The sequence below is a fragment of the Saccoglossus kowalevskii genome, chromosome 19 (assembly GCF_978046115.1).
Source record: "Saccoglossus kowalevskii chromosome 19, keSacKowa6.1, whole genome shotgun sequence".
In the NCBI taxonomy this organism is placed as follows: Eukaryota; Metazoa; Hemichordata; class Enteropneusta; family Harrimaniidae; genus Saccoglossus; species Saccoglossus kowalevskii.
This window is the reverse complement of record NC_140659.1, coordinates 11,082,666-11,226,844: the sequence shown is the minus strand read 5'-3', so window position 1 is coordinate 11,226,844 and position 144,179 is coordinate 11,082,666. Positions and strand designations below refer to the sequence as shown.

Below are 144,179 nucleotides of genomic sequence, written 5' to 3'. Positions count from 1 at the left end.
TCCACTGAAACAATTGACACAACCACTCGCTCAACTGAATCTGAACCAAACGGCTCAACAACTACCACTGGTGCGGCAGAGGTACAAACCCTCTCCGCTTCTCCTCTCTCTTACGCTGCTGTCACTGCAACGCCCATTGATGTCTTTGACAGGAAGCAGACCTCATCATCCTTTCCCTTTCACGACATGGACGATGTGGAGTCTGTCGCTTCTGACGTGTCAGATGTGTCCCAATTTCTCCAGGAGGAGAGTGCAGCTGATTTAGAAGTTTCTCTACTTCCACATGACTCTTTGCAGAAATTTCTAGACGAGTCCTACAACTCAAAACATCTTATGGAACAAGCAAGCCAGTTTTGTCCTGACCTCCGCTTACTAATAAGATCGCTAACTGATTTCCGCAAAAACAATGACCTGCCTTCCAAGGAAAAGGTCCGCATCCAACGACTATCCTGCAGAATCGCTAAAAATATTGGGATCACAAGAACACCAGTTGAAAACAAACGGAGCAATGAAATCCTCGATAAAAAGCGTGGTATTTCTACTACCTGTAGTAGAAGGTCAAAAAGAGATAAACAGTAATTGTATCAACTATAATAATGGATTCTCCACTTGTGACGTATCAATGGTCTATTTGTTGTTCTCATATTCATCCATATATGAGTCTTAGTTTTATTATATTATTTATTGTTCCAATAACTGGATATATGTTCTTCATAGTCATTGCTTGTCAGATTTTAACATCTGTCTTCTTGCCTACATTGTGCTATTTAATATCCTTATTTGTCACAATCATCAAATCGATTTTGGGGAGTGTTTTCACAGTTGAAATGAAACTCTGCTCTGCTACTAGTCTTTCAGGTATGGTCACTATGGCAACAATGCTTCTTGGGTATAATTTGTACTGCTCAGTCGTTGATATTATAAAATCAAACATGCAGATTGCTCTTGCAGTCGATATTCAACTATCCTCCGTTATTTGTATGATAATTTTGCCAGCTATGTTCACCATAGCAACAACGTCCGAGCTCTTCGGGTATTGTCTACTCTGTTCATGGTTTAATAATGTAAAACCATGCCTGGAAATTAATTCCGGAGTTGATGTTCAACTCTTTTATGTTACATCAAAGATTGTAACTGGTGTGTCAACTATCACCGTAGCAGCAATGTTTGTACTCTGTGGCAATTTTTTACATTGCTCATTGCTTAATACTATATACACAGTTTTTGGTTTCACAGCTGACTTTCAACTATTCTATGTTACACCTGAGTGTGTAACGAGTGTACAAGCTATTGTCACCATGACAGCAACGTCGTTATCTGGGCTGTGTCTATATCACGCATCGTTTAATATTTTAAAATCAAAATTGAAACTGGTTCTCATAGTTGAATTTCAACTCTCCTATGTTACACCCGAGTGTGTAACAAGTGTACAAACCATGTTCACCATGGCAACAACGTCGTTATCTGGGCTGTGTCTATCTCACGCATCTTTTAATATTTTAAAATCAAAATTGAAACTGGTTCTCATAGTTGGGTTTCAACTATTCTATGTTACACCTGAGTGTGTAACAAGTGTACAAACCATGTTCACCATGGCAACAACGTCGTTATCTGGGCTGTGTCTATATAACGTATTTTTTAATATTTTAAAATCAAACTTGAAACTGGTTCTCATAGTTGGGTTTCAACTATTCTATGTTACACCTGAGTGTGTAACAAGTGTACAAACCATGTTCACCATGGCAACAACGTCGTTATCTGGGCTGTGTCTATATAACGTATTTTTTAATATTTTAAAATCAAACTTGAAACTGGTTCTCATAGTTGGGTTTCAACTATTCCATGTTACACCTGAATGTGTAACAAGTGTACAAGCTATTGTCACCATGACAACAACGTCGTTATATGTGTTTTTCCTATATCAGGCACTGTTTAATATTTTAAAATCAAACTTGAAACTGGTTCTCATAGTTGGGTTTCAACTATTCCATGTTACACCTGAATGTGTAACAAGTGTACAAACCATGTTCACCATGGCAACAACGTCGTTATCTGGGCTATGTCTATATGACGTATCTTTTAATATTTTAAAATCAAACTTGAAACTGGTTCTCATAGTTGGGTTTCAACCATTCCATGTTACACCTGAATGTGTAACAAGTGTACAAGCTATTGTCACCATGACAACAACGTCGTTATCTGTGTTTTTCCTATATCAGGCATTGTTTAATATTTTAAAATCAAACTTGAAACTGGTTCTCATAGTTGGGTTTCAACTATTCTATGTTATGCCTGAGTGTGTAACAAGTGTACAAGATATTGAATTGGTTTTTCCTGGTCTTGTTCTCTGTTTCGTACATGGCTGATGTATCTGCGCTGACATGGAACGTCCATGGATGTCGTGACGCATTTAAACGATACCAACTTTTCGAGTTTCTCAAAATTAATCATCCTAGTTCATTTTATTTTCTACAAGAAACACACACCATCCAATCCGATGAATCTACTTGGCAAGTTGTCTGGAGAGGACCGATTATTTTTAGTCACGAAAACACACACTCAGCTGGGGTGGCAATATTATTAAACCCAAACAGAAATTTCACTATTTTAAATGTTGACAATGTGATCACAGGACGACTATTGCATGTTCATGTTGATATCAACGGTCTCCCGGTTCATTTAATAAATGTTTATGCACCCACCAATGGCCCAGAACGTGTAGAATTTTTTCAACACGTAAAAAGTCTCATTAATAGATTGAATAATGACCCCATTATAATGGGAGGGGACTTTAACTGTACTCTCAATGCTAATGTAGACAGAGCTGACAGCTCTGAACCACATGCTCACTCTTCAACATCTTTGCAACACATTATCCGTCGTTTCAAGCTCGCAGACGCATGGCGTACTCTTCATGCTACCGCTAAACAATTCACGTGGTCAAGGCATGAGAGTAAATCGCGGATTGATACATTTTATATCTCGAAATCTATTGTATCAAGAGTCAAATCATCATCAATTCAACCACACTGTAATATGTCTGATCACTGTCCTGTTAAAATACTTGTATCTTTTAATCACACGAGTACTCGGAATCCTGTATGGCATCTCAATCTCAGCCTCCTCCAGGATCAAGAATACTGTAATATAATAAATGAGTACTGGTTAAAATGGCGTCGAGAAAAAGCTCGCTTTGAGTCTCTATCTGCATGGTGGGACATTGGTAAACTTAAAATTCAACAGCTGACTAAACAATACTCTGCTAGACTTGCAAATACATACAAACAGAATAAAATCAAATTAAATGATGAAATTAAATCTATTGAACAGGAAATAGCTAACAATCCTGCACTTAGCAACAAGCTGGACGAAACAAAGTCACTTCTTGAAAAATTAATGATGACAGAATCTAAAGGAGCCGCTATTAGATCACGCTATAAAATGTTAAATGAAAACGACGCCCCAACATCGTTTTTCTTTGATCTTGAGAAATACAAAGGAAATAGGAAAATGATGTCGCAGCTAAAACAACCGAACGGCGAAGTTACTGAACTACAAAGTGGAATGCGAAAACTAGCATGGGACTTCTACAGCGATCTTTTCTCTCCAGACAATGTCTCACCAGAGTGCCAAAATGTAATCTTGGCGGATCTACCCCAACTGAACAGTATCAAGCGTGAAAATTGTGACGCACCTATCACTCACGAGGAACTGACAAATGCAATGAAATTAATCTCTAGCAACAAAACTCCGGGAATAGATGGTCTGCCCGTTGAATATTACAAACACTTTTGGCCCATTTTGGGCACTGATCTTCACCAGGTATTTGAAGCTTCGATCGAGGTTAATCAGCTCCCTATTTCTTGTAGGCGAGCGGTCATAACGCTTCTACCAAAGAAAGGGAACACCAATCTTTTAAAAAATTGGCGACCAGTGAGCTTGATGTGCGCTGATTATAAGATCTTAACAAAGGCACTATCCCTCCGTTTAAAAACCGTCTTAGGTGATATTATTCATTCTGACCAAAGTTATTCCATTCCTGGTCGACAGATATACGACAATATACACCTCGTCAGAGACGTCGTTACATATGGTAATGAACTAAATATAACATTGGGTATTGTATCCCTCGATCAAGAAAAAGCTTTTGATCGGGTGCACCACGGATACCTTTTAGAAACCTTAAAAGCATTTGGGTTTGGCCCAGAGCTGATTAAGTATATACGACTTTTATACACCGACACACAAAGTCTTGTTCGCATAAATGACTCTTTGACCAGTCCCGTGCAGTTTATGCGTGGTATCCGACAGGGATGTTCACTGTCAGGACAATTGTACAGTATTGCTATCGAGCCGCTCCTGCACAAAATTCGTACCCAAAGCGGCATCCGCGGTATCATAATTGATAACATACCTGAACAAAAAGTAAACCAAACTGCATATGCTGATGATATCAGTTTTTTCATCACCGAAAACTCCGATTTTGCCAAACTGCAGGAGTGGCTTTCAATTTACGAGAAAGCTAGCAACTCGCGCATCAACTATGGTAAATCGCAGGGCTTATGGGTTGGTGCGTGGAAAACTAGAACTGATAAACCACTTAATATAGGTTGGAACAATAACGGGTTGAAAATCCTTGGTATCTATATCGGAAATAATCCCACGTTCGTGGACAAAAACTGGTCCGGTATCTTAGAAAAAGTTGAGGTAAAGCTAGGTCAGTGGAGCAAATATGCACCTGTCATGTCCTATAGAGGGCGTGCTATTGTAATTAATAACCTTGTAGTATCCAAATTGCTTCATGGGTTGATATGTCTGTGCCCGCCCACACATATTGTTGAGTCTGTCCAACGAAAGCTCCTTGACTTTTTTTGGCAAGGTAAACACTGGGTAAATGCAGAAGTTGTCTACTTACCAATAAATGAGGGTGGACAAGGACTGACGCATCTACCAACGCGCATTACTTCATACCGTCTGCAATTTATACAGCGATATCTTTACTTCAGTCCAGGTCACCCTTGTTTCATGTTTACTGACTTCTTTCTTAGAAAGTTCCAACACCTGAAATATGACAAACAATTGTTTATTACTGAATTCCCACAACATTCGTATAATATGCCTGATTTCTATCGTAACTTACTAAAAACCTGGCGGTCAGTCACATATATTCGTAAAGATACGCCATCTAATATGCATAATCTATGTCAAGAACCGTTGTTTCACAATAAACTAATCCTACACCATCTACATAAAACGCCATTGAATCTCACACACTTTATCGAGGCCGGCTTCACAAAAATTGGTGATCTCATCGATGGTAATGAATGGCGCTCAGCTGAACTGCTCCATCCTCATATTAATATGTACTCCAAACGTGTTCTTAATATCGCATTGAATGTAATACACAAAGCAATCCCAGCTCAATTTAAAGAAATATTACAAAAAACTAACAATGCGCCAAATACGAATGTCACGACTACCACATATTCTCTTGAATTAATCTATAGAGATGACGATAATGACATATTAATAAACTGTCCACTGTATAAATTAGAAAAGGGCACAATTTATAAATTTCTAATCTATACCCGAAAACTGATAAAAGATCCCACCCACCCAGGCACACTTTGGTGTGATCTGTTATCTCTTGATCCCGACAAACCAATATTTCAAGATTGCTACATTGCACCGCTAACGAAAAAAGATGGAGATTTACAGTGGCGACTTCTTCATGGGGCATACCCTACTGGAGGTTTTCTGGTTAAGTCTGGTTTACAACAAACAGATAACTGTCCATTTTGCCAGGATAAAGACGATCTCGTCCATATTTTTGTAGAGTGTACAAGACTTGAACCACTCTTCAAATTGTTCAACAGCATCATACAAAATCTATTTGACGGAGAAAGAATACCACTATCACAGTATCTACTAGGCGCCACTAGAGGCAAGAGCATAACACAGAACCATAGATTACTATGCTACATACTCGTCTCATTGAAAGCAGCTATCCACGTGACACGGGTAAAGAAAATGAAAGGACTACCGAAAACGGACGTCACTCAAGCCTTTAAGGCGAGACTAAAATGGAGAATTAACACCGAGTACAACTACCACTATCTCAACCATACCGTTGACCAGTTCAAGTATCGGTGGTGTAACAACAATGCGCTGGCATCCATTGCAGAAGATATACTCGTCTACGCGGATTATTTGAAATAACACCCTTATGAACATTATCATCATCGTATTTGTTAATAACAATGAGAGCTGTATTATTTATAACGATTAATACTTAAATAGTATCTTTACTACCTACCTGAACAATACTTACTCGTCGTATTTATTCGAATTTGATATCTTGGTTTTCATGTAAACCTATATTTTTATCTTTTTTAGTTATGTAATAACAGAAATGTAAATATCTTTTTTATACCTGCGAATAAAAAATTAGAAATGTATGTATGTATGTATGTAAATTAGCATACACACGCTTGTCTCGGAGCTCCTGATTTTCGAGCGAATTTCACCTGTCAAAGACTTTTGTGAGTACTTTTTGTGGTTTAATTTGTTTTATAAACGTTTCCTGCCTTCATTTATTGTGGTATTTTGGTTTTCTGGCAAAAATCTGCCGTGCTTTTCTCAGTTTTTATTTTCCGCTTTCAGTTTGACTGACGTGGCGGTGCAGCCAAGATGGCGGCCCCCACAAGTCAACAACGTGGCAATCCATTTGCGGGTTTGACCCGCAAACATGGCATTAAATGCGAATCCATCGATGGTGTTGGCATCGAAAGTTACGTTCGTGCGATTTCTGAGGTAATCGATTCAAAAAATATTGTGGCTGCTTCCAGGGTTAGTGGAAGCGTGATTGTTTTTCTGGACTCCATAAAATCAGTCGAGGAATGTTGTGCAGCTGGTTTGAGCACAATTGGTCATTCTTTTGTTTATGTTGAGCCGCTTGTGAAACCGGCAACTAAAGTCGTTCTATCAGGAGTTCCACCATTCATCCCGAATAACTTACTTGAACGGGAACTGGCATCTTATGGTCGTGTGGTGTCAACCATTCGCATTATTCCTTTGGGCTTGAAACATCCTACCTTTAAACACGTGAAATCATTTCGTAGGCAAGTCTACATGATTACCAATGAAAAACTTGAAGGATCAATTACCGTAGATTATGAAGAAAGGAAATACAAGATTTACCTTTCAACTGATGACATTGTGTGTCATAACTGCCATAAAAAAAGGCCATATTCAGAGGAACTGTCGTGAAAAAAACGACAACAATACACGCTTCATTAATCATCAAAATATTCAAAGCACTAGTGTAGAAATGGAAAGTGAAACCGAAAGTTTTCCGCCACTTGTGCCTATGACAAATGACAAATCAACTGACAATAACGAAAGAATTTCCGCAACAGAAAACAATGATAAACCAAATGAAACACACGATTTAATTGAAAATCAAATTAGTAAAACATTAGATACAATCGAGACAAACGATAATTCAAATGAAAACACTACTTCAAATGATAAACAATTAGCCACGCGTGTCACAGTGTGTGATGTTAATGAACCTATTGAAAACAGTGTAACCATTGGCAACAATACACCACTCACTCAAACAAAAGACGATCTCACTGAAACTGCTACTCCTTCCACTTGCGACTTTTCTCTTGACCTGCCTTCAGACGTCACTGTAATTGACGAGGCGGGGGTACTAACCCCCTACTCACCCTACATTCCTGTGATAGAGCCGCATTTGGATGTCTTCGACAGAAAGCACTTTGAGCCACCTAACCCTGCAGAGGAAAAAGATGACATGGATTCAGTGGCATCTGACATGTCTGACTTGTCTACCATCATGCAAGAGGTTTCAGAATTAGAAAAAGGAAAAGAAACATTGCTATCTCATGAATCCGTGGCTACATTTTTGGAGGAATCCTACAATTCCCGAAAACTGGTTCAAAGATCTAAGCAGTTTTGTCCGGATCTAAAATTACTGATTCACTCTCTAAATCATTTTAGAAAAAATAATGAGTTGCCTAGCAAAGAAAAAATACGGATTCAACGCATGACTTTACGGCTGGGTAAGCATGTACTCAAGGGGTCACGTCTGCAACTCACAACCCAAAATGAAGAAACCACAAAGGAGGAATTGTTAAACAAAAAACGAGGGATTCCCTCCGATCTCCACGGTAAAACAAAATAAGGTAAATAAATTGTGACATAGATTGTTATGACATTTCTGACATGCGCACAATGTCTCACTTTCTTGCAATTATGGTATGCTTGTCTGTTGTCTCATGGAATGTTCGCGGATGCCGCGATTCTATGAAAAGGTATCAAATATTTGAGTTTCTCAAGCTAAACCACCCAAGTAACTTTTATTTCCTCCAGGAAACCCATACCACTCTTTCTGATGAGCCCCAATGGCAAATAGTCTGGAGAGCTCCTATTCTTTTCTCACATGGTAACTCACACTCAGCTGGTGTGTCTATTCTTATAAAACCCAATTCAAATACTAAAGTACTAAGTGTTAATAATGTGGTTCCAGGGCGGTTGTTGCATGTGCTTGTTAATTTGGATGGCTCTCTGGTTAACTTGATAAATGTATATGCCCCAACTGATGGGACAGAGCGCCTGGCTTTCTTTAAGGTTTTAAAAGGCTTTTTAAATGAGGTTGGACAAGAACCAATTGTCATTGGTGGGGATTTTAACTGTACTACAAATCCCAATATTGACAGGGTCAACAGCCCTGAACCTCATCCACGGTCAGCTAGTCTTCTCTCAAACACAGTTTTGCGTTTTAAACTCACTGACGCCTGGCGCCATGTTAACACCACAACCAATGAATATACTTGGATGCGGAATGATAGTAAATGTCGTATTGACAAAATATATATATCAAAATCACTTGCATCCAGAATCAAACACGTCTCTATTCAACCACATTTTAACTTTTCAGATCACTGTTTAGTTAAATTAAATCTTACCTTTCAACACATCAATAACCGAAATCCAGTATGGTGTTTTAACACCAGTCTTCTCCAGGACGAACATTTCTGTAAAATAATCAACGAGTACTGGATTATATGGCGTCGGGAAAAGGCACGCTTTGACAATATACAGATGTGGTGGGAGATTGGAAAACTTAGAATCAAAGAACTAACTAAACAGTACACTACAAAATTACGCAACAGCTATAAACAAACAAAGCACTCTATACAATGTGAAATCAATAATATTGAGCAACAATTGCAGTCAGATCCTTATCTTGCCATGAAACTGACTGAGAAAAAGTCGCTACTTGAAAAACTAGTGAAAAACGAAACAAAGGGAGCTGCTATCCGCTCCAGACATAGAATACTCAACGAAAATGATGCCCCTACATCTTTTTTCTTTGATATGGAAAAACAAAAGGGTAGCAAAAAAGTTATAGCACAGTTACAACAGAATGATGGCAATATCACTGATGATCCCAATACAATGCGTCAGCTAACTAGGGAGTTATATTGTAACTTATTTTCGCCAAACCCAGTTTCATTAGACTGCCAGCAAAGATTACTTTCCAATCTCCCTCAACTTGATCCTACACTAAAAGACAACTGCGATGCGGACATCACACACGAATAACTCACAGCAGCAGTAAAACTCATTTCAACTGACACTTCCCCTGGTATTGATGGCTTGCCTGGGGAGTTTTATAAACACTTCTGGCCAAGCATTGGTGCCGATTTGCATGAAGTTTTCTTGGCTTCAATTAAGGATGGTAAACTGCCGCTTTCTTGTAGAAGGGCTATTATAACCCTTTTACCTAAAAATGGGGATAATAACATGTTAAAAAATTGGCGCCCTGTCAGCCTATTATGCTGTGATTACAAAATTTTCACCAAAGCCCTCTCTCTCCGTTTAAAATCAGTACTTGGTAGCATAATCCATGTTGATCAGAGTTATTGCATTCCAGGCAGACAGATTTTTGACAATATTAACCTGATGCGTGATGTCATCACGTATGCTAACTCTAACAACATATCACTAGGCATTCTCTGCTTAGATCAGGAAAAAGCGTTTGACCGTGTACACCACGATTATTTGTTTCAAACTTTGCAGGCCTTTGGGTTTGGTGAGAAGTTTATTAATTATATTAGACTTATCTACTCCCAAGCCCAGTGTCTTGTTCGAGTCAACAATGCCCTCACAAGTCCATTGTCATTTGCCCGAGGTATTCGCCAAGGGTGTTCGTTGTCGGGACAACTATATGCTATCTGCATAGAACCTTTACTACACAAGGTTAGAACTGAGAGTGGTGTACACGGTCTCCAAGTCAGTGAACCAACAAATGAAAAGACTAGCTTGACGGCATACGCTGATGACGTCAGCTTCTTTCTCACTCACAACAACGATTTCTGCAGGCTTCAAGAATGGATCTCCATTTATGAACAATCAAGTAATTCCCGCATTAATTACGGCAAGTCGCAAGGTTTATGGGTCGGGCGCTGGAAAACTAGAAGTGATAAACCCCTCAATATTAACTGGAACAATGAAGGACTTAAAGTCCTTGGCACGTTTCTTGGTAACACCGCCACTTGGATGGACAAAAACTGGCAGGACATCGGGGACAAAATTGAATCTAAGATTGGATGGTGGGCGAAATACGCTCCAACCATGTCTTACAAAGGCCGATCACTAGTCACAAACCAGTTAATAGCATCAAAACTACTTCACAGGCTAGTTTGCCTGTGTCCCCCTAGTGAATTTATTAATAAAATTCAGAAAATGTTTGTCGATTTTTTCTGGCAAGGACGCCACTGGCTTCCCGCCGAGACAATCTATCTAGCGCCCTCACAATGTGGACAAGGACTTATACACTTACCTTCCAGAATTGCTTCGTTTCATTTGCAGTATATACAACACTACCTCTACTCCAATCTTAATCACCCTTGTTTCTACTTTACCAGCTACTTTCTTCGTCAAGCTAATAATCTGAAATATGATAAACAATTACTGATTACAAATGTACCAGTTTCTCTGGACAATATTCCAGTATACTACTGCGAGTTACTGAAAACATGGGCTTCTTTGAAAACATTACGAAAAGATCAGCCAACATCATACAATGCTGTCTGCCAGGAACCTCTCTTTCACAACAACTTAATACTACATCCAATACAACAAGTGCCACTTGTTCTTACTCATTTTTGTGAAGGTGGTATAACTAAAATTGGTGATCTCTTGTCGAACAACAAATGGCTAGACACAGAAAGCTTATATGGCAAAGTACCATGTTATTCTAAAAGGCTGCTTAAAATGGCACTAGACATCACACACCGGGCGATACCAGTAGGAATGAAAACAATTATCAACAATTACAGTAATGTTAGCACACAAGTCACTGAGTCATCTTATCATCTTGAGCTTCTTTATCGTGATGATGACAATAATATACTACTCAACTGCCCACTTTATAAGTTACAGAAAGGTTCCATCTACAAATTTATCATTTCTACAAATTACCTATTGAAACACACTACTTACCGTTACAACATATGGTCAGATGTACTCTCTCTGACAGATGAACATCGGCCAAATTACAACGACTGCTATATTTCACCTATTACCAAAAAGGAAGGCGACCTCCAGTGGCGGCTCTTACATGGCGCCTACCCCACTGGCAGCTTCCTACTGAAATCTGGTCTCCAAAATACTGATAACTGCCCATTCTGTAAACAAAAGGAGGATATAGCTCACATTTTTGTCGAGTGTTCACGGCTTACACCACTTTTTGATATTTTCAACACAATTATCTATAAATTACTTGATTGGCAAAATGTACCTCTTGCCTACTATGTTCTTGGTCCACCGAGGGGGAAAACCACCACTCAGTCACATCGCTTGTTGTGCTATTTACTTTCATCACTCAAAACAGCTATACATATAACCAGATACAACAAACTGAAAGATTCAGCTCAAGTCAGTGTGGTACAGTGCTTCTTTTCTCGCCTGAAATATAGAATAACGTGCGATTACAACTACCATCTACTTATGAAGACATTGGGCGTATTTGAACTACAGTGGTGTGTTAATGGTGCAGTGGCTACACTAGATGGGGACGCACTAAGAATTTCGGATGTCATCGACAATGGCTAGACTACTTATCACGTAACAAATCTACAGAAGATCAACGCAAAATAGACATTGGCAAAGGAACAATCGCAAAATTCAACTCGTTTATGTACCCGTTTAATTTCAACATATCATCATTTTTCGCACATTTCAATCTCGCTTTATTCATTCGCATTTACCTTATATATACATTCGTTTATCAGTAACTTTCACAATTGTAATCGACATCACTTCACTCGTTAATTATTATTCGATTTAATATTAGTTTAATTGTTCCTTTCCCCTCACCTACGTGTGAGTTTTTAAACTGTAAATAATTGTTACTTTTAATACTTGAGTAATAAAAAAGAGAAATGTATGTATGTATGTATGTATGTATGTATGTATGTATGTATGTATGTATGTATGTATGTATGTGTGTGTACGTATATATACTACCTCTGTGGTCCGCACCAAGAAATTATTATTATTATTATTAGTAGTAGTAGTAGTAGTAGTAGTAGTATTAATATTATTATTATTATTATGATTATTATTATTATTATTATTATTATTATTATTATTATTATTATTATTATTATTAATATTATTAATATTTATTATTAATATAAGATTACTAGAATTGTAATGTAATGTAATTAATGTAAAATATACATCAGGTAGTCATTACCCTATTCATTAATCCAAAGAAAAAACATTTCTCACATGTTGTTGTCTAAGTCTGCCATCATGATCATAGACTATATACACAGCAAGTTAAGCAAAAAATATTGTCGTAAAGCAATACAATAGCAAACTATTTAAATCAGTCAATTCTGAATTGATTTAACAAAAACCTCACTAGGTTTGAATAAACATGCTGGGTAGTATTTGTGACGTGCTCTGTTATCAAAAAAAAAGAATGATAACATTGTGTATGAAGAACGATTGTTTTTAAAATAGTAGAGCAAAACTTAATTGTTGGCCGTGGCAAACAGAATATTACTAATCAACATTTATTTGAACTAAAACCGTTGGTGTTGCTCATATGTACATTGTGATATAAATGTTGATGGTATTTCTGAAGCTTGGGACGAGGATGATCGGTCACATAATCACTCTCTCTACAATGAGGATCCGTGCATAGTTCATTTATTGAGTTGGTTTCATTTTACAAATAGTAAATACGATTGCCAATAGTACATAATCACGGTAACTGGACACTTTCGAGAAATTTCACGCCTGTTAATTCGTCACCCATTAAACACGAATTATACCCGGGGCGGTACGTACATATACTGCCATTATTTTGGACTGAACAACAATTCTCTTTCTTTATATTTGATTCTCTTTCTTCTCTGTGCCTGGTGGTTGCTATTCAAGTATTTCAGTAAAATCAAACGATTACAATATGCAAAACGTGGCGGAGGGTTACTAAATTTCCACCATACAGACAGAGGACTCATTGCGGAGTTAGGGAAATAAATACTCAAACACGAGAGTAGATCATGTGATCAAGAGTAGTCTAATTCAAATAACTATTTCCGATTATTCAACATTTTATTCATATTCAATTTCTATGCATTGTATTTTTTTACAACAGTAACTCTAGACCGGAGATTAACTTTCATGTCTTAAAGCCATTTCACATGATTACGAATACAGGATGCATTGCATCATCTGATCATGTGATTAGTAAAATCACTTTTCTTCTGACGGCGCTGCGTATGAAGTAAGATTAGTCTACCCCTGCAAGTGTGCCAAAATCTTGCAACAAATCATATATACTATATTGTAATGAATCGCTAACAGCATTTTAATTCGAATTGTAGACTCGATCAATATAAAACTCTATTATGAGTGTTTCACAGTTATACCTTGCTTTGAGCGCTAAATAACAAAGTTGCTCTTTTTTGATGTATGTTTTATTCGTTTTTGCCTGTTTCTGTTGTTCAAAAAATACAATGACTGAGCCATCGCGTTGTAGTTTATTTTGTTGATGCAATACAATATGTAATGGTTATATAGATCTGTAATACGGAAACATGTCCAGTTATTATATGCTCAAGTTAGAATCTCGCGGAACTTAATTTGTTAATTTATTATATTGTGTGTATAACTATTTTTACATAATTTGGATGATTATACATTGTCATCTTATCACATGTACATCAACCTAGAATAGTTAAATTTATGTTGCATGATTATAGAAACCGTCTATGCTTGTGACATTTCAAAAAAAACCGTCGAATATTAAACTAATGCTTTTAAGTATTGCTCTACTTTACCTAGGGGTCTGTCTGTGCATGCGATTTTAAATATTGATGTAATAAAGACACGGAGATAGCCAATCAGCGACGATACGGAATCCTGTTCCGACTACGTATTTATATAGCGAATCACCAAGACATTATTGATGTAGCCGCCTGACAAATATCTAGAATTATAGATAACATGATTCACGCTGATTTCCTGAAGGGGAAAGTATTCTTCTTTTCCCCAAGCCACGCGCATGCCAATAGCATGACAGCAGTTTATCTCAATACCCAAGCAAACAGCATGTTACTGTAGCCACGTGCTAGTAAATATACATATATAATAATGTGCCGGCGGTGAAATAAAGTGCAAGAGACAGCAGTTCGTCATTTTATATTATTTGACAAGTAAAAAACGCTGCATTGGATGTTTTTATGATATTATAACATTATTTTGTAGAAACGTATACCCGTACAAACGTGATTTGTTTTATTCTGTAGTTCTGAAAATCTGTAAATCTGATCCCGACAATTTGTCAAATACTAACAAAATATATAACGATAATTATTTTCGTTACTACATACGAGAATTTCAATATATCGCGTGATTCTAAAATGCGACATATATCCGTTACAATGAAATGCAATGACAGAATTTTAATTGCAGCAAATTAACTCTGTAGATTTTATACTACAAGCTACAGAAGAACATGTTCAGTAATGACAACACTGTAGAACTACTTGGCGACGGAAAAACATTTTACCCTCGCAGGTACGATGGTGTCTTACAACTTATAAAGTAGTTCGTAGTTCGTCGCCCACTTACATGTACGAATAGAGATTTCGTATGAAAATACTTGACAGTGTATTTATTCCAACCGAATTGGCTATGACATTAGTTTCTCCATTCACTAAGGTGGGCGACCACTGTTAATATTTAATCATTGGCATATCGTTGACCATGTGGAATGTGTTATATCGAATGCGTATTTTATCTCTCGATGTTTTAATTAATAACATTTGAATCGCGCTAAATTATAGCTAATATTAGTACGATATATTCACTTAACTTACCACTTATGCTAGCTTCCTAGTTTGAATACTAATGCTAATTGACAGACTAAGGTTAACATCCCACTTCTTTCATATGATGATAAGAAACTCATTTTTATTGGTTAGTCTTTTCAGATTAGACATGCGTTTATTGACAAATCAACATAATACATTTCCCAAAATATTAGAAATCTAACATAGACGGTCGATTGAGCAAAGGTGGAACATGTTATTCGCACTAAATGTGTAAATATTGTTTGTAGGCCGAATTTTGCTACGTCACCTTGTAGGATCAAACATATGTTGATAAGATGTTTGGTACTCGAGTTCCTCAAAAAAATCAAGACGATGTACTGTAAACTGTTTCGTTTGATCACATCTTGAATTTGAGTTGGATGATTGTAACATCGTGCATCATGTATAGTTAGGTTCCCCAGACAATGTTTCATTATTTCACTTCGCACAAAAACTAATTTATGAGTATGCTTATGAGAAGCATTTCTTGTTGTGTTTTATAGACAGAATTAGAAGAGACAAGGTTCATGCAAATACGATTGGTTTATAAATTTCCGGATGCCCGTGTCACGGTCTCCTTTGTTTTTGGCATGGAGTGGTTCTATTATCGCTCCACGTTTGTCTTGTCTTTATAAAATCGTTTGTTTTACCACAGATGGGTGGCAATAAGGCTGAGTTTGTTATTAATGCATTCATTGCTAGTTGCGTACTACTCAGGATTTACAAATTCCCGTAAGCCGTGGGATTGATAGCCAAAGCTTTTATATATTTTATTTTATTTTATTTACACTATATTCTGAAATGGGTCCATTTTGGGAGTTCATAGGTGGAAATATTACGATGCTACCACGTTGATTCGCTGATGGTGTGTGTTTTGGCAAGCTTGGAACAAGAAAACAATGAAACAAATTATATTAACATTAATGTATAATCTTTCATTAAATATTTAGTAATCTTCTGTAATAACTGCGTATCAGCAAGAAAAAAATAATCTATTTTACGATGATTGTTTAGTCATTTGCCTGTGTTTAATTTGCATATAAACTTTTTAACGACATTACATTTACAATAGTATTATTTCATATATTTCAGACTACAATAACTAAAACAGATCGTTATGCCGATTGACAGAAGTTAGTTTTAGCAATCAGAATACACGCGTTTCCAACGTATAATTAAACCATGTTTCAGATGTAATATATAGTTCTTTATATGAGAATTTCAATGCATTGGCCATTCATTCAAGTAAATTAAAATACAATATAATGTTTGCATTTGGCTAATTTTGCTATTTTCCAAAATAACCTGTGCATTGTACGCGACATTTGTAAAGCATATGCACTACTATATACTCGCCTGTGTCTAAGCATTCAGATAATATATTATATGTATCATGATTAGTAGCTTTAAGAATCACAGATAATAATAATTCACCCGTTACCACTTCTTTCCCCGTCATGCTCTTCCAATTCTGTTCAGAAATGGCACGTCCCAGTGGGTTACAAATGCACACACGGTCACTTTTTGGATATTGTACAAATTTTCACCGATTGGAGAAAAGTTTTGTACGAATATGACTTAGATTTGAAATTGAAATGTTTAATCAAACATGCCTTGTTGTAATTGACATTCAACGTGGCAGTCAGGCATGTTAGAATAATGTACATGCGTACTTCGTGTTCTTTTCCGATATAAGAAATATTTAATGGTTGGTGCATATTTTGGTGTAAAAAGCGCTTGAATATGAAATTTCAGTCGTTACATACCCATGTATTCTTGATATTTAACCTGGTAATAAGAAATGATACGAGGGTATTTTCAGATGTACGTATTAGTCGTGTTATCCCTCTTGACTAATGACAACATGTATTAGTGTTTTTTCGTGCATGGATAATGTATTGTTTATAAACACGTTATTCGATCATGTGTTAGCTTAGTCGTTTTAAAATGTATTACTTTTATTTTACTCTTCACGACCGCCAAGTGATAAGATGTCAATCATGAAAACAATCTTTGCGGCTGTTAAGATCAATGAAATTGACGAACATAAGCACAATTAATGTATTGATCTAAGAACATAGTGCTCGAATGAAATGAGTGATTGAATTATATTTTACCAAAAAGCACTTTAAAAATATGTCAATACTACATGCAATGAATACTGATGATGAATACTGAACATCAATAAATACTACTAATAATACATTTTGTTTTAGTTTAAATAACAAAATGGCGTATTTTTAGATTATTAACTTAGCAAATGTTGCAATTTTATGTCATTTTCTAATCAATAAAAACGCTAAAGCAAATTAACCTAGTATTTGCTCTCTATCCATGATTTGTTAATATCCAGCCCCCTCCAGTTCAAATCGTTGTGGTGTTTTATTTGTTGTTTTTATTAATTTCTGAGATTATGGTTTTAATAAAAAAAAATAGTATCATGCGCAAAAAGTCGAAGGTACGATGAATTGGTTGACATGTCTTTATCATTGTTATAAATAAAAAGTTAAATTTGGCCTTGAATTTACTGTTATAGAAACCCGCACGCTATAGGTCACGAACATGATGACGTGTTTTAAATACAAAGTTAGTTTTTGAACCAAAGTAGAGAAAGTTCTATAATACCACAGTGTTCTAGTTTGTGGCAACGATTTTCAAGATCAACTGTGTTAGAGGTTTTTTGGCATTAAGTTTGTCTGTTATGTCCAACACCAGGTAAACTAAGGCAAGTTTAGTACTGTGATTTTTACGGAAGCCAAAATGTCAATAAGAATGGAATTAGTTTCCAAGCAATGTAATAAATTCCTTATTAGCGAGTGATTCATATACCATGCTCATGATCGGTAGAATGGGTATTGGACGGTAGTTGTTAACATCATTAGCAGAACATTTGTTTTTATAAATGGGAATATCTTTAGGTATTTTGAAGGCATTGGCGACGTGAACAATTTGTGATTTGGACAGGGGAGATAAATGATATGTCATGTATTCTTGAGCAATATAGGGGCGCCATTATGTCCAACTGATTCATTTCCCAAGATCTAGTGTACTGATTGAATTAATAATATCCCTCGCACTGACTTGTCAACTAAATGACTCACGATAATTTATAGTTAAATATTGAGCACAAGTACTAGGGGCAGTCATGTTATACGCGTGTATATATTCGATAACGGTGGCAAAAATGGATCTATATCAATAGTTTTAATCAGGATTTGATAGACCATGTTTTTGTTATTGGTTAACTATATCCTGTTTGTTTCACATTTACGTGCCAAGGGTAGTCCAATTATATTGAGCGTTAAATATGCTGGTTTGTTAGTCGAAAGTGTTCTCACAGGGCGGATCTCACGTAGAAAATCCCGATAACAACTTAGTTTGCATCATCATTTTTTTTTACTTGTGCAACTGTTATCTTTATTTCAATATATCATAACCAGGCTCGATCATTCAGTGTGCAATGCTGTCTTTGTTATTGCTGTTATTGAGTCAATTGACCAATGACTTTGTTTCATCAATAATTAAATTGACTCCTCTCATATGCATCGTTGTTTGGATTGTGAACAGCTTTTTGAGAATGCGGAACAAAATTCATAAACCTAATGTGCATATTAGTTAGTTATAGTGACGATTACGTAATCTGGTCATTTATTTATACTGTTCGGCCTATAATTTTCTGTAACCACGGCAAGACTCTTATCATAACTCTTAACATATTCAGTTAATCGGGCTGTGTACATAGGACTAGTTTATGATGACTATCGCACAATTTATCATTTCTTTTCGAAGGTTTGCAGTTCATTGCTCTACCCCGTCTATGATAATTTTGAATAATGTAATTACGTTTGTCTCTGAGGCAAGCAAACCTTGCCGTGGGTGCATGTGAGATTTCTACGGACGCCTCATCGTATTTGGACGTTCTTATTTAACATTTGGGGAATAACGGACTTGCAGAGGGTGAACCTGCAATTAATAACATTACTGGAATACTACATTCCGCCATTGTTTTCGCTTCAAATAACCACATGCAATTGAACTACAGATACGAACATTTGGCAAAACTCTGGATAGATTATTGGCCGTGGAGGACTTCCGAATACATGACCCACACTCTGCAAACGACATATCAACTTAGCCACTGGAGTGAAGCTTAATTCGATAAATATTGATGATATAGTTGGGTTGAACAGCGATGTTAGAAAACGTAATAATTGGCACGTGGCACATTGTTACTTCTGAGAAATAGTTCTGTGGAGATTAAGAAGACAGGCAGAACAAACCGTTTTCTAAATAAACATTTACCTGAAGGTAATTGCATTTAACCAAAGATGGACTCGCTGACGCACCAATGCGGAAAACGCCGAGATGACTTCATCCCCCACCATATACAGCTGTTTAATCTACTCCAAACATAATGTAATTCATGTAGGTTAGATTTTTTCTCAGACTCAAAACAGACTCACAAATCAATAATAGATTTTTTCAAATCATTGGATTATTTGCTGTCTTAACAGTTTACATTTGCCTTCCTGTTTCAAATAACAGCAATATTTTCGGCATTATTTCCAAATAGCTTTATGCAATTCAATTCGTGGTCGTGATTTGACTATTTACATTGTGTTACTTAATGCCGAAGGCATCATTTACTTTTATGTTCTTGTTGCCACCGTTTGAAATGTCAACAATATCCCTGAGGTGGACACCTAATGTGTTACTTCCTAATGTTTCTATATATCTTCTTCAGTGATTATTACCACAAGGCATTGGATAATCTAGACGTAAACATTTGTTGTTGAGATAAACAATACATCAAGATGATTTATTTCATCTTACTCAGTATGTCGATTGAGAATACTCCACTATTATTTTTTTTATTATTACTGCGATAAGTATTTGTATTGTTTCAATATCATTCAATTGTAATTATTCTTAGAATAACATTTTTATTATTGTGTATAGTTTATTTGATCGTGATATCTTGTGTGACACACCAATTTCTACGATCCATAGACTTGGACCATAGTATTCCTAAATTACTCCCGACTTCTTTCCCAATTTATGAGTACAAAAAGTGCACTATTCATCAGTAGTGTAAAACTAACCTGTCTCACGACGGTCTAATCCCAGCTCAACACCAAAATGCGAAATTCACCTCGAACCTAAAACACATCTCGTCACAATTTGATGTGCTAGATTTTCTAAAATCTGTTCACCCTTTTTGGCCATTTCAAATGCACTACATATGCATCCGTCCATTGTGTAAATACACCTAGAACCGACTTGTGAATATCTCAACACACCTGGAATAGTCCAGCAAATTATGCAAATACAACGCATCCAGAAAGGACTTAATATGTGTTTCACCTGGGCACTCGCATTCATATGTTGTGAACTTTGAACTTAGCAATAATGTCAACTAAATGTTGATTTGCCAGCCAGATGAGTTCATTCTCTATTTTTTTATTTGAGAATAAAGCGGCAACATTTCATATTTGTTTACTCTTAAACACGAGTAAAAAGTTAATAATGGGAGTGGAAGTCAGTCTTTTTTATTATTATTTCAGTAATTAGACATATTGATTATTATTTATTAAGGTTTCCTGAATAGGAAGGAATGGAGACATACATGTATGTCGTGTACAGTTTTGAAACAGCCGAGTATTGATTAGTCAGTTATTAAGGTCCTCTGCAAACGAGAAATTCAGAGAATGTATGAAGACTCTGACAATTCAGTTTCAGGTAATTTATAAACACTTATGAATGTTATGTAACTGCGTATACTTTGTGATTGTTTCTATAATTTAGTGATTATGAATTATGTAGACATATACAATCTAATGTGCAAAGAATTGAAAACAATAGTTTATACGTACAACTATCTGTTTCCCATGGAGTCATTGATAAAAATATTTCAACTCAAACAATTTTCTTACATTTTTTTTTCTACAAGGAATAAAAAAACAGCTGCGAAGATTTAATTGGGAATGGACGATAAGTCGCAATATAGAATTCAGAACTGTCACTGCAACTATATTACACTACACAGGTAAAATAGGCAGCTCATGTATACATGTGCTACCAGTAAATTACCTGACATATATATATACATAATCAAGTTGTGTACATATGTATGTGTTACTCACGCCCGTATTTCAATAGAAAGGTCTATGAATAACTAAAACAAACATCGGGGAATACTTGTAGTTGAGCACGCATGTATTTAACACGCGCCCTGTAACTTGCTGTGTCGGGCAGAGCTCATGTTAATTTGTGTTTATAGTAAATTTATGGAACGTACAGATTGTGCAATCCCAGTCTAATTGAAATATATAAATTAAATGCCAATATATTTTTTTATGTATACAGAACAGTTTAAAATAGTGTACGGCAGTGTATGGATGAATGGCCACTAATGTCCATGCTTGTGCGAAAATGTGTGATGTTAGCTACATAAAGCTACATACAGTGAGATTACGCGAGTCTGTGTTCAGTGATGTATGTATTGCTGAAGTGAGTATTACCTTTTGCATGTACTGTCAAGGCGATCACCATTGAATCGTCAAAAAGTGGAAAGTCTTTCCTCAATACTAAATGAAAAACATTATTATCCAGGGATTATAGTCCATCGTACATATTCATGTCAGCTGTTTCACGCTGTCCTGGTGCCTGACTGAAAATGAAATGATGCGTAAATGATAAAACCCATTCCTCCTTTACAAATTACGTATTATCCATCTATTTATGCAGATATAGGAATTTATCATGTTTGTGTAGATACGGGGGTTCGTGTTGTGATAACAACGATTGAAGAACGGATTACAACTTTACTGATGATGTTGGCATTTATATAAAAGCTACAGCTGTGAAATCGACTTTTTATGGGTAGCAATGACAGATGTTTTTAAGATTGTGAAGGCTGATTTTGATATCTATGCAATTCGCCATAATATATACATCTACTACTGTAACTGATTGCATTTCAGTATAATTTCCGGTATCAGCATCCAATATCTATGCAAATTAGGACATTGAGTTCACAAATTGTGCAAATTTACAATGTTACTGGCTTCCGATTGACAGTTCATCGTAAATACAAGAAAATCATTCTTTACTCAGATTGTACTTAATTGTATTAACCATAATACAAGCTGGTGGGCTGATTGGCTAGAATGTACTATATTAACTTGTTTGTTTAACACATACAGAGGTTGCAAACAAGCTTCGTATTTTTTATTAGCGTTATCAAATCATCTAATGTTATAAACAACTGAACATTTGTTACATTTTCATCTAGCGCCACTTGATTCGGAATTAATTAATTATTGTATAGACGCTTACTATGGTTAAGTTGTCTGTTTTTCTATCACAAGTTTTAAATTATCTGAACGAATCTTATTTGTGTTCGCTTCAACCGTCTGGGGAAGTTGATTGGGTTATTGGAACATTTTAATGGACTTGAACATTCAATGAACTCCTCAGACTCAGTATATTGAAATGCTCGCTAAATAAAACTTTGAAATTATGTTGTCATCTCGTACAGCTGTGGCCAGAAGATCAATTACGTAGTTATCTTGTGATTAAAACTCAACCAATGATGTAATCAATATGACATCAAGTGATGTAGCAACACAGATGGTACTGAAGCGCGTTTTGTGCCTGTGAATCAAGTAAATGCACTGGCTTCAACTCAAAAACAAAATATTAACTGAACTATGTAAGAGTAAGTTCATCTGCACAATTCATTCTAACTTATGTTTGAAACTTGTAAAATCCATGACCCTCGTACATTGCACTGCGCATCTATGACAATAATTACTTACATACTGCCCATTAAGCCTAAGTGGCATGTAAGGCAGCAACGAAGAATCTCTACTCCTGTTTTGGGCTGTCTTCTGGATACCTCCCCAGGTCAAGTTCATCGGTTTCATTTTGTTCTTTACCGTCCGACGCCAGGTAGTTTTGGGTCGCCCTATCTTTCGTTTTCCATCTGGTGTTAAGTGTAGGGCTACTTTTGGGATGCTGTATGGTTCCCTCCTCATCACGTGTCCAATTCAGTCCCAGCTCCGTCTCGCTATGATGTTGTTCATGCTTTCTTGCATGCATCTATTTAGTAGGTCATGGGTAGATATTGTGTTGGGCCAAAAAATCCTACGGATTTTGTGTGTGGAAGACTGACAGCTGTGTTATGTCACTCGTTGTCATTCTCCAGCATTCCAAGCCATACAGGATGGTTGAGACAACACAGCTCTGATATAGTTTGAGTTTGGTTTTGGTGCTGTATTGGGGAGAATTCTGAATGCATTCCTAGGTTTGTTTAACTGGTTATTGATGTCGTGTGTGCTCCCCATCATGTCTCATTGTGCTACAAGCATAGGTGAATTCCTCTGTTGTCTGAAGATTGGTAAGGGGTTTGGGACATAAAGCTGAGCAAAGTCACAGAGGCATGATGTTTTCTCTTGCATGTGAGTGTGGGAGACCAGAGCCAAGTCATCAGCAAAATAAAGGTTTTCTAATGCTGAGAAGAGGGTCCATCAAATGCCTCATCATTGGTCTTCTGTTGTTCGGCGCATCAACCAGTCAATAGAGATGTTGAAGGGTAGCGTTGACATCACACACCCTTGTCTTACTCCCGTCCCTATTTGGAATGATAGGCTTCTGTTTCCCACTTTACAAGAGAAGTTGGCATGGAGGTCTTGATGAGGTTCACTATGTACTGTGGGATCCCATACATTCGTAAGATGTGTAATAGGATGTCTCAGTTGAGGCTGTAAAACGCCATCTCAAAATCAACAAAGTTGATGTAGAATTCTTTCTAATATTCTGTGCAGTGTTCTATTATGTTACGTAGGGCAAATATCTGGTTGATGCATCCCCTCGCTCTATGGAATCATGCCTGTTCGTTTCTACGCTGTTCATCAGATGCATCTGAAATTTGTTGAACGATAAGCTGTGCCATGATCTTACTTGGTACTGATAGGAGAGTGATCCCAAGCCAGTTGTAACAATCTGTTAGGCTACCCTTTTTTGGTATTCTAATGATGACTCCTTCTGACCAGTCATCGGGTATTTCCTTCTTTTCCCAGATAGATGTGAATAGTGACCAAAGAACGTTAGCAGGGTGTTCTGGATCTCCCTTGATCAACTCTGCATTTAGATTGTCTTGGCCAGGGGCTTTACCATTTTTGAGAGAGTGGTTCGATGATGTTTGCCACAGACTATTTTGGTAAGATTGTAGACCTTTCCATGTTCTCCTTTCCCGGCTGCTTCTTCTGTTTGGTTAGCAAAATCTTCAATGTATGCCCGTTTGTCAGCTCTGGCCTTCCTTTGACTGATTTGTTTGTTTCTTGGTACTGTTTCTTGTATCTTTCTTTGAAATTTTATCCCAATTACTTGTTCGTTAAATGCTCCACTACTCTCTATGGTTTTCCCATGTCTATCTGCTAGTGCCTGAAACCTGTTCTTCGGTTGTAGCACAAATGAGCCTTTTACATTTGGGTCATATAATTAGCCAACATCAAACTGTTGTCTGCCTGTCTTTTTGTTCCCTCGTTTTCGCAGCTTTACTTTGAGCACAACTATGACCAGGTGATGGTCGCTACCAATATCAGCTCCCTGTTTAACCTTGACATCAACTAGTGAGCGTTTCCAGTTCCCGTTAATCAGATGATGGTCTATCTTATTTTTTATCCCTTCCATTTGAAGAGTACCAGGTCAGTTTCTGGATGGTTTTGTGTTGAAAGAGGGTTCCCCCAATTACTAGGTTATAAGTGGTGCAAAGTTAACCCAGCCTCTCACCATTCTCATTCATAGTACCACAGCCCTCTTTTTCCATGGACCTTTCATGCTCAGTTTTGTCATTTCCAACCTTGGCATTCAGGTTCTCCATCACAAACTTCATGTCGTGTCTAGGTGTAGCTTCCAATGCAGCCTGTAGTTGTTCATATGATTCGCTCAGTATCCAACAGTAGCATCACTATCACTTGTTGGAACATAGCACTGGATAGTTGTGTTGACTTGTTTCCCTCTTATTGACAGGTTCCTACTCCATCAAGCTTTTCTGCACCTCTTTCTTAAGAATGATGGCTACTCCTTTCCTGTCGTGTTCGTCACTCCCCCGAGTACAATACTGTTTTCTCTCTCCTAGTACCAAGCCTCCCTGATCCTGTCCATCTGCTTCACTTACTCCAAGTACATCTAGGTTGTCATCTCTGCTGTTACTTGCATTAGTTTCTCTGTATCATACATTGTTCGTACTATCCCAAAATCCTATCCTAATCTTACGTTTGGCATTCAGAAATTGCCACCTTCCTGCCATTGGTTTCGTTCGGCTTTCACCATTGGCATTTATCGAAGCATCTGCTATCACACCAAGTAGAAGATTCTTCAACAGTTGTACCCCCACATATTATGGAGCATTGGGCAAGTTACTTAAACCAAGGAAAAAATGAATTATGTGTATGACCATGCAAAATTGTTTGATGACACACACCTGGTATGTTTCCATGTTTGACATTTATCTAACGTGTTTACCTTCCGTTATATAAATTTAGACCACGCTGCACACCACCAGCAAACTTATTGTTATTCATTGCACTGAATATGCATATTACTCACTCATAAAATTACAATAATTGTGATATCGAGTTATATACATAGCAATAGGAGACAATAGAAAGAGTTTTTGACTTCAATCAGGAGGTTAAAACAAGTTGTTTTCATTCAATTGAACACACAGTAACTGTAAAAGTCACTAGAGTTGAGGATGCACACTTGTATCGTATTGATTTTTTCATGATAGAAACTGCAACAAATGTAAATGGTCTCCTCTGTAGCTACTACTACCACATGGAAAGGTCTCCTAATTTTTATTGAATCTGATCTGGTCAATTAGTGAGATTAGTCTTACGCTTAGCATGTCAGCTTTACAAAATACATCATTTTTTTATTTCCGTGTTAAATTGCTGCGCACATTACCCTATTCCTTGCCCTGGATCCACGAAGTGGGCGTTATTTATATTCGGTACACACCTGTCCACACAAAACCAACATGGATTCTCCCATAGCAATAGAAGATCTCGTGGATTCAGGGCAACACTATTTCAAGGTTGTATGACTACTATTCTGTTTTCCTTTGTGTATCTTCCATGCACATCACGTTTCAGTGAGGGGTTTAAGTATACGAGCCACAATATTTGTATATAGATTCCCAACTATTGATTCAATGTCACCCACAGTCTTATATAAATTAACTTATAATAATCTGAATTAATGTCAGTCTGCAACGCTTGTGTACAACCATTTATGTATCTTTATTATCTGCTCTGCTTATTCATGGATGTTAACATACATGCGCATAATATCATAATTATAGATCGAAAGTTATTTATGTTCAATTACCATTCTGCTCGCAATTTTCTTGTCCTGTCAAGCTGATTCGTGTCACTATCCAATTACACAAAAGCATAAATAAAAGCAACAATTCTAGATCTAACGTATTAAACGGAATGTTTATTGCATAAACCACCTTGCTACATGATTGACATTTTTTTAATTATAGCATGGTAGTCATTGAATACATCAACAAATATATAAGCGTGTATTTGAATGAATTGTTTTTTTTTAATTAAAAAAAACAGTAATGGCACAAAGAAAACAATGCATATATTAAAGTACAGAAAGACTACGAACATATTGTTACGCAAACAGAAAATAAATGCAAATAAAGGCTATTCCTTTCTCATAGTAATTTCATGGCGATATTTTATTTCGAGGTTTTCGACACGTATCTATGTTATGTGTAGCCATGTATTTGATTCTATGCAATTTTACAAAAATGTTGATAAACACTGATAACTTTGATATGATGTCAGGTACTCTATAATAATAGTTATATTCAAATCGCAGCTACTATATATTTATTCCAGCTTCCTCCGCTCCGTCTGTTTCTCTGCATCCCAATTGAAAATAGCCTCTAGTACATTTGCTAGACGATTCCTGTTCCGTCCACTATAAATTTGCATATTCGACACTTAGCCATTTGAAAAAACTCTCAATCATGTAAGACACGATGTAAGTACCAAAGATCACCTACTGCTGTTGTATTTCTTGATGCTGCATTGATGTTGCAGTAAATCAATGTAAAATTATAGTAGCTGTGTTGAGATTGTTGTGTCAGCAGAAAAAAACACCTCGTGTCAGCATCCTTTATTCTATGTTTTTGCATATTACCTCAAACCCTGCAAATGAAAGTGTGCATAGAATCACGGACAGAAACGGTGTGCATTGCCGTGTGATAAATGTCATAAAGATGATTGACAGGTCATACTTGTTTCCAACTCTGGAATACAGTTGGAATATACCAGGTGTGCTGTTGTTTGAATAACAAAAGATGTTTATGATCTACTGAGTTGCTGTGGAACCCCAGGTGGTGTCCCCGAATCTGGACCATTTATGCCGATAAATTGGTCAGACTGAGGACAGTTGGGGTCCATCATTTCTACAGTGTACCCTATGTGTTCCTGCTACGATATTCTGAGGTAAGTGATACAGGCTTCAACTATCATTCTGTAAGACTTATATACACTGCTCTTCGATCCCCTGCTTTCACCGGTGCCCTCTAGAATACCAGCGTTCCTCTGCAAGCAAGACTCCTGTATTTCTTCGTCGTTGTGTTGCGGAAGCCATTGACTGTCATCCATTTCTATATACTGGAACTGTGAGTTATCATCAATGCACACTTCCCTAAACAATCCCTATTTTAGTGACTTTATTCATTGTCTTTTCCTGTGCATTATTTCTTATAATCTTGATGCAATTGCAGCATAAATGTACACTCCAAAATAGCTACGCCCAAAATGTTTCTTCTTCGTCGAAACGAACACGCAAAAAGATTATCAGTACATCTCCCGATGACTATACTGTCGTATATGTTTATACAACTTTCGTGGTCAACATTTAAATTCCAGCATAAATGTATTAAAATTCATCAAAAAGCACAACGCTTGGCTAGAGCACGGTCACTGTGAACAAAATCGATAAGTTGCCAATGTTAAACTTTCCGCTGATTGTGTGGTGTAACACAGAACATGGAATTAATCAAAGGATTCGATTTTATGCAAACACGATTTGTGAGACGCAATAGAAAATAACGTGAATGAATAATTTACTCATGAAAAATGTGATCAATCAACGCGCCACGTCCAATTTTGCAGCGGAGATGAATCGTATAGCAAATGTATCTTCTTCGGTAGCGAAGTATGGGTGCACTGTTATTTACCATTTTAAATCGTGGGGGTGGCTGATAGATTGTGACCAGCGTTTTTTTTTTCTTCTGTGAATGTTTATTTTCCTGAACGTGACAACTAGCCGAGTGTCTGCAAGATTTTCGGGGCACTGTATAGAAACTTATGACGCAACGCCGGGATACATCGATAGCGACATATCTGGCACTTGCACAGACAATGTTAACATTCATCGTCGGGAACCGTAGCCTGGCACACATACATAAATAATTATAACATAGCAATGATTTGTATTAAACTTGCAAAGGAAAAGTCAACACTGGTTATGTCATTTTGTATAGTAATTTGTAATTTTCATTCAAAAACCTAAACAAAAACATATCCACAATTTTATGCCGAAGATTCATCATACACAAAAAGCAAAATAAAATTTATACATTTTCTATTCCAGATAGAAGGAGCAATACGATTGGCTGAATAGTTCTTTATTCTAACTGTCGAGGCGCAACGAACATACGTCACTTTCTTATAAGATACTTCAGGGTAATACTTGAGCAGGCATTAAGGTTTGAATACTATATACCTTGAACATTTAAGATGGAGTTAGATATGGTAGAAATGATGTCCAAATTATTAGTTTCCGTCACTTAGTTTTGAGCTAAAATTACGTAGCTAGATTTAGATGACGTTGCTTTACTTATTGTTTTCTCTATTGAATGTGTTTGGAATTTTGTTGTCAACACTGTGCAGGTTTGTTACACCCCATCTCAGTTCTCAGAGTTTATTGTGGCTGGGTCAGATTACTTATAAAACTTGGTCAGCAACTAAACATTTCTCACATCAAGTCAAACCGTAATTTGCAAGAAGACCAAACTTATTGTCACTCGGACGGTGCCCACTGTACAATTTACATCAAGGTCACTAAACACTTCGTACTGATGTCAATTAATGGTATTAATGAATTCAATAATCATGTACATCGATGACTCCATTTTGCATAAAACGGAACGTTGCTAAAATGATAACTAAGTGCAATGTGACAGATTAGAAAATATAATTTCCTAGTACATGTATCGTGTAGGTTCTATGCGTAGCATGGCGGTTTACATTCCTCTCGCTACTGCAGGCTGGTCAGTGTAATTACAAGCAAGACCAATATGATTATTTAGGTATCCTTAATTGTTCCACTTTCAGTAGCCACGACTAAAATAGTTTTAGGAAATGTGACCTATTCAGACTGGTTGTACGGCAATGCAATAACAGCTAATGGTCACACCGACAAGTTACACATTCAAGCATGCAATTAGTAAACGGATAAATATATAGTGCGATCAAACGTTCTTTTTACTGTACAAATTAAGAAGATACGACTACATGTTTGACGAATTTCATTGTGCTTGTTATTGAAATGATTAACATCCACGTGTAGTTGCTTTATTGTACAATGGAATCTCAGTATATAATAAAATATTCCCTATCGTTTTTTGGAAATCTAACTCTATATTTCTGCACGATCTGCTTTTCAGTTCTTAGTTACGGCCATAATATGTTTACATACATGTTTCTTTACGTAAACTAATAATTGTTTTTCACGTGGATTAAATGTTTCCTGCTAAACAAAGAATTCGTCTGATTCACTCTCCTCGAAAAAAACCCACATCTTTGTTAATAGCTTAAATAGTGCATCATCTGAACATGGCAGTGATTTTTATGTTTTTAGATTTATAATTGGTATATTTACTAGCAGCAAAACAAAAGTCACAAGCCACATCACAGACATCGTCCATACTACATTATGGCATACAACTATGCCATGGAATAACGCGTGAATTATTTACAATACATTACAAAAAAAAATTAAAATTCTGCGTGTTAAACCTTAGATTCTCACGACTAATATGACACAGTGTGAATTTGGCTGCGGTATTTCAACAGCTAAGCTCGCGACCCAGCGGGGTTCCCGATGTGGCATCTGACATCTAGGTGTCATATCATATATCGTCATGTGATATTGTGCAGTACATAAAAAGAAAATTTAGAAGATAACAATATTTAGCAGAAATTTTCGCGACCAACAATATGTTCAGAGAAAGTTCTCTACATATCAACGATCCACACCATCGATTGAAGAGTTCGTAGAAGCTTTAACAGTTTGCCAACCTAATATAGATCATGTTTCAAATTTGCGAGACAGTGGAAACATTTAATTGAAAACAAGGTTGGAAATAATTAGAAGCTGCATCCTATCGTTTGTCCGGATACGTATTGTATTGCTACAGTGTGATCTTTATAAACACAATTAAAAACACTATGGGTGGTACACCGGTACCTAAGTGTCATAAAATCATTAGTGCCATAACAAACAAGAACATGACGTGCCTTGGCATTTACCACTTGTTCTTATAAGGTACCTTAGGAGCTGTAAAAAATCAAATCAAAAAGTCAAGCAGTTACTTATTATGTGTGCTAGTCGTGAAAAAGCATAGTAAATCGCCCACATCGTATAACGAAACCAATTGCAGTTTGCTTTTAGTGACATCTCTAATAAAATCTAATACGCCAAGCTAATTTTACAGCGTGCCGTAATTTTGCGGTATTGCACTGGGTATTTTCATCTTATCATATAAGGAAATTCGAATTCCAAATATGTAGTGATTACACGCGTGGGCGTTCTCTAATAATAAAAACAAACATGGCTGTCACCAGGGTTTGACCGGATTCCACACAAATAAGTCCGCTAATTCTGTTCTAAACATTTTGTATTTCGGCATTCCCATGTTGTATCCTTGGAAGGAAAAGATGTATAATAATAAGGTTATTACGAGGATGCCTCAAAGTATGCACTTAGAGAGTAGGCCGTTGAGTACGCCTCTGCTGCACGTCTGTCGGTACTCATGCTGTACTGTCTTCGTGCATATTATATCATACCAGCAATTTAATAATTGTCCGAATACGTCGTTCTGATTGCGCGAGAGCATGTTATTAATCATGTAAGCCGTGGTAAATTACACCGTATACCAAGTTTCTTATGTTTAGGAAGCAGGCTTCAAACGTGAATATGCCACTGTAAATAAATCTTGCTGTCAAACAAAAATTGCCAAAAATGTTATTTTGCCATACTGATTATCAACAAGACTCGTGCAAAGCAATTTACAGTTATGATGACATTATCATTACGCAAGAATGTCTCATTGACAATATAATTTTACATTAAAATATTTTGATGATTTACTTTCCATCACAATTCTAAATGTGGTAGTTATATTCCACCGATGTATCTGGACAAAAGTAAGGTTCAAGCTACGATAGGTTTTGCTTGCCATGCTTCAATTTCCACATTGAATTTAAGTACCGACTCTCTCCCAAACTGTTTCAATATATATGATAAAATATCTACCCACGTCAATGTTTCATCTTTTCCATATAGTATTCATTCGTAGCTTATTCGTTTGGTTGATATGATTTAATGATGAGCGTATTATTAAATACGATATTCCTGATACACAGGTTGAGTTAAGATGCTCATAGAAAATATTTGCTTAATATAACAATAGATCAAGTCACAAACGTGAGCCCTGGTGAGTTCATTTGTTTTGCCATATCTGTTGCTTGTTTTGCATGATTCCAGTATCCTTTATTATGTTTCAGTCATCTGTGTTGTATTCTAGGATACGTACAATTTCTAATGATTTGGGATTTTGTTTGGGTATGTTTTTATTTTGTTATAGGTCACTATTATGAGCATTGTCTGCGAGGTAATAACATAGCTAGGTCTTTTCGGACTAAACTATGACAAGTATTTGAGCAATGAAAAATAATTACATCAAGTATACTTAATTGTTAAAATACAATTTATTGGTTAGAATTCCAAATCTTCAGCGACACTGCCATCGTAACATCGGCATATGTTCAAATCACTGAATTTATAGACACCATAGTAGAACAAAAGCAATATATTGTAATGGTCATATGGTGTGTATGGCCAGTGAAATTACAGTACGTCTACACTATTTAACATTTTGAAACATTTACATCATGATTTACCGCACCCTGCTTTTTCCTAACATAAAATATAATATAAATTATTATTAGAAAAATGTAAATAACTTTTAATCAAAAACTAATAAAACGTTATCAGAATATTGATGGAATTTAGTGACAATTTTATCAAATGTGAATAATTGCAGTGAATTCCGGTCATGAAAATTTCTTACATTCAAAGGGTTAATCACAACTTTCAAGTCAAGTGCTTATGACAATGGGAATCCTACGTAGACTGCTACGTATCGGTACTACTATTTTTGTTAGCTCCGCTCAATTTTCTTCTAAATTTAAAAAAATACAGCTAAGTTTTTTCCTGGATAGTATCTCTTCTACACATACATTGAAATTGTGAGTCTTTTTAATATATTTCAAAATAATGTCGTGCTATTGAATGCTAGTCATGATTCTATGCGCTAGAGGATAAATTAAAATGCATTTAAAACAGCTAATTCATTTATCACTATTAAAAGTAGTGACGTTTCCCAGGCAAAGTCTCATTCAATCTCGGGATAACGATGTTGCATGTATACTATCAACTTTTTTTCCCTATCAGTACCTAGTCATCGTTAATTCCTATTTCAGACTTGTCTACAACAAATATTTGTGTTCATTTCGTGTTGTACTGTGTACTGTGAGGTGGATTCGATATTCGTAAGGGATGACGTAAAAGATCGATGTCGGATAAAAAAACTTATTTGCTTTAATTTGGGGGTTGGGGTTGACCTAAAGGAATTAAGTTTGTTATCCTACATTGTACTTTTGATGTTGTTCCTAAGTCGTTTCAATAGTTAGTTACGTTGGTGAACCCGACTATTTTTCTCAGTCGTCTATCTTTTCATTACCATTTTCCGTTATTTTCTTCGTTGCAATTTTCCGTTATTTCCCATGTCTGTCCTAGCTCTTTGTAGCCATGATTCAAACACGAGATACTATCACATCATTAAATATTCTCATATTGTTGTTCAATATCAAATGAGCCTCTGCATAAACAAGACTGCAAATGTAGTAGTTGTGATCGAAATATAGAAAGACAATTGTACATTCCCAAAGGACGGGAAACATGATGTATGCGCATCGTGTAGCTCTATATATGTATTGTATGTACCACAGTTTATTTTATTAGAGTGGATGCCTCTTTTGATCGGCTTCCGACAAACATGCCCATATGTCAACCTTACTACTTACTTACTTGAAACAGAATATATTTATAATTAAACATTGGAATGTATTTCTGATAAACTGTAGAATGTACTTATAACATTATTGCAAGACACAGTTAACAGTTTTGGGGATTACTTACTCTTCACTCTTTTATGTTGCGTTGAACAAAATTAATGATTATGAATAACAATTCGCTCAACTGTAACTGATTTTACCAAGTTATCACGTTGGTTGTATAATGAAGAGGATGCTTATAGCCTCAGATTTGTTTAACTCTTAAAATACAGAGATTACTTTTACTTTTAAACTTGACATTAGCTGATGTGATGGCCGAACTCAGTATGTCGTCACTCGAGTGTTTGAAAACTCAAACAAATTGTTCGCCGTTACAAAGATGACAAGTTGGCATTCATACAAACAACGACGCAGGAACGACTAAAGTTTCCTAATCAACAAACGTTCGTATCATAGTCCAATTAAATTGATAATGATTGAAAGTAGTTATAGTGCACTGTTGATGCATTCAACTAATAAAAAAGTAGACTATACAAATGTGATGTCTGATTGCTTCACGTATGTACTTCTGAGATGTCAAATGTCGCTGACATTATTGAGACTATAAAAGTTGTTCTCAATAAAATATAAATTCAATTAATTTGGTATTGGTATAGTAAGTACAAACACAATTTGGTTGCAGCTGGGGGTTGAATAAAGTGTTGTTACTTACTAAAGTTGAAAACACAACATTGATTCGAGCTGATCACCTATATTTATATTACCTATATTATATGATTACCTATAAGAAATTTGACTTGTGTAATTTCGCTCTGAATGAAATGACACAGCTATTTCACAGTGTTCACATAATAAATTACCGACAGCTTGTACCACAGAACCCTTCTGATTTATCAGTTTATTTATTTATATTTGTTGCTTGGACAGATGTCGTATTAAGTTCCTGCGCAATAACGTGAATGAGGCAATACGTTCTACTCAATACGTTCTATCCAATGCCGTCGTCCAACTCAATATGAGCGTCTGGCAACTCTTCTTATAAATGCGTGGGCGGCGTTTCGGACACGTGAACAGTGAGGTTTATTGTAATTTTTGCGTTCCGTGTAACAGTTCACACGTTCACATAAATAAATTCGTTTAAGGTAGTTTGGAACCATTAAAATATCCTCATAAATCCTTATGAGGGGTTGTGTTACTGTATTGTTTAAAATTATGAAATAAAATATATGGTCACCGAACTAAGTTTTATGTCAAAAATTGCAATTGGTTTCGATGGCAGAAACATTCCATCATGTCTCAAAATGTTGTTTGGGGACCTAAGCTAAAAAAATGCGCCATGAGGGTTATATATGACTGTCTCGAAGAATGGAAGGATTTTGAATATTAGTATAAGTTATGCTGATTCTATGGGAAATGTTCCAATTTTTTGTTGGAAACACATTTTTTTCTTTAAAACGTTAAATATGAATGACGTGCATGTATGTAAATTACACAACAAATTTTGAATGATTTACTCTGATCAACTTTTTTATATTTTAATGGTAGCGAACTACCTTAACTCTCGATTCCAGTAGAATTATTACCAATACATTTTCACATTTCACAGTTATATATGAAATACCTTTGACTTGGAGTCGAACTGACATCTAACTCGAATGATTATCGACTAACTGACAGTACGAATCTCAAGTTAAGGCTTCCTAAAAAAAACTAAGACGTTATATACGGCGCGCCAAGTGTTGCAAAAATATTCTATCATACAGAATAATAAAAAACTAGTTTTTTTCCCAAAATCAAAATAATATATATATATATCTAGAAATAACTAAATAACTAACTTAAATAACTAAAATATAAAAAATAATATTTAAAGAATATGAGACTGGAAAATGCGGGAAATAAAAAAAAAGGCAGGAACAACGACGAAATAAATCTAAAAAAAAATTACAGATAAAAGACACTGAAAAATAAAACAAAAATAAACTGACAAGCAAATTAGAAATACTTATTAAAATAACCAAACTTGATTTAGTTATTAATAAAACAAAAAGTAATAATTTCAAAAAAAAAATTAGAAAAAAACAACAAAAACTAATAAAACAAAAAATAATAATTTAAATTTAAAAAAAAATAAAAAAAATAAAAAAAATAAAAATAAAACGAAAACTAATATAAATAAAAGATAAAATAAAAATAATATATTAAAACAAAAACGAGAAAAGTTTAGGAAACACACAATAGAAAACAAACAATGGTATATGGAAAATTTTTGCGCATCTTACATTTCAAAAAAAAAAATACTTTGTCAAAAAAAATCAAAATATGCGCGCGCATCTTACATTACAGAAACAAAAATGCCTTACAGATCACATGTTCTGGTTACATGCGAAGTCAAAGTTGCAGGTGTTACATGATCTTGAATAGGCCAGGCCTTAGTGCCTTACATGTAAACATTAGTAATTTATCAACTTTAGTGGATAAGAATAGCTGCCGCTGCCTCGGCGGTAGTTTATTTATTGTAAAACAACTTTCCATGCAGGCTAGCTTGCATTGGTCGTCGAAACGCGAGCGTGGGTCATTTTGTAATGGGTAAAGGGGCCTGACGATCTATTTGTGTAGATGCATACAAGTAGATGTCTATGGGGCGGATTGGCTGGTTCCCGTCCAAGTGTCATGGCGCACCAAGCCACAAGAGATTGGTAACTAGTAATGCTTATCATATACCTCGTATTGCCCGGCCTCCCGATGTTGAGCCGTTCAATAATTTTCCATATCACGCCCGGGCCCCGTTCACCATATTTGGTAAACGCGCCTATTTTCCTGGAACTACTTTCTGTTCACAAAAACGCGCGTAATTTGAGATTATCATCTGCGCTTCGATAATGGCCGATGATATTATTCAGTGGATGGTAAATACACCGAAAAACCAGTTGGACTCATTATTACCCTGACGAAAGTCGGCAATCCACCACAACCAATCATAAAACACAAAAACTTCAAGTTTACAGCACTACGATACTGTCTCCACAGAAGATCATAGGCGCATTTCAGATATTCTTAGTCGAGCTACGCCCGAATCTAGAACTGTAAACCAAACTGCTTCTTGTCAAGCACTTGTTTCTCGTTCACCCACTACAGTTTTTAACAACTGTGAAATCAAAGTGTCTCTACCTGTGGCTACAACATCAGCTCCAAGAAAACGTCCGTTTGTTATGTATTATCCGGACAGTCAGTAAATGACCAACTTATGCTGTAGTGTTCATTCTTAAAAAAGAAAGTTTATAATAAGTTCGTATTTATTGCCGTTAGAATATTGTTATAAATTTACGTTCATTTGCTGTTTCATTAAAACGTAATTTGTGGATATATTCGGCGACATTCGTTTGTGAATTGTGTGAGAGTTGTTGACGTGTTTAAATCCGCGCCAGTAAAAAGGCCCGTATCGGAACCCGGATTAAATTGAATAGGTTTTCTTTTGGGCCAGACGAGCGAAAAATAACATAACTAAAGACTTTTTTTCATATAAGGTATATGATAAATATTTATGAACTGGATACGCCTCTTGCTGCTGCTGCAAGATGACACACAGATTTATTTATCGGTTTCTGAAGATGATCAAATTCGCGCCCGGGTGATACTTCAGACATGTATTCAAGATGTTAGCGATTGGATGTCTTGTAATTTCCTACTTTTGAATGTGTCGAAAACTGAATTTGTGTGCATGTCGTCTCGGAGATTCTCACAAGACTCGTGTCCTTTGTCTAGTATCGCAATTGGTGAAGAATTGGTTAGTGCTTCGTCAAGTGCTAGAAACTTAGGTGTCTTGTTTGATTCGCAGCTATCTATGGAAACACACATTTCTACTATTTGTAGATCTGGATATTCCCATCTAAGAAATATTAATCGTATTCGTAAATCATTATCCCAATCTGATACTGAAAAGTTGGTACATGCTTTCATATCTTCTCGCTTAGACAGCTGTAATTCATTATTGTCTGGTCTCCCTGTAACTAAGATAAAACCTCTTATTCGTGTACAAAATGCAGCAGCCCGCCTTGTCACTCGTGCTCGAAAATATGACCACATTACAGACATTTTTATTAAACTTCATTGGTTACCAGTTGTACAAAGAATCAATTTCAAATTACTTTTACTAGTGTATAAATCTTTGTATGGTTTTGCCCCAAATTATCTATGTGAATTAATCGAATTTTATGTACCGAGTCGTAGTTTAAGATCTGAATCGAAGTTTCTTATTAAAACTCGTCAGATGTGTAGTAAAAAGTCCAAGGTGTTATACAAAGACCGTGCTTTTGAAAATTTAGGTCCTAAACTTTTTAATGAATTACCTCTGTCTGTTCGTTCTAGTCCTTCAGTAGACATTTTTAAATCCAGACTGAAAACGCACTTATTTAAATGTGCTTTTAATATTTGACTGATTGTTTATTGTATCAGCGCCTTTGATCTTCATATGTTGGAATTGTTGCGCTTAATTAAATAGAGTTATTATTATTATTATTAAGCTCGAGCGCTTCCGCAGCACGACCTCGGGCCGCAAAAGCCGTATTCAGTCCATAAAGAATATTACAGCATTCTGATTGGTCAATCGTTCCTTGTTCTAAATTTGCACAGAAACAGCGAGAAATGCCAGAAACATCTCAAATATGTAAGTCTAGGCAGGCAGAATGTATGAGCATGGCGTAATGAAGACTAGTTTACAGAAAACGAATATTAAAATGTTTGCAAATTACGTCACTTAGTCACGTGACTTTGAGCCGGAATCCCGGCCCAGTGGAACACTATGGCGATTATCTGCGCCCTACTTGCCATTCGCAAGGGATGCCGGGAACCAGCGAATGGGGCGGAACAATTACGTCCCGATAGAACTGCAAAATGTCTCTGCACGACGGAGCTTACGCATTAGCAAATTGACATAATATCACAACAAATGGAAATTGTCATATTTCGTCATGAAGCGTGAAATTTGGAAAAATAGATGATGTAATCGGCCGACATTTTCCAATATACCAGTGTCTTGTCAGCGCTCGTAAATGGGCTGGGCAAGGTATTTTGTATTTTCAGGTATTATTTTCGGCAGATAAATAAATGTGTGTTAGTTTTGTTACCTCTCTTATTTATATATTGTGCTGGATGATCGGCCGGAAACAAATAATAGTGAGTTTCGTGGTTTCGGGCGTGGATAATTACATTTAATGGCACATGTTTGCTTTACATTACCAAGCTGTTTTAATTCTATAATTTCTATTATTTTGAGCAAGGGTAAGGTCCTGCACGGGGACATAGTCGTCCCGCCCCATAGACGTCCATGCATTGACACGAACAGACCGTCAGGCCCCCTGTGGTACGTATCCATACCAAAATGACCCACGCTCGCGTTGCGACGACGACGCTAGCTTGCATGGAAAGAAAATAAACTACCGCCGAGGCAGCGGCAGCTATCCTTATTCACTAAAGTGGATAAATCACTAATGTTTACATGTGAGGCCCTAAAGCCTGGCCGATTCAAGATCGTGTAAAACCTGCAACTGTGACTTCGCATATCACCAGAACATGTGACATGTAAGGTGCGCACGCATCTTTTTTTTTTTTGACGAAGACTTTTTTTTCTGAAATGTAAGATGCGCGCGCATATTTTTTTTTTTGACAATTTTTTGTCTCTGAAATGTAAGATGCGCGCACATTTTTCATATACCATTGGTTGCATTGTTTGTTTTCTGTTGTAGGTTTCCTAAACTTTTCTCGTTTTTGTTTTAGTAAATTGTTTTTATTTTATCTTTTTTAATTTTTTTTAAATTATCAAGTTTGGGTATTTTTTTTATAAATATTTTTAATTTGCGTATATGTTTATTTTTGTTTTATTTTTCAGTGTTTTTCATTTGTAAGTTTTTTTTTTCAGATTTATTTTGTCGTTGTCGTATTTTATCTATTTTTGTTTTTTTTGTTTATATTTCCCGCATTTCCCAGTCTAATATTTTTTAAATATTATTTTTTATATTTTAGTTTTTTATTTGTTATTTCTAGATATATATATTATTTTGATTTACTGAAATTAAATTGTTTATGAAATCGATGAGCACTTGATTGATACTACATGTTACGATTTCCCAACAAAGTTGTGGTCGTTTTTTAGGCTTTCGTCAGCTAATTTCGCGTTTTTTATTTCTTATAGAAGTGCAATTGATTAGATTGATACGTGATCAATACATAAGGAAATCAAAAACTGTCAAGATTAATATTTGTTTGGATTTCCCAACAAAATTGTGGTCGTTTTCATGTTTTTGTCTGCTAATTTAGCTTTTTTTTTATAGAAGTGCAAGTGATTGCATTGAATGCATGATAAATAAATGAATAAAAAAATCCGTTTGTTATTAAACCAATGAGTACGAGATTGATATTCTATCCGCTTAATGACCGAAATAATCAAAAACAAATGTAAGCTATATTAGGGATTTTGCAAGGATTATAGTCAGTCCAGAAAAATGAAAACACAGAAAGTGACGAAACCACCACAGAGACACTTATTCAGCAGTTTATCACCATTTGATATTCAATCCTAATTTGAAGATAAAATATATTGAATGATGTTGATAAAAATGAAACTAAAATTACAGTTGCAGTGAAGGTTCGTCTTATATAGTTTGACGGCTGAATATGCCTTTTTCGCCGAGGATATTTTTGTCATAATATACTAAATGAATGAAAAATATCAAAATAACAAATGCTCTCAGTTTTGTCAACAATCCAAGATGGCTATTGAATTGAACATTATTTTTTTTTCGTAAAAAGCTACAGTTATATATGCTACATATAACATATATCGAGTTAATCGGTTGAAGTACTCCTAAAAAACAAATACCCTAAATGTTTCCCATTCGGCCGAAAATCAAAGATACGGCCAAATACAGTTTGTTATGAGCATGGCAAATTTCAAAATAATCGGATAAATATAGCATTTGCTAGATGAACTAGGTCTCTTTATTGAAGGCTTTTTTAGATGGGCAATTAGAAAATGAAGAGAAAGCTAGAGTGGGTAATCAAATCTACATTGCACCTATACGAATATATAAACTCGAAACACGGGAACCGAACTCAAAACTTGCAAATTATATATATATATATATATATATATTTAATGCACAGGTCATTTGCATGACTAGAACTGTTTGTATATACGGTTTCAGATGATGTGATTGTTTTTATAGTCGCGATGCAAATATCTGAATGACAAATACTTTTGACCTAATGTTTCTCTGTTGGTACTTGAAAATATCCGTATTTCGTTTAACAGGAATTAGACTGTTGAATAGGTTCTGTTGGAAATCAAACACTCCACAAATGTGTACTCATTGAATATGTTATTACACATGAAAACATAGTAAATAAATAATAAAGATGTTCTTAGTATATTGAAATACTAAGACAGTGACTATCATGTGCTTTAAAAGTCAAGATACATTTTAAAATCTCTTATCAATAAATAGAGTATACATATAAGAATAACCCACAAAATGTGTGGCGAAATATAGTCACTAATAAATTTAAAAATAATTATAAATAATAATGATATATTAATATTTGTGCAGAATATCCCCTTTCCAATATGGAAGTGGTATGATACAGAAAATACTAAGTCTAAAATAAATAAATAAATAAAATTACATTATATAAATGTTATTAAATTATTTGAAAAGTAAACTGTTGTGAAAGACAATGTGAGTTGTTGGACCGAAATTCTTCGGAATATTCTTAACTTAAAAATATTTATATGACACAATTTGTTAAATAGTATTTGTGTATGTATTATGTATACATGATTAAAAAAGGTTGTGTGACATGTTTAGTGCACAGAAAAATACTTCATCTCATTCTCATTCATTTAAAATTATTCGTCAAAATGAATTATAGAGATATGTTTACATATGCTAATTAAAAATTAACATATTGTGATACATGAAATGGCATTTGACAAATGGTTTTCAATTGTCTATATTATAACTCATATTTGTTGTTGATGATAATAAATTGCCTAGTTTATGTTGGCGGTCCTACTAGCTAATAAAATGTTGTTCTCATAAATGTCTCCCGTGCCAACAACAAACTGTTTACCATTTCAATGATTATTATATTTGAATATCAGCCCATAATACAAAATATTGAACTCAATGGAAGAACAACGCTTAATTTATACCGAGTACGTAAACACAACTAATTCATAAATAAATAAATATGGCATAAATTAATAACCACAAATGGCTCAGAATTAATAGTGTACTAAAACATAACCTAGGTAACCTTTATAGAACGAATAAATGTTCCTGAATATTTGACAACATTAGATTTGTTAACATGCTCCTTAGTTTATCTATAATAAACAGTGTAACTCGGAACGTACGTTATTACCCATTGAATATGTTATTTGAAGAACATATACAAAATATGGTGAATAAATAAGATAAATTACGCTGACTTCATGATAAATGTTTGTATTAAACAATGTGGAATAAACTGTAGACTGTCCAACCCCCACAGTGATTTTAAATATACTCAAACTCCGGTACCATACAGTAAACATTTTCTGGTCGGTTGTTTTAGTTCCAGTTTAAATAGTTTCCTGGAGGTCAGTAGTGTATATCATCTGGATTCTTTGTTGGAAAAGGGTACATACTTAAATGTTTGAGTGATAAGCATTTACATTTTGTGCTTTCAAATTATTATACGTTTAAAAGTCATTTGAATGAATAAATTAAAGTATACATATAACAATAGTCAACAAAATGTGTTAAGACCAATATAATCACTAACAAATTCAAAAATAAATAAATAACAACGACACAAATAAATATTTGAATACGCAGAATATCCCCTTTCTAATATGGAAGTGCAATAATTCAGGAACGACTATTGTGTCTATTTTTTGAGAATAAACTTAGATAATTTATGAAATGAATTGTTATTGGATATCGTTAAATAAATAAAATATTGTGCATTAAATGAATGTTATTAAATTATTTGAAAAGGTAATTGTTAGCAAAATAATTTGAAAAATACAATGTGAGTTATTGAGCCGAAATGTTCCCTACTTATAAATTATGCGTCACACCTTGTACATTACAATTCGTGTGTGTTGTATGGGTACAACTAATTAAAACATTAGTCGTATAACATGTTTCTTCCACAGAAATATATTTGGACCATTCATCCAACTCTAAAAAAATAAAAATATATGAAATAATATATGTATGTTTAATTATATAACCAATATTTACTGTAGATGACAATGCATTGCCTAGTTTATGCTTTTACAAGCTAAAATGGTTTTACTGTATATATGCCACCCAATTATTGCACCTCGTCTATCCTGCCATTCACACTAATTTAATAATCATTGTTCATCAGCATAAAAATAACGAAGTGTGGCTCTTACATTGTGTTATTTGAGACATATTATACATTTAGGCAGCCATGAACCAAGTATTATCCTTCTTTATTGATCACAATAGATATTTACCACTGTATATATGTCTTATAAAGAATAATACGGATTATAGAAAAACTGATACATTCTTTTCAAATTCTTTTCACGTTCGTGTGTACCACTGTGCATCTGAGTTTATATATAAAATATATATCATTAGAAACCACTACTATGTTTCTAAAATACGGAAGAACCTTAGTGAATTTATTGATGCATCATTTTTGGTCATCTTTAGGAAATTAAACATACTGCACTATCCAACTCGAAAAGATACACATTCCCAAAAATATTGAATGTAACATCACACTTTCAAATGACGTGGCGTCATTGCAAAAGTAGCTTGATATGGGATTTGGAATATTATCGCGAATTATCATCCACCGACAATGGTATAATGTACAGAATGTTATTCGGATGAGGCAACTTACATAGCATCAAAGAACAAAGATCTAATTCTTCGTGATTAATTGCAGCTCACGGATTGATGGCAGCTGACGAGATTTTGATCTTCTAACTGAAGAAATAGTTGTACACACGTATGACGAGCCCGATGAGTGTCTCACCAGAGACGAATTTCTTTGTGTGGATCCTCGGCGATGAATTTGATTTCGAAGCGAGTTTCCCATATTTCGGCAAGTCAGGCATAGTTGATTGAAATCATTCTGCAGAGAGTAAATGTAACAAAACAAGAGAGGAAGATAGTGAAAAGATACAAGTAAGACACAAGGTACTCTTATACTGAACATATTTCTGAATATGTTCGGAAGTAATGCCAATGTAATCCACCCATAAGTATCCAACCTATTAATATTATGATAAATCGATATTAAGCCTTTAGTCGCACAATGGCTGTAGTATTGTATATTGGTTATTGGCAGCGGTGACAATAAATTCATAAATTCATTACACCAAAAACAAATATGTGTCAGTTGTCACTGAATTGATTGTGAAATATCAGCAATTCCTTGCTACATCTAGTTTATTATTGAATTTATAACAATGATATTGAAAGTATAAAAAATTGAAACAGAAAGAGAGAGGTTGATTAGGATGCAAGACATGCAGAGAGGGGAGATGCACATGAACAAAGGGGGGAGCTCAAGGCACAAAGGGGTAGACCACGGCAGAGGAACAGTCTGAAAAAGAAAATCTGGTGGAAAAGGAGAGCGAAAGGCAATTTGAAATAGCAGAAATCCCTATTTCGAGATCCCTATAGACAGGGTGCCAAGCTTCCAAAACAATCTGGATGTTCTTATGGTTAGTCTTGATGCATGTGCTAAAAGCCAACACTGGTCTGAAGAATTGTTTATGAGTAAACCACTTGCTGTTTACATAGGTCTTCCTGTAAAAGATTTAGGTGACTATAAAGCCGTTAAGGATGCCCTGTTAAAAGCTTAGGATTTGAATGAGGAGGGATTTAAAAACAAGTTAAGGCAACCAACCCCAGGGAGCATGGAAAAAGTGGCTCAGTTTATGGTCAGGTTAGGGAATTATTTTGCAAATTGGGTGGCGGGTATTGACAAAACATATAATCAACTGTTGGAGTTGATGATGAGGGAACAGTTTATAAACACTTGTAGTCCTAATTTGATTTTATTCCTTCATGAGTGGAAGTCAAAAGATGGTCATGAAATGGCTGAATTGGCCGATCATTATATGGAAGTCGGTCTGTGTAGAAATCACGTAAACTCTTGTAATGTCAAAGTCAATAAAAATCACGTTTCCTTTAATTGGTAAAGACAAGCAAAATTATAGCAGAAATGGGGGCAAAGAAAAATAGTCCGGACATGTTCCAAATGTCATAAAATAGGAAATATTGCTCCAGATTGTCGTAGTCATACAATGAAGAGAGCAGCTGTCAAGGTCAAACATGAGAGCAAGCTCATATCGGCATCCTGTGTTGTGGCTTATGCAGGTGGTAATGAAGGTTGTAATTCCAAAGCAGGTAAGCTAACTTTAAAAATGTGGTCATGCTTTAGTTTTGTTCAGTCTATCAAGTGTTAATGTTAAGCCACAGACCATAGTTTCCCAAATGCCCAAGTGCCATTTGTAAGTGTGCATTTTGGGTGTTAAGAGATTCTTGGTGTAGTGGTGTGGTCGTTTTGGTAGCATTTATTCAATTTGCAGGAGAGGTTTGTACCTTTCGAATGGTTGGTTCGTATCACAGTTATCCTTCAGCAAGTTATATGTCAGCACACCTTATTTTATGGGTTGAAGCTTTATGCATGAAACAGCCAATCTATAACATAGTTATTGGGAATTTAGTAAGCGTAAGAGAGCTGGGTGATTTGCCGCATGCAGAAATTAATGTAGGTCTGAATGTTGATCAAAAGAGTGACGACACATCAAGAGCCTGTCGAATGGTAAAGCTGTACAAACCAGGACACAGATAAGTGTCCAGGGTAAGCCAGAGTTTAAAACATTGTGTTGATGCATACCCATTAACTGTATGATGATCCAGGATACATAGCAAGATGGTTCAAGTCAGGTGAAGAGAGTATTCAGGGAGGGCAACAAGTCCAAATTTGTGGCAAGTTAGGTTCTCATTTACAGACTGTACCAAGTTTGGTCAGGGAGGTTACTTTAAACAACCTATTGCACCAACAACTTTTTAAAATGAGATAATGAGATTGGGGCATGAATGTTTATTATGGAGTCATCTAGAAGCACAGAAAACTGTTGATTTTAACACAATTCTATTGATATTGTCATGTGATATATGTCAACGCACACTTCCCAGAATGGAATGTACCATTGGGGATGCGTTGCAATTGATTTGGTCGGGCCTGTAGACCCTATTACAGATAAAGGAAGATATGTGTATCTTGATAGTCATGACCTATGCTACAAGATATCTAGGACTTTTGAGAGGAATAACAGACAAAAGTTGTGTCTGAAGCATTATTGGTTTGAATTTCTAATAATTTGGGTGTTTTTCAACATATTCTGACTGATTCTTGAAGCCAATTTGTAAGTGACCTAGGCGAAAGTGGTAAGTTGTCTCTTGTCAATTTCTGTTACTCCTTTCCATTCCATTCAGCTTACAATGCATTTGTGGAAAGATTCACTGGAACACTATAAACCATGCTCCAGAAAATGTGTGGTGAAAGGCCAAATGATTGGGATCGGTATGTAGACACTTTATGTGCCTACAATGAAGCACGAAACGAGAGCCTCGGATCTTCACCAGTTGAGCTCTTGGGAAAATGGCAAGAGGAGCTATGTCAATCCTTGGAGAATCGTGGATGGGTAAGTCTATTTCTAGGGAGTTTGTGCTGGATCTGCGTGACATATTAGGGGAAACATGTCAACTGGCTAGAAAGGGGACAATTGTTACAAAATGGACAAGTAACGTCAATTTGAGATAGGTGATTATGTTTAACAGTGCATTATAGGGGAGGAATGCAATGGCAAGACCCTTTTGCTGTGGAAGAGCAAGTGCGACAGATGGATTACAATATTGAGAAGAAAGGTCAGATTAAACTTTATCAGGCTAACCAGTTATAGAAATACGAGATGAGATCGAAATAACCCGTGGACAAGCACATGGAGTGTGTTGGTGTTGGATTATTTGATAGCCAGGGTTCAGATGATTCAATGAGTTGACAATACAAATCATGAGGCTGCATCGTCGGTAAGAAAAGCGTTGAGGATGGAAGGGGCTAGATAATTATCAAGCAAAGAGAATGATCCTGCTACTCGTGAAATTTACCTCAGAATCAATGTCAAATCAATATGAGATGTATGCAAAATTGCGGGATTTGTACATTTATTGATATATTATTATTGAACTATTAAATTGTTTTATGGCGATAGGTATTCAGTGTTTGGAGATATATAGAGTGGCAGGATGTTTCTTCTAGTCACTACTAGAGAAACGGACCCGATCCGAACGTTAATATGTCAATGTCTGATCTCGTAGGTATTACAGTAAACCATTAAATAATATTACATCAGGGGAGTTTTTCAGATATATTGTGGGGGCGTCGTTTCGCCATAGCTGTTAGAATGTTAATTATACTAATTTTCACGTGTCTCACTCATCACGCATATACTCCTTAGAACAATGCACAGCATTGTTGCCACGTTTACCGGGGACTTGCTGGAAAATATATACCGTCATCATTCAAAGACTCATTTTCACCAATTTTGAAGAAACTGTACGTAGACAGGGCCGTGTTCGATCGCTATTATTATTTGCGTCCGTTGTTGTGTGTTACCTATATTTGTTTGCCACATTAGAAACCCAGTTAATAGGGGTGGTATAGGTGTTATTAGGTAAAATTTAAACATGTTGTTTACACCAAATAAAAGCATGTGATAGAGTTACATAAATGTTTTTTTGAATTTGTCCTAATGGCCAATTAACTTCACACTGCGACGAATATTGAAAGTGGTTACATAGAGTAAACCAATACACTATCAACATTGTGCAACGGTAGTCTCTACAAAATTACGCTATATTGTATTCACTGATTGTGTAACCTCTCTACTGTTTTAGGTGTAACAAGAGAAGTACATTTGTGTCCACACATTAGAAATGAACGATCAACGCCATGGAACGAATAGATTGGATACATTTCATCATACTCTAGGTGTTATTAATCACATAATATAATAGTCTACACTTGGCAATGAAATCTAAAATAATAGATGACGCCATGTTTTTTTTCCGGTCAGATGTTAAAGCCAAAAGCCTTAATGCATATACACTGCTGACTAGCAGTCAGTCAAGTAGTCGGGAAAGCAGTCGAACGAGGGCAGTTATACGGTAGTTACATTTATCTGGGGGGGCAGCGCATCGTCAAAATTAGTCTGGACTGACAGAGAGAGTATCATAACGTTATAATACACACGGTGATATATACGACATGAATTGTGCTCAAATAAATACTTACCCGGAATCCTTCATGTAAGCACGTATATATTAAAGGGTTGAGAAAGCTGTTAGCCATAGCAAACCAATGGACACAGAAGAACACTCTCAGTACATTTCTACGATAATATGATGACGTCAAATACTCTCGCTTTATTGAGGTTACAATATTGAAAATATTAATCGGCAACCAGCAAAGACCAAATGCTAGCACGACAATGATTAACATTCGTATAACCTGTAAAAATAGGGAGAGAATATATATGTATTTATGTAATTAGAATATACGTTCACCTCACCTACTTATGTCAGCTTAGAGCTTTGTAGCTGATTTGTTTAAAGCCACCTTTTGAAAATCGGTATACATAATATATTTTTGGGCAAAATCATAGATTTTGTTTCTTTTATATATTATAATAATTATGGAACAGTGTGTTGTATATTCAGTTTATATGTAGAACAAAATACCTTTATCTTTTTTTGCAAGTGCACCAAGTCACGTGCTTGCTGTGGATTACCAGGCAGACTTCGTTGCCAGAGTATATACGCAACACGTTGGTAACTGTACCACAATATACACGAAGGAATGACATACGCTACTGTAAATACAAATATTTCGTAAATGATGGGGTCACGTGGGTGTTCCCACCATTCGTCACATTGAATCAATGTCCCGTTGTTACTAGCTTTCGTACGTACGGTCGCCAATTCAACCATAGCAAGGGACATGGATATTGTCCATATCATCACAAGAACGACACTGGAACGTGATTTGGAAACACGTAAACGAAGAGGTCTCATCACAGCAATGTATCGATCAGCTCCAATAGCTGTTAGTGTGAATATGCTCACACTGGCTGACACCTAAGTATTAAATGAAAAAAAAATTGAATTAATAACAATGTATTCTACTGTGTATGCTAATTTGATTGTCAATTCTTGTATTGAATGCATATACGTCTTAGATCTCCATGGTGTATACACACGCGGGTGTCAAGAATATACAATATCGCTTAATCGCGGTAATACAATATTGGGACTGGTACGAGTATTATAAAATTTTAGCCCTGCTTAGTGTTGACTATTACATTTGTACGTACTAACTCCCTATTTCTGAAATAAAACGTGTATCTGGACACATTCTCTCTAATAAATAATAACGTTTGTTAAATGTTTGTTGAAGTTAAATGACTAAGTAACTTAACCGACCAAAAATTACAGTCAATTACCGCTGGTTTAACAAGCCGCATCTGGGTTATTTTGAACGCAACCTCCCTTTCAATTGAAAAATACGTACTTTATAAATGTCATATACGTTTTTACTACATGTGCGAAGATGTATGCATAATATACTTATGGATAGCATTAATCAAGTAAAATTGCATGTCATTAAATTATAGTAAAATATTTGCTATGATATATTGTACGCGTTTGGCATTTCCCTTTTAACGACTTGAAATTACGCAATAAATAATCACCTACTATACTCAATAATCGTTATATCTCTACATATCACCGGTTACAATTGATAGGCTGCTTTCAGGGATATTTGAATTTGTGGATACAGTTTCTGATGGCTTACATTTTAGTTAAATTGTATGTACTCTATTATCATGCCCATATATTAATAATCAAATTATATCAGTCCTAATTTTTGAAATCAGTTTGTAAAAAAAAATCGAGCTAATAATCGGGAGCTGTTACAACGAATGTCTATTTTCATAATTAACCCCTTTGCATCATTGTATTTAATTATCAATTCGTCTAAGGGTAACTTTATGAATTTCTCTCAATATCACGTGCTTGGCTCGAGGTATAGATTTCAGATGTTATAGTATTATACCTCTTCAATAGCTGCAATATTTGATTTCCATGGCTTTCATAGGCTTTCTTTCATTTCGATAACACTGATTATGGAACTTTGGGAAGTACATTTCCTCCACATCATCCTTCGCATTATATAAAGCTTCACACAAATTGATTGTTGAATATATCTTAACAAGTAATTGTTCTCTGCATTGGTTCAATTTTTGAAGGTCAATCTATGTTATGCAAGTCACGCTACTAGTTGTTTAAGATGCTAAGTAACATACAATTTTGAAATACCTCCCCTCAGTTTAAACTCGAGTGGACTAATGGCGGAAAATCTGATTATATAGCATTAAAAGTGAACTTTTATAAGACATCCGTATACAGAACTGACATTAACGTCTATAGTACAAGATTCACAGCTTGTGTACTCGATGTTCATGTAAATTGTATAGTATTAAGGTAGCGAGAAGAAATTTTTTTCTTGATTTTTCAAAAACTGATAACACGGTTACTTTAGACCTCGATGCATCACCCTAGCTTTTCAAAAGATCAAAATTTCAAAAAGACGCTGCTCAAATTAGGGTTTTAAAACGCTAACACAAGTAACCACGACTGCTGTTTCGTGCATATTTGCATAATGCTTATATTGAGACGGTTTACATCTTATCTATATACTGTATATTGTTGACGATTTCTTATCTAACGGATGATGAGCTTCCCGTCTCAAATAATGCGTGTTTACCTAGCGTCCATTGTCAGCATTAATGTCAGTTAAGACTTGGTCGGGAAACATGGTCATAACTTTGCGCAACTTTCGTTTAAATAGTTTTATTTTCCAAGTCAATATTCTATTTTATTAACACCTTTTTTACTAACGCAATGACGAGAAGGAAAATAAAGCAAACACGCCGATAACAGACGAGGCAACGAAAAATCTGAGACACTGTGCCGCTTGAGCATATTATTACCGACCTCACGAGTGACACGAAAGGGGCGAGAGGTTGAACTATCCGCATCCACGCGACAGATTTTCAACTGACGACACCGATACAACAAACAAATAAACGAGTACAGGAATTCTGTTGCTCGTCGAAATCAGCCAAATCATAACAATGCCGGCCGTTATTGTTTTCTATCTTTAGCAGTGGTTTCAATTCATTCACACATCTTAACGTGTTGTCTGTTACATAATATAAATAAACGAAGTTATTTGTTTAGATACAGTTGTACCCGTAACACGCTTTGATTGAAGTTCAAAGTAATGAACATAGTAATAACAAATTCTACTTACTCATGACAAAGAAAGAATTTAACATCGATATAACCTTTTGTAATTTTCACACTCGGGCTTGAAATTATTCGTTATCTGACACGCTTAATGGGTTCTATGTTATCAGTGGTTAGTTAGTGTGGTCATTAATGCAGAAAATCTACAGTGTTTTATTATCCAAAACCGTTTATCGCTTTTTTTCTCGAGTTTAAGTTTTGATTCAGTACGGCTCATTGTGACTGCCGTGAAATCAAGTGCGTTCGGGCTAGGACATTTATTAAAACATGAACTTTTATCGTTCACAAGATAAAGAAAAAGCTTTGTCGCAGAAAATTAGTATGTTAAAGTTGCCAAGTATGAAATAATTAGAAATAAGAATAAGTAGAAATAAGAATGGGTCTTTTGGTTATCAGGGTCACATTTCGATGGACCTGATTACGGACAATGCAGGGCACAAATTTTACGAGGAAATTCCACAGTGTGCTCTAATTGCAATCGCGGATTTGGTCATTTTTTTCAAGTTTCGCCATTATTGTTGTCAAATGATAATTATGTAAACAATAACTGTCCAGTTTGTGCGAACCTTTATATTTAGGCTTTTGAATCATATACGCTAAATTACTGTTCTGAATGACACAACATACATAGAATGCTTTATTCAAAACGTCATCGAACCCCTCCTGCTACCCTAACAGTGTCCATATTGTATAAAAAATCTTTGCATGTTATAAGATACTAGACGTTTTCTTAATTGACACAGCTCTGGCGATACACGTATAGTAGCGCCTCGTCTTATTACAAGTAAAGGACTTATATAATACATATGGTTGCTATGCGAACATATTTTCAAGTAAACCCATCCCCACTAGATACGACATGATTTATTCATGTTGACATCAAATTTCTAGTCAGTAATGCATCACGATTTATCCCAGAAATACAGAATGATCACCGATTTATAACTAAAATTAATTTATGGAATATAGGAATATAAAATATATATGTACTCCATAGCTTTATGGGTTGTTATCATACAAATCCTGAAATCACGTACTGCCAGTGCGGCACAATGAAATATGCATCACATTGCTTCAAATTAAAAGCACTGATTGCAAAATTAGGTCATTTTTGGTCCATGTGATTCAAAACTAATTATCAATCATTCGAAAGTGTATTTCCTCCTATAACTGTTCTTATTTTCAACATTGATTACTGCATAAAATAATGAGAAGGCTAAAACATGATAATTTTACTTTCACGTGATTAATAATTAAATCGATGTACCACAGAGCAACATTTAAATGTATTGATAACTTTGTTTTATACTTCAAGCCGGTGATATCTTTTGGTATGAGAGAATTCTATAAGAATTTGTTAAATACACGGCTATTGTATTTATCACTGCGCAATCAACGACAGAGTACGGTGATTATGGACACAAAGTAAACGCACAAATGTTATGCGGTTCCATTTTCTATTAACTTACATATGTTGATTGTACGAAAGTGTATAAAATTTAATATTCAGAATATACAGTTGTTGAATACTGGTGATAAACTTGAACAACAATTGCATACGTCGTATCCGAATTTATATTGGTATTTAAAATTAGTTGTTTTTAAAAGATTTACTTTCACTCTCACCTCCACTTCTCGAGTGGCAGATTTTAAATCGTCATAATGCAGTATACATGGGCATTGGTTGATGAGCTGCAAATAACATTACATATACTTACACTCAATGGGTCAGTTAAATCAAGTGTTTTTAATACGAAGCACTTCAAACATTAGATTGTCAATTTAATTTTATTAATGAAATGTTATTTACTATATAATAGCACATGAGTTGAAATAATATATTTTAATTTGATTATGATTACATACATGGGCGAGTTATTATTTTATATTTAAAATGTGCATACTTAATGAGCTATGATATTTCTAGTTAATACTTAGTAATGCAGAATGCTTTACGTTGAACGTATTACCAAACGAAAAACACAAGGTGTAGCACACTGCCGAATCGAAATTATGCTCTGTAATAAGAGGTAAATGTCAAACGAATTTGAAAGATAATATTCAAACTACTCTCTTTTGCCTTAACTCTTGATTTTTTTTTATTTCAAATGGTCGTTATTCCATGTTAAAATATGCGATTGATGTTTCACAATCGGAGCATACGTTAGTCTATTACGTGAAACAATTAAGAAGCCACACTACTGACATACATTTTAAACATTCTCATAAATATAGTAATTGCCTGAATGGGGTAATGTTAACATGTCAATGGCCCTAGAAAATATACTCGAGCATTCGCGGTGGCAGTAGCTTTCCGCCTCTAAAGATAGAAAAACAGTTTAGGTTAGTTTAGTTTAGACTACTCGTCAAGTCTCGTCGTCACGCCACGGCAGAACACATGGACCTTAAAAGCCGATGTTCTCACTATCATTTGGGTTTACATATTTGTTGACTAAGTTAACATCGCCATTGCGGAATATTAGTGAAACGTTCTTTCAAGACATTGTTAAAATAGACATAGCGTCTTCTAAGAATAATGTCAGCTCTAATTAAACTGAAAATTGAACTGAATTGACGCCAATAGGTTGACATTAGATGCGATTTTGTATTTTCTATTTCAACCGGGAAAGGCAGGAAAAGGAATTATGATATTCAATGTCTGAAACGGTATTAACAAGGTTTTACAAATCGAAGTTTTGGGCAAATTAATGCTGAATGAACATTTGTTATTATAACATTATTTCATATTATTATATGTGTTATTATAACATAATTCAGAAAGATCTTTAACTCTATTTTAGTATTGAAATGTAGAAATTGTTTATATTAGCCCAGACATAGTTGTATGATTGAAAGAAGAATATGTTCCAACACAGACATTTTCTAGAATTCTCGTTACAATTTTACATTAATTTGAATGGGTCGTCGTTTATTAAATTGTCATGAATTGGAAATTGATAAACATGATTATGTAAGCAATTGTTTCCCATCATTGAAAACTTTAAGAGCTCTAAATGTGTCACAAGACTCGCTTCCATAAACTATATTATATTCTATCTATGTCTCCATGACATAGTGTAGTAATCCGCTTGATCGCGCCTAACAAAATTAACATAAGCTTTACGTAGGCAAAATAATCATATCAATATTTTATCGAGCAGAACAGTATTAAATAATGTTGCGTTTCGTTGCTGTTATTATACAGACTAGATGTCGCCAGTTCTCGTAATGATATTGGAACATGAAAAAAATTCTCTTACACGTTGCGATGATAGTCCAAAGAAGGCTAAAAACAGGCTTTAAACACACATGATAAGATGGTCAATCTTCTAAAACTGGTAACGTGAGTGAACACTCTTCTTTTCCAATATGATGCAACACTTTAACAAGAGCACTAGTTATATTGAACAGATGCGTTCATATTGTATAGCTTACCTGTTGTATGAAGAATACGACTGGACACATAACATCGCCAAACACCCACTCGTGCAATACAGCGGACATGAACGTAAAGGGCATACAAAATAACGCCATTGAAATATCCGCAACAGCCAAATTGATAAGATACTTGTTTAGCTCAGATTTGACTCTATTACCGAATGTCAGCACGCATATAACAATGATATTGCCGATTAGAGTTAGTACAATTGTAAGTACGTAAATGATCATTAGAATAGCTTTCTCAGTTTTACTCAGGTCTGTGTTTGGACAGAATAACTCGTTGAAATTATCTTCATAGTACGATGAGTTGGCGGAATACTCGTATAGATACATGTATGTGGAATTCCATACTATATCTGGACAATTCCTTTGAAAGCATATGCAGTCATAATAATCGCTCTCATCCACGACAATATCGTGCTGATCCATGCTTGCAGCCGCTGTACTGTCAGTATTGTGTCAGCTCGCTTATCACTCACTATGTACCTACAAGTAAATTCCCACACGTTCCTATCTTCTAACTGCTTTGTGTTGACAGTACCGGTTAGATGAATGTGAATAACTCAATCTAAGTCCAATGTCGCGTATCGCTGACAGGATAGATTTCTTTCCTGAAAGACATGTAAAATGCAAACAGAGCAATACAAAACGTGTGCAACAGCGGTACATGCGACACTGTACTGGATTTGACAGAGCGATGGGTAATCAACTTGTATTTAGCATAAGTAACTGATGCGTAGATACGTGTTTTAAGTAGATGGGAGTGAGTCCCTAGATGAAAACAGTACCATCGATCGCATAGATGTGACAACCAAATCATCAATGCTTTGAGATAATTAAATCTGATTACCTAGTAATATGATATCTCGTCAGTGGTCCCCAAATTATTAAACGGATTTAGTAATTGTCATTTGTTATTCAACAAAGGCCTGGGCCAAACCCATGGACCCAACACTGGGTCAACGTGTGTGTTGCGGAAAATATGTGGAAAGCATATAAAATTTTGGCTGAAATTGAGAAACGCCCATTACGTGTTCAGGGTTAAAAAATGACCTATATTTCAAAAGAATTACATATAAATATAAGGCAATATCTCCTTTCAGACTGCACTGCACTGATGTCACTGCCACACAATGCTCACTTAGTCGGTGAAAATGCAATTTCGAGCATTTGAATGAATTGTGATACATTTAATAAAGAGTACAGGTGTGTTTTTGTTGGTCGCAGACAAAAGGGTGCAATCTCACGTTCTACTGCTATTGAATCCGAATTTTCACCGAATATCGCTGAGATATCTAGTATACGAATATAAATATTTGTTACCCGTGATACGTGATCGTGAAAACAGTGAGACAGTAATGTTTATCAATACATTGTACTGCCTTTTTCATATCGTGCTATTTAATAAACAACTGCAATAAAGAAACATGCGTTTCATTTTTACTTGTATAGTTTGTAGTTCATCTTGGGCTGATAATTGTCTGTGTTTATTGTTTTAATATCTTGATATCATCGATAATAGCTCTATGATCATGTGTGCTTAGTTCATAGTACGATGTCAAAAACTTGTGCAGATACGTCATTAAAATATATTCTTTATCATAATATCATAATAGTATTTACGTTACGTTAAGTATGGCAACTGTCCAATATTTACTTTTGGTTAACTATTATAATGGAAATTTCGAAAGGGAGATAGCAAATGATTTTCTTCCACTCAATATTTTGCTAGATTTCTTCTTTTATACAGTTTTTTGGCTCCGCTGTAATCCAAGATGACAGAGCGTAACTGGTCATATAGACGATTTTCTGCCATCGTCCATTCATCTGTAAATAATTAAATCTTCCACTTCTTTTTGAAAAAAACAAACAAATACCAGTTTGGCCGCTATTGTGTTGCTACAACCGATCAACTGGATATTTTGTATATAATATATATATGGAGATAGCTTATTAAAAGAAAAATATTATAATTATGATCAGTAACGTGATTTGGCCGCCATCAATTGAGTTTTTGACAAATATATATGAAACTGTGGGCATTTGTTTCTCCTAAATGCTACCAATCACCTTGATATATTGTATATAACATGAACGATCATAGCCTTTTACATGATGAGAGATTGTCATATATGATCATGTAACCTCATTAATTTGCATAAGCACATGGCTCATTACATATTCTGAAAACCATATCGTAATAACCAAACCAGATAAATACATGGGCCCAATTGCATTTCAACCTCATGGTACTGATCAACTACTCTAATAGCAATCCAGTGACCACATTATGAAATATATGCCTGATAGCTTAGGCCCGCTGAAACCGCTTGTGGCTTTAATTCAATTTCAGCTTGAAAACTAGTAGCTAAATTGATTCTATACTTGGTATGTTGGTACCGTGGGGGTCCTCTGTGTGATTTGATAATTTGGGGATGATATTTCAATTCTCTATTTATTGTTAATAGTTATTTACAACTTCTTCCAGAAAACTACTAGCTAAATAGCTTTGATAACTGGTTTGTAGGCATCTTGTATCAGCCTTAATCAGATCTGTTCATTTCGTGACAATATTTTTAATTTTCTATTTTTAGTGAATAGATTTGTTATTTATCATGTTAAAAATTATATTTTCGATTTTTTCTTGAACACTACCAGCTAAATTCCGTTGATACTTGGTATGTAGATATATTGGGTGGACCTCTGTTACATTTGTTCTCTGTTTTAATAGAAAATGTCATTTTATGTGAAAATTCCATTTTTACCGCTTCTTGAATATCACTAAATGAAATTGAGTTGATACTTGATATATGTGCACTTTGAATGGACCTCTAATTGATTAGTTTACTTCGTAATATTAGGAGAACTCTCTACTAATTCACAGGCATATCGTTCAACCAGGGTAATTGATCCACTACATGGATATTATTATGATTAACGTTATCAGCAATAAGATACGTGTTGAGACATGTATAAGGTAAAGCAAATGTCATTATTATGTTTACGTAACTGTACACGTCCTTATTATAGCATGGCTCTGCTGTTTGTTATATAGTCCAACATGTGTTAGTGGAGGCAGTTTAAAAACATGACGCATGGGGAAACCAGTGTGCATGTTATGTGTGACTACTGTTTCAGCAACATTTATGCAGATTTGTTTAATGATCTAAATAGTACTTAACATTCCGCTTATAACACATAGTGATGGTGTTTGTCGCGCATATCGCGACATTTAATGTAAAGAAACAGTTCACACTAAACGTGACTACTGCGAATGATATGTGCCATGGTCATGTGATGACTGCTTATGTCTGCTTCATATGAAACACCACAGAAAATACAATACCTACCAGACGCCGTCATTGTAATATTAGTATACATTATTTTCAATTTGACATGTGACTTTCGATACGTAGATCTTAATACATTATTCGCTTGTTTGTGAATGTTAGATATGTCAGTGACAAAGAAGAACAACATTCATAAATATGAATATAAATCCAGGATTTGTTTACATCTTGCATAGTTGTTTGTTCCATTGGCAATTACAATTCTACCATTCATCGCCACAGTTGTCACAGCGTGCAGTATCTTTTCGGTATTCCATGCGACGTGCACAACTCGTGTTAACAAACATCGTTTGCCTACAAGAAATTCGTATGCGCGCTGCATTGCGAAGAGTCACGTAGGCGATGTATGCGAGTGTGTCGCAAATAAAATAAAATGACCATCCTACCACTTAGATATTGTGAATTCACAGATGCGCAAATGTATTATTCCAGTTTCTAGAGGGAGTTTGGCTGTTTAGTATAATTCCCAAATTTGGTCTGGTGCATCCCTAGACTTGTATGCGTAATTGTGGTTTTTATTTGAAAGTATATATCACAGACATAAGAAACAAACATAATAAAGTCCTATGTACTTTGCCAGCATTATACGTCAGGCGAGTAATTTTAGAAGATTTGAATTTGTTGATGATTTACGTATTCGTACATGATGTCAGTGATATTGTCCAACGTTGTATGCCTATCACGGGATGCATGATAATCTTGCTCGATTAAGCATGTATATCAGATATATAATACACATCACTATAATCTGCGCATGGCCGCGGGATACATCCTGATAGCAAGGCATGCTTTTCTCATTGAAATATGATGAAATTGTTTTGCGTATCTGTTGATCGACTAATTAGTTGATTACTAGCGAATTGCTGTGTTATGTCTGGCATCGTTTAGGCCATGTGAGGTTCTGAACGGAACTTGGCTCAGTGATTTGGAACTAATTACGAGATAACCGTCGCTATTCGGACTACTATTTCTGACAGTTAGTATTCGCAATTATTAATGTAGTGAACGATTAATCAAAAGATATGACGTGTCCAGTACTTAGTGTGATTGGCTTTATGATTGAAGGCCACGCCTTAGAGTCTTAATACTGTTTTGTAATTGGTTAGAGTTTTGAAAATGAGTAAAGAGAGTGTTTAGTTGGTCTTGGCGAGTACACCACGACGCAGTCCAGTCTTGGAGAGTCTTGAGGCGAGCCTTGAGGCAGTCCAGACTTGGGCTAGTCTTGGGTCAGCCTTGCGATAGTCTTGGGGATTTTTCCCCAGGGCGCTGTGTCTTATAGAGTGCTCGACTGATCGACTAAGACAAGAGTTGTAACGTATTTCGTTGTGTGTGTCTTATTTGACTGTAAAGCTTAAGTGACTTTCCTGATCCCGTACCTCAAGGGGACGAGATATAGAGATGAGACGAGATTCCCCCTGACACATGTGGAGAACCCTAGAGGAGAAGAGATTTTTCCCCTGATAGAAACTTTGAGTAATTTAAAAAAAAAACACTCGTACTTAGAGTACGTTACCTTTTGACATTAGAAATTGCTCCAACGGCTATATTCATGAGAACAGAAACAATAACAGTACCCCTCATCATTATTTGTTATCATATGTCGCACATTCGATAAGCTAAATGATAAATAATATTTTTACGCCGTTAACTGAACACCGATGAAATCACTATTTAACAAAACAACTTGAGTCTACGGCTGCTGACTTTTATAAGCAATTTTCATTTCTACAATGAGGAAAGGGTTACACATATCATTTGGTTTCACGGCCATTACCACTAAAATATTCTACAAAACAGTTAAATTGAATAATGCCGCCGGCATTATACTCAAGCACATTCAATTGTTGATAGTTTTTGTAACAGAGCTGCATGACGTCATAGTAAATACTAATCTGAGGGACATTCGAATGCAGAATGACAAAAAGAAAATATTTTATAAATTTTCTTGAGTCGCAGAATAATACAATGTAATATTTAACTGTCATTTTGCCGGCAGCTGTCAAAGTCTGTTTACAAAGTATATGTAACTAAGGTATATGTAACAGTATATGCGGTGATTAGATAACACTATTTAGGAGGAAAACATAGTTAATGTGGCTCGCTTGCTCTTGGTGGCGGTCCCGGTTTGAAAAAAAGTCACCCCAAAATCAATTAGTTTAATCAATCATTTGATGTCTGTAACTTCACTCTGTGAACAATCTCAAGACAAAAAACACAAAGAAAATGCCAATATTAATTAATTCAAAATGAATTAAGTTGACTATTAATGTTTTTAAGAATTGCTAGATCTTCAAATGAAAAAACGATATCAACATTACCGTTTGTGATTTTCCTACGCCCGCTGCACCATATGAGATTATTGCATTGTGATAATTAGTTATGCGCATAATGTATCTTGCTTGTGTTTTTATACAAAGAATGTGGAAATACACGGCGGTAGTAACGAACCATTTGCCATTTATTCGTCGACGGAGATTATCGAACCACCTATATTGAGTGTTTATTTTAAATTAAGGTTTCAACTATTATTCGTTGTGCATGCCGTGTGTCACATTCACTACACAATAGCCGTAACCACATAGCCCACGGCAATGGTGGTCTATAGAAAACTAAACAAAATGTCTGCTTTTGAAATCATTCATTGCATGTAATTCTGTATATTAGTGTCAATATATTACTGTTCATACACTGCGAAATACAAAAGAAAGTTGAACAATTAAAAAAAAGTACATCAATACGATGCACTTTCCTACTATACCTTATACATTGTCGGCCGAAACGGTGGTCGTCGCGCAGCGGGTGTTCGAATTTCATGTGTATAAACAATGTATTTTACACGCGTTGTATACGTCGCTATGAGTCCTATATCGAACAGGACGCGGCACGACGACTGCCGCCCATAAAAGGCTTCACATGTACCGTAAACACAGTTTTCCCACTAGGAATTCGTTTAATTAGAATCCTTTGCCATTGATCAATACTAGTAATTAAATGCGTTTACTAATCGATCTAATCAAGCATTAAACATTAATTACATGAGCTGAATGTCGGGATGTTTATATACTAGCAAACATCATCACAAATTGCATGCATGAACACATGCACATGCGACGAATATACAAATTGCACTACATGTAGTAATACTTGACATCAAGTTATTTTCGATATATTTTCACATATTTATCTGATATCTAAGGTACGTTTATTCAATGCTCAGTATAGTCACAAAAAGTAATGAAAATGATCTTTTTTCCAACACTTGTGCATTCTAATACAATTTCTAGCTTTGCGGTGTGTATAGTATGTATCTGAGATTTTGTAAGTAAGCAATCGAACATCATATTTGTCCAAAGCTTGATAAATTAGGGGAAGACTCCTCCATGGTAAGTAAGGCGCCAGACACCAAGGCCGCCATAATGGATAGTTCTTCATGAGCGTGTATACAGGTAGGATACAGTTGTAGCAGACGGTATTTTTGCTTACAATTGAAGCTGAAAAAGTCGGCGGTCTACAATCCAAGTTCATCCACAGCCCAATGATACACTTATTCTAACACCTGTCAGTGGACATAAACAAATGTGGTTGTTTTTGAGCAAAGCAAAGATAAAAGAACAATGCCACTCTTAGCTCCACTGCTCCATGTAGTCATGCTCCACTGTAACCCTTGTAGTGTTGTGGAATAACAAACCAGTACTACAAGCTCTAGGAGGTCATTTTTCCAACATAATTCGCCTTTTAAGTGAATGAATGCAAAACGTTGTTAACCATGATGGTGGAATAATATATAAAATTATTTAGATCAATATCAATATCAATATCAAGTCAATTGACATGATATCAGCTCGTTCCTAACACTCTTCTAAGACCAAGCCAAACCTGTTGTTATGATACATCAAGAAATGCAAGTTGTACAACAGGGTGTAACATTTCTGAACCCTGCCAAACAGTTAACCGCCATCGAATGCCAGACAAATCAGGTAGCTTGCCTAGCTGGTAATATTGTCATGTCCAATATAGAAAGAATAGATAATAGTGGTCTATCGCCATGTGCACGTGAAGAAGTTGACACCAGACCTTTTAGCAAAACTACGAACAGTAGACATATGTTGTTGTCTTAGCAGTAGCCCTCGTCTAGCAGACAGAGATTGATGAGATGCGTGAGTTGAATTTGTAACAGACATTCTACTTATATACCAGCATATTATACTATATCACAGTAACTTGGACCTTAAACATCTAGGCCACTGCTGTTTTTTCCTGCATTTACAGGATGTAACCAAAAATCCTTCTTTTGTGGTAGAGGGGAAAAGATGGATGTGACAAATTGGCTGGAATGTGCTGAGAAAATAACACTATCAGTTAAAGTATTGACCCACCTCCCAACTGACGTGGCAGTCGATAAAAACTGCTTTGAAACGTTTTATTGACATAATGCCTTACCATGCCAGTATTTACATTACATGTGAATGGAGCTTTTGTTCACACAATTGATGTTGTACCACCTACATCAGCAGGATTGGGAAAGAAGGAAGCAGGAACAGATAGAAAAAGAAAGAAAGAAAGAAAGAAAGAAAGAAAGAAAGAAAGAAAGAAAGAAAGAAAGAAAGAAAGAAAGAAAGCTGCATACCAAGCTGAACACCATAATGCTCTGGTCAGCATTGATTACAGCTCCAACGTTACCATGTCCTGGTAACTGGGAATAAGTTATGTCAGCAAACACATACATTTGGTATCCACTATCGTCAACAATTATACCTGGAGCATCTAAGAGCTGTCAAAGAATCTGATAATGAATGTGAATGAATGTCCACAACGTCAGCAAATACGTTCATCGCCTTAAATAACAAAAAGGGGTTTGCAATATGTGCGATCAATATAGAAGAAAACACAAATTTATGTGAAAATTCGCGATTAAATATGAAAATCAGCTAATTAAAATGTATGCATTTGTCTTATACGGATACAAGGTATGATTCACATTGGCATTTACACAGTCTGTTAATGTGTGCTTATTTGAATTACAAAAAAATGTGGTTTCAATATTAAATTAAACTTATTTCGGCCAAATGTTTAACTCAATTCCCCCCCCCGTCAACAATTCACTCTCTAATTTCACCGTCTAAAATAGCTCCGCCCTCTAAAAAAAATACTCTTTTAGGCCACCTGCTTTCAAATTTGCAGTGTCCTATTGATGCCAGAAATCACCAGGTGCAACGCGGTCGCTGATTGATTGATCGCGCTGCCAATCGCTTCGTCTGTGTAAAAATATTGAAACAAATGCACCCGAGTATAAGGGAATTTGTAAACCAATGGAGGTAATATTTACTACTCCCATTGTAGTTATACGTCCATTACTAATTGTATGTCACCGCCATGCTCTACCTGGATCGAACGGCAGAAAACATTTCAGCCAGCAAATGTCAGCATGCTTGTGTCAACATTTACTTAAAATAACTTTTACCATGTACGATATTTTTAAACCGTATCCATGATTGGTTGTGGTGATAAATTACTGTATATATTTAATGATAAACATGACATTGCAAGAACGTCTGCACGTGCCGACAGCGTGAATATATAGATAGAAACGCATGACCTCCTCTGTTACGATAAACTCACCCGAAAGGAATGGAAGAGTACTCACCGACTCTCAGAAATATCGCGAAAACTATAAACACATAAAAAACATCTGGTATCCTGCATTCTGGCGGCGGAACTCAATTTGTAAAATTTTTTCACACTTTCGAACGCGTCGTCGTAATGCAGTGTAGGCTGGAAGATGAAACGTACTAACATAAAATATTTGCATAACAATCGAGGTATTCACACCAAACTGCGCTTGTTTTTTGTGTGGGTCCGCGCTCTTGTTTAACTGTCACCCGTTGTTGACTGTCGCCCAACAGAGTATACCCGTATTTTCACACCCAGCCTGTACGATTTGCATATTAATGGTGTAAAAATAAACGCGAATAATGCTTCAATGTGATTAATTGTTGAGATAATTGGGTAGATGAGATGACACATAGAATGTGTTCTTGTTTTCTATATATGTCTCTGAATATATGTTGACTCGTGGTGTGAGTGGTTATTTTAGAATTATTGGTTACGATGGTACTGGTATGGATTGCTTACGTTTGTACAGCGCAATGTATAAAAGTGTTAAATAATTGTATTATTTACGATGTAATATGTTTTTATACATCTACAAATCACATTTCATTTTTAATTGGGCTTTCGTGACAAAAATACAATTCCTCTTAATTGAAGAATTATGATAGGATTTCATATATTTTCGTTACAAAAAAACTGTGCTTCAATCGTAGCGTGATTAACTTCAACAGAATGTACGTGCTCTGCGTGTCGGATGTTGTCATGGTTATACTAAATTATGGGTGCATTTTTGACATTTACAGCACAGCATCTGTAATAATTAGGACAATTTGTTCTTCTTTTCTGAAAATGAAAAATTACCAGAATTCAAATTATGTAGTGGGACATTAATCTGACTTTTACAAAATCCTACCGTGTTTTGTAATAAACAAATATTATCTTCATGCAAAGGATTCGATCAATTTAAATTGTGAAAGCCCAGCATCTGCAACGAAAGTATGTGATGAAGCCGATATTTGCTCAGTCTCGTTTTCTGTAAACAAGTTCTAATATAGTCTGCCAGCTCAGACTTCATATTTGAGATGGTTCTGGCATTTTTCGCTTTTTCTGTGCAAATTGATAACAAAAGAAAAAAAAATCATTATCCCAACTTTCGAGAATAAAAGACCCCTGAACGCCAACGAGCCTGAGCGCTGACGTCAGGCAACGATAACGTGATCAGCCAATCAGAATACTGGGTTCATTAATAGTTACCGACTTCTTGTGGCTTGAGGCGGGGACCAGCCAGAGTCTCATCTTGCATCGTTTGAGTGCACCCATCACGACAAAATTACGCACTCAGTGATGGACTTTATATTCACAACAAAAGTCCATGAACGATGAACGAGTGTGCAATAACAAGGAGCGATTCTTTCAAACATAACCGGAATGGGTTTTTGGGATTTTGAGATGACCTAATCGGATTATAATTACTGACTTAACAACACGTTAATGTAAACTGGACCAGAGAAATGTTGAAACGAATGCACATATGAATATATTATGTCTTGTCTTTGCTCAAACAAAAATAGTCGAAGAATGTTCTGGAAATGGTCAAAGGACCATGAAAATAAAATCAGCATGGTCACCATTCGGATATTTTGAATTTAGTGACACATAAAATAGATGTGCATCAGTTATCTATCATGTGTGATGCCAAGGACTAATTTTAATAAATTGACGTGTGAAAGGCCTGTGACATGACCACAAGATGGTCAGGGGTCATCAAAATAGCTGTCGCTAAAATCATGTTAGAAAACAAACTTTTAAACTGAATGATTTGATTGGGCACGAAAAGAAGCTGGATCCATAAATCAGCGTTACTCGTAAACCAATAGAATTTGTTCTTTTATATCACGATATAGCGTAACTAACAAAAACACGCGTTCGATTTCGCTTTGAAACGTGTCGCATCAAGCGATTTCGTGTTTCATTCACAATGGAGAAGCATCAGAGCATGCGCAGTTCAGTTTGATTTCGTCGACAGTGAATACACAGGGTTAAAGGGCGGCAGTCGTCGTGCCGCGTCCTGTTCGATATGGGACTCGTATACAACGCGTGTAAAGTACATTGTTTATTTACACGAAATTGGAACACGCACTGCGCGACGACCACGACGCTTTAAAGTAGAAATAATGCTGTAGCGTCGGCCAAATAAATGAATTATAGCTGGCGAAGAACAGTTCACCATTATTTGTTTGATCTTGAACTTATCGCCTACTAAAGTCCTAGCATTAAACCTTGATTACCAATATGATATGATATGATAACCAAATATGATATATACGGAAACCCAGTATTCCAAAAATATAAGCAATGAGATGTGTTTTCAAGTAAAGGTAGTAACAGTAGGGGAATGAGTTTATGATTTGAGTATTCTCTATGTCTTCTTTTAGATTAGGAAATGGAAAATTAGAAGTAGTGAGTGAATTTAACTTTTTTGGCTGCACAACAATCAGGCAAGCAAACAAATTCAGGAGGTGAAAGATTTTGGGGAGGAAGGCAATGATAAAGCACCAACTAATTATGGAGGTTAAAAACATGATTAATGGCAATACGATCAGAATAATAAGAACATTTGGATCATCAAGGAAGCAACAGTGAATCAGAGTGTTGCTTTTGAGCTTCAGACTTCGGGCTGCCTCGACCGCAAAAAAAGTCCACGTTGGGTACGACACCGAAGTATGTACCCGCGACAAGTATGTGATGTCTCTTTTAAAACTGCGAAACTGCTTCAGAAATCAAAGACTATTCGTTTTCAATTTTATCCGGCATCGGCTACAGTTGTACAGTAGATATAAATTCATATGGTAACAAATTGAAGATACGCAAATAAACTTTTCTCTTGAAGTTTATGTACTATAGTAACCCTTCACCCATACCTGACAGTGTTGTTAGCTACACAGATTGTTATTAGCTACTTGAGTGTCAGTATGAATAACTTAGTTTAATCGCGTTCATGTTATTATTCTGTTCACGCATAGTATTCGTTTGATGGAATACAACACATTGAATTATCAAAATGAAGAGACAGGGGTAAATATAATATGAGATTATTCTTAATTATTTAATAAACATGTTAATCCACTACTTAATATATTTTCGGGAGTATGAGCTGTAGAAGAATATGTTGCTTTAGTCACATGTTCAGAAAAACGGCGTGGCGTTGTGTTTTCCTTCAAGTACACAGGAAGTATATTAGAATATACCACCTACCATTGAATTTTACCAATGTTATTTAATACATATTTAGCCGAGTTCTGACATGATGCAAAACGTCCGCCACAGAAAGTTAGTGAACTATTTACTTGCAAATGTAGCGTATATCAGTCTAACCCCTGAAGTTAAGGTCACATCACTCGAGCATGTTTCTCCTCGTTCCGAAAAATCATGCGAAACACAAACAAAGAACGACTAAAAGTATAAAATAAATCCATTAGCAGTGGAGCTAAATTATGTGCAAAATCACGCCTATTCTATCTCACAGTGCCGCATTCAGTGAATATACCAGTGAAACATCGTTACTGAGTACGATGACATCAATACACATCATGACTGGTTAGCAGGAATGTGGCGTTGACAACGTTAATCGACCTGCGAAGTCGAGTACGCCGGACACTTTTACGATGATTTAGTGAAACACACAAAATTACACTGTTCCATATATATTTTGCAATGAATCATTTGGAAAATACAGTAGTTTCATAATCTTTAGGTGTGAATTATTCATGATGTCAATTATCATCAAAACTACTTATTGTAATTAATGAATGCTTTGTAGTAATGTGTAAGACGCGATTGTGTTTACGATGACTGATGAATATTTGAAATATTATTTTTAAAATATGGGAACATGAAGTAATTTTCATTATCGATATTCATATGTCAATTACATTGCTGCATGCAATCACATTCAGTGCTTTGATACAGTTAGCTTTTAAAGTAATACAGCAGGGTATCACGTGATATATTTGAGTGATTGTGAGCAGTCTTACAGTATGTCAGCGCCGTCATTATGTCCGGTAATCCACGTAGCATGCTACAATTCCCCCATGTCTGCGACAGATTGCAATTGAACTGATAACTACCGTGAATAGACAATTACCAAATACGACTCGTCTGTCAAGCAAATTGTGTGAGCCAGCATTCCTACGACTCTATATAGCTTGAATTTAAAATCAAGGCATTTAGTCCTACTATGATACTCCTATTAATTTGTGTAAGGCAATGATTGATTTGCACTCGATATATTGTTTGTGATGCCAAGTTTTCTCCTTTATTATGTTCATTACATGTTTCCTTTTTTTTTATTTCGTATATTGATATTTTGGTGCGTATGAGTTGTCTACTAATATAAAATCAGATATTTTAATAATACTGGATGGACATAGGTTTCATTTCTATAATGGCAACTACACATATGAGCGAAACATAAACTTTGGTTCACATGTAGCAAAAAATTGGCTTCAAACAAATTTGTATTGTTTACATTTTATCAACAATTTATTGTAGTATATTTGCAAACATGTGTACGCCATTGCCATATTAGCTCTCTTAGAATCACGAGCGTTATTGAAATATTTACCGCCATGACGCCGAAAACGAGATGTCGAAGCTATCCTTTCTTTGGATAAACGGTCGACGCTTTACATGGCCTCTAACTACTAATTACCTATATGACTTGCGTGAACAGATGTCCGTAAAGATTGTGTACACTGGAGACTGAGACTAAAAGCTGATGGAGATTTCACCTACATCATGTTGCACTCAGATTGTATTGAATAAAGCTAATCTGTGAATAGGTGTGGAAATAAATCATTTGTCTTTTCTCGATTTGTGAAAAGTGTGAAATATATGTTTAGAAATTACAACTGGCACGAGATTAACGATTAATAGATCAGGGATTAATTCATTGTGAAGAGAAACATACACGATGTCAATTTTATTTTCCGCGTTCTTGATTACCAATAATGCATTTCGAACTCATGGAATAGAAGTGTTTAGGTTCAACATTGTAATATGATATGTTGTTCAGCGTAGGTACATCTGAAGAGAATTACGTATTTGACGACATTCGAGGTCTTATCAAACATATAAAAGTCTGCTAAGTGAAGAGCAAAACCCATTGACATATAACGATATTTTATTGAACGTAATTACATAGACATGTGACCTCGATACTTCATTGACTACAGGGCAATTCTACAGACCGGCATTTGGATATAGGGATTATGCGACGTAGTGAATTATTCGGGGTCACCCACTAATCCGAGTGACATTAATAAGACATACTACAATACACTGGTTCAAATGGCTCTTCTACTACCATTAATCTAAAGTACTTTGAACCGAATTCCCTGCAGATGCAACAGTGTCTATCGAGTACTGTGTCACGGCGCCCTCAACGACTAACAACTAATTATGTTACTAGCTAGACAAATCTACACAGCGGAATTCAGGGTTGAAATTGATGAGGAAATTATCTGAGTTGATAAACACTGACCCAGAAGACATTCAAACATTGGCCGGAATTACCTAAAATGTCATCACACTCAATAACTGGATGGATACAAATAGTTGTGTTCGATGATTCAAAATTACATTCAGTGTGGAATTCAACATTGTGTAAATTATTTAAATGGTTGTGCCTCTTATTGTACAGTAAACTAAGAGAAGGGTGAAAGTAAAGCTGTCATTTTGTGAAGAACATTGCCAGACCAACATTGGTCGATTTTGGGGATGTTCGTTTCGTAAATGATTATTAAGACGGGTTAGCTTCCAGTTCAGTTTAAAGCTTCGCAAAATGTCGAGAAATTATATTAAAACATATCATTCATTCGCGCAGGGAAGGGGGGGGTTACCAACTCAAACTTTTCTGGTGAATTTGGGGGTAATGATTCTGAAAATACATGTTATTATTAAGTAAGTCTTTTTGTGTAAAACATGACCAAGTGATAAATAGTGCTCATAACAGTGGTCCTACTAGATCTACAATAGGTATACATATTTCTATGTGTATTTTATGTTGCCTTCACTTATGCACGAATGGAACTTATTTTTCAATAAATATGAAATTCTGGTATTTTCAAGTTGAAGGGATATAAAAAAGATGCTTGACAGAAAAGAAACCATAGCGATGAGTTAATTCTATTAAATCACAAAAGCGGCCAGTTTGCATGCATATCAAATTACATGACTGCAAAGATGAGTTCGAGACGTAGGCAAAGGTACGTTTTTATTATGAAAAAGAATACTGCAAATTATTGTATCATACGAGGTGATGAAACATATATGTATATACGTATGCTGATGACACACACTACTGTATTTGTGTTTCTAGACTACAGAAAATATGGGCTATATTTTTAAGTATTAAAGCAAAATATTAAAAACAGTGCATCAAACATTTTATTATAGTTAATCTTATTAGTATTCATCGGATTACGATAAGATTCTAATCGAAGGGTACTATTAGCATATAAACATGCTGACACATCAATATCGAAATCATAAATATTGACACCCCCCAATCAAGTGATCGTGGTAAACCTTAACAACTTTGCCTACATATCCGCATTTTTTCATATACGGAACATTTACAAAATCAGACAATACTTAACAAATGACATGGTTCGTCTTTTGTCAGTGCATTTGGTATATCAAAACGTGTAGCACCTCAACATGATCACCTTCAGTGTGTCCAAGCTCCATCCTGTCATTAACCCTGAAAAAAAGTGTTATTTATTATAAATATTTAAGATAGGTAGCAACAAGCGTAAAACTAATTAAAAACAAGCCATGCATGGCACAGTCCCCGCTAGTTATCAAATTTAAAATATAGAGTTTTGTATATAGCTGGAATATAATCATGTCAGGAAAATGATTTTTTAACATTAAAATGATTGACATTTGTATCTGATTGTCAAACAAGTACTTGTCCATATTGAGAGATATTGCTCTGGAACAGCATTCGAAATCAGCCATTTTGAATACATGTATATATATAACATGATGTATAACGAATATATAAAATTTAAATATAATAAGTCAAAGCATTTAAGAGATATGGCTCTAGAAGCCCAATCATTGAAACAAAATGGCCGCCAGTCAGCCATTTTGAATCCGATCTGAAAAATAAATGATGTACATCTGGAACCTGTAATGTCTAATATATGTACCAAGTTTGAACGAAATCCATCCATAAATGCCAGAAATGCTTGATATTTGATGATTGTTTAGCACAAAAAAGGCCACCATTTGGCCATTTTGAATAGGATCGTCAAACCAATATATCTGTCTATCTATAACATGATGTATAATGAATATTTAAAATTTGAACATAATCAGTGAAAGCAAGTCAGAAATATGGCACGAGAACCACATTGATAAATACAAAATGACAGCCAGTCGGCCATTTTGAGTCTTATCTGAAAAACATAATGATTTGCATCAAGGTCCCATGATGTCTAATGTATATACCAAGTTTGAACAAAATCCATCTGTAAACAGCCGAGAAATGGTTGATTTTTAGAATTTTTTAGCACAAAAATGACCGCCATTCGGCCATCTTCAATCAGATCGTGAAACAAAATGATGTGCATCAAGGTCCTATAATGACTAATGTATATACCAAGTTTGAACAAAATCCATCTGTAAACAGCCGTGAAATGCTTAATTTTGATAATTGTTAGCACAAAAATGGCCGCCATTCGGCCATCTTGAATCAGATCGTGAAACAAATTGAAGTGCATATGTATAATATCATGTATGATGTATGTGTGAAGTTTGATTGTGATTGGTCCAGGCACGCACACACGCACACACGCACGCACGGACACACGGAGGTCAAAACATAAGTCCCCGTTTCCGGACTGCGTCCGAACGGGAACTAATAATCTGTGCTTTATATATTCTCTAAAAGTCACTACGCATGCTGGTATAACAACCTATCCATCATCTGAAAGTTTAGGCGGATAAGGTAATTCATATGCCGTACAAAAGTTTGTGTCTGAAATTGCCCGATTTTGCTATTGTGTCTTTTTGACAATTAAAAGAATATTTTTTAACATTTTCAGTCACACAAATTATCTGTAAATAGCACAGGATGTTCATAACGTTGTAAAGGCTGCTACAATATATCATAAAGTCGTGTACGTACAGCTTGTAGCAACCGTACACATTGATGTGATGGCGGTGTACTTTTATCAGTCCAGGCTCCCAACGCCTTGCACACTATACAGACCTGTGTTTCGCAATAATGTCAATATTTTACATTTCAATTTCCACCAATTTGACGTACACCGCAAGCATGCATGAGTGTCCGTGAAATGATATTTGTAACTAGATTTGAGTAGTCGACATCAAAACAAATAAATCATATACCACAGATTTGTAGAGAGAATATGTTGCAAACAACTTAAGGTAGTAATGCATGAGAGATTTTATTTCGTGGAAATAAATGAATCGGATCATTTATAATTGTAACATATAGGATCCGTGGTACATCGTGGCCATTCCAGGATGTAAACTCGTTCTTACAAATAAATAAATACAACATTAGTATATTAGGCCCATTTTATATGATATTTCAATCGTGTGCATGAGACGCAAAACTTAATATATTGCCAAATATTGTGATTTTATATTTGTTTGCATGAGATAGCAAATTTAGTATTTTTTGGCAAATGTTTAATTCATTATCAGTATCAGTGTGTTTAAATTTACGCGAATTAACATTATGGCATTTTACGTCTGCCAAATAACGGCCAAATAAATACGTGGAATCATTAATTACTAAGGACCTGGCGTAGAATTTGAAAATTACTCCAAATAAACAAATTTCCAATTCGGGAACAGGATAATACATGTAGTATATTTGGTTATTGGTGAAATAGTAGGGCGCCACCAGACGGTCTGGCTTAGCAAGTGCGTCGTGTTTCTCTCATGAAGTTGACGCTGATTGTACACAAAGGAAGCCGCTCATCCCGCCATTGGATGGCGGCACATCGTGTATGACGTGTTTACAAAGGACGTGCAGATGATCCGTGGTTCATCGTGATCAATAATAAAATGATTGATTGTCCAACTGTGGGCGTGTCTTTTATTTCTGTGCTAAATGTGCAACACCAAAGTCCCGCCATTTATTTCTCATGGTTGTTCAACCATAGTCGTCTGCACTAGTATCGCGAGTTCTAAGTTTGGTTTACTAAGTGTTTACTATGTTGGTAAAACCGCGCAAATTCATTTTACCGCCACTTTACAGCGGTTTTCACACAGACACCAGTTAATTCCGTTACCCAATGGCTGAAGCAATTTCACATCGACCAGACACGCCCCAAAACAGATGACGAGATTTGACAGGATCGGCCAATGCGCATGCGTATAAAACAGCTGGTACTATTATCCTAATTTCCTAATAACTTAATTTGCACTCGTACAATGCAAAATACATATTTGATTAGGTTGGTTGGCCATCAAGTACCATCCTATGGCACCCAATTCATATATCACCAATACCATAGTACAGATTTATGTTAACAACGAGTCAAAAATAAGACTAATATACTAAATTTTTATTTAATTAATTGTAAGAATGAGATTACATTGTGAAATGGCCACGATGTACCACGGATCATATAGTTACCGGAAGGACAACATATGTAAAATGTTGACCGAACCATACGTGCCAACACCTTGTTTCAAATAAACAATTTCACAACTGCATTATATTGATTCATTGACAGGACATCTTCGTACTGGATGCCGGCAAAGAAATGGAATATTATTTTATTCTGATTAAATTTAGATCAAATAGGTGGCAATCACAATACATGTAATATGCGAAACAATTCCTTACAAAGTCAGTGACTTGTAAGATGGTTGTCATTTATATGCAGTACTAGTATATACATTCGCTTTGATATTATATGACAGCGCAACCTAATTCTACTTATGTCTTACTGGTGATGTGCACCTTAATTCTCGTGTTCAATTACACTTCATTCATTCATTCAATAATGATGGATGAGCCAGAGATGCGGCAGCTTTATTTACAGACGTAGATAGAACACAGTGTTACATTGCACGTTATACCAGGGTGATCTGTTACTAGTTGTGATTGTCCTTGTTATCTTATGTCTGCCACCCAGAAAAAAAAACAAAGGTAAAATCCCTATACTTTATATTGCGGGGAAATGTTCTGGAAACATGTGTCCGAAAGCAATGCAGTACCAGCACAACGAAAGTTTCTGAATACACTGTTATGACATAAAGGCAAAACTACTCTAAGTGAACTTTTAACTATATGAGGTAATTGAACTTGAACGTCTGTTGAGTTTAAGGCTAGACTGACTAACTTCCCACTGTTTCTCGCTATTTCCTATCTGATTGCACCACCTAAATCACCAATTACTGTCACCGTAACATTGAAGACAACATTTTTCATCTATACTATCGAACCAAGGGTAAAGATATTTACAAAGTCACCTATAGACGGGCGCCCTCAGACATGATATACTGCAATTGCCTTCTTTCGTTTATGAATATTTGAGCTTGTAAAACACAGTAATGGAAGATGTATTTGCCTTGCTGCTTTACTTACTTTATGATTTGCCAATGTTTTATGGCGTGCGAATATTACTCTATAATCTTCAACCAAGATTTCGTTTGATATTAACTGTGCAATGAGTAGATTCATTACACCCAAACGTGTATACTAAAATGCGTAAAAAACAAGCTAAAATATAAAAACAAATGAACCACAATATTTAGATATCATACATACGTTACAATTGTTGTACGCGTCATTTCAATGTGTACATCGTGACCTCAGTGTGAGGTTATGCTGATAAGTGCACGGCGTCGATACCTGAATTATTACGTCGCTGTGCACGCTGTGTGGTATTTAATCCCGGGACAAAGTAACAGCGAGTGTGACCCGTTCAAATTCAAACTACTCATGTTAAAAAAGTGTTTTAAAATATGATACTGACAGATTATTTTTCGCACTAGCTTTACTTATTAAAAAAATTAAGAACAGAAACCGTCACTTTGTCAAGTGGATCGAAACAATATATATGAAACTTACACAGTTCACTTGAGCGTTGGATATGTACATGCTTTAGTACACGTAGGTAGGTACTTTACATGATATATAGTCAGTCTAGAAGTAGGTAATGGATGTCGAAAACTACCGTTAAGGTCAAGAGTCTGGTGGACAGTTTACAGTTATTTGAATATGTCTTGAATATGTCTCGACACGAGTAGATAGGAATGGAATGTGCGCTACGAAGGGCACGGTCCGGTAAATATAGCACTGATACAGCACTGAGTAGGGATCAAAGTGCGCCAGTCCAGGGGAATGAATGATTGCTCTTACTAAAAAAATGGACTCAGTCACTGTATTTAGAACTCCACGCATGTGTATTGAAGAAACGCTCATACTAGTGATTCCTTGCTTTCAATGGATATCAAAGGGATATTTTAAATTAAAAAATAATATGTTTTAAAAATATGGTGTAATTTTGCACGTACGTGTACATACAAGTATAGCAACGTAGTATGCTATTACTTTCTTGCCTTGATGTCTAACAACCAACGTCAATATATTATCTCCTCGCATATAATTAGGGATGAATCGGTGCGTCGTCTGTGGCGTCCCATTTCTCCTGATTGTTGCTTTGCCAATAACAAACTTGTTGTATGTTCTGACATTTTGTTTAACTTTAATGTATTTATGACGTTTAGCTTTAGTTTCGAGCAGAGACGGCAAACTATGAGACAGATAAGTGACAAATACGCACGTAGTCAACCTGTGGCTCGATGAGCGGTAGTAGCGGACGAAATAACGCAATTTAGAATATATCGTAGATATGCAGACGTCTGAAATTGTCACAAAGCTATATAATCTGAAGGTAACCAGAGAGACATACGTGTGGTGCATGTTATGGTAGTCATGCACCATACAAAGACGTGACCCCGTGACCCCGATATACATAGGCGTGAATGTGTGAGAGGTAAATTTATTACAACTGGTAATATGCCCCTCCGCCATTGAAGTGAACGTAGTGCTTGGATGAACACATAATGTCAACACTTTCGAGTAGAACGCAAATACGTCTTGTTTTTTCCACGTTTCTCCATTGTCCAATTCGATGACCTATAAATATTGAATGCGCTTACATAACAATGTCATGTACGTTTCAACTTTATTTACACAAACTTAATTTTGTTGAAATCATGTGCCATCTTTTGCAACGTTTGACCTCGTCACAATGTAGGTTGTCACAATGTTGTTTTAGAATCAATTATTTGCTAGTTTGTTAATTGTTAACTAACAACTAATGTTTTACAATGATACGCACAGCATCACTGCAGCGAATGTAGCCATATTATATAGGTTGCTCTAACTTGAAGTCTGGTATTTTAGCAGCTTTCTTCTACCTGAACACTCGGATCATTGGTAAAAATTGACATACCACATTTAGTGAGTGGACTAATGTTAAATGTAGTCGGTAGCTACGCGATATACACTGTTATCTAAGAAGGAAATCAATAGCCGCGGGTGGCCGGTGTATGGCGTTTTGAGTCATCCGGCTCACTGTTATTTCAATACCAGACATTACAGTCGAATAACTCATTATGTTTTATCATATCATTGTAGATCAAAATGAAGTTTTTGGGAAGCAGTTGCTGTTATATTTTCAGTTGTAAGTATTTACTAAGTTAAATAAGATCAGTGTCTACTACGGGAAGTAGTAATATCATTGTTACTTGGGATTTTATTTATATAACCCCTTACTCCCTTCACTTCGATTTTACATTAATTTAATTTGGAAACGTAGAGAATTTGATTTGTAAATTTAAATATGCAAAATCAAGTAATATTCACTCGAGTCAAAAGATTTCAGTTTACATTTAATTACAGATTGCTAAGGTGAATATATAAAATAAATTCTGAACTCATTTTGTTGGATGGAGAGTCACAACCCGGAGTTGTTTTCTTATTGATTTATACAAATACATCAACATAACCTAAATATTGAAAAAAACAAATGCCAATTATGTGCATGCATATCAAATTTGTAATTCTATAAGGCAAAACATGGTTGTTTATTATTTATATGTGTATATAATTAATTAAAATATTATTAACATTTGGAATTGTAATTGAAATACTTACATTATTAACATATTATATTCGATAACGTAAATGCATCTCGTTTTCTAGGTAAGCAATTTATATATTTGCTTCTGCTAGTTCTTTTAGCACGACAAGGTATGTGGACATTAAATTCTACTATTCTCTGTTTCTTATAATTCTGAGTTGTCAAATATAAGATATAGTCTGTGCGTCTGACCAAGCATGCATTCATGATGTCTGTCCGATATCACAAATCACAATTAGTACAAACCAAGGAAATATCCACAATGTTAAATTATATTAAACCCACTCTTCACTGAATGCCAGAACTGAATAAAATAAAACATGGTGTGTTTTTATATATCACACATGGTGATTATCCATCCATGTAATTTTGTTTCGCAAATTGTGGGTCAATTTACAATTGTGTTGTAGGTATTGTGAACATATCATTTTGTGAAAAGCCGCTCACATCCGCACCACAATCAAAAGCGTAATACCACCCACAGTCTTCACCCACCCATATACGGGAATATTGTAGCCCATTTTTTTTTAATTGGCTTACTAACCGCGTCCATGCAACGAAAGGATTATTAACTTCGCCATAAGTGAAGAGGAATACAGAGGGTGGAGTCATGTTTGCTCTGGTACGAACAAGGACATTTAAAGGGGTAAATTCTATGTTATGCGATATGTGACATCGATTATACTCGATTAGTATAGATAGCCGCGATTGGTTACGGATTCAAACGACTTTGTTATCCTCTGTACATTCTTTCCTTTCTAATCACGGAATAAAATGCCAAATAGTCTTGAATGCGTCAACAATTAATTACAATCGCCGAAAAGGAATAGAATACATTTAACTTCATTGTCTTAACTAATGTGTGGTATTCTGGAATGTGAATATCGAGTTCTATATATTTATTTCACGTCTGGTGAAAATGTTGATAATAGGTTCTTTGAGTTGTCAAAAATGACATACAAGACATGTGCGTTGTTTATGTTAATTTTTAATTCATGTTAACAGTGAGACAAATATTTTAATATAGTATTACCATACCATTCATTTATTTAGGAGAATCGCAGTCTTGCAGCTTTGTTCAGGACATGGGTATTGAAGCAGAGTACGAAGAGGAAGCTATAGGTAAGAAAAGCTTTAATATAGTATGTTATCAACAATAAATGCCACTGAAACCCATTAAAATGTGGCAATTGGTATTCATCCCTTACACATATTGGCTATTTTTTTCCATTTTAATCATGGATTGTGCCACATAACAGGCACACTTTGAGTAACCACCGTAAATGCGAGATATCAAAACCCCAGAGTGCTATAGAGGGTTGTGTTTTGCACAACCTAATACGGTTATCATGAAATATGCGTTCAGTAACACCGATTGTCGTGCCAATTCATGAATGTAAATCAACCGATTGCGTTTTGAAAGTTTAATATGTCGATGTCTTATTTCCAAAGATCTTTCCATGCGATTCAAATCAAAACCGATGACAATATACTGAATGGATTAGTTTTGCTATAAATCCTGGACTGATATATTATTTGATGAAGATCGAAATACAATTGGAGTTACCAATACAAAATATCATCATAATCAACAATTATGTTCTTCTATTGATATCCTGTGAGCTGTCTCCCAAATCATAATTTGATTGTTGTATTATACAATTACGTGCATTCTTATTAGTAAATTAATCAACTATTTCTTTAGGTTTGGGTACTATTGAAAAATACACGCATGTGTTACATGTTCAAAATATATTCCACGATTATCGTGATTGCAATCACGTTGCTTTAGGGAACTGAATATTTTGTTTCTATATATAAACATGTTCGGATTGCACAGCGGTCGCAATACAACTGCTTTGTTAATCTAACGAACATTATTTTTTTCAGGAACTATAATTTATAACTTGTCTTATGTCAGCAACGATGCTACCTCATTTGAAATATTAGATGACACTGATTATAACGGATTATTTGTCATTGACGGCATATATGTTGAGTGGGGAAAGGTGTACGATCTGGAAAATAATGTAAGTTTTAACACTCTAATTATTAATTATACAGAATATAATCTATACTTATAGTAGTATACCTTCGCTCTAGTGACGCAGTGGGACTTCTTATGTTGATTATTTTAGAAAGGCTTTATTTATTACTATAATCATCCGTGTTGGTTGATCAGCAAATGACACTATCCCTCATGCATGTGCAAAGCATACTATCGATTTTATCGATGGGTAGCAGAGGTCGGATTTTTTCTGTGATTATCTTTATTATTATTATATTTCGCACTCCGTTTGTAGTAATAATTTAATAAGACATACAATCCAAAAATGCCAACGCAAACAAGTCTTGGGATTTGTGAATGTTTGCGTTATCTAGGCGACATTAAGATAAACGTAAAGTAATACATTGTACCATGGGATTAATTCAAACATCACTTGAGCGGTCATGAAAAAGAAAAGCATTCCAATTGATTAACTATTGATCTTTGCAAAAACAGTCGTTTCGTTCGAGCATCTTTCGAGAAAAAATAAAGAGTTACGGCAAGTGCTCTCATAAACATCGATATCGCGTCGCTAGTGAAGTCGCGTCATCAATCGGAGCATACAACGTTGCGACGCGTAGCGCATCAGAAAGTTGTGTATTTCGGCATTGTTTACTTCAGTTATTTTACGCTGTTATCATAGTTTACTTTGCTTAACAAACGATCAAGAGGTAGTACACAAAAAAGGACGTGTTTAAATGACGTCAGCAAGGTATCCATGTACCTTAAGCCATTTTGATATGTCACTCAGGCGGCATAATTGCAACAAATGACCGAAACCGAATGTGCCCGAACTGCCATACTTCTAATATTACCATCGAACGATCACGTGGGCTAAAGCCCATTTTTCATTTTCAAAACTAAACTCAAAAAAATCATTTAATAATCGTTTTTCTTAAATTATCTTTAATTCATTGTCTGTCCCAGTTTTATGATTAATTCTGGATAAAGGGAAACCCAGCCGTTTTGTTCCTAATGTGCGATTAAGGTAGAGATGCAGGTTCGTGGGCACTTGGGAGTGAAATTGTTTTGTTTTGTTTTTTATTATCTAAACAGTCTTGGCTATAGACTGTTTTTTGTAGAATTGTGAATAGTGGAACATACTCAAAAAACGATTTTAAAATATAGATAACAGGTGCAAACATTATCTCTTTTGAATGCTTAGCAAGATTTAGCAAGGCTGTACATAAATAATAAAAAAGAAACATGGTGAAAAATAGAAATGACGGGATCTCCATATTATGCACTATATTTAACTTTTAACAAGACGATAATACATTTAAATTTGGAACTGTTACAGCCATTTTAATTATGAGCATTAGCAAACTTCTTACTGAGTGAATTGTTATGCAAATTAGCAATTATCTCAGCTTCTTTTTAGTGCACATCCCAGAACTTTGAAAAAAAAATAGCTCCTAGACGCTTTGACCTTTTGTTTTAAAATTATCACAAATGATTAACAATGTGTTTATCTTCAAAACGCCGTCGGGGCATTGTTTTTGGTTGAACAGTGTTATAGAAATCGTCACAGACAACTAGGCTGGGTGTTAATTTATGCATAAACTTGAAGTAGTGACATTTGCGCTGCTGCCCTGCAAAATTGCCAACTGGTAGACAGTTTTCAAGACGGCACTTTTTTCATAGTAAACAGGAAACAGAAGCATGGCTTAGAAGCTATTTTTCTTAATCACTTTTGACCAAAAAAGCACATTTCTGTGCATATTTCAAACTACAGTGTTCATAAAAAAAGTACTAACACAATTTTAAAATTCATACAATAAGCTTTCCGAAAATATATAGTTTTGTGGACAAGGAAGGTCATCTTGGTTTCCTAATTAACTAATTAAAATACCTGTCAGGTAAACTGCATCTCTACCTTAATCTGATGTTTTATACCGTCAATAGCGTATAGACTTTACTCGTTAATACTTTAAATAATAACGTCCAGGTGGCTTTTGTTTAACAATTTTCTTTTCCAGAATCAATTACCCAATTGATTTACAATTTTCATGCACTTCTTAATGATTTAGTGATTTGACATGATCTAAGAAGGAAAATCATTATTTGCTGATTTGCATCTACATTATTATATATACCATTTTCGAAATAAAAATAGTGATATGAATATTTTAACGTTCAATTTAATTTGTGCCCGTACTGTTTACGAGATACAAGTATATGGCAAAATGTGCCACACCTTCACTTGAGAACTTGAACTTGTTTTGAATGAGCCTCATTCACCATATGTGAATATGTAGGTGGATACCTGACATGAAAACTGTTTTACTGAAAAAGAACATCGGCCAATCATCTAATTTCATGACAATCTCACATATTTGCCAGCCGTTCAATTATGTGTTTGTTGGTCTGTGCTTTGGGGGTAGTATGTCGTGCATATTTCGTTCAACTGATTAGATAACATTATTGGTCAATACATAGTGAAGATTGGTGGCTTTTTCCTACTGCCATCGTCACCAGTGTAACAAAGATTCACATATGCCGAATGAGTTTTCATTCACTGCCAAAATCAATATTATTGTTAAAGTAGAATGCATGATAAACGAGATACTGTCAATCAGCCTGATTGATTGTATATATTGTGTCTGAACGATTTTGTATTAGTTCTCCATCCATGTGTATATTCTTCATTGTGAATGTTTCGCGGGCTAGATTAAAACTATTGTCGTATGACATTGATACCTTCCAGAAAAGTATCTTAGGTGGTTCTTTTTTCAGATGTTGTACTTTTGTGACAATAATTTCGTGTCTAGGCATTCTGATTATCACATCACTTTCTTCAATGTTTTTTCCTACGAAAAGTAGCGAATAACACTTTTCAGTTTTCAGTCTGCATCAAAACCACTAATTTTATACGTAGATCCACAACTTGTTTGTTAGCATCTGTATATAATGCTCATTAAAGATCGCAAAGCTATATGTGATTCGTCACGTGGGTTGGCTATTATCTTTTATGAATCCCATGTAATATGTATATAGTACATAATCGTATAGAATGTGTCTGCTTACAGTGGTAACGCATTTGCCGTATTGTGTTTTTGAATCTCAAGTTCGTAAATGTGCCTGTAATTCCATTACTTGTAATTAGGTGATATTCACTGCATGGTGGACGTATTTGTTCCCAAGGAAGTTCGTAAATTGGTGTTAGTGATGTCGAGTATTTAAATTGCGCGTGTTCATCTATTCATTGTGCGGGCGCATTCACTAAACGTTTTCGGGGAAGTTTGACCTCGTTTACCGATTTGCAAGTTTCATATTAATATATTTGTGTTTGTGCCTCCTGTAAGTTCAAGATTATCAATTTATTTACAGTGTGACGAAGACCAATTTACCTTGACAATTGGTTGTCAGCCCAACCCGGTAAGTTGCTGGTATCCCTTAGAACATGTTTGTCCGCCAGTCGGTGCTTCCTTTGCCGCCTACTTTCGGTCATTTTGATTTTATTTGCACTTGTAACTTGATGTGAAAATGATAGATTATGGTTTTACAATATCGTTCTATTTCCTGTTAAATATGTGGCATATTTTATATTTGTCTTCTGTGAGTTTGCGTAAAAAACTACAGATATTAGCGTAAATTAATTTCATTTTTTTTTCTTTTTTAGTCAAACGAATTTACTTTGATTATTGACATATATGACGTTAATGACGTGGCTCCTGTATTTGACAAAGACATTTATTCTACCAATGTAAATGAGGTAGAACGCAATTAGTCTGTCTGTAAGACATTCTTGCTGTATTTGTGAAAATGACGATGATTTCTCATAACAGTACAAGTATCCTATAACTATCATACATTGTCTGAAACCAACAATCTGTTTACATGTGGTAAATAGCATGATACTTTGATTTGATTCTTCAAATTGAGTATTCTATATTGGTAGTCTGGATTAGGATGGTAGCTTGAAATTCCAGTCTTGAACATGAGGTGGTTCAACACTGCAGTGCAAAATTGGTAGTTTGACAGTTCATGGTACAAGAGATTCATGCTCCATCGGTAGATAGGAGAATATCCCTTCCCCTCCGGTCAGTGCCAAAAGATAGTTTTAGATCAATCATATATCATTTCATGATATAACCACGTACTAAAATAGTAAGTTGTTGATATAAACAATGTGATTTTACCAATGTGATAGACAAAGTACGTGCTAGGTCGTTCACGTAGCACTCGATAAATACTTGTCCACAGTGCACAAAAATGTATATCACTGACTAGTAGTTGTCTTTACCGTAATATTTATCATTTCAGATGACACCGCTTGAAACACTCGTATTCGACGATTTTGGCGCTACAGATGGTGATTGTAAAGTAACCAATCTTTTATATTTCATTGAAGAGGTACGATGTGTTTCTGCTATAGATACGATATTTAGTGTTGATCACAATGCACAATTCGTTTAGTCAATGGAATATACTTGCCTGGCTGTATTTAATTGTATTGTTTGTATTTAAAGGGACCAGGTTCAAATCATTTTAGCATCCCTGCAAGATCAAATACTGAGATTTTCCTGGCCGAGCCCCTCGATTATGAGCTTGATAGATTTTACAATCTTACTTTGATTGTATATGATGACAACGTGAGTATAATTTACATACTCGTGAATTGAGTGTTTATAATTATTAATATGTTTTTTAAGGCATGGCAAACCAAAGGAAATAATTTAATTTGTCTGCAGTGGTCAAAAATACAAAAATACGAACAAACATCTAATTAAATCAATTATTTGAAGACATTCAAAGTTCGATATTAGTAGCTGTCTTATGCGATGTCGTCTACCACACCCAACATGTGAGTGGACTATTATTTTTGATATTATACTATTTATGAGTGGCCCACATAATCAACCAAATTTAAAAATGAATTTCAAACATGAATGCAGTCTACAAAAAGGCGTGTAAATATTAATTATATCTTCTGCAATCAAACTTATCAAATGTTTCCTTGTATAAAGTGGCGATTGAACGATTTAGTCCGATCATGCGTGGAGTTAATGTTATTTAGTGGCCTTAATTATTTATAAGCACACTTTCTTTACAGGGAGATACATCTGCATTGAATGGCTCGGCAACATTGTACATCCAGGTCGATGATGCAGATGACTTGAGTCCAGCATTTCAGGATATCATTTACACTGATAGCGTGTATGAAAATTTCACTGGTCCACTGAATGTGAATATAGATGCCTTTGATTTAGATTTTGGAATAAATGAGCCAGTATACTATAGCTTTGCAGGTAACGAAGACATTGACTTCAGCAACAAATAATTCCGCAAACCAGTCGAATTCAGATATTTGCGGAATGTATACTCTGATTTTATTTGTGTATCCACACATGATCTATTTGCTAACGAGTTCAGGTCCAAGTATCTTCCGCCAACATTCGTCCTTTTATTGCAGACCCCGACAGAGTGAATACAACAATATTTGAAACAGAGTACTTCCACATTGATACCAACACTGGCGTTTTAACGGTGATCAAAGAACTTGACAGAGAAGCCATGCCGACTGGCACGATTACGGAAGTTTTGCGGGTATAAGTTGTCTACAGCACAACCATCTTAAGGCAATGATGGAAATATTACCATCGAACATTTATATTATTTACTTCCAAAAATATCCAGTATTTCTGTCTCATTTAACATTAGAATATGACGTAACAGTTATACCTCCTTCATTGACCAAATAGTTGAATTGCAGAAACGCTTAATCATCCTTTGCTTACGCCCACACCTTCCATGGGAACTATACATTTTACACTGCAGTCAATTATGTTAACATTCGACTTTAATCAATAACACTATGTGCATATCTGGAACAAGAAGTGGGAAAGCCATGAAAAACGAAACTTATTTTGGGCTTCAAATTAAGATATCGGCAGCCATTTGCGTCAAAGATATATCACGATATTTTCAGGAAATCGTGAAAAGTGAAACCATTACTGCTACAATGCTCGTAGTTTTTCCTAACTCTCCAAATTTAATACAATTTGTCAGGCTAAACAGTTCACAACCTTGTCATATTTGCACACTGTCAGAGCAATAATCATCTCATCATGTTGTACATGTACGCATGCGTACTACATGTTATCGGGGTAAAAGCTTTCAAGCTTTAAACAATATCTAAGTTTTTTTTGGGGGGGTCACATAAAGTTCGTAACCGTGTTGTTCGGCAAATCATTGAAGCTAGTATATTGACGCTCACAGTTTCTCTTAATCTTTTCTCTTTGCACAACACAGAATCATGTTTGTTTGGCCGGTTTGTTGCCAATTCAATAATATTTGATTTTCGATTTCTGTCAATTATTAGTATCGTCGATATCAGACAATTGATTATATTCTGGAATACATCCTTGACTCAACCATTCTTTCTTCATTCAATTACACCATCACTTTTTGAGACCTTTTTGGAAAATAAAGGCCACAATAACCGTTTGTGAGTTAATTGAGGTTACTCATTCAATGCAATATACTATTACTTTATATATACATTGTTCAAATAAATTTGTTGCAACAAGTTATATTGTTTTTCAGACTTCTCAAAATGATACTCGTGATTACCATATATATACATATCGAGATGGTTATGCTACATTGGTAGTAACAGTACTTGATGTCAACGATAATGCTCCTATTATGAGCTCTCCTATATATTATGGTGAAGTTGCTGAACATTCACTACAGGATACAATTGTGTGCGAAGTTAGCGCTACAGACACAGACGAAGTACGTATGCTATACGATGAGCAAATGATTGAAAACTGATCGTATATCAACAATTCATTGTATTTCTTCTGCTGATCTTAATATGCCTAATTCAATAGACCGTTTTATATATACGGGAAGAAACAAACGCTCAAATCTGGAAAAAAAAGTTTTTTCTAATTTTCTCTAGGGTGGGAATGCCGTTTTTGAATTTGTCGTAGAATATGACTTTGCTGACGGGAACACATTTTATGTAGATGATCCTATCTCCATAACACCGAACATTGCTATTAGTCTTATTCGTGTTAATGATCCTGCATTTTTGGACGCCGAAAATATCCCAGGGACTCTGGATATCAAGGTAAATATGCCCATGTCATAAATGTTTGCAGTATTTCAAACAATACACTTACAATATATAGTATCCAGATTGTCTAATTTCATTGCAGTTTACATCCACAGTCTATTTTTTCAGTTACAATATATATAAAAATAAGTGAAAGACTTGAACGAACGTGTATCCTTATTTCGTATTCTAGATGTTGCATGGTCTGAGAACCGTGAATCTTTTAATACAAAAAAGTGTGCAAATCCAAATCCCGTCTGAGACAAAAGAAATCCCAACTTCCTTCCAAATTCCTTTGTGCAACGTGGATTATATTCTCCAGTACATTTAATCTCATTAATGAATATAACTGGCAGATTTAACATCTGAAACAGTTTTAGTTACCTGTTCACACTTTCTATATGTTCGAGAAGTTATGCTCTGCCAATATTCATATTTGTCGCAGAATAAGGGGTGGACGGAGCTATATCGCTTCTAACTATGGGGATAAATCCACTTGTTATAATAAAGTTTGACAGGTCATTGTTTTCTTTGAGGCAGTATTGTCTCGTTGTAGAGAAAACTGCCCTTTTCTGTTTCTCATTCCGCGTTCTCATAGTATTCTAATCACAAAGTTTGCCCATTTTGTCTAGCTATGCTCTGGTAGCATGGCTTGGGATAGTAGAGGAGCACAGGAGAGGATGTAACATTGACTTTGCTGTCAGTCCCCCTACGGTGTTAACTGGGTAGGGGATTATAAGAAAGATTACATAAAAGGAATACTCACAGTTGCATATCCCTGTTTTCTAAGCCTATGCTGCAAAACATAGTTTATTTAATGTGTTTGTATAATGATTTACTGCACAGGTGTACGCGATTGAAACAGATACGCCTGAAAAACGGAGAAGTGAATATTCAACTGTGTCGATCACTGTTCTCGATATCAACGACAACTCACCGCAATTCACAGGAGAGCCATATAGTGCAAGTGTCAGTGAAGACATCACAGAAGAAACATTTCTTATAACAGTATGTATGTACACTATCATGCGTAGTATGGATGCGTTATGCGGTATACTATATTGTCTGCTCAATCTGACAATCATTAAAACTGGAAATGTTGACATTATTGCGCGTAATGAAACAAACGTCGAACTGCTTCTTTTTGGTTGATCCATAGTTGTGTTTCAGGTCGAAGCTGTGGATGACGATCAAGATGCTAACAACTACGCAATAGAATACAGTATATGGGGAGTGACTGATAGTGGAATGGACAATTTTAGAATCGACAACGACACTGGGGAACTGTATATAAATAATGATAATGGGTTATTAGACGCCGAAACTGCTGATAGTTATGTTGTTATTGTCATGGCAACCGACAAAGGAGATATTCCAAGGTATGTGTATTTCAAATTGTATTTCAAAATGTATAAAGCTATTTGAATTCGTAATGTTGGTGCATTGAGAACTTAGTTAGATTGTTTTTAGCTGATAGACAATACAATAAATAAAAATGTTTATAGGTGTATATGAGAGTTTCAATCGATTCGTTGTTTGGAGTGCCCCTTTATCAAAAAAAACTACCCAATGTCATAGCCAGTTTAATTCGACTGCAATTTGATTGTATTATAGATCCAATATTGCTGATGTGTTTGTCAATATCATCAATGTCAATGAAGACGTGCCTATCTTTCTTAATGACCCGTACACTGCAAGCATCAGTGAGGGCGCTCTGATCGGTGCATCCGTGTATCAAGCAATGGTTAGTATCAAGTATTGTGATTGATGGTAAATACAATTCCGTATATGTATTTCACTACCAGTTTTGACTGATATAAGCTATTTACTCAAACTCTTGGCCTTTCATTCAACATCACATGTTATTTAATTTTACTAGGCTGTCGATGCAGATGGTGATAATCTCACTTTTACATTTGAGGATGGTTTATCAGAGACGACTGATGGACTCTTTCACATTTCATCATCCACGTGAGTAATGGAACACTTTAACATTACTTGAGACTTTTTATACTTCTAATTTCCGTACACATATCTAACTATATGTTTCAATACACATTATAGCAACATTTCAGTTTAGATCAATGCACTAAACAATTTGAGAAAAAAATGTAACGAAACTAATTTAACATACTAGCTAAAAAACGATGTCATGTATAATTGTTCAAACAATAGTTGACTAATTAAGAGAATTTGCAGAATGTTCAATATGATGATAGGCAACATTATTATTATATGGGAATTATTTGTTTGTTACAGAAAATACATTATTATAGTCAATACTGCAGCGATTATATTTCTTAATAATTAGAAGTATAATTCCACTAACCCGACAAATGTGCTAGGAATTAGAAAGTGAATTACCGGAGTGCATTGTTTACGCATAGTGCTTGTTTTTTCGAGCTGGTAATGCAATAACAATATAACTGCTTTGTAATTACAGAGGCGAGGTTTCTCTAATAGACTTACTAGACCGGGAGAATAAGACCTACCACAATTTAACGTTATGTGTACGTGACGAGAATCCAAATCACGTACGTATTATCATTTTCAATTCTATTATATATAACAAATGAAGTTAGTAAATACCCCAGTAAAATTCGGGTCCAGACACCTAACATTCTAACCAATCAGTAAACATGTACAAGGAGTAAAACGTGCACAAGCTTTAGTCTTGAACATACGTCGTTTTTTTCTCGTTATAGTTTAGTAGATCTGTGGCATGTATTTATTTTCAGAATGACACAACCTTCCTCTTAGTCACAGTTACTGACGTTAATGACAATAACCCTGTAATTACTGCGAACGACTCCAGTGTAATGATTCTAGAGGAGGAAGCAGGAGGTGTAATGATTACGTACGTGACGGTATGTGATAAACAATTATTTCAATTTGATGGTATTCGTATTAACATAATTATTATTCATATCCATTATTTTGAATCTTAATTTATTACCGTTCCATGTGACAAATTACAAACACACTGCCTTAGTTTAAATTTGTATCGTTTTGTTTTGTTTTACAGGCCACAGACGAAGACGACGGAACAAATGCAGAATGGACCTATACAATTGTTGACAGACTGTCTAAGTGAGTATATTACGTTGCCTAAATGGGTAACTGTATGTACTATTAATTTATTATAGCTTCTATGTTTTTGTGCGCATGCATCGAGTGTGAAACCACTCAAGGCGTTCGGTGATAAAAAACGAAAGAGCACAGTCTTTACGACACTTGGTGAGAACCGGCTGGTGCTTGCTGTGAACAAAAAAGCAACCTAACCAGAAATATTGCAATATAGCTCATTGTTTTGTAAACGGAATATAAATAATTATAGTACAAATATTAGTAATGGTAAGCTAATACCAATATTGATACTTTGTTAGCAAAACAGTGTAATATATTTATGCAATAACCCCCACCCCCACCCCCACCGAAGGCGGGTATACCACAGGATATTGCAAAATTCACAACATATATGGAGTGAATTCATTAGTTACCTGTTGACCTCCGAATAGACGAATAATAAGAAGCGCTTGGATTTCATTTCAGTGAGTTCACAGTTGATGGCGCAACCGGTGAAGTGACAACTCTAAGAGCGTTTGACAGAGAAGAACAGGATACGTATGAGGTATATATTCTTGCTGTGGATCATGGTAAAAGTCCTCGTTCCGGACAGACTTATGTAACAGTTACACTTATCGATATCAACGACAATCCACCAGTGTTTGAATCAGAATCATATAAAGCAACTGTACCGGAGCAGACATCAGACATTTTTGTCATTACTGTGAAGGTAATTATATGAAGACTCGTCCATACATAAGTATTACCAATGATTTATAAGATGGTATATCTAACTTTGATGTCTATGTACAGTGACATATTTCTGCGTGTTTCTGAGGACGAAGCACTTCTTGTGAATATGTACTAGGATGCTAGCAACACAGTCCTTGATGAACATTTACCAGGTCACTCTGCATTTGCATTTGTCATGCGATTTTGTAAGTGACCTTTGGTTAGTTCTTGTGATATCACATGCATATCCCCTTATTATGAAACCTTGATATTGTATATAGTGTTGTGTATGACTGTCAGTGCCAAAATTGCAAGGTTGTATTTTGGTGATGTTACTGGTAGTTAGGAAACTTGCGTACATGTGTAGTTTTCTACTTTGCATGCATTTGCATATTCTTTGCATAATTATCCCAAACAGAATTGTGATGATTAACATATTCTGATACAAACTTATTGACATACAAAACTGTTACAACTAAGGTTTCAAGTTTTCAGCAACTTGTCAATTTGATTTAAAAAGTCAGCAATGGCACAGTGGAAATTGCATTGTGGCAGTCACGATAATTGCTGTGGTGGTGTCAGACCAGTGTGACAGTAAAACAAATCACTGTGGGGGTACCACCATACTGTTTTTATTCTGGCAACACTGATGTCACTTTAATTTGGCAAGCGATCTGTTTTCTGGTTAATAAATAATATGATATCTGTATCAGTGAAATCCACTGTTCCCCTTACCTACATACATACATACATATATATATATATATATATATATATATATATATATATATATATATGTGTAGTGTAAACTTTGTGGCATTTTTGGTAATGCTATCCAGTATCTATGATTGGTGCCTGTCAGTGTACATCAATACACACACATTATTCTTATCACTTAGGCTAATGACATTGATGCAGATGAAAATGCTGTTGTGAGATACGCCGTTGTTAGTGAACATGGTACAGACTATGAATACTTTGATGTGGATAAGACGACTGGTGATGTGTATATTACATCGTTCGTGGCAATAGAGGATGTGGGGGAGAGGCTGACAGTGAAGATAGAAGCATATAATGAGATACCTTATGCATCTGATGATATTGTCAATGGTACAACAAATATTACAGTCAAATTAATGGTTAGTTACTTTTACTTGTATCTATAAGCCCCCGCATCTTTGTTTTAATTTTTATTTGCAATAAGATTATTCAATATCACAATCTAAAAATATCTGTTCAACATTTAACATTTAGTAAATATTGATTTTGAATACATGCATTAAAAGATGTTTTAATTGATAAAACATCCTCGCAAACAGAAAAGAAACACTTTTGCAAAATTTAATGTGTGACACTAATGTGGGTCGTTTCAAAACAACAATAATGATGTAAACTGATGTTTAATTTCGCCTAGCTGCGAGGATTATTAGGTTCAACAAGCACAAATATATGGAATATTTTGAATGGCAACCCTGTATATTGTATATGTGTTACGTTATGTGATGTATACCTACCTGTTAAAGCTTGTCCCACTTACATATTTTTTTCATATTTGGTCGTCTCCATACTCCTGTTACAATGCAATGACTCTAAAAATAATTGTGTGATGTGATGCAACCAATTAAATGGCAAATCCTCGTATCTGTAAACAAACATATTCTTTATTTTGATGCAGGTTTTAGATTAGGTTGTGATAACATTGATTTATGCTCAATTGAACATTTTCGGGAAAATGTCACTATCCAAGGTTGAATTAAGTTTGGAATATTTAAATTTCTGTTTTTATTTTCAGCAATTATCCGGTACATGTTCTTGATAGGAAAATGGTTTACAGGTACGAAATCTGCAGCTTTGTGAACTATATTCATGAATCAAAGATGGCGGCTGCCTAAATGCACAAAGTGTGGAAAACAATTCATAAATCATGTGTTAAATTGTTGAGCTTCAATTTCATCAGATATATTTCATCAGGGTATTGTCATGGATTTGTTTTCGCGTATCTGTTGATCGACTTATTTAGCTGATTACTAGTGAATGGCTGTGTTATATCTGTCATCATTTAGGCTCATGCGAGGTCCTGGACGGAACTAGACTCAATGATTTGGAACTAATTACGATATAACCGTTGCTATCCGGACCGCTGTTTCTCACAGTTGGGTATTCGCAGTTAGTAATATAGTGGACGATTAATCAAAAAATATGACGTGTCCAGTACTTAGTTTGATTGGCTATGTGCAAGTTGAATGTGTGAAGGCCACGCCTTAGAGTCTTTTAACTGCTTTGTAATTGGTTAAGTTTTGATATGTAATAAACAGACCAAGTCATTGGTCACAGGGAGAGAGAGAGAGAACTCCACGAGGTGAGAGAGTATTGGGAAGTGCTGGGGAGAGACCCCGACGAGGCGTTTTCGACGTGGCCACAAACTAGCTATTTAAACGTATTTCGTTGTGTGCGTCTATTTGACTGTAGAGTTTAAGTGACGTTCCCGGTCCGGTACCTCAAGCAAACGAGATATAGAGACCAGACGATATTTCCCCCTGACACGTGTGGAGAACCTCAGAGGAGAAGAGATTCCCCGTGATAGTATTATAATTGTATTCCAAACAATATTTCAAATTTCGTCTAAATAACAAAAAATGATAGTTCCTATAGATAGTGTCCAATCTAATTAGAAATATTCTTATTCACTTGTTTTGCAAAGACATGAACTGTTAGGGTTACTAGTAATTATATTTTTGGCTATCAGTGTGTACAAAGTGGTTTTAAAGTGCCCTTTTTAATTCATAATTAATTCATATAAATCTGTACATAATTTAATTCTGTAAATAAATTCCTGTTAAACTGTGGTCACAATGCAGTATGAATGCAATGATTCAGTGAATATATAAGGGTGGGCCTTTTAATGAAAATTGTGTTCGGTTAGAAAATGTCTAAAATTTGGGATTCTGCTCGATCAGGGTTAATACTTGATTTCTTTTAACTTAATTATTAAATTGTAAAAAAAAAAACGTTGATAAAAGTTTATATATTACAATTATAGTACCCAATATGTAACCAATGTGGTTATGTGTAGTACATTCGCGTCTCCCAACCTCATTTTTATCATCCATTTATCGCATTCGCACTGCACATTTTTTGCACTACATTTTAATATCATTTACATCTAATATGTTATCATACATTTTACCGTTGCTCACTTCGTGTCGGTGGAACGTTTCACAGGGTCACGCATGGTGATAAGTAAGTAATAAGTTGGTCGGTGATATTTGTGTTATTAGTTTCCGGATTTATGTTCTGTGTTCAGCCTACCCGCGAGTTCATGCATCCATCCGTCGGTCCGTGCGTCAATCTGACATCATTTCTCAGACATGACTGGACCGATTATGTTCTAAGTTGGTAGAGAATCAGGTCATAATCGGAGACATATTCACGTCAATTGTTATTTTCTTTGACTGACTGGAGGTCATTTTGGTCCCAAAAAACTGACAATCAACATGTAAGCATGTCATCATCTATTTTTAAGGTATGTTTGGGTCAATTTCGTTAAATATCAACATTGTATTGACAGTGGGTTACTGATGCATGTTAATTTATTTCGCGATCTGATTCCAAATGACTATTTCTTAGATACACCTTCATGTATTTTGGTCAGATTTGATTTGGCAGTAAATTAGAACTTGTCCTCAACTCTTTATTGGCATGCCTGAGCCGATTCAAACTTGATATGAACATCACATATGATATGTGTTACCAATGAAAGTCAGTTGGTTTTTGACACAGAGCGGACAACTGATTACCATGTTGATTTTATTTTCATGTGTACTGTTTTTGGACATGCTATAACTGTTATTGTTGGTCAACATTATTTCACGTCGTGCCTAGCGAGATTCACAAAGATAACAGTATTTCAGGGATTTTGGTAAGAGGTTTTACTTATGTGACGTTATTAAGGCCGGACTTTTTTTATTCCTTGTTTCTCGAGTTTTCAAAAGGCAATTTTTTTGAGGAGGGCGGAAAAATAAATAAAATTAATTCTCATTTTCCATTAGATTTCTGTGATTCTCAATAAAATTGTAAGTGAGATCATTGATCGGAGAGAAGAAATGAAATAACATTTTATCCCATGTATAACCTTGTTTCTCTTCTGCGCGAGACTTCGGTACTTTGATCATGATACTCCCACGAAAATGCAACTTGGATTTGTTATGCGGCGGTCGGTAAAAAAATGAAGATAAAAATAATATTTTTTAGCATTTTTTGCGCTTACAAGTCGGCGGGCGCGAGAAATCACGCTGAAATAAAATTTTATTTTTATTTCATTTTCGGCTCCTGTTCATTCGGCGGGGTCGCGAAACAAGGGATAATAAAAGTCTGGCCTAAATAATTTTAAAATTATGCATCTAAGAGCCATTGTCATTCAAACCTAGGGTTAATTAGAATGACCTGATTTCAGTCTCAATGGACCGAATGTTTTGAAATCTGAAAGGCCTTTTGCAAGATACAGTGTTGACTGCATTTAACGGCATTTTTCTTGTCTACCAGAAACGATATATATATATATATATATATATATGATTGAGGCTTCTATTTACTATGACCCATCTATTTTGTACATATGACCACGTCAATGACTAATTGCATCTTTGTATTGTGTCCTTTTAGATTTGGTCATGGCTAAATTTCAATGTAGTGATTAAGAGAGTTATCAATCTTGATTTTCGGGAGACTTTACTTTGTATTCACTTTGTGTATACCTCTATCAAATATTTTGTGCGTGGAATGCTTATTCACTGAATTACATTAATGTGGAGGAAGTGGTAATTACCTTCACAATTAAATATGCAACAACATTGATCATCAGTTTGTTTCAGGTACTGGTATGGTTGACTTAAGGCATTGCAGCAGAGGAAGATTTATTCTGTGACATGAAGACCAACACATTTATGTACCGATCAACCCAGCTTTGTATGAAAGTTCAAGTTTCAAAGGAAACTTTTCCAACAGAATTTTTTCATCGCAAAATTTTGCTGAAATTTATTGTTGCACTGTTTTGTAACTTTCATTCGATTCATATTGATAAGGAAGCATGGCAGCAGTACAGCACATGTAATAATATACTGAGAAAAGTAAAAAAAATCAATTTCATGAATAATTGCCGATGACCTAATTGTTCTTGTATATCACCAATATTATTCTTCGTTTGGATAGTATCTTGGTCATATGTTTATTTATATTGGAATACATGTTTTTTCGTATTAAATGGCTGCTATGAAATGCAATATTATTCTGATTTTTGTATGATGTATTTTGTATTGGGGTTATCAATAAAACATGGTATACTCATTTCACATTAATGGAAAAAAATATAACCTGACTCGGTATCACGATGTAGTACATAACAATATATGTTAAATTCGGTGGCATGTAGTATGCAAATACAAATCCAGTGACAGTGAAAAAAGGTTGTCATTTCTATGGAGTCTATAATTACGTATTGTAGTTATAAGACAGCGCCACCTAATTCTAGTTATGTATTACTGGTTCTACAAAGTCACTGACAGTCAGGCGCCCTCATTCACGATACACTGTGTATGCAAATATTTGAGCTTGTAAAACAGTAATGACAAATAAATAAAAAAAATATTTTAAAATATGATATTGACAGATTATTGTTCGTACTAGCTTTACTCAATAAAACATTAATAACAGAAACCGTCACTTTGTCAAGTGGATCGACACAATATATGAAACTTACACAGTTCACTTGAGCGTTGGTAATGTACATGCTTTAGTACACGTAGGTAGGTACTTTACATAATATATAGTCAGACTAGAAGTAGGTAATGATTGTCGAAAACTACCGTTAAGGTCAATGGTCATGTGGACCTAGTACGTTTACAGCTATTTGAATATGTCTCGACACAAGTAGATAGGAATGGAATGTGCGCTACGAAGGGCACGCTCCGGTAAATATAGATCTGATACAACACTGGGTAGGGATCAAAGTGCGCCAGTCCAGGAGAATGAATGATTGCTTCTACTTATAAAGATCCAAACTTTTAAATTATTTAATGTGTTTAGAACTCCACACTTGTTTTCAATGAATATCAAAATAATATAGTAAATTGGATATAATGTTTTAAAAATATGGTGTAATTTTGCCCGTACATGTACATACAAGTATAGCAACGTAGTATGCTATTAATATTGTCCTTGATGCCTAACAACCAACGTTAACATATTATCTCCTCGCATATAATTAGTGGTGGAACCGTTTACAGTAGATCTCATTTCTTCTGATTATTGCTTTGCCAATAACTTACTTGTTGTATGTACTGACATTTTTTTTAGTTTAATGTATTTGTGACGTTGAGCTCCAACAGTTAAATAAAGGCGACGCTCTTTGTGCAGTTTCGAGGAGAGACGGCAAACTATTAGACAGATAAGTTGACTAATACGCACGTAGTCAACCTGTGACTCGATGAGCGGTAGTAGCGGACGAAATAACGAACCTTGGCGTCAGAATTAATGTAATTTAGAGGTTTTCGTAGGTATGCAGACGTCTGAAATTGTTACAAAGATAGGGTCGTATAAAACAAAGGTATAATATATAATTATATAATATATAATGTGATGCTTGTTATGGCAGTCATGCACCATACAAAGACGTGGCTCCGACTTACATTGGCGTGACGTTGTGAGAAGTAAATTTATAGCAACTTGCAATATGCCGCTTTACATTTTTAAACACTGACGCACGCTACGCTGTATGATTCGGCTATGGTACTACTCCAGTTTAAATCCAAGACATATACTATATACGAGATACATGTTTTATTTGACTGAAATTATAATTTTCAAGTAGAACGCAAATAGGCTTGTTTTTCCACGTTTCTCCATTGTATGAATTTATTGACCTGTAAAGTCCTTATTGAATGCACTTGCATAACAATGTAGAGGAGTGTACATTTCAACTTTATTTACACAAACTTAATTTGGTTGAAATCCTGTGTCGACTTCTGCAACGTTTGACCTCGTCACAATGTGGGTCAACCTCGCATTGCATTTGAGCTGAGGCAATGGTGCTGGACATTATGATCAATAATAGCGACGTCACGTTTGTTTAGTTTGTTTTGGGATCAATTATTTGCTAGTTTGTTAATTGTTAACTAACTACTAATGTTTTACTATGATACGCACAGCAACACTGCAGTGAAGGTAGCCATATTATATAGGTGTGTCGCAGAGTCGTTCTAACCAGAAGTCTGGTATTTTAGCGGCTTTCTTTTACCTGAACACTCGGATCTTTGGTAAAAATTTACCTATCTCATTTCGTGAGTGGACTAATGTTAAATGTAGTCGGTAGCTACGCGATATATACTGTTATCTAAAGAAAGAAATCATTAGCCGCGGGTGGCCGGTGTGTGGCGGCGTCAGAGGTAAGTTATAATGCATTAACTGTATGTGCTCCATTGTTATAACGCCATTCTATAACATTGTGTATACGAGTATGAAGTAAATGCGGAAGTAATATCACATGCCATGCCAATAATATGTAGGTTGTCATGTGCACGTATATTTTAGGTTTCGTTTTAAATCTCCGGTTTGAATTTTATATCTGTATCAAAGTATTATACTGTATATGACCCAGCTAATAAGTTCGACAAAAACTCTTCCTTCTGAATCACGTGACTGGGTTGCGCAGTTGCTTATATTTGAATAAGTAGTTTTGAGTCATCCGGCTCACTGTTATTTCAATGCCGGACATTACAGTCGAATAATGTTTTATTATATATTTGTAGATCAAAATGAAGTTTTTGGGAAGCAGTTGCTGTCATATTTTCAGTTGTAAGTAAAATAAATAACATCAGTGTATACTTGATAAAGTTATAATGTCCTGAACTCATTTAGTGAGTGGAGTGTCACTTCATTGTTACTTGGGATTTTATTTATATAACCCCTTATTTCCTCCACTTCGATTCGACATTAATTTAATTTGAAAAGGTACATCATTTGATTTGTAAATTCAAATCTGCAATATCAAGTAATATGCACTCGAGTCGGGACATTTCAGTTTACATTCAATTACAGAATGCTAGGGTTAATATTAAAAAAAGAACACTCTGAACACATTTAGTTGAGTGGAGGGTCACAGCCTGATTCGCCGTGCGGGAATGTCTTGAGATTATTAGACTACGCGAAAGTCTTTGAAATTTGTTTCATTGATTTTTAAAAATACAACAAAATAATCGAAAGATTGAAAAAAAAAACAAATGCCAATTATTTCGAAAAAATACATATTAAATTTGTATTCCTATTACAATACATAATACATGTTTATATATCCAGTATTTGTAACATTATGATATTTTATCAGTGGAGAGATGTTTGAACTATTCATAGTGTCAAGCCGTATAATCAAATGCATCATTATAATTTTGAATTAGATATAGTATTTGAAATACTTACATTATTAACATACATATTTTCTTTGATAACGTGAACATATTGTTGTTTCTAGGTAATCAATTTATATATCTGCTCCTACTAGTTCTTTTAGCACGACAAGGTATGTGGACATTAAATTCTACCATTTCCTTATTCTTATTACTCTGAGTTGTCAAATTAGAGATATAGTCTGTGAGTCTGACCAAGCATGCGTTCATGGTCTATGTCCGATATCACAATGCACAATTAGTACAAACCAAATAAAATAGTCATAACGTTAAATCATATCAACCTTTCGCTTCTCGTGAATGCAAGAACTGAATTCAATAAAACATCGTATATATATATATATATATATATATATATATATATATATATATATATATATATATATATATATACGCATGGTGATTATCCACCCATGTAATTTTCTTTCCCAAATTGATTCAAATTATACTATCCAATATTATTGTATTACTATTCTTCTGTCCTTCCTCGTTTCCGTTTTTGTTCAAGGTTAGTACACAAACTGACATATATATATTAATGTACATATGCGCATCGAAGTTAGTCTTGAACTTAAACTTATTTACTGTTTTTTTAATATGTTTACCCGGTTTCACATATGGTGTACATAATGCAAATATAAATATTTTATACAATATTTGAAATGGAAAAGTGTGCGATTGAAGTATCTGTTGTGTTTTTAAAGGTGTAAAATCCAAAATTGAATGTTTTATGGTCCTTCCTTTTTTAGACCAATATGTAAATATGTACATAAGTGCGAGGCACTGTACATCACGTCTACTATGTTTGTTTAACAAAAAATCTGTTTGTTCACCTTACTATCACTCAAATACCCAGAATAACATGGACCAAGGATCTCTAAAAATCTGAGTTTATATTTAAAAGAAGATCAGAGGTTATTATATACGTGGACAGAATGCCCATACAGAATTAAATTCATATAATGGTCAGCGTAAACAAATTGCGCAATAATATATTTTAAGTAGTCAAGTGAATTGTGAGGTTATGATTTTTTCCCTCAATTATAAATTTCCCCAATTGGATTTCAAAAGGATTACTATTGATTTAACTATAAAAATGATATGTCTCTGTCTAGTAACCTATTCTTGTTTCAGGTTATTTGTAGAATAATTATTTTGTATATATAAAGAGGTGACCATCCCTTCTAGACCACTGTGCGTTATAAAAAATACATCGTGTGATATTCAACCGTATATAGATGATTTATTGATAGATGACTCTATATTGTACTTTATATATTCAAAGATTCCCAAAATAATTCTGCTTGTATTAGGCTCCTTCCTTGTAAGTTATAGTGTAATATGTATGGTGGGCGTATAATAATATTTTACACGGGTGGCTAAATTGGTAATTTATTTATTTATTTGCGCATTAATTTGCTGTTACAAATACAACACTACAAATATAATATCAATACCGCCCGTTTTGTCCTTCAGAAAGTGTCTCAAAATTTAAATATTGCAAAATAAGCAGCCCTAATCTTTGATATAAATTATGAACACAGAATAGGGAACTATGGGTGATCAATCATGTGTGTGTTATTTGTCACGATAATAAATATTACAGAATAAACCCCTTTGACTCCTTGAGCTTTTCCACGTTTATGGCAATAAGCGGGGTCACTGCGCCCTCATCGACGGAGTGATAGAATTATCTGTACATGATAATAAATAAATAAATAAATACATCTTTTGTGACCCTGTTTTGTTGCAGGGTTGGCTAACTAGTATACGCCTCGCCATCCTCCCTTCTGTCTCATTCATCGTCTCTTAATCGTGGCATAGCATTTCAAAATTTAAAATGTGGGGCAATTTTGCGATTTCGGTGTATGTAATAGCCTCTCACAGCCGCCCTAATCAAAAGTGTAAAAATAGATCTTGGGACAGTCAGTTAGTTTTCGATGAGTGGTAAAATTTAAAGTAAAAAAAATGATGAGCGTATTTTTTTAATAAACTTATATAATAAATTATCGACATTCGCCATGAAATAACGTTAAAATTGATCACTTGATTGGTTGCAACTTCCGTCTAATTTTGGGCGTGTCATGTCCAATCGTGGGTGTTTTTCCTAGTACGAGACGGTTCGCCTTGAATCCGCGTTACGTAAAAAACACATCACATCGTGATTTAATTAATTATTGCAAATTATTCCGGAGAACGTCCACTTGCCTAACTGCCGATTGTACGGTTTTATGAACGATCCTATTAAAGATGAAAGAATTTGAATTCATGATAGGCGGAATATTAAATGAAATATATTTCAAATCAAAATTTAGCAACATTATTAATGATATTATAGAAGTATACACCTTAAAACAATATAGTAAGTGAACCAACACTCCATCACACCCAATACCCCCCCCCCCCCGTGGATGCCCATAGTCCATAGAATTCATTCGCATCTCACTTAATTTTCCTTTACAATTTCACTTTCAAATCTGGCATCAGTATCTCCTCGCAACAATAAATGTTTTAAAACCAAATGTTAAACTTGAAAATGGGCGCGTATCACCGTAACGCTTAAAGGGGTAAAATGTGTCACGATCGCTATTTGTCACGCCTTAAATTGGCTTACTAACCACGTTCATGCAACGAAATGATTGTTAACTTCATTCGCCAGAAGTACAAAAAGAGATAAAAGGGGTGTAATCATGTTTTCATTGGTGAGACCATAGAACATCACAAAAAGTAAAGGTTGTGTTATGCGATATGTGATATCAATTACAATCGTCCAAAATGTTTCGACACTTAATTTTATTGTCACACCTTCATGTGTGGTATTTTGGAATGTGTTTATCGAGCTTTATATATTCATTCTACGTATGAGTGAAAATGTTGATGAAACGGTAATTCAGTTGTCGAAAACAGCTGTATTAATATAGTATTATCACACCATTCATTAGGAGAACCTTTGAACTTGACACTGGTTATGAAGCCGAGTATGAAGAGGAACCTGTAGGTAAGACATTTTTAAGTGTCTTAGCAATAATAAACGACACTGAAACCCGTTCTTGTAGCATTGTCAAAAGATGGCACTTGGTATCCATCCGTTACACATATTGGTCACTTGCTCTATTGTATTCTTTTTAACCATGATTTGTGCCACGTAACAGTCACACTTGAGTGTCCGCCGTAATTTGCAGTGTCAAAACTCCAGAGTGCGATGGACGAGGTTCCTGTTTTGTTGCAAAACCTGTTACGTTTTTCGAAAAATATTTGTTCAGCGACACACTTTTAACTGATTGTTGTGTCAATTCATGATTGTGAAATATTCATGTTTATCAGTAAATCAATTAACTGCTTCTTTATGTTTGGTTAATATTGTAAAATTCATGCATATGTTAGCTGTTAATAATATATTCCATGATTCACGCGATTGTAATCACGTTGTTTTAAGGAACTGAATATTCTGTTTTCTACAGAGGCCGTAATGCAAGTTCTTTATTATTCTAACGAACATTATTTTTTCAGGAACTATTATTTATGACTTGTTAAATGTCAGCAGCGATGCTACCTCATTTGAAATATTAGATGGCACTGATTATAACGAATTGTTTGTCATTGACGACATATATGTTGAGTGGGGAAAGGTGTACGATCTGGAAAATAATGTAAGTTTGAACACTCCAATTATGAATTATACAGAATATGATCTATATCGATAGCAGTATACCTTCGCTCTAGTGATGCAGTGGGACTTCTTATGTTGCTCATTTTAGAAAGGCTTTATTTATTATTTTGATCATCATCAGTGTTGGTTAATCAGCATATGACACCCTCCCTAATGCATTCCAAAGATTCTCTGTATAGCTACGGTATAAGCAAAGTATGCATGAAGGCATACTGATGATCTTATGGATGAGTGGTAGCAGAGGTCGAATACAATCCTGTACTGCCTGATTACATATTTCTGGGTTTTTTTTTGTAAAAATCTTTATTATTATATTTCTTACTCCGTTTGTAGTAATAATTTAATAAGAGATATAACCCAAATCAGCCAACGGAAAAGGGAATTCGCGAATGTTTTCGTTTAGTGACTAGATTATTTAAGTGGCATTAATGTAAAATAGTAATATATCACTTGAGCGGTCATAATAAAAAAAAAATATTCTAATTGATTGGGTATTGATCTTTACAACACAAGTCATTTCGTTCGAGCATTTTTCGAGGAAATTTTAAGTGTAACATATACACATACAAATATTTGTATATACAAATGATGATTTATAAAGAATGAAGTGTCGCTGTGAAATCGAAACCAGAGAATTCGCCGGCCTTTTCAAGAAATAACTGGAGATATTAGTAAGAATATGGTCGATAACTCTTTGGGAATCTGAGGTGGCTCGAGTTGGAGTATTAATTATTTGTGCAAAATTATAACTGTTCAAAAGTTCAATATATCTGCCAATTGTTGAACCGTTCACGCTGGTATCAATGTTCATGTCCCCTAATGTGATACAGTTTTTGAGGAAATATAGTCAAGACATAGTATGATTCATCACGTGGGTTGGCTATCAACTTTTATTTTTATTCAAACAGAATTTTTTTTTTATATTTGGTATGTATTTTGTGGCAAATGGAGAATTTCTGACTTATAAATTCTTTAAACACTAAACTTACTATGCTGCATATAACATGTATATAGTACATTATGTCATGGTTTTGTGGCATAACGGAGTGTGTCTGCTTACAGTGGGAAGGCGCATTTGTTGTGTTGTGTTTTTGAATCTCATGTTTCATCGTTAGATGCAATTAGGTGATATTCACTGCATGGTGGAAGCATTTGTTCCCGAGGCAGTTCGTAAGTCGGTGTTCACGTCATCAGTATACTAGGTTTTATTTGTGTGCAGAGTTATTCTCTACACGTTGTTTGTGATGTTGGGTATTTAAATTGCGCATGTCCATCTATTCATTGTGCAGACGTTATTTCAAGCTGTCTTTTTCGAGGACGTGTGACCGCGTTTACCGATTTGCAATTTTCGTATTAATATATTTGTGTTTGTGCCTCCTGTAAGTTCAAGATTATCAATTTCTTTACAGTGTGAGGCAGACCGTGTTACCTTGAAAATTGGTTGTCAACCCAACCCGGTAAGTTTAAATACGTGTATTCCCTTTGTTGTGTTTTAGCCGCTGGTACCCCTTATATATTGAGACATGTTTCTTCGCTACTCGGTGCTTCCTTTACTGCCTATTTCCCAATATGCATGAGAAGAGTCGATCATTATGATGCTATTCTCACTTGTAACTTGATGCAAATGATATACAACAAACACGTATATGATTTTACAATATCCTTCAAGTTTCTGTTGAATATGTGGCATATTTTATATTATTATTGTGTGAGTTTACATAAAAACTATAGATATTAGCGTAAATTAATGAACGATTTCATTTGTGTCGTGTTGGTTCTGTTTCTTTTTTAGTCAAACGAGTTTACTTTGATTATTGACATATATGACGTCAACGATATTCCTCCTGTATTTAACAAAGACATTTATTTTACCAAATTAAACGAGGTAAGGTGCAATCAGTCTGTTTGTAATGTAAGATAATATAACAGGTATCTCCTATGACAATCATACGTTGTCGGAAATCACGAGCATGATACTTTGAATTGATTTTTTTCAAATTGAGTATTCTATTGGTAGTCTGGATTAGGATTGTAGCTTGAAATTCCAGACCAAGACGTAGTTTAACACTGTAGTGCAAAAGTGGTAGTTTGACAGTTCATGGTCAAGGGGTTCATGCTGCAACGGTAGACTGGAGAATACCCCTCTCTTCCGGTCAGTGATAACAGATATTTCTAGATCAATCATATTTCATTTCATGATATAACCACGTACTAAAGTAGTAAGTTGCTGATGTAAACAACCAATGTGATTGACAAAGTATTGAGTCCTTTAAGTACGTGTTAGTATGTCCACGTAACAATCGATAAGTACTTGTACAAAAATGTATATCACTGACTTGTATTTGTATTTACCGTAATATTTATCATTTCAGATGACACCGGTTGATACTCTCGTATTCGACGATTTTAGCGCAGTAGATGGTGATTGTATAAAAACTATTCTTCTATATTACATTGAAGAGGTACGATGTGTTTCTGCTAAAGATACTATAGTCAGTGTTGATAACAATTCTTTCAGTCAATGAAATATACTTGCATAACTGTATTTAATTTTATTGATTGTATTTAAAGGGACCAGGTTCAAATCATTTTACAATCCCTGCAATATCAAATACTGAGATTTTCCTGGCCGAGCCCCTCGATTACGAGCTTCATAGATTTTACAATCTTACTTTGATTGTATATGATGACAACGTGAGTATAATTTACATACTGATGAATCGTGTGTTCATAATTATTTATTTAACATTTCTTTACAAGGAAACATTTGATAAGTTTGATTGCAGAAAATATAGTATGTATTTAGACACCTTTTTGTAGACTTCATTCATGTTTGAAATTCATTTTCAAATTTGGTTGATTATGTGGGCCACTCATATATAGTATAATGCCAAAAATAACAGTCCACCCAATATTGGGTGTGGTAGCCGACATCGCGTAAAACAGCTACTAATATCAAACCTTGTTTGTTCGTATTTGTATATTCTTGACTACTGCGGACAAATTGTCTTATTTCCTTTAGTTTGCCATGCTTTAAAATATACATAAACGTGCCGGTTGTGCCGGTTTGTTGATTTTAAAAATAGTATTCAAGTATTCATTTACGAATAAAGTGGCGAATGTGCGATTTAGTCTGATCATGCGTTGAGTTAATGTTGTTTGGTGATCTGAATTATTTATCAGCACATTTTTCTTTACAGGGAGGTACATCTGCATTGAATGATACCGCTATATTATACATCCAGGTCGATGATGCAGATGACTTGAGTCCAGCATTTCAGGATATCATTTACACTGATAGTGTGTATGAAAATTTCACTGGTTCACTGAATGTGAATATAGATGCCTTTGATTTAGATTTTGGAAAAAATTAGCCAGTATACTATAGCTTTGCAGGTAACAAACACTTATTGACTTGAACAACAAATAATTCTGCAAACCACTAGAAGTTAGCTCGTTGCGGAATGTATAAGCTGATTTGATTTATGTATAGACACAGTATCTATTTGCCAAGTATCAATCGTTGACATTAGTGCTTTTATTGCAGACCCCGACAGAGAGAATACAACTATATTTGAAACAGAGTACTTCCACATTGATACCATCACTGGAGTTTTAACTGTGATCAAAGAACTCGACAGAGAAGCTATGCCGACTGGCACGATTACGGAAGTTTTGAGGGTATGAGTTGTTTACAGCACAACTATTTTAACACAGTAATAGAAATCGTACCATCGAACATTTAAAATATTTACTTCCAAAACATAGTTTAAAAATCATTATAATATCCGGTAATTCTGTTCCGTTTAACATTAATCATTAGAATATGAGGTAACAGTTATACCTCCTTCTTTGGCCCAATATTTAAATTGCAGGAACGCTTAATTGTCCCAGGCTTACGTCAACACGTTCCATGGGAACTATACCTTACCTTTCTTACACTGCTGACAAACATTTGACTTTAATCAATAACACTGCTACATGCATGCCTGGAACAAGGAGTGGGAAAGCCACGAACCGGACAACGAAATATATTTTGACCCTCAAATTATGTTTCTTTTTCTTCCGTCATAAAGTTTACAGTTTAACATTCCATGGTTATATAGGTCAGGTCACAGTCCATGGAGAGACTGTGGTTAGGTACACTATTTAATGGGCAAAAGCAAGTCTCGTGACAATCTCGCTCGCACCGAGATATCGGCGGCCATTTGCGTCAAAGGTATACTCAACGATATTTTAATGAAATCGTGAAAAGTGAAACCATTACTGCTACAATTTGCTCGTAGTTTTTCTTAACTCTCCAAATGTAATAACGTTTGTAACGCTAAATTAAAACAGCTCACAACCTTGTCATATTTGCACACTGTCAGAGCAATAATCATGTCATCATGTTGTACATGTACGCATGTGTCCTACATGTTATCTGGGTAAAAGTTTTCAAGCTTTAAACAATATCTAAGATTTGGGGGGTCACCTAAAGTTCGTTATCGTGTTGTTCGGCAAATCATTGAAGCTAATATATTGACGCTCACAGTTTAAATTTTCTCTTAATAACATATTGGCACAACACAGAATCATGTTTGTTTGGCCGATTTGTTGCCAATTTAATAATATTTGATTTCCGATTTCTGTCAATTCTTAGTATCGTCGATATCAGACACTTAGTTAGTTAGCTGGAATACATCCTTGACTCAACCATTCTTGTTTCACTCAATTTTTCACTCAATCACTTTTTGTGACCTTTGTTAGATTGCAAAATAAAGGTCACAATACCCCTTTGTGAGTTGAGGCAATAACGTGACACACTTTATATATATACATTGTTCACATAAATTTGTTGAAACAAGTTATACTGTTTTTTTATAATTTCAGACTTCTCAAAATGATACTCGTGATTACCATATATATACATATCGAGATGGCTATGCTACTCTGGTAGTAACAGTACTTGATGTCAACGATAATGCTCCTATTATGAGCTCTCCTATATATTATGGTGAAGTTGCTGAACACTCACTACAGGATACCATTGTGTGCGAAATTAGCGCTACAGACATAGACGAAGTACGTATGCTATACGATTAGCAAATCATTGAATACTGAGCAAACTTCAACTTGTAATAGTCATTGTATTTCTTCTGCTGATCTTAATGGGCCTGATTTATTAGATTATTTGATATATGCGGGAAGAAACACAGAAATCTGAAAAAAGTACTTTCTAATTTCCTCTATTTCAGGGTGAAAATGCCGTTTTTGAATTTGTCGTAGAATCTGACTTTGCTTACGGGAACACAATTTATGTAGATGATCCTATCTCCATAACACCGAACATTGCTATTAGTTTTATTCATGTTAATGATCCTGCATATTTGGACGCCGAAAATATCCCAGGGACCCTGGATATCAAGGTAAACATGGCCATGTCATAAATGTTTGCAGTATTTCAAACACTACACTTACAATATATAGTATCCAGATTGTCTTATTTCATTGCAGTTTACATCCACAGTCTATTTTTTTCAGTTACAATATATATAAAAATAAGTGAAAGACTTGAACGAACGTGTATCCTTATTTCGTATTCTAGATGTTGCATGGTCTGAGAACCGTGAATCTTTTAATACAAAAAAGTGTTAATTAAAAACAGGGACATGCAAATCCCGTCTGAGACAAAAGAAATCCCAACTTCCTTCCAAATTCCTTTGTGCAACGTGGATTATATTCTCCAGTACATTTAATCTCATTAATGGATATAACTGGCAGATTTAACATCTGAAACATTTTTAGTTACCTGTTCACACTTTTTATATGTTCGATAAGTTATGCTCTGCCAATATTCATATTTTTCGCAGAATAAGGGGTGGACGGAGCTATATCGCTTCAAACTATGGGGATAAATCCACTTGTTATAATAAAGTTTGACAGGTCATTGTTTTCTTTGAGGCAGTATTGTCTCGTTGTAGAGAAAACATATCCCTGTTTTCTAAGCCTACGCTGCAAAGCATAGTTTATTTAATGTGTTGCATAATGATTTTCTGCACAGGTGTACGCGATTGAAACAGATACGTCTGAAAATCGGAGAAGTGAATATTCAACTGTGTCGATCACTGTTCTGGATATCAACGACAACTCACCGCAATTCACAGGAGAGCCATACAATGCAAGTGTCAGTGAAGACATCACAGAAGAAACATTTCTCATAACAGTAAGTATGCATGTACAATAGTATGTGTAGTATGGGTGTGTTATGCGGTATACTATATTTTCTGCTCAATCTGACAATCATTAAAACTGGAAATGTTGACATTATTGTGCGTAATGAAACAAACGTCGAACTGCTTCTTTTTGGTTGATCCATAGTTGTGTTTCAGGTCGAAGCTGTGGATGACGATCAAGATGCTAACAACTACGCAATAGAATACAGTATATGGGGAGTGACTGATAGTGGAATGGACAATTTTAGAATCGACAACGACACTGGGGAACTGTATATAAATAATGATAATGGGTTATTAAACGCCGAAACTGTTGATAGTTATGTTGTTATTGTCATGGCAACCGACAAAGGAGATATTCCAATGTATGTGTATTTCAAGATTGTATTTCAAAATGTATAAAGCTATTTGAATTCGTAATGTTGGTGCATTGAGAACCTAGTTAGACTGTTTTTAGCTGATAGACAATACAATAAATAAAAATGTTTATAGGTGTATATGAGAATTTCAATAGATTCGTTGTTTGGAGTGCCCCTTTATCAATAAAACTACCCAATGTCATAGCCAGTTTAATTCAACTGCAATTTGATTGTATTATAGATCCAATATTGCTGATGTGTTTGTCAATATCATCAATGTCAATGAAGACGTGCCTATCTTTCTTAATGACCCATACAATGCAAGCATCAGTGAGGGCGCTCTGATCGGTGCATCCGTGTATCAAGCAATGGTTAGTATTAAGTACAGTAAAACCTGTCAAAACCGACCATGACTGGGACTGGGATCTATGGTCGGTTTTCAGAGGGAGTCGGTTTATTCAGGGTGGGCATAACTTCGATTGAAACAACAATTACATGTGCTGTAAACACGGGACAAATGAAAGACACCGGAGTTTGCCTCCGGTGATTATACATGTATTTACATTTATTGTATTGTTTCAATAAAATAATTTACCAAACAAGACAAGAATATTATGGTATGTACATGAAATCAATAAACATTAAAATAACTGTTGGACCAGACCGGGTAAGTATCGCGTATCGTAACTGAAGGCGTCCATTTTGAATGACATCACAACGTAAGTTCACGTGAGCTACATGTAATTATTATAATTTATGCAGATAGTTGATTTTGCTGTTAAGTCAATGAATCAAATTACGATGTAAAAAAATCATCAAGTTTTCACCGCTTTAAAGAACATCTTTTTTCAACGATTTTGTTCGTTCGAATTATGAAATTTTGGATATCTGTCAAGTAGCTGGAGTCTTTGTTTATTGCGAAGTTTTGTAATCTTGTCAACATGTCTAGCACATCGCCATGCGTCAAGTCACGGTCATCGTGGGGGTCAATAATTTGACTGTCGTTGTCATCGTTGTCTGTAGATTCATGGTTTTCTTTGTCTGCAATAAAATTCTCAACAATCTGTTGCTCCCACTCGCCGTCATACATTGCTTCAGTCGGTATACGTTCATCAAAGTGGAGGTATTCTACAACGCTACACTGTGTTTGCGGCTCTGCAACATGCTAAATAAGGTTTCCGAATTCTTTGTCATCGTCTGCTTCTTCGTCATCATAAATTTCAATCTTGAAGCCCCCTTTACGGAAACATTCGAAAGCACAAAATTGTCGATCAGAATCGTTATGGAAAGAAGAAAACTCAATGTTTTGATCGTTGAAGAAGTGATAATGCAGTGTGCTTCACCGCAATTGAAGTTGATGACCCCGATCATTTGTTTATATCCGGGGTCATTACACTGTCCAGACATCACGCGATGCGATGGCGTGTGGTGTGAAAAACTTAATCAGTTGCTATTGTTTTACACGGGACGTTACTTGTAGTGTGAGATTTGATATTGTTTCTGTGACGTTCACGGTAAATTCAACACAATGCACACTTTTTAGGTCGGACAGACCGGATTACTAGACAGCGGACGTGGTGCAACTGGTCGGATGGTCGATGTATTCAGTGTGAATATTGGACTTGGGGCCGATCAATGCGGTCGGTGTTCGGAGTAGACAGTGGTCGGATTTCACAGGTTGTTTTAACATAGGCGTCTATGGAGAAATTTCGGGACTACATAAATCGGTCGGTTCTGACAGTAGGTCGGTTTATCCAGGGGTCGGTTTTGACAGGTTTTACTGTATTGTGATTGATGGTAAATACAATTCCGTATATGTATTTCACTACGAGTTTTGACTGATATAAGCTATTTACTCAAACTTTTGGCCTTTCATTCAACATCACATGTTATTTAATTTTACTAGGCTGTCGATGCAGATGGTGATAATCTCACTTTTACATTTGAGGATGGTTTATCAGAGACGACTGATGGACTCTTTCACATTTCATCATCCACGTGAGTAATTAACTCTTTAACATTACTTGAGACTTTTTATACTTTTAATTTCCGTACACATATCTAATTATATGTTTCAATACACATTATAGCAACATTACAGTTTAGATCAATGCACTAAACAATTTTAGAATAAAATGTAACTCAACTAATTTAACATACTAGCTAAAAAAGATGTCATGTATTGTTTAAACAATAGTTGACTAATTAAGAGAATTTGCAGAATGTTTAATATGATGATAGGCAACATTGTTATTATATGGGAAGTATTTGTTTGTTACAGAAAATACATTATTATAGTCAATACTGCAGCGATTATATTTCTTATTAATTAGAAGTATAATTCCACTAACCCGACAAATGTGCTAGGAATTAGAAAGTGAATTACCGGAGTGCATTGTTTACGCATAGTGTTTGTTTTCGAGCTTGTAATTGCAATAAAAATATAACTGGTATGTAATTACAGGGGCGAGGTTTCTCTAATAGACTTACTAGACCGGGAGAATAAGACCCACCACAATTTAACGTTATGTGTACGTGATGAGAATCCAAATCACGTACGTATTATCATTTTCAATTCTATTATATATAACAATTCGGGTCTTGTGACTTTTAAGCTATCATCACATTGGCTACTCAGTCCAGACACCTAACATTCTAACCAATCAGTAAATATGTACAAGTTGTAAAACGTGCACAAGCTTTAGTCTTGAACATACGTCGTTTTTTTCTCGTTATAGTTTAGTAGATCTGTGGCATGTATTTATTTTCAGAATGACACAACCTTCCTCTTAGTCACAGTTACTGACGTTAATGACAATAACCCTGTAATTACTGCGAACGACTCCAGTGTAATGATTCTAGAGGAGGAAGCAGGAGGTGTAATGATTACGTACGTGACGGTATGTGATACACAATTATTTCAATTTGCTGGTATTCTTATTAACATATTTATTATTCATATCCATTACTATGAATCTTAATTTATTACCGTTCCATGTGACAAATACAAACAAACAAATTTGTATCATTTTGTTTTGTTTTACAGGCGACAGACGAAGACGACGGAACAAATGCAGAATGGACCTATACAATTGTTGACAGACTGTCTAAGTGAGTATATTACCTTGCCTAAATGGGTAAATGTATGTACTATTAATTTATTATAGCTACTATGTTTTGGTGCGCATGCTTCGAGTGTGAAACCACTCAAGGCGCTCAGTGATAAAAAAACGAAAGATCACAGTCTTTACGACACTTGGTGAGAACCAGCTGGTGATTGCTGTGAACAAAAAAGCAACCTAACGAGAAGTATTGCAATATAGCTCATTGTTTTCTAAACAGAATATAAATATTTATAGTACAAATATTTGTAATGGTAAGCTGATACCAATATTGATACTTTGTTAGCAAAACAGTGTGCTGTTTTTATGCAATAACCCCCCCCCACACACACACACACACACTCACCGAAGGCGGGTATACCACGAGATATTGTACAATTCACGACATTCACGACATATATGGAGTGAATTCATTAGTTACCTGTTGACCTCCGAATAGACGGATAAGAACATGCGCTCGGATTTCATTTCAGTGAGTTCACTGTTGATGGCACAAACGGTGAAGTGACAACTCTAAGACCGCTTGACAGAGAAGAACAGGATACGTATGAAGTGTATACTTCAGCTGTAGATCATGGTGAAAGCCCTCGTTCCGGACATACTTATGTAACAGTTACACTTATCGATATCAACGACAATCCACCAGTGTTTGAATCAGATTCATATAAAGCAACTGTACCGGAGCAGACATCAGACATTTTTGTCATTACTGTGAAGGTAATTATATGTATACTCGTCGATACATAAGTATTACCAATGATTTATAAGATGGTATATCTAACTTTGATGTCTATGTACAGTGACATATCTCTGCGTGTTTTTGAGGACGAAGCACTTCTTGTGAATATGTACTAGGATGCTAGCAACACAGTCCCTGATAAACATTTACCAGGTCACTCTGCATTTGCATTTGTCATGCGATTTTGTAAGTGACCTTTGGTTAGTTCTTGTGATATCACATGCATATCCTCTTATTATGAAACCTTGATATTGTATATAGTGTTGTGTATGACTGCCAGTGCCAAAATTGCAAGGTTGTATTTTGGTGTTGTTACTGGTAGTTAGGAAACTTGCGTACATGTGTAGTTTTCTACTTTGCATGCATTTGCATATTCTTTGCATAATTATCCCAAACAGAATTGTGATGATTAACATATTCAGATACACAGTACACAAACTTATTGACATACAAAACTGTTACAACTAAGGTTTCAAGTTTTCAGCAACTTGTCAATTTGATTTAAAAAGTCAGCAATGGCACAGTGGAAATTGCATTGTGGCAGTCACGATAATTGCTGTGGTGGTGTCAGACCAGTGTGACAGTAAAACAAATCACTGTGGGGTACCACCATACTGTTTTTATTCTGGCAACACTGATGTCACTTTAATTTGGCAAGGGATCTGTTGTATGGTTAATAAATAATATGATATCTGTATCAGTGAAATCCACTGTTTCCCTTACCTACCTACATACATGCATATATATGTGTAGTGTAAACTTTGTGGCATTTTTGGTAACGCTATCCAGTATATATGATTGGTGCCTGTCTGTCAGTGTACATCAATACATACATATTATATTCATATCACTTAGGCTAATGACATTGATGCAGATGAAAATGCTGTTGTGAGATACGCCGTTGTTAGTGAACATGGTACAGACTATGAATACTTTGATGTGGATAAGACCACTGGTGATGTGTATATTACATCGTTCGTGGCAATAGAGGATGTGGGGGAGAGGCTGACAGTGAAGATAGAAGCTTATAATGAGATACCTTATGCGTCTGATGATATTGTCAATGGTACAACAAATATTACAGTCAAATTAATGGTTTGTTACTTTTACTCGTATCTATAAGCCCCCGCATCTTTGTTTTAATTTTTGTTTGTAATAAGATTATTCAATACCACAATCTAAAAACATCTGTTCAACATTTAACATTTAGTAAATATTTCTTTTGAATACATGCATTAAAAGATGTTGTAGTTGATAAAACATCCTCGCAAACAGAAAAGAAAGACTTTTGCAAAATTTAATGTGTGACACTAATGTGGGTGGTTTCAAAACAACAATAATGATGTAAACTGATGTTTAATTTCGCCTAGCTGCGAGGATTATTAGGTTCAACAAGCACAAATATATGGAATATTTTGAATTGCAACCCTGTATATTGTATATGTGTTACGTTATGTGATGTATACCTACCTGTTAAAGCTTGTCCCACTTACATATTTTTTTCATATTTGGTAGTCTCCATACTCCTGTTACAATGCAATGACTCTAAAAATAATTGTGTGATGTGATGCAACCAATTAAATGGCAAATCCTCATATCTGTAAACAAACATATTCTTTATTTTGATGCAGGTTTTAGATTAGGTTGTGATAACATTGATTTATGCTCAATTGAACATTTTCGGGAAAATGTCACTATCCAAAGTTGACTTAAGTTTGGAATATTTAAATTTCTGTGTTTATTTTCAGCATTTATCCGGTACATGTTCTTGATAGGAAAATGGTTTACAGGTACGAAATCTGCAGCTTTGTGAACTATATTCATGAATCACAGATGGCGGCTGCCTAAATGCACAAAGTGTGGAAAACAATTCATAAATCATGTGTTAAATTGTTGAGCTTCAATTTCATCAGATATATTTCATCAGGGTATTGTCATGAATTTGTTTTCGCGTATCTGTTGATCGACTTATTTAGCTGATTACTAGTGAATGGCTGTGTTATATCTGTCATCATTTAGATTCATGCGAGGTCCTGGACGGAACTAGACTCAGTGATTTGGAACTAATTACGATATAACCGTTGCTATCCGGACCGCTGTTTCTGACAGTTGGGTATTCGCAGTTAGTAATATAGTGGGCGTTTAATAAAAAAATATGACGTATCCAGAGAGAGATAGAGAGATAGAGAGAGAGATAGAGAGATAGAGAGATAGAGAGAGAGAGAGAGAGGGAGGGAGGGAGGGAGGGAGGGAGGGAGAGAGAGAGAGAGCAAAACATGAACTGTTAGGGTTACCAGTAATTATATTTTTGGCTATCAGTGTGTACAAAGTGGTTTTAAAGTGCCCTTTTTAATTCATATAAAGATAATAAAACAGAATATCTTTTTTTTAATTCTGTAAATAAATTCCTGTTAAACTGTGGTCACAATGCAGTATGAATGCAATGATTCAGTGAATATATAAGGGTGGGCCTTTTAATGAAAATTGTGTTCGGTCAGAAAATGTCTAAAATTTGGGATTCTGCTCGATCAGGGTTAATACTTGATTTCTTTTAACTTAATTATTAAATTGTAAAAAAAAACGTTGATAAAAGTTTATATATTACAATTATAGTACCCAATATGTACCCAATGTGGTTATGTGTAGTACATTCGCGTCTCCCAACCTCATTTTTATCATCCATTTATCGCATTCGCACTGCACATTTTTTGCACTACATTTTAATATCATTTACATCTAATATGTTATCATACATTTTACCGTTGCTCACTTCGTGTCGGTGGAACGTTTCACAGGGTCACGCATGGTGATAAGTAAGTAATAAGTTGGTCGGTGATATTTGTGTTATTAGTTTCCGGATTTATGTTCAGTGCCTACCCGCGAGTTCATGCATCCATCCGTCGGTCCGTGCGTCAATCTGACATCATTTCTCAGACATGACAGGACCGATTATGTTCTAAGTTGGTAGAGAATCGGGTCATAATCGGAGACATATTCACGTCAATTGTTATTTTCTTTGACTGACTGGAGGTCATTTTGGTCCCAAAAAACTGACAATCAACATGTACGCATGTCATCATCTATTTTTAAGGTATGTTTGGGTCAATTTCGTTAAATATCAACATTGTATTGACAGTGGGTTACTGATGCATGTTAATTTATTTCGCGATCTGATTCCAAATGAATATTTCTTAGGTACACCTTCATGTATTTTGGTCAGATTTGATTTGGCAGTAAATTAGAACTTGTCTTCAACTCTTTATTGGCATGCCTGAGCCGATTCAAACTTGGTATGAACATCACATATGATATGTTTTACCAATGAAAGTCAGTTGGTTTTTGACACAGAGCGGGCAACTGATTACCATGTTGATTTTATTTTCATGTGTACTGTTTTTGGACATGCTATAACTGTTATTGTTGGTCAAAATTATTTCACGTCGTGCCTAGCGAGATTCACAATGATAACAGTATTTCAGGGATTTTGGTAAGGCCAGACTTTTTTTATTCCTTGTTTCTCGAGTTTTCAAAAGGCAATTTTTTTGAGGAGGGCGGAAAAATAAATAAAATTAATTCTTATTTTCCATTAGATTTGTGTGATTCTGAATAAAATTGTAAGTGAGATCATTGATCGGAGAGAAGAAATGAAATAACATTTTATCCTATGTATAACCTTGTTTCTCATCTGCGCGAGACTTCGGTACTTTGATCATGATACTCCCACGAAAATGCAACTTGGATTTGTTATGCGGCGAGCGGTAAAAAAATGAAGATAAAAATAATATTTTTTAGCATTTTTTGCGCTTACAAGTCGGCGGGCGCGAGAAATCACGCTGAAATAAAATTTTATTTTTATTTCATTTTCGGCTCCTGTTCATTCGGCGGGGTCGCGAAACAAGGGATAATAAAAGTCTGGCCTAAATAATTTTAAAATTATGCATCTAAGAGCCATTGTCATTCAAACCTAGGGTTAATTAGAATGACCTGATTTCAGTCTCAATGGACCGAATGTTTTGAAATCTGAAAGGTCTTTTGCAATATACAGTGTTGACTGCATTTAACGGTATTTTTCTTGTCTACCAGAAAAGATATATATATATATATATATATGTATATGATTGAGGCTGCTATTTACTATGACCCATCTATTTGGTACATATGACCACGTCAATGACTAATTGCATCTTTGTATTGTGTCCTTTTAGATTTGGTCATGGCTAAATTTCAATGTAGTGATTAAGAGAGTTATCAATCTTGATTTTCGGAAGAATTTACTTTGTATTCACTTTGTGTATACCTCTATCACATATTTTGTGTGTGGAATGCTTATTCACTGAATTACATTAATGTTGAGGAAGTGGTAATTACCTTCACAATTAAATATGCAACAAAATTGATCATCAGTTTGTTTCAGGTACTGGTATGGTTGAATTAAGGCGTTGCAGCAGAGGAAGATTTATTCTGTGACATGAAGACCAACACATTTATGTACCGATCAACCCAGCTTTGTATGAAAGTTCAAGTTTCAAAGGAAACTTTTCCAACAGAATTTTTTCATCGCAAAATTTTGCTGAAATTTATTGTTGCACTGTTTTGTAACTTTCATTCGATTCATATTGATAAGGAAGCATGGCAGCAGTACAGCACATTGTAATAATATACCGAGAAAAGTAAAAATAAAACAATTTCATGAATAATTGCCGATGACCTAATTGTTCTTGTATATCACCAATATTATTCTTCGTTTGGATAGTATCTTGGTCATATGTATGCATGCACGTATTTCCAATTTAGTAATACATTGAACATCGTGAGACCTTAAATAAGCTTGGTGGGCGTTACCTAGTTTTGAAGATTCAAAATTCAAAGTTCCCTCTACAGTTATCTTGTTTTAGTTACGGATTCATTTGCATGATCTGTATTTTGGTACAATACAATACAAAGCAAAGTAATTTATTTGTAACATTTGTGTTCTGAAGACCAAAACAGCAACATTGGATGCTAAGCTGTAGAATAGTTTGCTTTGCGCGCCTGGAGATAGTTACGCGATTAGAATAGCTTTGGTCAATCCAGCCTCAACATGGGGGGGGGGGCGTCAAACCAATAGTTGGGGAACCTGACACGTTGCATGTTTAAAATATTGTATTAAAGTTCACCAATGTGTTTTGTTTAATAAATGACTTTCCGGCCTTCTTCAAATAATATTTGTTATTGTCATTCATACTAAAAATAGTTATTTGCTACTGAATTCAAATATATAAAGATACGCCCACGTGACAGTTTACGAGATTCTATCCACAATGATGATCTGGGATATTGCACTGATCCGGGAATATTAATTACCTAATTTGTTGTACTTTTTACTGTTCCAACGATTTATAGAAAGCAACTCAAAGTATCCCATTGAACTTGGAGATTAGGGATAATCTACATACCTGATTAATTTAGGGTTGACATTCCTGCATATTAATTACCCTAATTTTACGTATAAACCAATTGCCTTTTTTGATACAATAGTTAAGGAAGACTCATCAACTCCAGATGTTACACCTTAACTAAAGTCATAACCAAGGCGTAAAGTAAGGTCGAATAAAAAAAACAGTATAGGTTTACAAAATGTGTGGGTTTTACGACATTGTTACAGTAGGAGATCACATATGTTGTAAACATGTGTGATCTCCTACTGTAACAATGTCGTAAGATTCACATATGAATTTCCATATAAATACATCACATTCGTGAATAGGATAAAACAAACTTTTTTACACACACACGAAATAAAAATATTCAAAAATAGCGCCCTCATAGGGGCGTTTTTTCTCACGAACGTGAACAAATATTCGAAGTCAGTGCCATCCACTACAAAAGTTGGTCAATACACGAATTATTCATTCATCAGTGGTAGCACATAATTTTAAACATTCATCATCAACTCAAAACACACGTCATTTTGAAAATACGCACATCCTCTTCAAAATACATACAATTATAATATATTTTATCAAACACGGATTTGTAAAAAACACACGCATCACTGTAAAACACGTTCCCAAATATATGTATATAAGTACACATAAGTTTAGTATATGTACACAAAATAATAAATTTACTTTCCAAGCTTCGTAACCATTTATGAAACAGTATTAAGTGTCAGTGATTGTGAATATTGATTATATTGTACGACGAAAAGCCTATTTACATCGTCCCGTATGTTATTCAATTAAATGCGCATTTCTTTTTCAAGTCATAATAGTATTCAACTTTTTTGTTATTACCAAATCGATTAGATTGTATAGAGTGAGTTTTGAGAATTGTGGAGAAATTATATTACAGTGATCTGCTTTGAAGTGACGTAGAAAGTTGCCATCTAACAGAAAACATCGCCTGAACTAACCCATTGAGTGGATATATTGTGTGAGGAAATTCTGATCAGCTTCAGTTCAGCGCCAACACCCTAAAAGAATGTTACCATTCGAATTGCGAGCAAACCTGGATGTTACTGATCCGTTGAAGTCTACTGTCACTAATCATAAAGTCAGTAGAACGTAAGTACAGATTAAAACTATCATGCACTTTGATTTGACGGCGGTGTACTTTTTATCATTCTGACCCAGGGATTCAACATCTGGTATACTATATCGAAAAATCCTACGTTTCGCAATGACGCCAGTATTTCACACTTAAGTTTTCAACAATTAGGAGTTCACAGCAAGAATGCTTATTTTAAAATAATATTTGCAAATGCAACTCAGTTTTAGTTGAATTGATATGGTAGGCAACAAAAGAAATTAATCATACATGACAGAACCCTTTGAGAGATTTTGTTGCACATAACTTGAAGAAGTAACGCATGTATTTATCTCAAGTGCTCCCGTGCATAAAGATTTTATTTCGTGGAAGACATACCTGAAGACAAAATATGTAAAATGATGACCAAACCAACTTTTGTTAGCTTGTGTGAAAGTCGATTTTAAGGTTTGATCTAAGGTTTTAAATAAACACATTATTTTAACCTATTCATTTATTTATATTGGAATACATGTTTTTTTCGTATTAAATGGCTGCTATGAAATGCAATATTATTCTGATGTTTGTATGATGTATTTTGTATTAGGGTCATCAATAAAGCATGGTATACTCATTTCACATTAATGGAAAAAATATAACCTGACTCGGTATCACGATGTAGTACATAACAATATATGTTAAATTCGGTGGCATGTAGTATGCAAATACAAATCCAGTGACAGTGAAAAATGGTTGTCATTTCTATGGAGTCTATAATTACGTATTGTAGTTATAAGACAGCGCCACCTAATTCTAGTTATGTATTACTGGTTCTACAAAGTCACTGACAGTCGGGCGCCCTCGTTCACGATACACTGTGTATGCAAATATTCGAGCTTGTAAAACAGTAATGACAAATAAATAAAAAAAATATTTTAAAATATGATATTGACAGATTATTGTTCGTACTAGCTTTACTCAATAAAACATTAATAACAGAAACCGTCACTTTATCAAGTGGATGGACACAATATATGAAACTTACACAGTTCACTTGAGCGTTGGTAATGTACATGCTTTAGTACACGTAGGTAGGTACTTTACATAATATATAGTCAGACTAGAAGTAGGTAATGAATGTTAAAAACTACCGTTAAGGTCAATGGTCATGTGGACCTAGTACGTTTACAGCTATTTGAATATGTCTCGACACGAGTAGATAGGAATGGAATGTGCGCTACGAAGGGAACGGTCCGGTAAATATAGCATTGATACAACACTGAGTGGAGATCAAAGTGCGCCAGTCCATGGGTATGAATGATTGCTCCTACTAATAAAGATTCAAACTTTTAAAGTATTCAATGTGTTTAGAACTCCACACTTGTTTTCAATGGATATCAAAATAATATAGTAAATTGGATATAATGTTTTAAAAATATGGTGTAATTTTGCCCGTACATATACATACAAGTATAGCAACGTAGTATGCTATTAATATTGTCCTTGATGCCTAACAACCAACGTTAACATATTATCTCCTCGCATATAATTAGGGGTGGAACCGTTTACGGTAGATCTCATTTCTTCTGATTATTGCTTTGCCAATAACTTACTTGTTGTATGTACTGACATTTTTTTTAGTTTAATGTATTTGTGACGTTGAGCTCCAACAGTTAAATAAAGGCGACGCTCTTTGTGCAGTTTCGAGGAGAGACGGCAAACTATTAGACAGATAAGTTGACTAATACGCACGTAGTCAACCTGTGACTCGATGAGCGGTAATAGCGGACGAAATAACGAACCTTGGCGTCAGAATTAATGTAATTTAGAGGTTTTCGTAGGTATGCAGACGTCTGAAATTGTTACAAAGATAGGGTCGTATAAAACAAATGTATAATATATAATTATATAATATATAATGTGATGCATGTTATGGCAGTCATGCACCATACAAAGACGTGGCTCCGACTTACATTGGCGTGACGTTGTGAGAAGTAAATTTATAGCAACTTGCAATATGCCGCTTTACATTTTTAAACACTGACGCACGCTACGCTGTATGATTCGGCTATGGTACTACTCCAGTTTAAATCCAAGACATATACTATATACGAGATACATGTTTTATTTGACTGAAATTATAATTTTCAAGTAGAACGCAAATAGGCTTGTTTTTCCACGTTTCTCCATTGTATGAATTTATTGACCTGTAAAGTCCTTATTGAATGCACTTGCATAACAATGTAGAGGGGTGTACATTTCAACTTTATTTACACAAACCTAATTTGGTTGAAATCCTGTGTCGACTTCTGCAACGTTTGACCTCGTCACAATGTGGGTCAACCTCGCATTGCATTTGAGCTGAGGCAATGGTGCTGGACATTATGATCAATAATAGTGACGTCACGTTTGTTTAGTTTGTTTTAGGATCAATTATTTGCTAGTTCGTTAATTGTTAACTAACTACTAATGTTTTACTATGATACGCACAGCAACACTGCAGTGAAGGTAGCCATATTATATAGGTGTGTCGCAGAGTCGTTCTAACCAGAAGTCTGGTATTTTGGCGGCTTTCTTTTACCTGAACACTCGGATCTTTGGTAAAAATTTACCTACCTCATTTCGTGAGTGGACTAATGTTAAATGTAGTCGGTAGCTACGCGATATATACTGTTATCTAAAGAAAGAAATCATTAGCCGCGGGTGGCCGGTGTGTGGCGGCGTCAGAGGTAAGTTATAATGCATTAACTGTATGTGCTCCATTGTTATAACGCCATTCTATAACATTGTGTATAAGAGTATGAAGTAAATGAGGAAGTAATATCACATGCCATGCCAATAATACGGAGGTTGTCTTGTACACGTATATTTTAGGTTTCGTTTTAAATCTCCGGTTTGAATTTTATATCTGTATCAAAGTATTATACTGTATATGACCCAGCTAATAAGTTCGACAAAAACACTTCCTTCTGAATCACGTGACTGGGTTGCGCAGTTGCTTATATTTGAATAAGTAGTTTTGAGTCATCCGGCTCACTGTTATTTCAATGCCAGACATTACAGTCAAATAACTCAATGTTTTATCATATAATTGTAGATCAGAATGGAGGTTTTGAGAAGCAGTTGCTGTCATATTTTCAGTTGTAAGTAAATTAAATAACATCAGTGTATACTTGATAAAGTTATAATGTCCTGAACTCATTTAGTGAGTGGAGTGTCACTTCATTGTTATTTGGGATTTTATTTATATAACCCCTTATTTCCTCCACTTCGATTCGACATTAATTAAATTTGAAAAGGTACATCATTTAATTTGTAAATTCAAATCTGCAATATCAAGTAATATGCACTCGAGTCGGGACATTTCAGTTTACATTCAATTACAGAATGCTAGGGTTAATATTAAAAAAAGAACACTCTGAACACATTTAGTTGAGTGGAGGGTCACAGCCTGATTCGCCGTGCGGAAATGTCTTGAGGTAATTAGACTACGCGAAAGTCTTTGAAATTTGTTTCATTGATTTTTAAAAATACAACAAAATAATCGAAAGATTGAAAAACAAAAACAAATGCCAATTATTTCGAAAAAATACATATTAAATTTGTATTCCTATTAGACAATACATAATACATGTTTATATATCCAGTATTTGTAACATTATGATATTTTATCAGTCGAGAGATGTTTGAACTATTAATAGTGTCAAGCCGTATAATCAAATGCATCATTATAATTTTGAATTAGATATAGTATTTGAAATACTTACATTATTAACATACATATTTTCTTTGATAACGTGAACATATTGTTGTTTCTAGGTAATCAATTTATATATCTGCTCCTACTAGTTCTTTTAGCACGACAAGGTATGTGGACATTAAATTCTACCATTTCCTTATTCTTATTACTCTGAGTTGTCAAATTAGAGATATAGTCTGTGAGTCTGACCAAGCATGCGTTCATGGTCTATGTCCGATATCACAATGCACAATTAGTACAAACCAAATAAAATAGTCATAACGTTAAATCATATCAACCTTTCGCTTCTCGTGAATGCAAGAACTGAATTCAATAAAACATCGTATATATATATATATATATATATATATATATATATATATATATATATATATATATATATATATATATATATATATATATATCACGCATGGTGATTATCCACCCATGTAATTTTCTTTCCCAAATTGATTCAAATTATACTATACAATATTATTGTATTACTATTCTTCTGTCCTTCCTCGTTTCCGTTTTTGTTCAAGGTTAGTACACAAACTGACATATATATATTAATGTACATATGCGCATCGAAGTTAGTCTTGAACTTAAACTTATTTACTGTTTTTTTAATATGTTTACCCGGTTTCACATATGGTGTACATAATGCAAATATAAATATTTTATACAATATTTGAAATGGAAAAGTGTGCGATTGAAGTATCTGTTGTGTTTTTAAAGGTGTAAAATCCAAAATTGAATGTTTTATGGTCCTTCCTTTTTTAGACCAATATGTAAATATGTACATAAGTGCGAGGCACTGTACATCACGTCTACTATGTTTGTTTAACAAAAAATCTGTTTGTTCACCTTACTATCACTCAAATACCCAGAATAACATGGACCAAGGATCTCTAAAAATCTGAGTTTATATTTAAAAGAAGATCAGAGGTTATTATATACGTAGACAGAATGCCCATACAGAATTAAATTCATATAATGGTCAGCGTAAACAAATTGCGCAATAATATATTTTAAGTAGTCAAGTGAATTGTGAGGTTATGATTTTTTCCCTCAATTATAAATTTCCCCAATTGGATTTCAAAAGGATTACTATTGATTTAACTATAAAAATGGTATGTCTCTGTCTAGTAACCTATTCTTGTTCCAGGTTATTTGTAGAATAATTATTTTGTATATATAAAGAGGTGACCATCCCTTCTAGACCACTGTGCGTTATAAAAATTACATCGTGTGATATTCAACCGTATATAGATGATTTATTGATAGATGACTCTATATTGTACTTTATATATTCAAAGATTCCCAAAATAATTCTGCTTGTATTAGGCTCCTTCCTTGTAAGTTATAGTGTAATATGTATGGTGGGCGTATAATAATATTTTACACGGGTGGCTAAATTGGTAATTTATTTATTTATTTGCGCATTAATTTGCTGTTACAAATACAACACTACAAATATAATATCAATACCGCCCGTTTTGTCCTTCAGAAAGTGTCTCAAAATTTAAATATTGCAAAATAAGCAGCCCTAATCTTTGATATAAATTATGAACACAGAATAGGGAACTATGGGTGATCAATCATGTGTGTGTTATTTGTCACGATAATAAATATTACATATTACAGAATAAACCCCTTTGACTCCTTGAGCTTTTCCACGTTTATGGCAATAAGCGGGGTCACTGCGCCCTCATCGACGGAGTGATAGAATTATCTGTACATGATAATAAATAAATAAATAAATACATCTTTTGTGACCCTGTTTTGTTGCAGGGTTGGCTAACTAGTATACGCCTCGCCATCCTCCCTTCTGTCTCATTCATCGTCTCTTAATCGTGGCATAGCATTTCAAAATTTAAAATGTGGGGCAATTTTGCGATTTCGGTGTATGTAATAGCCTCTCACAGCCGCCCTAATCAAAAGTGTAAAAATAGATCTTGGGACAATCAGTTAGTTTTCGATGAGTGGGTAAATTTAAAGTAAAAAAATGATGAGCGTATTTTTTTAATAAACTTATATAATAAATTATCGACATTCGCCATGAAATAACGTTAAAATTGATCACTTGATTGGTTGCAACTTCCGTCTAATTTTGGGCGTGTCATGTCCAATCGTGGGTGTTTTTCCTAGTACGAGACGGTTCGCCTTGAATCCGCGTTACGTAAAAAACACATCACATCGTGATTTAATTAATTATTGCAAATTATTCCGGAGAACGCCCACTTGCCTAACTGCCGATTGTACGGTTTTATGAACGATCCTGTTAAAGATGAAAGAATTTGAATTCATGATAGGCGGAATATTAAATGAAATATATTTCAAATCAAAATTTAGCAACATTATTAATGATATTATAGAAGTATACACCCTAAAACAATATAGTAATTGAACCAACACTCCATCACACCCAATACCCCCCCCCCCATGGATGCCCATAGTCCATGGAATGCATTCGCATCTCACTTAATTTTCCTTTACAATTTCACTTTCAAATCTGGCATCAGTATCTCCTCGCAACAATAAATGTTTTAAAACCAAATGTTAAACTTGAAAATGGGCGCGTATCACCGTAACGCTTAAAGGGGTAAAATGTGTCACGATCGCTATTTGTCACGCCTTAAATTGGCTTACTAACCACGTTCATGCAACGAAATGATTGTTAACTTCATTCGCCAGAAGTACAAAAAGAGATAAAAGGGGTGTAATCATGTTTGCATTGGTGAGACCATAGAACATCACAAAAAGTAAAGGTTGTGTTATGCGATATGTGATATCAATTACAATCGTCCAAAATGTTTCGACACTTAATTTTATTGTCACACCTTCATGTGTGGTATTTTGGAATGTGTTTATCGAGCTTTATATATTCATTCTACGTATTAGTGAAAATGTTGATGAAACGGTAATTCAGTTGTCGAAAACAGCTGTATTAATATGGTATTATCACACCATTCATTAGGAGAACCACAGTCTTGTACCTTTGAACTTGACACTGGTTTTGAAGCCGAGTATGAAGAGGAACCTATAGGTAAGACATTTTTAAGTGTCTTAGCAATAATAAACGCCACTGAAACCCGTTCTTGTAGCATTGTCAAAAGATGGCACTTGGTATCCATCCGTTACACATATTGGTCACTTGCTCTATTGTATTCTTTTTAACCATGATTTGTGCCACGTAACAGTCACACTTGAGTGTCAGCCGTAATTTGCAGTGTCAAAACTCCAGAGTGTGATGGACGAGGTTCCTGTTTTGTTGCAAAACCTGCAAAACCTTGTTCAGCGACACACTTTTAACTGATTGTTGTGTCAATTCATGATTGTGAAATATTCATGTTTATCAGTAAATCAATTAACTGCTTCTTTATGTTTGGTCAATATTGTAAAATTCATGCATATGTTAGCTGTTAATAATATATTCCATGATTCACGCGATTGTAATCACGTTGTTTTAAGGAACTGAATATTCTGTTTTCTACAGCGGCCGTAATGCAAGTTCTTTATTATTCTAACGAACATTATTTTTTCAGGAACTATTATTTATGACTTGTTAAATGTCAGCAGCGATGCTACCTCATTTGAAATATTAGATGGTACTGATTATAACGAATTGTTTGTCATTAACGGCACATATGTTGAGTGGGGAAAGGTGTACGATCTGGAAAATAATGTAAGTTTGAACACTCCAATTATGAATTATACAGAATATGATCTATATCGATAGCAGTATATCTTCGCTCTAGTGATGCAGTGGGACTTCTTATGTTGCTCATTTTAGAAAGGCTTTATTTATTACTTTGATCATCATCAGTGTTGGTTAATCAGCATATGACACCCTCCCTAATGCATTCCAAAGATTCTCTGTATAGCTACGGTATAAGCAAAGTATGCATGAAGGCATACTGATGATCTTATGGATGAGTGGTAGCAGAGGTCGAATACAATCCTGTACTGCCTGATTACATATTTCTGGTTTTTTTTTGTAAAAATCTTTATTATTATATTTCTTACTCCGTTTGTAGTAATAATTTAATAAGAGATATAACCCAAATCAGCCAACGGAAAAGGAAATTCGCGAATGTTTTCGTTCAGTGACTAGATTATTTAAGTGGCATTAATGTAAAATAGTAATATATCACTTGAGCGGTCATAATAAAAAAAAAATATTCTAATTGATTGGGTATTGATCTTTACAACAAAAGTCATTTCGTTCGAGCAATTTTCGAGGAAATTTTAAGTGTAACAGCATATACACATACAAATATTTGTATATACAAATGATGATTTATAAAGAATGAAGTGTCGCTGTGAAATCGAAACCAGAGAATTCGCCGGCCTTTCCAAGAAATAACTGGAGATATTAGTAAGAATATGGTCGATAACTCTTTGGGAATCTGAGGTGGCTCGAGTTGGAGTATTAATTATTTGTGCAAAATTATAACTGTTCAAAAGTTCAATATATCTGCCAATTGTTGAACCGTTCACGCTGGTATCAATGTTCATGTCCCCTAATGTGATACAGTTTTTGAGGAAATATAGTCAAGACATAGTATGATTCATCACGTGGGTTGGCTATCAATTTTTATTTTTATTCAAACAGAAAGTTTTTTTTATATTTGGTTTGTATTTTGTGGCAAATGGAGAATTTGTGACTTATAAATTCTTTAAACACTAAACTTACTATGCTGCATATAACATGTATATAGTACATTATGTTATGGTTTTGTGGCATAAGGGAGTGTGTCTGCTTACAGTGGGAAGGCGCATTTGTCGTGTTGTGTTTTTGAATCTTAAGTTTCATCGTTAGATGCAATTAGGTGATATTCACTGCATGGTGGACGCATTTGTTCCCGAGGAAGTTCGTAAGTTGGTGTTCACGTCATCAGTATACTAGGTTTATTTGAGTGTAGAATTATACTCTACACGTTGTTTGTGATGTTGGGTATTTAAAATGCGCATGTTCATCTATTCATTGTGCAGGCGTTATTTCAAGATGGCTTTTTCGAGGACGTGTGACCGCGTTTACCGATTTGCAAGTTTCATATTAATATATTTGTGTTTGTGCCTCCTGTAAGTTCAAGATTATCAATTTGTTTACAGTGTGACGAAGACCAATTTACCTTGAAAATTGGTTGTCAGCCCAACCCGGTAAGTTTAAATAAATGAATTCCATTTGTTATGTTTTAGCCGCTGGTGCCCCTTATATATTGACACATGTTTCTTCGCTACTCGCTAGTTCCCAACATGCATGGGAAGAGTCGATCATTATGATGTTATTCTCACTTGTAACTTGATGCAAATGATTGTACAACAAACACGTATATGATTTTACAATATCTTTCTAGTTCCTGTTGAATATGTGGCACATTTTATATTATTATTGTGTGAGTTTACATAAAAACTATAGATATTAGCGTAAATTAATGAACGATTCCATTTGTGTCGTGTTGGTTCTGTTTCTTTTTTAGTCAAACGAATATACTTTGATTATTGACATATATGACGTCAACGATATTCCTCCTGTATTTAACAAAGACATTTATTTTACCAAATTAAACGAGGTAAGGTGCAATCAGTCTGTTTGTAAGATAATATAACAGGTATCTCCTATGACAATCATACGTTGTCGGAAATCACGAGCATGATACTTTGAATTGATTTTTTCAAATTGAGTATTCTATTGGTAGTCTGGATTAGGATGGTAGCTTAAAATTCCAGACCAAGACGTAGTTTAACACTGTAGTGCAAAAGTGGTAGTTTGACAGTTCATGGTCAAGGGGTTCATGCTGCATCGGTAGACTGGAGAATACCACTCCCTTCCGGTCAGTGCTAACAGATATTTTTAGATCAATCATATATCATTTCATGATATAACCACGTAGTAAAGTAGTAGGTTGTTGATGTAAACAACCAATGTGATTGACAAAGTATTGAGTCCTTTAAGTACGTGTTAGGGCGTCCACGTAACAATCGATAAATACTTATACAAAAATGTATATCACTGACTTGTATTTGTATTTACCGTAATATTTATCATTTCAGATGACACCGGTTGATACACTCGTATTCGGCGATTTTAGCGCAGTAGATGGTGATTGTACAAAAACCATTCTTCTATATTTCATTGAAGAGGTACGATGTGTTTCTGCTATAGATACGATATTCAGTGTTGATAACAATTCTTTCAGTCAATGAAATATACTTGCACAAGAAAGCTGTATTTAATTGTATTGATTGTATTTAAAGGGACCAGGTTCAAATCATTTTACAATCCCTGCAAGATCAAATACTGAGATTTTCCTGGCCGAGCCTCTCGATTACGAGCTTGATAGATTTTACAATCTTACTTTGATTGTATATGATGACAACGTGAGTATAATTTACATACTGATGAATCGTGTGTTTATAATTATTTATTTAACATCTTCAAGGAAACATTAGTTTGATTGCAGAAAATATAATATGTATTTAGACACCTTTTTGTAGACTACATTCATGTTTGAAATTCATTTTTATATTTGGTTGATTATGTGGGCCACTCATAAATAGTATATTACCAAAAATAACATTCCACCCAATATTGCGTGTGGTAGCCGACATCGCGTAAGACAGCTACTAATATCAAACCTTGGTAATTTAATTAGATGTTTGTTCGTATTTGTATATTCTTGACTACTGCAGACAAATTGTCTTATTTCCTTTAGTTTGCCATGCTTTAAAATACACATAAACGTGCCGGTTGTGCCGGTTTGTTGCTTTTAAAAATAGTATTCATTTATGAATAAAGTGGCGAATGTAGATTTAGTCTGATCATGCGTGGAGTTGATGTTGTTTGGTGATCTGAATTATTTATCAGCACATTTTTCTTTACAGGGAGGTACATCTGCATTGAATGATACCGCCACATTATACATCCAGGTCGATGATGCAGATGACTTGAGTCCAGCATTTCAGGATATCATTTACACTGATAGTGTGTATGAAAATTTCACTGGTCCGCTAAATGTGAATATAGATGCTTTTGATTTAGATTTTGGAATAAATGAGCCAGTATACTATAGCTTTGCAGGTAACGAACACTTATTGTCTTTAACAACAAATAATTCTGCAAACCACTAGAAGTCAGCTCGTTGCGGAATGTATAAGCTGATTTGATTTATGTATAGACACAGTATCTATTTGCTAAGTATCAATCGTTGACATTAGTGCTTTTATTGCAGACCCCGACAGAGAGAATACAACAATATTTGAAACAGAGTACTTCCACATTGATACCATCACTGGCGTGTTAACTGTGATCAAAGAACTCGACAGAGAAGCTACGCAGACTGGTACGATTACGGAAGTTTTGAGGGTATGAGTTATCTACAGCACAACTAATTTAACACAGTAATAAAAATCTTACCATAGAACATTTAAAATATTTACTTCCAAAACATAGTTTAAAAATCCTTATAATATCTGTTAATTCTGTTCCATTTAACATTAACATTAGAATATGAGGTAACAGTTATACCTCCTTCATTGATCCAATAGTTAAATTGCAGGAACGCTTAATTGTCCCAGGCTTACGTCAACACGTCCCATGGGAACTATACCTTACCTTACTCACACTGCAGACAAAAATTCGACTTTAATCAATAACACTACTATGTGAATACCTGGAACAAGGAGTGGGAAAGCCACGAACCGGACAACAAAACTTATTTTGCCCCTCAAATTAGGTTTCTTTTTCTTCCGTCATAAAGTTTACAGTTAAACATTCCATGGTTATATAGGTCAGGTCATAGTCCCTGGAGGGACTGTGGTTAGGTACACTATTTAATTGGCAAAAGCAAGTCTCGTGACAATCTCGCTCGCGCCAAGATATCGGCGGCCATTTGCGTCAAAGATATACCCAACGATATTTTCCTGAAATACTAAAAAGTGAAACCATTATTGCTACAATTTGCTCGTAGTTTTTCCTAACTCTCCAAATTCAATACAATTTGTTACGCTAAATTAAAACAGTTCACAACTTTGTCATATTTGCACAATGTCAGAGCAATAATCATGTCATCATCTTGTACATGTACGAATGTGTCCTACATGTCATAGGGGGAAAAGTTTTCAAGCTTTAAACAATATCTAAGCTTGTTTGGCGAATCATTGAAGCTAGTATATTGAAGCTCACAGTTTAAATTTTCACTTAATAACATATTGGCACAACATAGAATCATGTTTGTTTGACCGATTTGTTGCCAATTTAATAATATTTGATTTCCGATTTCTATCAATTCTTAGTATCGTCGATATCAGACATTTGGTTAGCTAGCTGGAATACATCCTTGACTCAACCATTCTTTGTTCACTCAATCACTTTTTGTGACCTTTGTTAGATTGCAAAATAAAGGTCACAATAACCCATTGTGAGTTGAGGCAATAACGTGACTCATTCAATGCAATATACTATTACTTTATATATACATTGTTCAAATAAATTTGTTGCAACAAGTTATGCTGTTTTTCAGACTTCTCAAAATGATACTCGTGATTACCATATATATACATATCGAGATGGCTATGCTACTGTGGTAGTAACAGTACTTGATGTCAACGATAATGCTCCTATTATGAGTTCTCCTATATATTATGGTGAAGTTGCTGAACATTCGCTACAGGATACAATTGTGTGCGAAGTTAGCGCTACAGATATAGACGAAGTACGTATACTATACGATTGGCAAATTATTGAATACTGAGCATACTTCAACTTGTAATAATTCATTGTATTTCTTCTGCTGATCTTAATGGGCCTGATTTATTGGATTGTTTGATATATGCGGGAAGAAACAAACACAGAAATCTGAAAAATGTGCTTTCTAATTCCCTCTATTTCAGGGTGAGAATGCCGTTTTTGAATTTGTCGTAGAATCTGACTTTGCTTACGGGAACACATTTTATGTAGATGATCCTATCTCCATAACACCGACCATTGCTATTAGTTTTATTCGTGTTAATGATCCTGCATATTTGGATGCCGAAAATATCTCAGGAACCCTGGATATCAAGGTAAACATGCCCATGTCATAAATTTTTGCAGTATTGCAAGCAATACACTTATAATAGTATCCAGATTGTCTAATAATTTCATTGAAGTTTGCATCCACAGTCTATTTATTCAATTACAATATATATAAAAAGAAGTAAAAGACTTGAACGAACGTGTATTATTATTTCGCATTGTAGATGTTGCATTGTCTAAGAACCGTGACTCTTTTATTACAAAAAAGTGATAATTAAAAACAGGGACGTATAAATCCTGTCTGAGAAAATCCAACTTCTTTTGTGCAACGTGGATTATAATCTCTAGTACATTTAATCCCATTAATGAATATAACTGGCTGATTTAACATCTGAAATAGTTTAAGTTGTTACTTGTTCACGCTTTTTGTATGTTCGATAAGTTATGCTGTGTCAATATTCATATTTGTCGCAGAATAACAGGTGGACGGGACTGTATCGGTTCTAATTATGGGAATAAATTCACTTGTTATAATGGCAAAACGTTTGGCAGGTCATTGTTTTCTCTTAGGCAATATCGTTTCCTTGTAGAGAAAACTGTTCCTTTCTGTTTCTCATAGTATTCTAATCACAAAGTTGGCCCATTTGGTGTAGCTACGCCCTGGCAGCATAGTTTGGCTAATAGCACAGGAGACGATGTAACATTGGTTTTGCTGTCAGTCTTCCTAAAGTATTAATTGAGTAGGGGATTATAAAAAAAGGTTACCTGAAAGAAATACCGACAGATGAACACCCCTGTTTCCTAGGCCTACGCTGCAAAGCATAGTTTATTTAATGTGTTTGTATAATGATTTACTGCACAGGTGTACGCGATTGAAACAGATACGCCTGAAAAACGGAGAAGTGAATATTCCACTGTGTCGATCACTGTTCTCGATATCAACGACAACTCACCGCAATTCACAGGAGAGCCATATAGTGCAAGTGTCAGTGAAGACATCACAGAAGAAACATTTCTAATAACGGTAACTATTCATGTACAATAGCATGCGTAGTATGAATGTGTTATGCGGTATACTATATTTTCTGCTCAATCTGACAATCATTAAAACTGGAAATGTTGACATCATTGTGCGTAATATAACAAACATTGCTTCTCTTTGTTTGATCGATTGTTGTGTTTCAGGTCGAAGCTGTGGATGACGATCAAGATGCTAATAACTACGAAGTAGAATACAGTATATGGGGAGTGACTGATAGCGGAATGGACAATTTTAGAATCGACAACAGTACTGGAGAACTGTATATAAATAATGATAATGGGTTATTAGACGCCGAAACTGTTGATAATTATGTTGTTATTGTCATGGCAACCGACAAAGGGGATATTCCAAGGTATGTGTATTTCAAGATTGTATTGCAAAATGTATAAAGGTATTTGAATTCGTAATGTTGGTGCATTGAGAAAACTGGTTGTTAGCTGATAGATAATAAATAAAAAATGTTTATAGAATATGAGATATATAAGAGTTTCAATCGATTCGTTGTTTAGAGTGCCTCTTTAGTATACCAACTATCCACCGTCCTAGCTAATTAATCATTTAATTCGGATATGACTTGATTGTATTATAGATCCAATCTTGCAGAAGTGTTTGTCGATATCAGCAATGTCAATGAAGAAGTGCCCATCTTTCTTAATGACCCGTACAATGCAAGCATCAGTGAGGGCGCTCTGATCGGTGCATCGGTGTATCAAGCAACGGTTAGTATCAAGTATTGTGGTTGATTGCGAATTCAATTCCGTATATGTATTTCACTACGAGTTTTGACTGATATAAGCTATTTACTCAAACTTTTGGCCTTTCATCCAACATCACATGTTATTTAATTTTACTAGGCTGTCGATGCAGATGGTGATAATCTCACTTTTACATTTGAGGATGGTTTATCAGAGACGACTGATGGACTCTTTCACATTTCATCATCCACGTGAGTAATGGAACACTTTAACATTACTTAAGACTTTTTATACTTTTAATTTCCCTACACATATCTAACTATATGTTTCAATACACATTATAGCAACATTCCAGTTTAGATCAATGCACTAAACAATTTTAGAATAAAATGTAACGAAACTAATTTAACATACTAGCTAAAAAAGATGTCATGTATTGTTTAAACAATAGTTGACTAATTAAGAGAATTTGCAGAATGTTTAATATGATGATAGGCAACATTGTTATTATATGGGAAGTATTTGTTTGTTACAGAAAATACATTATTATAGTCAATACTGCAGCGATTATATTTCTTATTAATTAGAAGTATAATTCCACTAACCCGACAAATGTGCTAGGAATTAGAAAGTGAATTACCGGAGTGCATTGTTTACGCATAGTGTTTGTTTTCGAGCTTGTAATTGCAATAAAAATATAACTGGTATGTAATTACAGGGGCGAGGTTTCTCTAATAGACTTACTAGACCGGGAGAATAAGACCCACCACAATTTAACGTTATGTGTACGTGATGAGAATCCAAATCACGTACGTATTATCATTTTCAATTCTATTATATATAACAATTCGGGTCTTGTGACTTTTAAGCTATCATCACATTGGCTACTCAGTCCAGACACCTAACATTCTAACCAATCAGTAAATATGTACAAGTTGTAAAACGTGCACAAGCTTTAGTCTTGAACATACGTCGTTTTTTTCTCGTTATAGTTTAGTAGATCTGTGGCATGTATTTATTTTCAGAATGACACAACCTTCCTCTTAGTCACAGTTACTGACGTTAATGACAATAACCCTGTAATTACTGCGAACGACTCCAGTGTAATGATTCTAGAGGAGGAAGCAGGAGGTGTAATGATTACGTACGTGACGGTATGTGATACACAATTATTTCAATTTGCTGGTATTCTTATTAACATATTTATTATTCATATCCATTACTATGAATCTTAATTTATTACCGTTCCATGTGACAAATACAAACAAACAAATTTGTATCATTTTGTTTTGTTTTACAGGCGACAGACGAAGACGACGGAACAAATGCAGAATGGACCTATACAATTGTTGACAGACTGTCTAAGTGAGTATATTACCTTGCCTAAATGGGTAAATGTATGTACTATTAATTTATTATAGCTACTATGTTTTGGTGCGCATGCTTCGAGTGTGAAACCACTCAAGGCGCTCAGTGATAAAAAAACGAAAGATCACAGTCTTTACGACACTTGGTGAGAACCAGCTGGTGATTGCTGTGAACAAAAAAGCAACCTAACGAGAAGTATTGCAATATAGCTCATTGTTTTCTAAACAGAATATAAATATTTATAGTACAAATATTTGTAATGGTAAGCTGATACCAATATTGATACTTTGTTAGCAAAACAGTGTGCTGTTTTTATGCAATAACCCCCCCCCCCCACACACACACACACACTCACCGAAGGCGGGTATACCACGAGATATTGTACAATTCACGACATTCACGACATATATGGAGTGAATTCATTAGTTACCTGTTGACCTCCGAATAGACGGATAAGAACATGCGCTCGGATTTCATTTCAGTGAGTTCACTGTTGATGGCACAAACGGTGAAGTGACAACTCTAAGACCGCTTGACAGAGAAGAACAGGATACGTATGAAGTGTATACTTCAGCTGTAGATCATGGTGAAAGCCCTCGTTCCGGACATACTTATGTAACAGTTACACTTATCGATATCAACGACAATCCACCAGTGTTTGAATCAGATTCATATAAAGCAACTGTACCGGAGCAGACATCAGACATTTTTGTCATTACTGTGAAGGTAATTATATGTATACTCGTCGATACATAAGTATTACCAATGATTTATAAGATGGTATATCTAACTTTGATGTCTATGTACAGTGACATATCTCTGCGTGTTTTTGAGGACGAAGCACTTCTTGTGAATATGTACTAGGATGCTAGCAACACAGTCCCTGATAAACATTTACCAGGTCACTCTGCATTTGCATTTGTCATGCGATTTTGTAAGTGACCTTTGGTTAGTTCTTGTGATATCACATGCATATCCTCTTATTATGAAACCTTGATATTGTATATAGTGTTGTGTATGACTGCCAGTGCCAAAATTGCAAGGTTGTATTTTGGTGTTGTTACTGGTAGTTAGGAAACTTGCGTACATGTGTAGTTTTCTACTTTGCATGCATTTGCATATTCTTTGCATAATTATCCCAAACAGAATTGTGATGATTAACATATTCAGATACACAGTACACAAACTTATTGACATACAAAACTGTTACAACTAAGGTTTCAAGTTTTCAGCAACTTGTCAATTTGATTTAAAAAGTCAGCAATGGCACAGTGGAAATTGCATTGTGGCAGTCACGATAATTGCTGTGGTGGTGTCAGACCAGTGTGACAGTAAAACAAATCACTGTGGGGTACCACCATACTGTTTTTATTCTGGCAACACTGATGTCACTTTAATTTGGCAAGGGATCTGTTGTATGGTTAATAAATAATATGATATCTGTATCAGTGAAATCCACTGTTTCCCTTACCTACCTACATACATGCATATATATGTGTAGTGTAAACTTTGTGGCATTTTTGGTAACGCTATCCAGTATATATGATTGGTGCCTGTCTGTCAGTGTACATCAATACATACATATTATATTCATATCACTTAGGCTAATGACATTGATGCAGATGAAAATGCTGTTGTGAGATACGCCGTTGTTAGTGAACATGGTACAGACTATGAATACTTTGATGTGGATAAGACCACTGGTGATGTGTATATTACATCGTTCGTGGCAATAGAGGATGTGGGGGAGAGGCTGACAGTGAAGATAGAAGCTTATAATGAGATACCTTATGCGTCTGATGATATTGTCAATGGTACAACAAATATTACAGTCAAATTAATGGTTTGTTACTTTTACTCGTATCTATAAGCCCCCGCATCTTTGTTTTAATTTTTGTTTGTAATAAGATTATTCAATACCACAATCTAAAAACATCTGTTCAACATTTAACATTTAGTAAATATTTCTTTTGAATACATGCATTAAAAGATGTTGTAGTTGATAAAACATCCTCGCAAACAGAAAAGAAAGACTTTTGCAAAATTTAATGTGTGACACTAATGTGGGTGGTTTCAAAACAACAATAATGATGTAAACTGATGTTTAATTTCGCCTAGCTGCGAGGATTATTAGGTTCAACAAGCACAAATATATGGAATATTTTGAATTGCAACCCTGTATATTGTATATGTGTTACGTTATGTGATGTATACCTACCTGTTAAAGCTTGTCCCACTTACATATTTTTTTCATATTTGGTAGTCTCCATACTCCTGTTACAATGCAATGACTCTAAAAATAATTGTGTGATGTGATGCAACCAATTAAATGGCAAATCCTCATATCTGTAAACAAACATATTCTTTATTTTGATGCAGGTTTTAGATTAGGTTGTGATAACATTGATTTATGCTCAATTGAACATTTTCGGGAAAATGTCACTATCCAAAGTTGACTTAAGTTTGGAATATTTAAATTTCTGTGTTTATTTTCAGCATTTATCCGGTACATGTTCTTGATAGGAAAATGGTTTACAGGTACGAAATCTGCAGCTTTGTGAACTATATTCATGAATCACAGATGGCGGCTGCCTAAATGCACAAAGTGTGGAAAACAATTCATAAATCATGTGTTAAATTGTTGAGCTTCAATTTCATCAGATATATTTCATCAGGGTATTGTCATGAATTTGTTTTCGCGTATCTGTTGATCGACTTATTTAGCTGATTACTAGTGAATGGCTGTGTTATATCTGTCATCATTTAGATTCATGCGAGGTCCTGGACGGAACTAGACTCAGTGATTTGGAACTAATTACGATATAACCGTTGCTATCCGGACCGCTGTTTCTGACAGTTGGGTATTCGCAGTTAGTAATATAGTGGGCGTTTAATAAAAAAATATGACGTATCCAGAGAGAGATAGAGAGATAGAGAGAGAGATAGAGAGATAGAGAGATAGAGAGAGAGAGAGAGAGAGAGAGAGAGAGAGGGAGGGAGGGAGGGAGGGAGGGAGGGAGAGAGAGAGAGAGCAAAACATGAACTGTTAGGGTTACCAGTAATTATATTTTTGGCTATCAGTGTGTACAAAGTGGTTTTAAAGTGCCCTTTTTAATTCATATAAAGATAATAAAACAGAATATCTTTTTTTTAATTCTGTAAATAAATTCCTGTTAAACTGTGGTCACAATGCAGTATGAATGCAATGATTCAGTGAATATATAAGGGTGGGCCTTTTAATGAAAATTGTGTTCGGTCAGAAAATGTCTAAAATTTGGGATTCTGCTCGATCAGGGTTAATACTTGATTTCTTTTAACTTAATTATTAAATTGTAAAAAAAAACGTTGATAAAAGTTTATATATTACAATTATAGTACCCAATATGTACCCAATGTGGTTATGTGTAGTACATTCGCGTCTCCCAACCTCATTTTTATCATCCATTTATCGCATTCGCACTGCACATTTTTTGCACTACATTTTAATATCATTTACATCTAATATGTTATCATACATTTTACCGTTGCTCACTTCGTGTCGGTGGAACGTTTCACAGGGTCACGCATGGTGATAAGTAAGTAATAAGTTGGTCGGTGATATTTGTGTTATTAGTTTCCGGATTTATGTTCAGTGCCTACCCGCGAGTTCATGCATCCATCCGTCGGTCCGTGCGTCAATCTGACATCATTTCTCAGACATGACAGGACCGATTATGTTCTAAGTTGGTAGAGAATCGGGTCATAATCGGAGACATATTCACGTCAATTGTTATTTTCTTTGACTGACTGGAGGTCATTTTGGTCCCAAAAAACTGACAATCAACATGTACGCATGTCATCATCTATTTTTAAGGTATGTTTGGGTCAATTTCGTTAAATATCAACATTGTATTGACAGTGGGTTACTGATGCATGTTAATTTATTTCGCGATCTGATTCCAAATGAATATTTCTTAGGTACACCTTCATGTATTTTGGTCAGATTTGATTTGGCAGTAAATTAGAACTTGTCTTCAACTCTTTATTGGCATGCCTGAGCCGATTCAAACTTGGTATGAACATCACATATGATATGTTTTACCAATGAAAGTCAGTTGGTTTTTGACACAGAGCGGGCAACTGATTACCATGTTGATTTTATTTTCATGTGTACTGTTTTTGGACATGCTATAACTGTTATTGTTGGTCAAAATTATTTCACGTCGTGCCTAGCGAGATTCACAATGATAACAGTATTTCAGGGATTTTGGTAAGGCCAGACTTTTTTTATTCCTTGTTTCTCGAGTTTTCAAAAGGCAATTTTTTTGAGGAGGGCGGAAAAATAAATAAAATTAATTCTTATTTTCCATTAGATTTGTGTGATTCTGAATAAAATTGTAAGTGAGATCATTGATCGGAGAGAAGAAATGAAATAACATTTTATCCTATGTATAACCTTGTTTCTCATCTGCGCGAGACTTCGGTACTTTGATCATGATACTCCCACGAAAATGCAACTTGGATTTGTTATGCGGCGAGCGGTAAAAAAATGAAGATAAAAATAATATTTTTTAGCATTTTTTGCGCTTACAAGTCGGCGGGCGCGAGAAATCACGCTGAAATAAAATTTTATTTTTATTTCATTTTCGGCTCCTGTTCATTCGGCGGGGTCGCGAAACAAGGGATAATAAAAGTCTGGCCTAAATAATTTTAAAATTATGCATCTAAGAGCCATTGTCATTCAAACCTAGGGTTAATTAGAATGACCTGATTTCAGTCTCAATGGACCGAATGTTTTGAAATCTGAAAGGTCTTTTGCAATATACAGTGTTGACTGCATTTAACGGTATTTTTCTTGTCTACCAGAAAAGATATATATATATATATATATATGTATATGATTGAGGCTGCTATTTACTATGACCCATCTATTTGGTACATATGACCACGTCAATGACTAATTGCATCTTTGTATTGTGTCCTTTTAGATTTGGTCATGGCTAAATTTCAATGTAGTGATTAAGAGAGTTATCAATCTTGATTTTCGGAAGAATTTACTTTGTATTCACTTTGTGTATACCTCTATCACATATTTTGTGTGTGGAATGCTTATTCACTGAATTACATTAATGTTGAGGAAGTGGTAATTACCTTCACAATTAAATATGCAACAAAATTGATCATCAGTTTGTTTCAGGTACTGGTATGGTTGAATTAAGGCGTTGCAGCAGAGGAAGATTTATTCTGTGACATGAAGACCAACACATTTATGTACCGATCAACCCAGCTTTGTATGAAAGTTCAAGTTTCAAAGGAAACTTTTCCAACAGAATTTTTTCATCGCAAAATTTTGCTGAAATTTATTGTTGCACTGTTTTGTAACTTTCATTCGATTCATATTGATAAGGAAGCATGGCAGCAGTACAGCACATTGTAATAATATACCGAGAAAAGTAAAAATAAAACAATTTCATGAATAATTGCCGATGACCTAATTGTTCTTGTATATCACCAATATTATTCTTCGTTTGGATAGTATCTTGGTCATATGTATGCATGCACGTATTTCCAATTTAGTAATACATTGAACATCGTGAGACCTTAAATAAGCTTGGTGGGCGTTACCTAGTTTTGAAGATTCAAAATTCAAAGTTCCCTCTACAGTTATCTTGTTTTAGTTACGGATTCATTTGCATGATCTGTATTTTGGTACAATACAATACAAAGCAAAGTAATTTATTTGTAACATTTGTGTTCTGAAGACCAAAACAGCAACATTGGATGCTAAGCTGTAGAATAGTTTGCTTTGCGCGCCTGGAGATAGTTACGCGATTAGAATAGCTTTGGTCAATCCAGCCTCAACATGGGGGGGGGGGCGTCAAACCAATAGTTGGGGAACCTGACACGTTGCATGTTTAAAATATTGTATTAAAGTTCACCAATGTGTTTTGTTTAATAAATGACTTTCCGGCCTTCTTCAAATAATATTTGTTATTGTCATTCATACTAAAAATAGTTATTTGCTACTGAATTCAAATATATAAAGATACGCCCACGTGACAGTTTACGAGATTCTATCCACAATGATGATCTGGGATATTGCACTGATCCGGGAATATTAATTACCTAATTTGTTGTACTTTTTACTGTTCCAACGATTTATAGAAAGCAACTCAAAGTATCCCATTGAACTTGGAGATTAGGGATAATCTACATACCTGATTAATTTAGGGTTGACATTCCTGCATATTAATTACCCTAATTTTACGTATAAACCAATTGCCTTTTTTGATACAATAGTTAAGGAAGACTCATCAACTCCAGATGTTACACCTTAACTAAAGTCATAACCAAGGCGTAAAGTAAGGTCGAATAAAAAAAACAGTATAGGTTTACAAAATGTGTGGGTTTTACGACATTGTTACAGTAGGAGATCACATATGTTGTAAACATGTGTGATCTCCTACTGTAACAATGTCGTAAGATTCACATATGAATTTCCATATAAATACATCACATTCGTGAATAGGATAAAACAAACTTTTTTACACACACACGAAATAAAAATATTCAAAAATAGCGCCCTCATAGGGGCGTTTTTTCTCACGAACGTGAACAAATATTCGAAGTCAGTGCCATCCACTACAAAAGTTGGTCAATACACGAATTATTCATTCATCAGTGGTAGCACATAATTTTAAACATTCATCATCAACTCAAAACACACGTCATTTTGAAAATACGCACATCCTCTTCAAAATACATACAATTATAATATATTTTATCAAACACGGATTTGTAAAAAACACACGCATCACTGTAAAACACGTTCCCAAATATATGTATATAAGTACACATAAGTTTAGTATATGTACACAAAATAATAAATTTACTTTCCAAGCTTCGTAACCATTTATGAAACAGTATTAAGTGTCAGTGATTGTGAATATTGATTATATTGTACGACGAAAAGCCTATTTACATCGTCCCGTATGTTATTCAATTAAATGCGCATTTCTTTTTCAAGTCATAATAGTATTCAACTTTTTTGTTATTACCAAATCGATTAGATTGTATAGAGTGAGTTTTGAGAATTGTGGAGAAATTATATTACAGTGATCTGCTTTGAAGTGACGTAGAAAGTTGCCATCTAACAGAAAACATCGCCTGAACTAACCCATTGAGTGGATATATTGTGTGAGGAAATTCTGATCAGCTTCAGTTCAGCGCCAACACCCTAAAAGAATGTTACCATTCGAATTGCGAGCAAACCTGGATGTTACTGATCCGTTGAAGTCTACTGTCACTAATCATAAAGTCAGTAGAACGTAAGTACAGATTAAAACTATCATGCACTTTGATTTGACGGCGGTGTACTTTTTATCATTCTGACCCAGGGATTCAACATCTGGTATACTATATCGAAAAATCCTACGTTTCGCAATGACGCCAGTATTTCACACTTAAGTTTTCAACAATTAGGAGTTCACAGCAAGAATGCTTATTTTAAAATAATATTTGCAAATGCAACTCAGTTTTAGTTGAATTGATATGGTAGGCAACAAAAGAAATTAATCATACATGACAGAACCCTTTGAGAGATTTTGTTGCACATAACTTGAAGAAGTAACGCATGTATTTATCTCAAGTGCTCCCGTGCATAAAGATTTTATTTCGTGGAAGACATACCTGAAGACAAAATATGTAAAATGATGACCAAACCAACTTTTGTTAGCTTGTGTGAAAGTCGATTTTAAGGTTTGATCTAAGGTTTTAAATAAACACATTATTTTAACCTATTCATTTATTTATATTGGAATACATGTTTTTTTCGTATTAAATGGCTGCTATGAAATGCAATATTATTCTGATGTTTGTATGATGTATTTTGTATTAGGGTCATCAATAAAGCATGGTATACTCATTTCACATTAATGGAAAAAATATAACCTGACTCGGTATCACGATGTAGTACATAACAATATATGTTAAATTCGGTGGCATGTAGTATGCAAATACAAATCCAGTGACAGTGAAAAATGGTTGTCATTTCTATGGAGTCTATAATTACGTATTGTAGTTATAAGACAGCGCCACCTAATTCTAGTTATGTATTACTGGTTCTACAAAGTCACTGACAGTCGGGCGCCCTCGTTCACGATACACTGTGTATGCAAATATTCGAGCTTGTAAAACAGTAATGACAAATAAATAAAAAAAATATTTTAAAATATGATATTGACAGATTATTGTTCGTACTAGCTTTACTCAATAAAACATTAATAACAGAAACCGTCACTTTATCAAGTGGATGGACACAATATATGAAACTTACACAGTTCACTTGAGCGTTGGTAATGTACATGCTTTAGTACACGTAGGTAGGTACTTTACATAATATATAGTCAGACTAGAAGTAGGTAATGAATGTTAAAAACTACCGTTAAGGTCAATGGTCATGTGGACCTAGTACGTTTACAGCTATTTGAATATGTCTCGACACGAGTAGATAGGAATGGAATGTGCGCTACGAAGGGAACGGTCCGGTAAATATAGCATTGATACAACACTGAGTGGAGATCAAAGTGCGCCAGTCCATGGGTATGAATGATTGCTCCTACTAATAAAGATTCAAACTTTTAAAGTATTCAATGTGTTTAGAACTCCACACTTGTTTTCAATGGATATCAAAATAATATAGTAAATTGGATATAATGTTTTAAAAATATGGTGTAATTTTGCCCGTACATATACATACAAGTATAGCAACGTAGTATGCTATTAATATTGTCCTTGATGCCTAACAACCAACGTTAACATATTATCTCCTCGCATATAATTAGGGGTGGAACCGTTTACGGTAGATCTCATTTCTTCTGATTATTGCTTTGCCAATAACTTACTTGTTGTATGTACTGACATTTTTTTTAGTTTAATGTATTTGTGACGTTGAGCTCCAACAGTTAAATAAAGGCGACGCTCTTTGTGCAGTTTCGAGGAGAGACGGCAAACTATTAGACAGATAAGTTGACTAATACGCACGTAGTCAACCTGTGACTCGATGAGCGGTAATAGCGGACGAAATAACGAACCTTGGCGTCAGAATTAATGTAATTTAGAGGTTTTCGTAGGTATGCAGACGTCTGAAATTGTTACAAAGATAGGGTCGTATAAAACAAATGTATAATATATAATTATATAATATATAATGTGATGCATGTTATGGCAGTCATGCACCATACAAAGACGTGGCTCCGACTTACATTGGCGTGACGTTGTGAGAAGTAAATTTATAGCAACTTGCAATATGCCGCTTTACATTTTTAAACACTGACGCACGCTACGCTGTATGATTCGGCTATGGTACTACTCCAGTTTAAATCCAAGACATA

The 144,179-nt window shown here is 35.1% G+C and overlaps 5 protein-coding genes and 1 long non-coding RNA gene across 12 annotated transcripts; 5 read left to right on the top strand and 1 right to left on the bottom strand.

Moving 5' to 3' along the window:
• Positions 1–47,418: 47,418 nt before the first annotated feature.
• Positions 47,419–55,227, bottom strand: LOC146730273 (substance-K receptor-like). The gene is made up of 6 exons (XM_085493687.1): positions 54,793–55,227; positions 53,645–53,677; positions 52,984–53,049; positions 48,727–49,122; positions 48,281–48,496; positions 47,419–47,484 (listed from the first exon to the last, which is right to left on the bottom strand). The coding sequence occupies exons 1-6, from the start codon at positions 55,225–55,227 to the stop codon at positions 47,419–47,421; spliced, it is 1,212 nt and encodes a 403-aa protein (XP_085349813.1).
• Positions 55,228–78,048: 22,821 nt separating this feature from the next.
• LOC144343659 (protocadherin-15-like) lies at positions 78,049–87,501 on the top strand. Its single transcript, XM_085493685.1, has 12 exons — positions 78,049–78,085; positions 78,854–78,993; positions 82,341–82,388; positions 82,633–82,725; positions 83,277–83,366; positions 83,483–83,605; positions 84,067–84,262; positions 84,427–84,560; positions 85,560–85,751; positions 85,921–86,091; positions 86,923–87,084; positions 87,247–87,501. Exons 1-12 carry the CDS (start codon positions 78,049–78,051, stop codon positions 87,499–87,501), a joined length of 1,641 nt encoding a protein of 546 aa, XP_085349811.1.
• A 1,033-nt stretch (positions 87,502–88,534) lies between these two features.
• LOC144364066 (cadherin-6-like) lies at positions 88,535–92,224 on the top strand. The gene is made up of 6 exons (XM_085493535.1): positions 88,535–88,610; positions 88,815–88,943; positions 89,102–89,166; positions 89,629–89,872; positions 90,774–91,013; positions 91,667–92,224. The coding sequence occupies exons 2-6, from the start codon at positions 88,896–88,898 to the stop codon at positions 91,688–91,690; spliced, it is 621 nt and encodes a 206-aa protein (XP_085349661.1). The 5' UTR covers positions 88,535–88,610; positions 88,815–88,895; the 3' UTR covers positions 91,691–92,224.
• A 4,717-nt stretch (positions 92,225–96,941) lies between these two features.
• LOC146730272 (uncharacterized) lies at positions 96,942–104,070 on the top strand. The gene is made up of 7 exons (XR_014927391.1): positions 96,942–97,313; positions 97,677–97,722; positions 98,396–98,443; positions 101,273–101,328; positions 101,841–101,980; positions 103,410–103,457; positions 103,793–104,070. It is a non-coding gene; the product is annotated as an uncharacterized LOC146730272 (long non-coding RNA).
• A 1,205-nt stretch (positions 104,071–105,275) lies between these two features.
• On the top strand, positions 105,276–117,637 carry LOC146730271 (protocadherin-1-like). 4 transcript variants are annotated; one of them, XR_014927390.1, is made up of 16 exons: positions 105,276–105,396; positions 105,548–105,681; positions 106,873–107,064; positions 107,238–107,408; positions 108,044–108,205; positions 108,372–108,580; positions 108,816–108,945; positions 110,481–110,572; positions 111,039–111,129; positions 111,346–111,474; positions 111,621–111,685; positions 112,170–112,413; positions 113,291–113,530; positions 114,184–114,225; positions 114,455–114,543; positions 116,850–117,637. XR_014927390.1 is itself a non-coding variant. In XM_085493533.1 (15 exons), exons 2-14 carry the CDS (start codon positions 105,649–105,651, stop codon positions 114,205–114,207), a joined length of 1,782 nt encoding a protein of 593 aa, XP_085349659.1. In that variant the 5' UTR covers positions 105,276–105,396; positions 105,548–105,648; the 3' UTR covers positions 114,208–114,225; positions 116,850–117,637. The 4 variants fall into 4 exon arrangements, 3 of the variants coding, with proteins under 3 accessions (XP_085349659.1, XP_085349660.1, XP_085349658.1); XM_085493533.1 differs by lacking the exon at positions 114,455–114,543; XM_085493534.1 differs by lacking the exon at positions 114,455–114,543 and having other exon boundaries at positions 116,840–117,637.
• Positions 117,638–121,277: 3,640 nt separating this feature from the next.
• Positions 121,278–140,772, top strand: LOC144350724 (cadherin EGF LAG seven-pass G-type receptor 2-like). 4 transcript variants are annotated; one of them, XR_014927389.1, is made up of 25 exons: positions 121,278–121,671; positions 122,040–122,085; positions 122,762–122,809; positions 125,662–125,730; positions 126,230–126,369; positions 127,800–127,847; positions 128,168–128,260; positions 128,742–128,831; positions 128,946–129,068; positions 129,573–129,768; positions 129,920–130,053; positions 131,210–131,401; positions 131,580–131,750; positions 132,566–132,727; positions 132,889–133,097; positions 133,335–133,464; positions 133,600–133,691; positions 134,159–134,249; positions 134,466–134,594; positions 134,741–134,805; positions 135,291–135,534; positions 136,412–136,651; positions 137,305–137,346; positions 137,576–137,664; positions 139,985–140,772. XR_014927389.1 is itself a non-coding variant. In XM_085493530.1 (24 exons), the coding sequence occupies exons 2-23, from the start codon at positions 122,046–122,048 to the stop codon at positions 137,326–137,328; spliced, it is 2,730 nt and encodes a 909-aa protein (XP_085349656.1). In that variant the 5' UTR covers positions 121,278–121,671; positions 122,040–122,045; the 3' UTR covers positions 137,329–137,346; positions 139,985–140,772. The 4 variants fall into 4 exon arrangements, 3 of the variants coding, with proteins under 3 accessions (XP_085349656.1, XP_085349657.1, XP_085349655.1); XM_085493530.1 differs by lacking the exon at positions 137,576–137,664; XM_085493531.1 differs by lacking the exon at positions 137,576–137,664 and having other exon boundaries at positions 139,975–140,772.
• Positions 140,773–144,179: the final 3,407 nt, after the last annotated feature.

Excerpts from the sequence above, each read along its gene's own strand:
- LOC144343659 (XM_085493685.1), top strand. The coding sequence starts at position 78,049 with ATGGGTATTGAAGCAGAGTACGAAGAGGAAGCTATAG. Across the intron at positions 78,994-82,340 it reads TGTACGATCTGGAAAATAAT|TGTGACGAAGACCAATTTAC; the intron begins GTAAGTTTTAAC and ends ATTTATTTACAG. Across the intron at positions 84,263-84,426 it reads AGTATACTATAGCTTTGCAG|ACCCCGACAGAGTGAATACA; the intron begins GTAACGAAGACA and ends CTTTTATTGCAG.
- LOC144364066 (XM_085493535.1), top strand. The coding sequence starts at position 88,896 with ATGATTCTAGAGGAGGAAGCAGGAGGTGTAATGATTACGTACGTGACG. Across the intron at positions 89,873-90,773 it reads TTTTTGTCATTACTGTGAAG|GCTAATGACATTGATGCAGA; the intron begins GTAATTATATGA and ends CTTATCACTTAG. Across the intron at positions 91,014-91,666 it reads ATATTACAGTCAAATTAATG|CAATTATCCGGTACATGTTC; the intron begins GTTAGTTACTTT and ends TTTTATTTTCAG.
- LOC144350724 (XM_085493530.1), top strand. The coding sequence starts at position 122,046 with ATGGAGGTTTTGAGAAGCAGTTGCTGTCATATTTTCAGTT. Across the intron at positions 126,370-127,799 it reads TGTACGATCTGGAAAATAAT|TGTGACGAAGACCAATTTAC; the intron begins GTAAGTTTGAAC and ends ATTTGTTTACAG. Across the intron at positions 128,261-128,741 it reads ATTTTACCAAATTAAACGAG|ATGACACCGGTTGATACACT; the intron begins GTAAGGTGCAAT and ends TTATCATTTCAG.
- LOC146730273 (XM_085493687.1), bottom strand. The coding sequence starts at position 55,227 with ATGGATCAGCACGATATTGTCGTGGATGAGAGCGATTATTATGACTGC. Across the intron at positions 53,678-54,792 it reads TCGTATTCTTCATACAACAG|AGGCGGAAAGCTACTGCCAC; the intron begins GTAAGCTATACA and ends TTCTATCTTTAG. Across the intron at positions 47,485-48,280 it reads GCTTACATGAAGGATTCCGG|CAAGTCCCCGGTAAACGTGG; the intron begins GTAAGTATTTAT and ends TATATTTTCCAG.
- LOC146730271 (XM_085493533.1), top strand. The coding sequence starts at position 105,649 with ATGCCGACTGGCACGATTACGGAAGTTTTGAGG. Across the intron at positions 111,475-111,620 it reads TAATGATTACGTACGTGACG|GCGACAGACGAAGACGACGG; the intron begins GTATGTGATACA and ends TTTGTTTTACAG. Across the intron at positions 112,414-113,290 it reads TTTTTGTCATTACTGTGAAG|GCTAATGACATTGATGCAGA; the intron begins GTAATTATATGT and ends CATATCACTTAG.